The sequence below is a fragment of the Sus scrofa genome, chromosome 2, assembly GCF_000003025.6.
Source record: "Sus scrofa isolate TJ Tabasco breed Duroc chromosome 2, Sscrofa11.1, whole genome shotgun sequence".
Lineage (NCBI taxonomy): Eukaryota > Metazoa > Chordata > Mammalia > Artiodactyla > Suidae > Sus > Sus scrofa.
In genome coordinates this window covers 17727860-17869115 of record NC_010444.4, presented here as the reverse complement: position 1 = coordinate 17869115, position 141256 = coordinate 17727860, and the positions used below count along the sequence as shown (strand labels likewise).

General features: G+C 53.2%; 1 protein-coding gene and 1 long non-coding RNA gene across 3 annotated transcripts; one reads left to right on the top strand and one right to left on the bottom strand.

The window, feature by feature from the left end:
- Positions 59390-65432, bottom strand: LOC102166930. Its single transcript, XR_002341490.1, has 2 exons — positions 65038-65432; positions 59390-59834 (listed from the first exon to the last, which is right to left on the bottom strand). It is a non-coding gene; the product is annotated as an uncharacterized LOC102166930 (long non-coding RNA).
- CD82 (CD82 molecule) lies at positions 65944-117963 on the top strand. 2 transcript variants are annotated; one of them, NM_001145218.2, is made up of 9 exons: positions 65944-66102; positions 92608-92690; positions 97993-98065; positions 103324-103448; positions 103588-103662; positions 112656-112757; positions 115724-115924; positions 116228-116311; positions 116634-117963. In NM_001145218.2, the coding sequence occupies exons 2-9, from the start codon at positions 92628-92630 to the stop codon at positions 116709-116711; spliced, it is 801 nt and encodes a 266-aa protein (NP_001138690.1). In that variant the 5' UTR covers positions 65944-66102; positions 92608-92627; the 3' UTR covers positions 116712-117963. The 2 variants fall into 2 exon arrangements, with proteins under 2 accessions (NP_001138690.1, XP_020932844.1); XM_021077185.1 differs by lacking the exon at positions 65944-66102 and adding an exon at positions 77951-77969 and having other exon boundaries at positions 116634-117958.

Sequence of the window (141256 nt, the reverse complement as noted above, 5' to 3'; positions counted from 1 at the left end):
CTAGTGGGGAGGCGGTGAGAAACCACACTGAGAAATGGGACTGAAAACTAAGGGACATACTTAAGGGACATGCTAAGGAGATAAGGAGTTGATTCTACGAGGCCTAATACAAAGAACCAGAATGGAAGTCGGGAAGACTTCCTGGAGGAGGTGATGCTTGGCTTGTGTTCTGTCCTATCTGTAGGCGCTAACAGGGAAGAGGCAGAAGAGTGAGGATCCCAGGTTTGGATGCGCAGAGAGTTTTGGAGGAAGTGAACACAAGGCCCGGTCAGTGGGAGGGCAGAAACGAGGGGAAGACCATAGCGGGTGAGCTGGAAAACCCTGGAGGAGAGATGGGGGAGGCCGAGCAGGCAGGGTCTTGAAGGCTGTTAAGGATCAATGACAATCCATGTCTTCACCTCGGGCCGTATGCCTACTGGGCAACTTGCCCAATGACCAGAGTGTCTAGAGTCCATCCCTCACTGAGGATTTGGACATCCATAAAGACTCATTATTTATTTTATTTAAAAGAAATGTTCAGGAGTTCCCGTCGTGGCGCAGTGGTTAACGAATCCGACTAGGAACCATGAGGTTGTGGGTTCGGTCCCTGCCCTTGCTCAGTGGGTTAACGATCTGGCATTGCCGTGAGCTGTGGTGTAGGTTGCAGACACGGCTTGGATCCTGCGTTGCTGTGGCTCTGGCGTAGGCCGGTGGCTACAGCTCCGATTCGACCCCTAGCCTGGGAACCTCCATATGCCTCAAGAGCAGCCCAAAGAAATAGCAAAAAGCCAAAAAATAAAATAAAATAAAATAAAATAATAAAATAAAAGAAATGTTCAACAATTTATCCAAGTGATTAAAAGTTGTTGAAGAATTAGAGTTCCCGTTGTGGCTCAGCAGCAGCAAACCTGACTAGTAGCCATGAGGTTTCGGGTTCGATCCCTAGTGTTGCTCAGTGAGTTAAGGATCCAGCATTGCTGTAAGCTGTGGTGTAGGTTGCAGACATGGCTCAGATCTGGCATTGTGCGGCTATAGCGTAGGCCAGTGGCTACAGCTCAGATTCGACCCTTCACCTGGGAACTTCTGCAGGCAGCAAGTGTGGCTCTAGAAAAAGAAAAAGAAAAAAGTTGTTTAGAGAATAAAAGAAAGTATTTCCACAACAGTATAAAAAAATCCTGTTAGGATAAGCAATGAGATCCTGCTGTATAGCACAGGGAACTATATCTAGTCACTTGTGATGGAACATGATGGAGGATAATGTGAGAAAAAGAATATATATATATATATATATATATATATATATATGAGTGTGTATATATATATATGATTCACTTTGCTGTGCAGTACAGTAGAAATTGATAGAACACTGTCAATCAAGATAATGGAAAAAATAAAAATCATATATTAAAAAAATCCAATTAGAGTAGGGGATGAGGTCCAGGAGAACCCCTTTCACCAAAATCCATGGATGCTGAAGTCCTTTATGTAAAGTGGCCTAATGCAATGAACTGATGAATATAGTCCTTCCCTATCCTTGGATGCGAAGCCCACAACTATGTAGGACTAACTGTACCTTTATTGAAAAACGTCTCTGCAGAGGTGAGGACCCGCGCTATTCCTACTCATGTCGCTCAAGGGTCGACTGTGCTTATAAACGTGTCATTATAAAGTCACTGTTGAATCTAACAGTTAAGAATGGGCCGATTCAGGGATGAGTTCCACATCTGTCCTTTATGAGCTGAGGGTCGCTTTCCCTCTCCAAAACTCTTTGCTCATTTGGAAAATGGGAAAGTACTTCTTTCACAGTATTATCAATAAATGAAGGAATGGATATAACCCAAGAGCAGGCACCTCGTGTCCAAATAACTCGTGTTGTTCTTCCTGACCTTTTCGTTTCTTCCCACCAGACACCTGTTCCAGCCTCCGTGTTTCTCACTTTGAAAAACAGCCTCGCCATGTGTCTAGTATTGTTCGAGCTCCAAGTCTAAGTGTTGCCTTTGAGAATTCACTTCCTTTACTCTCAAAGGCTGGTCCACGTGCCCTTGGTGCCACTTTCTGAATCTGCCCCATACTGGGGCAGATTCTCTGCTGCCAGGTCTCCATCACAGCCCCAGGGGTTGCCCACTTGCTCTGCCTCCCCCAGTCCATCCTCCACACAGTGGCAGGAGTGACTCAGATCCTCACAGCTCTGGCTCCTTCTTAACAATTGGGTGTAAGTTAAATTTTAGCTCCTTAGGGAAGCCTCTCCTGACCTCCTGTCTTTAAAAAATCATGATAATAAGATTATTCTATTCTCTTTCTCATGTCACTGGATTTAAAAGCGGTATGTTCTTTGATTTTTGTTTTTCTTTTGGCTGTTCTGTGCAGCAGCTTGCTGTGGGGTCTGGGTTCCCAGGCCAGGGATTGAACCCAGGCCTCACCAGTGAAAGCGCGGAGTCCTAACCACTGACCACCAGGGAACTCCCCTGGGCACCTGTCTTAAGTCACTGCTCCCCACCCCTCACTTTCTATCCTTTTATCTTACCATCTTATCCATGATGCTTCCACCTATTTGAAATTATTTGTGCTCTTACTTGTGAGTGCCTAGACTGTAAGTTCCTTGAGGCTTTATCACTATATCCTCAGCACAGAATAAAAGCTTGGCCAATATCTGTTACATGAAAGGATGAATATCAATACCATTCACACAAAATCAATTTGGAAATGTCTCAAATGTCACCTCCCTGAAGCCATCTCTGATTTCCAGGGCATTTTGCGCCTATGTCTACTGGCCAGCTGACCTCAGGTTGAGCTGGTTTGAGGCAAGTTGGTCCAGGACTGCTGAGAGTTGCTGTAGGCTTTTCTTGAGAGAACATCTCAGCCCTGTTGCCTTAGAGGCCTGGAAACCCCACCCAGGAACAGTCTGGCCTGGGTGATGAGGCCAGGTAACAGGTAGCGAGCCTTCATCCCTGTCATGCACCTGATGGGCCAGAGAGGAAGAGGTCAAGGCCGAAAGCTAGAAACAATTTTCAAAAGAGGGAGAAAACGCCAACCATGGATCACAACGTAATGAAATGAGAAAGCCACTCAGATAAAATTGGCGTTTTAAAATTTTAAATTTGCATTTTAAAAACTGAGATCTTCCAAAGCCCCATCATACCAATTCAGCATCTGGTGGTTGCCCTCTAACTCGTCTCTTCACCCAACTCATGCTCTGCTGCTCTGATCCCATATCCTGGGGCTGCCTGGAAAGATGGGAGTCCCTGACCTCCGGGGTGGCTGAGCCAAAGAAGATGTGAAAAAGAGAAGCCAAGCTCTGTGGTTCATCTGGCTGTGGATTTCAGAGGTTATTCTAGAGTTTTGAATAAAGAGCAGATTTCTACTGGGTTAACTCATGTCGCTGTAATGACTACCCAGCCATAGACTCCCAAGTCTTCGGATTCAAATCTTGGCTCTACAATCTATAAGATAAATGACTGTGGGAAATGACTTCTGGTCCTTGGTTTCTGCACCTGTGAAATGGGTACCCACCTCAAAGGGATGCCTTGGAGATTAAAGGAGAGAATGTTTATAAAGTGCTTAGGAGAGCGTTAAGCACACAGCTAGTGTCGCTTTGGTGTTGGCTTTTGATCATTAACCTCTATCTACACAGACTGATTTTCTATCATGTAACGTTCAAGTAAATCATGACAAAATTACGATTCAGAAATTAAAGATTTGGAGTTCCTGCCATGGCACAGTGGGTGAATGACCCGGCTTGTCTCGGTGGAGGCTCTAGTTTGCTCCCTGACCCAACACAGTGGGTTAAAGATCTGGCATTGCTGCAGCTGTGGCATAGGTTGCATCTCCAGCTCAAATTTGATCCCTGGCCTGGGACCTCCATATGTCACGGTGGCAGCCTAAAGAAAAGAAAAGAAAAAGAAAAAGAAACTGAAGAGTTCCTGTTGTGGCGCAGTGGAAATAAATCCAACTAGGAACCATGAGGTTGCAGGTTCCATCCCTGGCCTTGCTCATTTGTTAACTATCTGGCGTTGCCGTGAGCTGTGGTGTAGGCTGCAGATGTGGCTTGGATCTGGCATTGCTGTGGCTGTGGTGTAGGCCGGCAGCTACAGCTCCAATTGGACCCCTAGCCTGGGAATCTCCATATGCCATGGGTGCAGCCCTAAAAAGACAAAAAGACAAAAAAAAAGAAAAAAGAAAAAGAAATTGAAGATTCATTTTACCTCATCACCAATTCAACAGGCAACACTTCTGGATTCTTGTCTACTGACCTTAAAGTTTTCAGTCCTAAAGAAAAGGCCAAGAAAGAAAATGTACTTGATATGATGGGGCATTTAGGGCTAAGACCCACCCTGAGCCTCTAATCTCTTCCACTTCTAGTTTTTCCTAGAGAATAATCTTTCTGAAGCGTAGATCTGGGAGGAGGCAAGAAGATTGTTTTCATCTCTCTGGAAAGGCCAAGATAAGTAGTGGAAAACTATGATAAACAATAAAAGAAAGCTTGGTATTATGTATAGTTACTAAATAAATATTAAAAAAATCAGTAGCTTTTTACACAGCAGCAATAACTGGTAGAGTGAAGATAAAGAATTCATTCACAAAAATGACGGTAATAACAAGAACAAATAAAATATTGGAAACAAATTTAGTAAGAAATGGGCAGGTTTATATGAAAAAAAATATGTATGTGTATATACAACCCTCAAAACTATGTAAAGGAGGACTTTAGCAAATAGACATATATCTCATTCTTGCCTACACAGCCTCAAAATTATACCAGTGTCAACTCTCCTAAAATGTATTGAAAAATACACTCCAGTCCCAACCCAAATTCCGGTGTGGTTATTTTTGGAGCTTGAGAGCATGGAAGAAAATAAATATCAGGAGCAAAAGAAAAGAGGGCAAAGTTGCACTCATGGATGTTTAAACATATATAAAAATAGAATAATATAGATGCTCTGATATAGGGTCAAAAATAAGGACAGCAATAGAATAGAGTAGAAAGTGCAACTTAATTTGAGAATTTAGTACACTGGAAAAGACACTTCTAATCAGGGGGAGAAATGTATTATTTAATAGATGATATGGGCAACTGGCTGACCATTTGGAAAAAAAAAATGGATTCATACTTCTCTCACCAGAATAAATTCCAGATGGAATAAAATTTAAATGTAAAAACCCAAACCATGAAAATATTAGAAAAAATGATGAAGAATATTTCATAAGGAAATGGCAAACGAGACCCAGAAACGGTAATGGAAAAGATAGGCAGTTTAAGGTTTTACAGATTTTTATAGTAAAATCCATTGCAAATAAAGTTGAAAGACAAGCTTCACTTGGGGAAGAAATTATGACAGAAATACATTTATTATCCATAAGATAGAAAGAGCATCTACAAATCAATAAGAAAACAAAAAAAGCAAAGACCTTGGATAACATTCAAAAAGATGATCACCCTCTCCAATAATAAAAGAAATGAAAGTTAGAACAAAGAAATGTATTCTCCCCCCATCACACAGACAGTTTTCAAAGATCAAATAGTCCAAGTTGGCAGAGGTTGGGAAATGGGCATTTTCATACATTGCTGGTAGAATTATAAAATGGTTCGAGCTTTTTATTAGAGAGAAGTTTGGCCATATCCATCAACACTGTAAATGTATAACATTCAGAGAATATATTTCTCTCCTTTTGGGCATTCTTACACATCTTTTCATGTGAGAAAAATTGTGGTGTAGTGGATACTGTGGTGTGTTGCCCAGATCCTCCTTTGGCTACAAAGGGGGTTGACAGCTCCCAGCTGAGTACCACTCCCACCCCAACCACCCCAGGGATGGCTCCTGGCTGAAAAGAAACATCTTGCTCAAGCTCATGCCCTGCCTCCTGGGCAGCCTACATCCAATGAATGGTTAATGGAAATTTATAAAGATAACCTTTTTGCCTCAATGTAGTGCAACTCTGGCTCCAGAACTCCCTGTAGGGTTAGCTGAGGCTATTGTGTCTACATTGCAGCCCAGCTTCTCCCTGTGCCCTCAAACGGTGACTTGACTCCCTTGCAGATGTGGATGCTGAGAACCCCTTTCAATAAACCTCCCACCAGCAAATCTCTGTCTCAAAGTCTGACTCCCAGGGAATGTGGCCTGTGATATTTGGTGCCATGAGTGATCCAAGAAGGCAGACTTTAACATGGGAATTTGGAGTTGGGTTATCTCTTGCCTGGCTGGCAATGAGGGCTTCATCACTTCTTGTGTGTGCAGCACTAATAATCCCTAGAACACTGTAGCAATAAAATTATTAGTCTTTGACTATTAGTAAATAAGCATGGCTTGGTAGAAGGGAATAGAAGGTTTGGACAATGTAACAGGAGAGTTATGGGGGAAGTGGTAGTTCTAAGGATGGTGGAATTGAGAGACTCTTGCAATAGATGCTTTGGAGATAGACAAGAAAAGGCTTGGGGAGTTTAGTCAGCAATTAAAAGCTAATTATGAAAGCCAAAGGGCCTCTTAGCAGCTTACAAAGGGACTCTAATGGCTTGAGGTCAGAAGACAAGAAAAGCTGAGGACCAGGCCCAGAACTTCTACTCTCTAGGGTAGAAGAGCTCCCGCAAAGGTATCGAAGGAGTAGGATCCTGAGATAAGATATGGGGATATCTGGATTGATCCACTTCAAAATCTTCTATCTCCAGAAGACTTTGAATTTTCTGGCCATTGCTTGAAGGCAATGCAGAGGCCTCTAACTCATAAGGCAATATAGGCTTCCTTTATAAGATGTGCTTCCCCTGGCCATCAGACCAATAATCAGAATTAATTCACAACATAACTCAGGTAGGGATATGCTAGACTTTCTAAGAGGGGAAAGGGACAATACTCTGAAGGAGTACAGCCAATGAGAGATGGTTAAGAGAAAATAGCACCCGTAGGGTTGGATGGGCAACCAACAAGGGTATTTTTTAATCTATGCAATGAAATTCAAGAATGAGTGATCAGGAGTCTGAGAGCAGCTTCCCCAGTTAAAAGCCATAATCTCTTGACCAGTTTCTGATCCTAAGCTGGTTTTCAGACCTACACCCTTTGGCTGAAGAAGCTGGATCTCAAGGAGGAAGGAACATGCAACACTGTGGCATGCATATATGATAAGGATTTTCCCAGCCCTTCCACTAGAGGGACCTACACAGCCATTAACTTGTAGAACTGAACCCTAGGGAAAGAGGTATCCCTAAACATTTTGAGGACAATTAAACACAGAGCATGAGCTGACTAATACTCAGGGACTCATAACATCATCATAGGCCTTCTGTCAGAGCGAGTGCATTCGGGAACCGGCCCCAGTTTACAGTGGATCCATTGGGTCTATGGTCTTACTCAGATCATTTGTCTGGTCCCCAAATTTATCATTAGAATGTCTATACTTAGAAGTTGGTAGCACCCATTGGTTCCTTGGCATGTGAAGTAAAATCCAAATGTAAACTTTTGAAATTGGCCCCCTCACCCAAACTAAGATAGTAAATAAAAAGCAATACTGTATCCCGGCTTTGCGGGGGTAAAAAGAAAGGCAGCGATGAGGGCTGTCCTTAAGTTCTAAAGGATGCACGGAGGGTAATCCCCATCATATTTCCATTTAATTCACCAGTCTGGGGAGTTCCTGCTATGGCTCAGCAAGAACCCAACTAGTATCCATCAGGTTGCTGGTTCAATCCCTGGCTTCTCTCAGTGGGTTGCTCAAGCTGCAGCAATGATTACAGATGCAGCTCAGATCTGGTGTTTCTGTGGCTGTGGTATAGGCCAGCAGCTACAGCTCCAATTCAACCCCTCACCTGAGACCTTCCATATGCCACAGGTGCAGCCCTAAAAAAGAAAGGAAAAAAATCCACCAGTCTGTCTCCTCTAAAAGCCAGACAGATCCTGAAGGACTGACAAGGGACCACTGAAACCTTGACAAAGTAGTAGCCTCTATGGCAGCTACTGTGCCAAGTGTGGTTTCTTTGCTCAGGAAATGACATGACCACCAATCCAGTGAATGTGTTATTTTCCATCTAACAGGCAGGAGGGTTAGGAATAGTTTGCATTTACTTAGAAGGATCAACAGTATACTTTTACTGTCTTGCTCCTGCTGTGTTAATTATGTTCATTAACATTATGTTAATTCTTCTCCCCTTGTCACAATATAATCTGAAGGAGCTGCACTTTCAAATACATACATTTGGAAACCTTGATATAACCTGTGCTCTAGGGAATGGGAGGTGGTCCTAGTAGATGCAGGAGCCAGAAGATGCAGTCTGGTCCTGATCTAGAGTGTACCAGGACATTCCCTCTGGAGCAAAGGCAAAGTATTGCATCTCACACCTCTCGCCACAAGGCAGAAGTACAATGCCTGGTAAACCCCTTCAGGTTCTAGAGGCAGGATATTTTTCATGTGCTCCAGCCCATGTATCAGAATACATGCAAAACAGCCAGCCTTCAGCGGAGACCAGAGCAGGGTCTGTCTACAACAGACCCAGGCTCTAGTGTAAGAAGTCCAGATGCTTAAGCCATTTGACCCAATGGGCTAGATGGCAGTGGAGCTCTCCAAGGTGGGAAAAAAATGTTACGTAGATCTTACAGCAAGTCCTGGTAGGAGACTCTCAGTGCAGACCTCTGAAGTTCTGGAGCAAGTTCATGCCATCTGCAGTGAGAAAATATACATCTTTCAAAAACAGCTCCTCGTTGGAGTTCTTTTGTGGCGCAAAGGGTTAAGTATCCTGCCTTGTTGCTGCAGTAGCACGGGTTACTGCTGAAGCATGAGTTCCATCCCCGACCCGGAAACTTCTACAAGCCATAGACCAAAAATAAATAAATAAATAACTTTTATTTTAGAAAAAAAGAAAAAAGAAAACAATAACTGCTCCTGGAACGATACTGGGCACTGATAGAGCACCCAGATGGACAGCATGTCTCCCGGCAGCTAGAGCTGTGTAGCGTTAGCTGAGTTCAGATGACGCTGCAAAGCCGTAAGTTTGACTCAACGGGACCTGAAGGTCCACATAAGCTGACAGGTAAATGACCCAGTTCCCCCATCATCTGCCACAGTTCCACTGGCACCCCTTGTTAGGCTCTCACCCCTTGTCCGTATGTAGGGTCTTTTATAAATAACTGATAGAGGAGGAGAAAAGTTTACAGACGGGTTAGCTTGATATGCGGGTGCTAGCTGCAAATGGACCCTATCTGCATACAGCCAGGTTCAGGTTGAGTCCCGGAAACAGTGGGGAAGGGGGGAGAGTCTAGCCCTGGGCAGAGTTAGGGGCAGTGACCTGGTTATCCACGTGGTGCAGAAAGAGAATTGGCCTGAGGTCAGGAAAAGGATAGGCTCCTAGACAGAAGTGAATGGCTTAATTGGCTGCTCAGGAACCTGGAAGGAGAAAATTTGGAGGAAATAGATAGATGGATTTAAGGAAACAGGCATAGAATATGAAGAGCTTTCCATGGCTTGATAATGGCTGCCAGGGAGCCTCCACCTTGGAAGAGGCACTAACCAACCCAACAGGCAGAATGACTCAGCCAGATGCTGTCAGCCCTCAGTGCCTGCATAAATGGCGAGTGGAGTAGCCATGGTGGCAGGGAAGGAGGCCATGCCTGGGAGGGGTCCCAAGCCTTGAGGCTGATCCAGCCATTGCCGCTGCGGAAGAGCCTACCTGCCAGGAATGGAACCAACACTGAGCCCCCTTTATGATGTTTTCCTTCAAGCAGACCACTTGGTAGCAGGCGACTGAGTTGGATTCCTTCCACTCAGGAAGGAACAAATTTATCTTGACCCAAAGTGAAACCTGCTCAAGGCATGGGTTTGTCTTTTCTGTCCAGAGAGCTTTAGCCAATAGCTACTAGGTATTGAGGGTATAGCCAGGTGTTCATCCACTTATCCAGGTTCATGCATAATATTGCCTGCGACCAAGAGACCCATTTAATTTAATGTATTTATTTATTCATTTGTTTGTTTATTTATTTATTTCAGAGCCACGCCTGCAGCATATGGAAGTTCTCAGGCTAGGGGTCGAATCAGAGCTGCAGCTGCCAGCCTATGCCACAGCCACAGCAATGCCCTATCTGAGACCTATGCTTCAGCTTGTGGCAATGCCAGATCCCCTAACCCACAGGGCGAGGCCAGGAATCGAACCCACATCCTCACAGACACTATGTCAGGTTCTTAACCCACTGAGCCACAATGGGAACTCCTACACAAGTGCTTCTTGAAATACAGTTGATCCTTGAACAACACAGGTTTGAACACCTGGGGTCCACTTATACATGAGTTTTCTTCAAGAGTAAATACTACAGCACTAGAGATCCGTGGTTGGTTGAATCTATGGCTATGCAACCACAGATATGGAAGTACCATGGGTACAGGTGAACTATGTCTATGAAGCACATAGGGTATACTTGGATTTTCACCTGTACAGAGGGTCGGTGCCCTTAAACTTCACGTTGTTCAAGGGTCAATCTTACAAGATTATACGTTATCTGTTAACAATCCATTGGGAGTTTCCGTTGTGGCTCAGCAGTTAATGAACCCGACTAGGATCCATGAGGACACGGGTTTGATCCCTGGCCTTCCTCAGTGGGTTAAGGATCTGGCATTGCTGTGGCTGTGGCATAAGCCAGCAGCTACAGTTCCGATTCAATCCCCAGCCTGGGAATCTCCTTATGCCTCAGGTGCGACCCTAAAAAGACAACAACAAAAAAAATCCATTAGTTAAAGCAAGTCACATGTCTGAGCCACAGTTAGAGGCATGACACCAAAAAGGTAAATTACAGAGAGCAATGACACGCAAAGGGGTGAAGAATTTGGCTGAGGGTGGGGTGGGGGGAACAGAGGCCTTAACACCATTGATCAACCGCAAAACTTATCATTTATTGTATATTTACCATGAGCCACATCCGGAGCCAGGTCATTTATATATATGATCTTTAATACTCACAAGCATTATCATTCTGTGCCTGGTTTAGAGCCTCAGAGAGGTGCAGTAACTTGCCCAGCATCACACAGCTAGTAAACACCAGAGCAGAGATTCAAATTCCAGGCCTGCTACTGCTACAGTAGGTGATCTTTCCATTCTAGCACTTGGCACTTAGCTTAGATATAAATTTTTGTTTTGTTTTGTTTTGTTTTGTTTTAGGGCCATACCAGCATCTTATGGAGGTTTCCAGGCTAAGGGTCGAATCGGAGCTACAGCTGCCAGCCTACACCACAGTCACAGCAACTCCAGATCAGAGATGCATCTTCAATCTACACCACAGCTCACGGCAACTCCAGACCCTCAACCCACTGAGCAAGGCCACAGATCGAACCCACAACTTCACGGTTCCTAGTCGGGTTTGTTAACTGCTGAGCCACAAAGGGAACTCCCCGGATATAAATATTTTTTTACTAATGTGAGGATCGATCATACCATAACCACTTAAATTTCTACCTTAAGCAGAACATCAGCGTAGAAGGTTTGAACCTTTGTTGGTTTGTTAGGGTGAACATTTGAAATATAAAATTTGGATATAAAATGATGAATCCTGAATAACAATAGTCATGGTATAAGGAACACACCAGGTGACAAGCACTTGGGTCTCCCAATCGCCTTCTGTTTTAGGTATTACGTCTCCATCCATTCACAGATGCTGGCGAGAGGCAGATCTGGGCTCCAAGACCAGGGGGATGATTCCAGAACATGATGGCTCCCGTCTTGTGTTATTAACTGGAATTTACCATATTGGAGGGCCACTCTGGGGACAGTTGGGTAGGTCCCCTGAGCCTCTCCCTCTCTGCCTTCACAAGCCCCCTCTTAGCTCATGTGATTAATCCAATCAGACAGGGGTGAACCAAACCTGGGTGGAGGTGGGAGGGTACTGGGTGGAGGGGTAGGTTCCAAAGCTGCAGCCAGGAAATTGTGCCAGGAAGGGGTGTGTGTGTGGTGGTGGGGGGGGGGGGGTTGTTGGGGCTCCCAGAGTGTACAGGCGCTGGCCACGGGGACCTGGCTTCTTGGCGGTGCAGCCTCCAAGATGGATGGCCGTGGCCTTCAGGGCTGGACAACCTCTTCTCAGGCTTTGATGCTGAAAGCAGAACGAATGTGAGCCGGCCGCCCGGCCGCAGCTGCCTCTCATTAGGGCCTCTTCCTCCAGCCCAGGACAAGGTGGACCTGCGAGGTAAGCCGGGGCAAACACCAGATGTGTCCGCCACAGCTGGCTGCAAAACCTTGCTCTTGACTTCTCGACCCCAGACCTGCTTCCCAGCCCCCCATCCTCCATCCCCTTGGTTCCTCGAGCCGGGATCTGAAGTCTGAATGGGTCTTCCCTCCCCACCGCCGTCACCTTCCCCCCACATAGTCAATCCATCAGCGGATCCCATCAACTCAGCTTTCAAAATATGTCTCCCGTCTGACCCCTCTCTCCAGCTCACCGACATCCCCCGATCCAGGCCACATGCTCTATCGCTCCTGGACTATGGCAGTAGCCTCCTGGTACGGGTTGAAAAATACAATAATGCTGAATCCCAGTGCTGAAGTCCTAGACCCTGACACCTCAGAATGGGACTTTATTGGGGAATAGGGTCATTACAGATGTCACACGTTATGAGGAGGTCATACTGGAGTAGGATGGGCCCCTAATCCCAAGTAACTGGTGTCCTGATTAAAAAAAGGAACTTCGGCCACAGACTCACACACGGAAAGATGCCGTGTGGAGATGGCGGCAGAGGCGAGGGGGCTGCTCCAATCAGCTAAGGGACACCAAAGATGGTCAGCAAACCGTCAGAGGCTGGGGGACGGGCACGAAACAGATCTTCCCTTCCAGCCCGCGGAAGGGGTCAACTCTACCAATACACTGATCGCAGACTCGCAGGCTCCAGGATCGCAAGATGATACATTTCTGCTGTTCGAGCTGCCCAGCCAGGGGTTCTCTGTGGTGGCCGCCCTGGCAAACCAATACACCTCCGAACTCTGCTTCTCTCTTGCCTAACTTTCCCAAGCACGTTGCACTTCCCCGTGCACATTATACTCCACGGAAAGTGCATATTTTAGAATCCTAAGTGGGGCCATGTAATTCTCCTGCACGTGCCAGAGCCTGTAGGGGTCTGGGAGACCTGGTCCTGCCGAGCCCTCTGATGTCCCCTCTTCCTCTTTGCCCCAGGCCCACGTCACAACACTCACACCAGCCTCCATGTCAGTCTTGAGCATGCCAAGGTCCTTCCAGCCCAGGGCCTTTGCACATGCTGCACCCTCACCCCTCTTCCACGTCTCTGCACAGTCACCTTGTCGAGAGAGCCAGGGAGACATGGGCATTAATGGCTTCACTAGGACAGGGAGGAGGGTGCCACTGAGGAAGGGAAGGGGCAGAGATGGGTGGTTCGGGAAGGCTGGGGGGCTGGCCCCAGCTCACAGCCTCTGAGAACGAAGTTTGTTGGCCGGAGATTTTCCTCTTTTGATGGAAAGACCCAGACTCTGATACGAATTCTTCTCCGGGGACTTAGGTAATTTTTGATGATTCTCTGGGATAGTGATGTGGGCCTCAGTCTACCCATCTATAAAATGGATCTGCATACAACCCCTTTCATTTCTCCTGACAACAGTGTCAAGTAGGTGCTATTAGTATTTTCATTTGTTAGAGGGGGAAACTGAGGCTGAGATCGACGATGGTGGCACTTGCCCAAATCACCCAGTCTGAGGAATGGCAGAGCAGGGGTTTAAACCTGAGTCCCCTGGCTCCTGAGTTCATATCCTTGGCCACCGTGCTGTAGTGCCTCTAAGAAGCTGGGCCCGCAACTGTCCGCATCTATAAAATGGGCAGGTGGCTGTGGAGGTGGGGTTATGGGGCCCTGCGGGCAGGCATCAGGCTTAATTCCATGGAGCCTTTCTAAAAGCTGGAGTCCGTCTGGCTAGAAAGTCTGATGAGAAGCTCCCTGCAAGCAAACACACAGTAGAATATGGACCCACGTTGTATGCCTTCTGCTCTGTGACTTAACCAAGAGAGAAACCTGAAAACACATAAGTCACCCTCTATGGATTCTCCTCAAATTGTTAGCCCTCCCTGCCCTTGGGGAGAGGAAGAAACAGCTGGGGGACCTCTGAGTCTTTGTCAAGGTGGACATGTTTCCCATGGACATGGGGCCCCATGTTTTCAACCTTCTACCAGCTCTGAGGTTAAAAACAAGCAATACAGGAGTTCCCGCTGTGGCTCAGCAGTAGCAAGCCTGACTAGTATCCATGAGGATGTGGGTTCAATCCCTGGCCTCACTCAGCAGGTTAAGGATCCGGCATTGCCGTGAGCTGTGTTATAGGTCGCAGACGAGGCTCGGATCCCAAGTTGCTGTGGCTCTGGCTTAGGCCGGCAGCTACAGCTCCGATGAGACCCCTAGCCTGGGAACCTTCATATGCTGCAGCTTTGGCCCTAGAAAAGGCAAAAAGATAAAGAAAAAAAAAACATTCCAGGAGTTCCCGTCATGGCGCAGAGGAAACAAATCCAACTAGGAACCATGAGGTTGCGGGTTCGATCCCTGGCCTCGCTCAGTGGGTTAAGGATCTGGCTTTGCCGTGAGCTGTGGTGTAGGTTGCAGACGCAGCAGTGATCTGGCGTTGCTGTGGCTCTGGCCTCGATTAGACCCCTAGCCTGGGGACCTCCATATGCCATGGGTGCGGCCCTAAAAAGCAAAATAAATAAATAAATAAATAAATAAATAAATAAATAAACATTCCAAAGGCGGATTGCATATATTTATTATTTTTGATACTAAATATTTTATTAACTTGAGACCCCAGGGGCAGCAATTGAAAACAGGTTCATAGGAAATCCTACAAAAGCATTACAGACAATAGCTTATCCTCACGCCATCTTTGGTGATGGGCAGTTTGCACGCTGTTAATGAGAAGCCCACCAATGCAGCTCCCCTGCCTCCTGAAAAGAGCAGCTACTGCCCGATGTCCTGCCTGTGGAGGGTACCAGGCCATGGGCTAAGACCCTCACACATGCTCAGACTACCCTCTGTCGTGAAGGGCAATGTTCCAGTAACCATTTTGTAAAAAGGGACACCAGGCTTTAGCGACGGTGGACCATGGCCCTGGGATCCCAGCAGGTTGATAAGCGACATCATAATTACAACGCTTTTCTATAACTTTATTTTTTTTTTAGCTGTACCCCGAGGTACGGGGAAGTTCCTGAGCCAGGGTTCGCCTCCTCGCCACGGGAGCAACCTGAGCTGCTAGAGTGATCCTTAACCCACTGCACCACAAGGTAACTCCTTCTATAACTTCTTAACACTTTGACACGCCCACCTCTCCCCTTCGCAAACTATGCCTTTTAACTTGAAGGAGCCTTTAACTATTATCCCCAGGGAGGTGTCACAGCAACCGAGAAAGATTCCAAACTTCTATAATCCACTGTGATTTAGGTGAAAAGCTAAATGATTTGGGAGGAGGGTTTGTTTCAGGAATAACAGAGTTTAGGGGAGGTAGCAGGAGGCCACCAGAATGGGGCAGAATCTGGATATGGTGGGAAAAATAGCCCCCTTTACCCTGGGGGATGGGCAGGCAGAAGGAGGTGGGCCCTTGAGGCCCAGGGAGAGCTGGGCCAGCCTGGGGCACAGCCCTTTGTCCCTCAAGGCGTGACAGTGATCACGGGCGGTGGGGGGTGGGGGGGGTGCTGTGCCAGCATCCCCTGAGCAAGCAGGGCTTGGAGCGCCAGCAGCCCCATGGTGTGGTGGAGAACCTCCTAGTGGGCGTCCAGAGACATCTCCCTGGAGCCTCTGTGGGACTCGAGGGGGCTAAACTGCAGAGAGGTGGAGGTCCAGAGTGGAAGGGAACCCTGATCTCTGAGGAGCTGCCAAGGAGGGACCTGAAGGAGGGGCTGACAGCTGAGAACTGCATCAGGATGCAGGGTGGAGGATGGGCCATTGGCCCAATCGCGTGATGCCTGCCTCCCACCATGGCCCAGCCAAAGCCTGAGAAGCTCACTGCTGTCAGCTGCATCCACGGGGATGTGACAAGATTTTGTTGCATTAGCACAATGAGGTTGGTCACAGAAAAACAAAGAGGTCCTGTTTATTTGCACGCTCAAGTTTATAGCCTGTAAAACTTATGTTTGCCTTATTGGTCTACCTCACACCGTCAGTTGGCCCCTGCTCGCAAGTCCAGTTCTCTGCACACACACACACACACACACACACACACACACACACTCAGGACGGTGTCTCTCTGAGTGCGATTGGCAGAAAGAGCTCCCTCCCCAAATAGGTTCATGTCCTGATTCCCAGCACCTACGATATGTGACATGATGGAAAAATGAAGGTATGTCTCAGTTCGGGTGCTGGCCACGGGCAGCTCCCGAATTCCAGGTCCCTTGGGTGGGGGCAGGACAGGAGCAAGATGTCAGTTTCCAGGGCCTCTTGCATATTTTCCAAGGGGGAGCGACACCCACCCCTGCTTCAACACCCTGGCCAAGGGTTGGGGTGCAGGCCGGGGGTTCCCGCCTGAAAAAGCTCTAATGTGGGCTGGGAGCAGGAAAGGGGGTGGGGGGGCCCCCCAAGGTACTGGAGCACATCACACCTCGTAAAGTAGAGCGAGCCGGCACGCAGAGAGGGCTGGCCCACCCGACTTTCATCTCCTGTCAATAAAGCGTTATCAGCACTGAGCGGGGCTTTCGGCTCTTCATTCCAGATGTGGCCCAAGGCCCGCCCCCGGCAGGCTTCTTTCCCCCTGCCCTCTTCCCACGGGGACCCCTCAGGAAGATGCTGGCCAGAGGGGGGAGAGGGACAAGGAGGAGGGAGAGGGACAAAAGGCCTTCCGAACTGTGTCCTAGGGTCCCAGGAGCCAGGCTGGTGGAACGTCCTGGATGCAGAGATCCCTGCCCCGGAGGCAGAGAGGGGAGGGCACTGCCCCACCAAGGCTCTGCCTATCCCTCTTTGAGATGAGGGAGGGGCACACCCTGAACTGGGTGCTGGGAGGCCTGGTCCTTGGATTGTCCTTGACTTGAGCAGTGACCTTGGGCGAGTTAATTTCCTTCTCTGGCCTCAATCGTTTTGGTTAAATGAGGCACTTGTTCTATCTAGTTTCTTTTGTTAATTAGTCAATAATTAGGCATTAAGTCTGTAGGGCGTGCTGGTTTCTGTTTCGTCTTGGCAGATAAGGATGAGCAAAGAGCAGGGCTCCCTGTGCTTGCAAAGCATCCAGTCTCGTGGGAAGAAGCAGGAAATCCCAAGTAAGTACATTTAGAAGCTAAAACTATGAAAAAGACTGTGTGAAAAACTATGTAACTGTGTAAAAAACTATGAAAAAGACTGTGTAAAAAAAGGGGAAAGGATGGAGTTCTCGTCATGGCTCAGTGGTTAGCGATTCCGACTAGGAACCATGAGGTTGCAGGTTCGGTCCCTGGCCTTGCTCAGTGGGTTAAGGATCCGGCGTTGCCGTGAGCTGTGGCGTAGGTTGCAGACACAGCTCGGATCCCGCCTTGCTGTGGCTCTGGCGTAGGCCGGTGGCTACAGCTCCGATGAGACCCCTAGCCTGGGAACCTCCATATGCTGCGGCAGCAGCCCAAGAAATAGCAAAAAAGACAAAAAAAAAAAAGGGAAAAGGATGCTACGATAGAGGAAATCTTATGATAGACGTGATTGGGGATGTCCTCTCTGAAGAAGGGATTTTTTTTATCTTTTAGGGCCAAATCCATGGCATATGGAAATCCCCAGGTCAGAAGTCAAATTGGAGCCATCATTGCTGGCCTACACCACAGCCATAGCAATGTAGGGTCCTTTAACCCATGGAGCAAGGCCAGGGCTCAAACCTGCATTCTCATGGATAGCGGTCAGGTTTTTAACCTGCTGAGCCACAACAGGAACTCCACAAAGAGGGGATGGTTGAGCGGAGCCAAATGGGAAGATGAAGAGGAAAACCATTCCAGGTAGAGGAAACAGTGAATGCAGAGTCTCCAGGTAGGAATAAGCTCGGAGCATTATAGGAACAGGAAACCACTGAAGCTGGCATGGAGTTTAGGGAGAGGGGTAAGAGGTGAGGGCGTCTGATAATCAGGGGTCAGAGTTCCTACTGTTAACCAAGACCAGGTCAGGTGTATGGCAAAGAAGTCCAGAGGTACGTAGTTTGGGGCTGGTGGGGCCCTACACAGTGTCACATCCCCAGCTCCTTCCATGTTGCTACTCCACATTCTCAGCATGTGATCTATTCCTCATGATCCAAAATGGCTGCTTAAGCTCCAGACATCAAGTCCCCTTTCCAGTTATCCAGAAGGAGGAAGACAAAACAATGGAAAGTTGGCCTTTCTTTTGTGTTGGGCACTGCTCAGTTGTTGAACATAGCATTTCTGGCTACATCTTGATAGTAGGAATGCTGGGAAGTGGCTCTTTATTCCAGGTGGTTACAAGCCTAGCTAAGAATCACTGATTAGATTCCTAAAGAGGAAAGGGAGAATAGGTATGGAGGTAGATACCTAACAACTCTTCTACTTCCAACAAAGTGGGGAGTTCTCAGCCAGAGCCCACTTCCTGGTTCCATCACTCAAAGTCAGATCCAGGGATAAACTAGTCTTTCTCATCTCAAGAATTGGCACTGCCATCCAGTCAGTTGCCCAAGATAGAAATTTGAACACCCTTCCCCCACTTCCTGCAAAGACCCTCATCCAACATATCACCAAGGCCTGCCCATTTGACCCCCCAAATATATCCTGAATCTATCCTCATCTCTCCTTATACCCTGTCACCATCTTAATCAAAAGCCCATCTCTTCTCTGGTCCATTGCTGTAGCCTCCAAATGGATCTTCCTTCTCCACCACCAGTTCACCACAGAGCAGCCACTGGCTCTGTCTGAAGTCTTCCGTGGCCTTCTAGATTTGAAAATAATAAATTCCCAGACTCACAACATAGTCCCATGATGTGGTACAGGTACTTTTCTTGTTTTAACTTCTCTCTCTTTCCTTTCCTCCTACTTTCTGTCTGTGTCTATCTGCCTCTCTCTATCTCTCCTCTTGCCACACTTGTCTTCTTTCAGGTCATCAAACATGGGCAGTTCCTTCCTGCCACAGGGCCTTTGCACATGCGGGTCCCTCTGCCATGTGTGCTTCCTCTGCCTCTTTTCTCACCTGATTAAATCCTATGGAAGGGGATTAAATCCTTCCTGCCACCCTGTCCTAGACAATGTTATTTGCTCCCCCATCCCCCTTATATCTGACACATGATATTTATCACAATTGCAATTAATTAATTGTTTTACATCTGCTCTGCTGCCAGAACATCCACTCCTGCTCCTAGGTGAGAGGAAATGTATTGTGTTTATAAGGAGGGTGCGTGGTAAACACTGGATTAATGCATATATTGAACATCTCCCTCAACCCCTGAACCCAGCCCTGCACCTAATGCCTCTGCATTCTGAATAGGGACGCACAGACATCTGGGAATTGAGAGACTGTTGGTGTTTAATGGTGGGATTTGACTCTTATGGGCTGCTCATTGCATAGTAAGCCTTATGGCTCCTCACAGAGGCCTTAATAGCTTCATGAAGCACTGGGTTCTCAGCCACATGCAAGTAGCTTGAACCTCACCCGAGACCTCCAGCAGGTGGAATTCCAGAAGGCAAGAAAGGGAGGGATGGTCAGGGGCCGGGGAAGGAGAGGTCTTATCAGGGTTTGAAGGAAGCCAGAGTGGTTTACAGTGAGCTGCCCAGAGGCAGGCAGTTGCAAGATAGCAGAAGCCTGACCCACAGACAAAATGTCTGTTTTTTTTTTTTTAAGGGCTGCACCCACAGCATATGGAGGTTCCCAGGCTGGGGGTCTAATTGGAGCTACAGCTGCCAGCCTAGGCCAGAGCCACAGCAACGCCAGATCCAAGCTGCGTCTGTGACCTACACCACAGCTCACGGCCATGCTGGATCGTTAACCCACTGAGCGAGGCCAGGGATCAAACCTGCAACCTCGAGGTTCCTAGTCAGATTCATTTCCGCTGCACCATGACAGGAACTCCAAAAATATCTTTTCACGCCTCTTGGAGAGCAAGTCTCTTGAACTTTTAGAGTATTTTTCATTGAAAATTGGATTTGATCAGAGGAGACCCCAGCTGAGGGCTCGCCCAGGCACAACCTCGTGCCTACCTGCACCTGCTGCTCCTCCGTTCTAGGCCTGCCTCAGTCTCCCCATCTGTAAAAAGGGGGTGGTTAAACTTGAAGATTCTGAGTCCTTCCAATGAACTCTCGTGATGATAAAACTGTGAGCTCTTGCCTGTCTCTGAAACACGTAGGAGACTTACTACGATGTGAATCTGACCGTCCGTCAGAGAAACTAGGCTGTCCTATGGTAGCTGCTAAACCCGCACAGCTCAGCAGCTTGGTGCAATCACCTTGTGTTTCTCACTCCCATAAATTCTGCTGTGCGTTAACAACAGCATCTGGAACAGGTGGCTGCCTAGGTCCCAAGGCAGAGGGCAGAAAGGCGAGGAGGGGACACTGGCTCAACCTGCCAGTGCCCGGCAGGGACACCCAGAGTTTCCATCCAGAGGCCACTGGCCAAGGGAGCCCCAGGCCTGCCCCTGCCTCAAGGGAGTCTGGGAGGTGGAAGGAACACTTGGAAAAGCTTGTGGATTCTGACTGTCTCTGCCACATTCCACGGGGAAAAACTCTACACTCTTGAGCCTGTGTTGCAACACATGAGCCCAGAGCACTTTCCTGGTGTGACTCCCAGAGCTGGGCTTCATCCCACGCCCTCTCCTTTGCTCACACTGTCATCTCAGCTGACACCCCAAGACCCCGTCTCTCCTTCACACCACCCGTCGGCTGAGCATCCAGCTCCTCAGAAACCTCTGGAATCCCTCTTTCCCAAGGGGAGACACAGAGCCGGCCACAGGAGGTGTCTTGCCAATGCTGGAGCATCTTCGGTATGACTGAGGGCACAGCTGTTCTCCCTTTGGAGTGTGGTCAAAGGGAAAGGAAAAAGGGAGTTCTTGTCGTGGCTCAGCGGTAATGAACCCAACTAGGAGCCATGAGGATGCGGGTTCAATCCCTGGCCCCACTCATTGGGTCAGGGATCTGGCGTGATGAAGGTTGCAGATGCAGCTTGGATCCCACGTCGCTGTGACTCTGATGTAAGCCGGCAGCTGTAGCTCCAATTTGACCCCTAGCCTAGCAACTTCCATATGCCACGGGTGCAGCCCTAAAAAAAAACAAAACAAAACAAATAAAATAAAAGTGAAGGCAAGAGGAGAGTTATCATTCAGCTGAAGAAAGCATTTAAATATTGAACTGGCTGTGTTTGCCATTCCTTCTCCTGACGCTCGCTCTGTCCACCTGCTCGCTGGATTATTCAAGAGTCATTTCCCACCGGACCCTGGATGCCACTTCAGAGAACAGAGCCCCTAAAATGTGCAGGGTGCCATTGAGGGCACAAGAGTGCAGTGTAGGGGTCTTGCATTGGGAAGAGACCTGGGCTCAGAGGCCACGCCGTGAGGAACAGTGTCCCCGGTTGTGCTGTGTCTTGCATTGGGAACCAGTCGGTCTTGCTGAGATGAATAATAAAAAATGTAACCATAATCATCAAGTCCATGGTGACAGCTGCCTTTTCCCGAGTGGTTGTGTAAGCAGGCCCAGTGGCACCTCACTGAGGGCCTTACAGATAGGGTTGCCCTTGTGCTGCAAAGCAATTCGTGGGAGGCAAGAACTCAGCCCCACTTGCTCAGTAACTCGGGGCCCCCCTGGGCCCGTTATGGTGTCTGGTGACAGTAGAGGTGGCTGAGATCCCCTCAGGGATGGAGGTGGCATCTCCATGGACCAGTTCTGCAGCACAACCGGGGACACTGTTCCTCACGGCGTGGCCTCTGAGCCCAGGTCTCCAGCCTTTGCATAAATTAGCCGCCATTGGTTTTGGTGGCTTGCCACCAGAAGCTCTGTGTTGCTGGCACCATCCAGCAGGAAAAGGCCCCAGAAAAAAGGGAGAGAAATCCATCAGTCCCTCAAAGTGCCTTCTTTTCCTTCCCCTGGCCTGGGGTCCAAGGCCACATCCTCACTCCTTGGATTCGTGGTCCTCTTAGGTTCTCCTCACATCACCCACACAGCCACCAGAGGGCGCTTTCGAAAGCGGAAGGGTTATCTTCACACCCCCATCTTCAAAGCTGGGAGGATCCTTCCTCTGCTGGGCAGCCAGGCCTTTGAGATCTTCCACTGTCTGCCCCTGGTCTCTGCTCCACTCCTGCTCCACTCCACCTCTGGGCTCCAAATGTGCTGCAGACCCTTTATTCACACTGCTCCATCCAGCGAATAGTTGTTGCGCATTGAGCCATCGCATTCCTGGTCTCTAGAGCTCAGTGCCTGGCGCATATGCGCTTCCCCCCTCCCCCCCGCCGAGATGGTTGTTGAATAAACTGAATCAAAGTTAGATGGGACTCTGAGTGGTCCTCTCACTGGGAGGTTTCAAACAGGTGGCCAGCATCGTTTCAAATTCTATTTATCTAGCTTTCCGCATTTTTCTTTTTTCTTTTTATGACTGCCTGAGCCACATACAGACGTTCCTGGGCTAGAGGTCAAATTGCAGCACAGCCACAGCAATGCTGGATCCGAGCCTCATCTGCATCCTACACTGCAGCTCACGGCAATGCCAGATCCTTAACCCACTGAGCAAGGCCAGGGATCGAACCTGCATCCACATGGATACTCTGTTGGGTTCTTAACCTGCTGCGCTACAGTGGGAACTCCAGCTTTTGGCATTTTGAAAGCGGAGATGCCGCAGAGGAACGAAGCCCCCTTTCTGACTTCTCTTCAATAAGTAGAAGAATTGGCACTGCCTCCCTCCTGGATCCAACTCTGACAGTGATCCCATTGGTTCGTGCTGAATGGTGGCCCCTTCTTACAAATGGGGGCAAATATTCTCCTTTTTCCTACAGCTGCTACCCAGCTCACTTCTCTCATTTATGAAAAATCTATCCTGGGCTCCTGTAAGCACTGATGTTTACAGTCCCTGATTTGTTTGAAGGCTTATTTATTTATGTCTTTTTTGGCTGCACCCACAGCATTGGAAGTTTCTGGGCCAGGGTTTGGATCTAAGCCGTAGCTGCGACCCACGCCGGAACCTTAACCTGCCATGCCACCCTGGAAGCCTTATTTTTACAAGTGGACATAGATGTGCTGCTAGGGGGTTGTCCAAGATCTCATTTAGTGACAAGGTCTGGGCCAAGGCTTGGGCTAAGGTCCCTGGGGCCTCTCTCCACTCCTCCACCCGCCTCAGGTCTTCCAGGCATCCTTCCCCCTGCAATGGAATCGGCCCCCGCGCCCCCCACACGTGCTGGGAATCTCTGTTTCAGATTTGCCTTAAGCTCCTTTTGCTACAAGGTGGGAATGTCTGAGGGCTTCCTAAGGCTACATCAGCTCCTCCCATTACCACCCCCCACGAGATCCTCCATGCCCCCGAGGGCTGTGCCCGGAGCCACATCCATCACGGACACTGGGCTGTCAGCACGGCCACGTGCCCCTCTCAAAGGCCCGAATCCAGAATGGATTTATCCCCGGGGAAGCCTTGTTATGCTTTTATGTCTTCAATTCATTAGATGTTCTGTCAGCGGCATAAATCAGGGCTGGACCCTCTTCTCACACACCCGGGAGTGGGGAAGACACGCAGGGAACAGATAGAAAATGCGCAGAAGCAGGCCTGGCAGATGGTGATAGGACCTCTCTCTATTTCTTGCTTCCTTCTTTCTTTCTTTCCCTCTCTCTCCCTTCCTCCTTCCCTCCTTCCTTCCTTGCTCCTTGCTACCCAACCAAAAATCCATCTTAGAGAAATCGCTGGGGACACAGGGTGAGGAAGAGGATGGGTTAGGGAGACTGAAGCTGAAATTGTTGCTTTTCCCATAATCTTATCGGGTTCTCCCGAATTTCCCCCCATTTCGTAGTTGAAAAATCTCCCCTTTTATTCTGCCGTAGCACGCCTAAGGCAGTTATCTTTCTAAAAAATAACCTGAATCATGTTAAAGTCTTCAGTGTCTCCCATTTCAATGAATGCAGCCTCGAAACTCCCCACGAGGGTCTCCCAGTCTCCGGTGGTCCGTCTCCTTCCTTCTCTCCCTTCGTTTGCTAAGCCGCCCAAATGCTTTTCACTCAGTCACTTTTTTTCGTTCGTTCATTCGACAAATGTTTCATATGCACCTGCAAGGGGCCAGATAGTTTTCTAAGCCCTCAGAATACAGTAGAAGAACAGACACCCATTCCTGTCCTCTTAGAGCTGACATTTTCTTGGGAGAGAGGAAATGCTGCTAGTAAACAAACTCATAGAATACACCAGGTTGTGATAAGTGTTATTAAAAAAGAAAGCAAAAAATGTGCATTCGAAAAAAAAAAAAAAAAAAAGAGAGAGAGAGAGAGAGGAGTTCCCGTGGTGGCTCAGAGGTAAGGAACCAGACTAGGATCCATGAGGACGTGGGTTCAGTCCCTGGCCTCGCTCAGTGGGTTAAGGATCCGGCGTTGCCGTGAGCTGTGGTGTAGGCCAGCAGCTGCAGCTCCAATTCGACCCCTAGCCTGGGAACCTCCATGTGCCATGGGCGCAGCCCTAAAAAGACAAAAAAATAAAAAGAGAAAGAGACCGAGCAGAATAAGGGATGGGGTGGCCCCGAAGACCTCTTTGAGGTGATATCATTTGGGCAAAGGCCAGAGTGAAGTGAGGGAGTGAGTCACCAGGAAAAAAGGAGAGAGAGTGGTCCTGAGAGAGAGAAGAGCCTGTGCAAAGGCCCTGGGGTGGGAGTGTGCAGAGGGTTCAGGCAAGGGCCAGAAGGCCCATGTGGCAGCCAAAGGGTGGGAGAGGAGTGAATTTGGAAGAGGTGGCTAGCGTCAGCTCCTGCAGCCCATGCCTGCGGGCCCTGGTGGGGATTGGCTGTATTCTCAGTGTGATAGAAAAGCTGAGAGGTTAAGCCTATCCCTGGCATTTTCATCTGCTTTAAAAAGACATCACTCTGTGCCCTCCTCTCCTGTGGGAAAGACCTCGGGAAGCTGGAGTGGGTGCCAGGAGCAATCCAAGTGGGGGCCTGAGCGAGGCAAGGAGAGCCGGGAGAGGGAGCGTGGGTGGGGGCGCCTTGGCATCAGGACTGGGGAGAAGGCAGCCTTACACCGCGGGTGTTTGTCTGGGGCCCACACGGCGACATTACACCTGCACCGCATCTTTTGGTCAAGGCCACCTCCATCGAGCCACCCCGCTGTCCAGAATCTTCCCTGGTCTTGGAATCTCAAAACATACTCCCCTACCGCCCACGAGGCTTGGCCCACCTGAAAAAGGATTAGGTTCATGCTGGCCCAAAGTGGGACTAAATGGAAGAAATTCTTTTCTAAGAAGGATGAACGGAAAGGTGGGGGATTTTGCTCCTCAGGTCCCCAAACTCATTCTCACGTCAGGGCCTTTGAAGCAGCCACCGCTTCTAGAATGCAGGTGCCTTTCCCTGGCACCTTCACCCTTCACCCAAGGCCTCACCCCTCCATCCTTCAGAGCAAGTATGTGTCCACCCCAGATTCAGAGGCGGACCTGTCAACATGATTGGACTTGCCGCTAAGGCTTTTAGGAGGTAATTAAGGTTAAGTGAGGTCATAGGATGGGCGTCTAAGCTGAGAGGCTGACAGGTGGCCTTATAATAAGAGGAAGAAAGGGGGAGTTCCCCTCGTAGCTCAGCAGTAACAAACCCGACTAGTATCCATGAAGACGCAGGTTTGATTCCTGGCCTTGCTCAGTGGGTTAAGGATCCGGTGTTGCCGTGACCTGTGGTGTAGGTTGCAGATGCAGTTTGGGTCCCTAGTTGCTGTGGATGTATGCAGGCCAGCGGCTACAGCTCTGATTTGACCCCTAGCCTGGGAACTTCCATATGCCTCGGGAAAAATGTGCAAAATATGCAAAATAATGCCATTTGCAGCAACATGGATGGAACTAGAGACTCTCATACTGGGTGAAGTAAGTCAGAAAGAGAAAGATGAATACCATATGATATCACTTTTATCTGGAATCTAATATAGGGCACAAATAAACCCTTCCACACAAAAGAAACTATGGACTTGGAGAACAGACTCGTGGTTGCCAAGGGGGAGGGGGAGGGAGTGGGATGGACTGGGAATCAGGGGTTAATAGATGCAAACTATTGCCTTTGGAATGGATAAGCAATGAGATCCTGCTGTGTGGCACTGGGAACTCTATCTAGTCACTTATGATGGAGCATGATGGAGGATAATGTGAGAAAAAGAATGTATACGTGTGTGTGTGACTGGGTCACTTTGCTGTACAGTAGAAAATTGGCAGAACACTGTAAACTCACAATAATAGAAAAATAAAAATCATTAAATTTTTTTTTTTTTTAAAAGGTGGAGAAAGAGTTCCCTGGTGGCCTAGCGATTAAGGATTCATTGTTGTCACTGCTATGGCTTGGACTCGAGCCCTGGTCTGGGAATATCTGCAAGCTGCAGGTGCAGCCAAAAAGAGGAAGAGGAAGAAAGAGGGGTTTCCCCTCCCCCACCTCCCAGCCCACATGCACGCAAGTCACGTGGGGACACAGGGAGCAGAGTCCTGGCCAGGGAACAATTCAGCCACCACCTTGATCTTGGACTTCCCAGCCTCTAGGACTCTGAGACATAAATTTCTGTTTAAGCCCCGCAGCGAACTGTACTTTGTGATGGCAGCCCGAGCAGACCTGGACCAGGAGCCCCTCCACTCTTTCGACCACGCGCCTCTCCGCAGCCATCGAAACACCAGCATCCACCTCCCCAACACTGCCCGCAGCGCAATTTAAGATTTATTTCATCCACATACTACATGTGCTACCATCAACCTGTATATAACCATCAGAGAAAATGCCAGTTTCTTGTTTTTAAGAATGAGAAAGAAGAATAAATAGAACGCCTACGCTTTTCATCCCGTAACCCACGGGGGACTTTCTACTTGGGCGACATTATTTTCGAAACTCAACCACCTTCCTTCAGGAGAGCCTCCTCTGATCTGCAGCTCACTCACACGCTCATTCATTCACTGGACAAATATTCCTAAAGGATCCATGGATGCATGAAGGAGACACCACTCTGCTCTTTTTTCTTGGGAGGGGGGTCTTTTTGTCTTTTCTCAGGGCCGAACCTACGGCATGTGGAGGTTCCCAGGCCAGGGGTCTAGTCAGAGCTGTAGCCGCCGGCCTACGCCAGAGCCACAGCAACACGGTACCCAAGCCGAGCCTGCGACCTACACCACAGTGCATGGCAACGCTGGATCCCTAACCCACTGAGCGAGGCCAGGACTGAGCGAGGCCAGGGATCGAACCCGCAACCTCATGGTTCTTAGTCGGATTCCTTAACCACTGCGTCACGACGGGAACTCCAGACACCATTCTGCTCTGGAAGGCGGACCATCCAGTCTCAGCAGGCGGTCCTGTAAGGCCGCTTCCTCTGTAAGGAGCTGTGATGAATGAAGCCTTGAATTACCTGTTCACAAGCCATCTAGCTTGTCAAGGAGGACAGGGGTTTGCTGTTGTCATTCATGGCTGTGTCCTCAGGGCCTGGCGTATAGTACGTGTTCAATAAAAGGTGCGTGAATGAGGAATGAGCCATGAGTGAAAGCGGGAACGAAGGAACAAAGAGCAGATGACAGAATTCACTCCCGCTTTCCTCCCTTTTCCTTGGGTCGGTCTGGCCGTGAAGGACTGTTGAGGCAGCGCAGGGGCAGGCGAGCTGGCTGCAGGGTGGGGGCGAGGGGGAGAGATTTGTGAGCAGGCCAGGTTAGTGGTGGTTTTATTACATGCCATTAAGCATCTGGTCATGATTAGAATAAGCGCATGAGTTATGGCAAGTGACATATGTTTCTTTAAAAAAAAAAAAAAAAAAAAAAAAAAGGAGAGAGGAGGAGGAAAAGAAACACAGCAAGCCCCAGAGGTGGCCCGGCTTGCGGGCTGGGAGCGGGTTTGGTCTGCCCTGTGTTTTTAACCCCCTCACATCCTGGGCGTGGCGTGTGTGGGGAGAGACAGGCTTCTGGGGGCTCATCAGGGTCCGGGGGCTCCGGGGGAGGGTCTTTCTTGCCTGCTTGTCTGAGAGCCCTCAGAGGACAGGGAGGTGGCTGGCTCAGCTTGGAGGCCCCAGGATGTGGGACAAGGTCTGGCCCCGAGTGGACATGTGGCGCATGTAGGAGGGACGGAGCGTGGAGAAAAGAGAGGAGGGAGAAGAGAAAGACCAGAATGAACGAGGGCAGGAGGGAAGGAGGAAGGGAGATAGGAGGTTGGCGCATCTCGCTGAACTTTCATTCATTCATTCATTCAAGAATCAGGCAGGGCCTCTCTACCACGCACTGTGAGGTGTAGCAGGTGAGGCCTGGGCTGGGGTGAGAACACCTGGGTTGCTCCCTCGGCTTCGCCATGCACATCCTGTGTGACCTTGGGTGAGTTCCTTTCCTTCTCTGTGTCTCATGTGCAAAAGGAGGTGGCCACTCAAGGCTCCCCCCAGTCTGACTTCAGGGGGGCTGCAAATCCCTGGGTGGGAAGGGATGCAGAGCAGCCCCCCTCCTGCCCCAGCCTTGGCAAGGTCCCTACCCTCGGTTGCAAGGGTCCGAAGAGATCAGCTCATCTCCCTCCTGCTCACCCATTTCCCGGGTGTGGAAGTGGAGGGCTGCGGGTCTGGGCTGCCTTTCGAGACGCACCCCAGTTCTCCTCCGCTCCTCCCTCCTCCTCTTCGTCCCGAGGTCGAAGAGGATTATAACCAGATGCAAAGACCCGCTGATCTTCTGTGACCAAGGAGCTCTCCACATCTGGGCTGCAGCAGAAGACAAGAGTTCCCCCTCTTCCGGGCAGCCCTCGGGGGCTGCTGATGGGGGGGTGTGGGAGCTGGGAGAGGCTCCATCTCTGAAAATGTGCCCACGAGCCAGATCACCTAGAGAATTAGTCTAATTCCCCCAAGTGGTTTCCCGGCCTCTTTCCAGATGAGGAGACCATGAGCCCTGCTCATCATCTCACAGCGTCGAGTGGCAGAGCCAGGCTGGGATCCAGGTCTGCCTGACGCTGAAGCCTGTGCTGTGGCTTCCTCCCCAGGGCCTCCATCTACCTCTGCTGCTGGTGTGACCTCGGGCATGTCGGGTCAGCGCCCCAACACTCGGCATCCTCACCTGTAGAAGGGGACCACCTTCAGAGGGCCAGTGGGGAGGGGCTCATCAAAGTGACATCAGGCCCAGAGCTGGGCTGAGAGTGGGGAGCTTGGGGCTGGACCAAATCTGAGCTTCCCAGCCTTTTGTCCAAGGAAGGCAGTTTTTTGTATCCTGTGTTTGAAAGACCTTATCTCTTGAACAAACTTTGCTTTAAAGTAATAATTCATTTATCCCCCCGCCCCAACTTCTTTTCCCTCCCACAGCCCTGAGGCCATCCTCTGAGATGACTGCTGCGCCCGCCACGCCGAGCTGTCGGAATTCCAGTCCTCTCTAAGACGGAATGTCCTCTGTCCAGCCAAGAGTCCCCAAGCCGGGGCTGCCAGGGCCTCAGCATAGTCAGATGGAGTGATACCCATTCTAACTCCTCGCTGAAGACCCCAGGCCACGCCCCTGGCAGGGAGAAGGTGATGAGGAAGGCAGCCCAGAGCCTCCTTTGTGCTCACTTCCTGTGTCCTGCGTGGGTCCAGGGATTTTGCACCTGTTACCTCGCAGGTTGGAGGACTTGCCCTCATTCTGCACAGGAGGAAATGAGACTTGGCGCCCTTACCAGCTGCCAAGGTCACAAGCTGGGATGTGGAGAGTCAGGGCTCCAGCCCTGTCTGATTCCAGAGCCATCCTTCTGAACCTCAACCCTAAGCCTGCTCTCTGCGCCTGAGTTGAGAATCCTGCCATCACCGTTGGGGGTGGGGGTGCAGGACAGCGTGGGCCTTGCCTAGAGGACTCCTCAGTCTAGAAGAGGCCACCAGACAGGCACAGAGTTGTCCAAACCTGCAGGGCAGCAACGCAAAGGCCCCACAGGGCCTGGTATGATTGGGCCGAAAATGGGCCACTGGTACCCAAAGCAGGGGCAAGCAGCCAGGAGATCCCGGAGCTGAGCGGCTCCCCACTCTGCGGCTCACTTTCCCTCGGTATGGACCACGGACACGGATGCTTCGAGGGGCTCTTGTCAGGCTGCCAAGAATGGCAGAGGCCCAAACGCCCAGCTCGCCCGGCCTGTGACTAAGACGAATGGCCCTTGGGCTGCAGGCCTTCTCTGTGCCTTGCCAGGTGGGGGCTGGAGAGGAAGGCGGAGGAGGATCGCATTCTGGGGGCTGGTCCTGAGAGCTGGGGCTGCCCCGCAGAGTGATGGCCACTGGGGGACGAACCTGAAGATAAATAAGAACAGTCCGCGTGAGCCCGGGCTCATCTTAACACTAAGCAGAGAGGCCTGGGGCCGGACTTGAAAGCGTCCGGCTGAGATGGATGGGCTGCTGCCGAGGTGGGGCGGCTGGGCGTGGGGGATGAGTGATGGGGTGTCGGGGCGCTCAGTCACCGCCAGCCAGAGATGCCGGCCTCTGTCCAGCCGCCGGGACATGTGCGGGGGCCTGCCCCCTCCCACCGGCCTGCCGGGGGATTTATGGCTTCGTTAAGGCCTGGAGAGGGGCCGAGGCCAGGCCTGCGGTGGGAGGGTTTGATGTCAGCCTGGCTGCCCCTGCTGGATTTCCGCCCTGCGCGATCCAGGGGAAAACAGGCCGGGCCTCACGGGGCAGCAGTGACTCAGGGTCACACACTGAGGGGCGCGGGTTCTGGCCCCCTTCCTCTTGTCAGCTGGCCCTGGGGACTTCTGGGTAGAGAGGCCTGGGAGCCTCCAGTTGCCCTGCGCTCAGCCAACTCTTGCCTCTGTGCTTTTCCAGCCTCCTGGCCTTCCCCTACGTGGGCCCCTCTGCCTGGGTGCCCTGGAGAGATCCCGCTGGTCCTTGTGGCCTTGGCATCTGTGCCACCTGCTGTTGGGAAGCTTGCTTTGGCACCTCTGCTCCACCCAGGCCCCCTCCTTAGTCATTACCAACCTCTTCCGCCATCCTCTGCTGTTTGTCCCCAAATGACCGTGAGCTTGAGGGCAGGGAGCCCATCTTTCTTCCTCTGGACACCCCTGGCATCTACTCCGCGACAGAAACTTCAGTTCCCTGAGCTCTTCCCACAGGCCAGAAGTTGTGCTAAGGGTTTTTCTATTTGACTTTTCACTGTGTCCATTTTTTTCACAGGCAGGGGATCATTAGCCGGGATTCAGACGAGTCTGTCTCAAAACACAAGGGCTGGACTGTTGAGCTAAGCTACCACTCGGGGCCGGTGGGGGTGGGAATCCGCCAACATGGAGCAAGTTGGGCTTTTTTTCCCTCTGAGTCCATCACCCAACATGACCCCTTTGCATTCGCATGGTAATATGGCTTCCCATATGGATTCTCGGTGCCACTCCGAGAGGTCAGTGTTATTCACATTATCCCATTTTACAGAGTGAAAAAACTGAGGTCCAGAGAGGGGCCACGTCTGCCAGGGTCTCAGCCCACATGTTCCACGTGGACGCCCCACCCTCTCGCCACAGCCCCTCCGCTTTTCCCACGCCTCCCCACTCTTAGTCGGACCTCAGCTTGGGAGGGCTGACCTGGGGGATACTGAGACTCTGCAGGGGGACCGTGACCTCGCACGGGGGAGCAGAAGAGCCCCCCCAAAGCCCAGCCCCCCGCTAACCCCCACCCTAGAAGGGATCTTCCCCTTTGGTGGAATAAAGCCTCTGGCTGCCAGCTGGCCTGGACGCTCCTGCGCCTGGGATGCTCCCAGATGGCCGTGACCTCCTGCTCCCCTACAGCGCCCCGTGGTGGGGGTGGAGGTGTCCGCCTCACCCCCTTTCTTGCTCCAGAGTCAGCACAGCTGTGAGGAAGCAGCCTTCTCCCACCACCTCGGCCTCCCTGGCGGGGGCTCCGCTTCTAACAGGAGTGTGGATGATGGCCCGTCTGGCTGTCCGGGAGGAGCAGGCGCACCCCCAGTGGGTCCCGTCTCCAGCTTCCCTCCTCCTCTACCATGTCCCCGTGGCCTCGCTGCCTGCTGGCTCTCTTCTTCATCTCTTGGGGGCCCAGATGTTTCACACTTTGGGATGCTCAACACCTGTCCCAAAGGGCCAGTCAGGCTCCCTGTTCATTTGCTTTGGGGGAGGGAAGGGAGGCTTTGAGGAGGAAAGTCACAAGTCTGCCACCTCTTTGGGGCAGGAGCGCGGTTAGAACTTATGCCTGCAAAGACGTTTCTGACTCTGCCATTCATTCATTCATTCATTCATTCGTCTACTCTGTGTCAGGCCCTGTTCTAAGCATGAGATGCCATCATGGACAAGACAGGCAAATGTTTTGTTTTCACGGGGCCGCAGTCGAGTGGGAAAGACAGAACTTAGACAGATCGTCAGAGAATAATTCCTTCATTCTGTGAAAAATCCCTTCCCTCTCCGCTCTGCTTAAATATCACCTCCTCAGAGAAATGTTCCCTGACCTCCGTCTCCAAAATACCGCCCGTCCGTTTCCATCCCCTTTCTTGGTTATTTAATAGCAGTATGAGCATTTGGTGTTCGGTTCTGAATTTCTTGGTTTATTCTCCATCTTCCCCATGAGAATGCAAACATCACGAGAGGGGAGACGGTGACGATTTTGTGCTCATTCTCCAGTACCTGCAATGAAGTAGATGCTCAGTAAAGACCCACTGTGGTGCGTTCCCATTGTGGCTCAGCGGAAACGAATCTGACGAGCATCCATGAGGACGCAAGTTCGATCCCTGGCCTGGCCCAGTGGGTTAAGGATCCGACGTTACTGCGAGCTGTGGTGTAGGCAGCAGATGCAGCTTGGATCCTGTGTTACTAGTGCTGTGGCTGTGGCATAGGCCAGCGGTGACGGCTCCAATTCAACCTGGGAACTTCCATATGGCATGCGTGTGGCCCTAAAAAGCCAAAATATATAAATAAATAAAATAAAGACCCGCTGGTTGGGAAACGAATGGCTGCATGAATGAAGGCAGAGGCAGGGCAGTGTGTGCGGAGCCCTGGGTGCTGGAGAACCAGTGGGGCCCCAGGTGACATTCCCATGGACAGTCAAGGGCCCCAGCTGCGGGCACCCACGATGAGCAGGGAGGGATTTTCCCACAGGCCATTGGTGGCACCCCAGGGGGCTCTGGATCCTTGGCTTAAATGCCAGCTCTCCCACCTCCATGTGCGTGATCTCAGGCAGGTATGGCCCTTGCTTCTCCTCAATCTCCTCGTCTGTAAAATGGGGCTGCATAGAGCATCTCCCTCACCCGGTTACTGCGAAGACACGTGGGAGGACAGCTGTGAGTTTCTTTAGCCGGCTTCTGACCCGCAGTGAAAGTATGACACGTGCGGGCTCTGTGGCCAGTGCTGCCTCCCAGATCCCACAGAAAATTAAGTAAAGGCAGTTGGGACTTTTAAAGAAGCGGCTCCTGGCTGGCACGGATCTGAGGGGATGGGGTTTTGGAAAGTCCGAAGTATGGAGACTTAGTGCACCTCCAGGCTCGCCCTTGAGCAAACCGGCCGCTTCTCAGCCTCAGTGGCCCCATCTGCTCACGGAGGCGGCAGGCAGCTTCGCTCTGCGGCCAGTTCCCTCCCCCAGCCCATTCCCAGCCAAGCTCCCTATTCCCTAAGGCCTGCACTTCCCGGCAGAGACCGCAGGGCCACGCACAGCCAGGCTTTCACCTCCTGCAGGAATATTTTGCACCTTCCCCCAGCCCAGATGTCCTGGAGCCTTGCCTCTCCGGCTCTCACGGCCTGCTCTCTGTCCCTGCCGGCTCCCAGCCAGAAAGCCCAGGGCCCCTCCCTGTGCCCCCAGTGCCTGGAGCAGCGGCTGCCCTGCCCTGAAAAGCCCTTAGCACCCCACATCCCCTAGCTCCCACCCATCTGGGCCCCTGCAGCACGAGGTCCCGCCCACACCTGCAGTAATTAGTTTTTTGGGGGGTTGACTCACAGCGAGCATTGATTGGAAAGGTCCCCCCCTTCCTACCCCAGGGGAGATGCACCCCAGGAAAGCACGCATGTGCGCGTGTGCCCACACACGCGCACACACACACAAACACGGCCTCAGGAGCACTGCAAAAAGCTTGCTTTCCTCTGTGACAGAGAACAAGTTTCAGAAACTCAGGACAGTGGGAAAGGGGTCGCCGAGGGGGCAGGCTCTGGCCCTGGGCCCAGAGCTGTGGTTTCTGATGCGGCCTGCGCCTCGAGGTTGGAGGGAAGCTGGGGGTGGGGGAAGAGGAGGAAGCCCTGATCTGCAGCTGGGCAGTGACGTGGAGAAGTTCACAGGGCAGAGGTGGCCCTGGGGTCTGTCCCGGAGCGAGGCGACCCAGCTTCTTTTGCTTTGGAGACCGTGGGGATGTCTCTGGCTCTCTCTAGGCCCATTTCCTCCTCTGGGAAATGTCAGTTCCAGGCCGGAGGCCGCCTGGAGCCAGGCAAAGATTAGGCGGGCCTGCAGCCCCATCACCGCCCAGGCCCCCAGGACCCTGTGGCTTGCGGTAAAAGGTTGCATCGTGCTGGACTTTCAGCTTTTCACCCACAAAATGGGGGCAGTCACCCCTACGTTGCAGTCTGGCCACAAGGTTGAGAAGTGGTATCTGGAAAGCATCTCATGATGCGCCTGGAAAACATATCCGTTTCCTGGGCAAGCCTGGCCCCACGGTGAGATCCAGGCTCCCCGGTAGGACATTTCCTCATAGACCCTGTCCTTGACGGCACTGATTGCTGCCTGTAATTATATCCGTATTTATGTGACCACGGGATGTATGTGCTTCTTCCCCATTAGATTAGAAGCTTCTGAAAAGCAGAGACGTGAACGTGGCACATCCTAGGGGCTTCTGTAAGATCCAGGCAAGAAACCAACACTCATGCAGGTATTTCAACAGAGGGATTTAAGGTAGGGCACGCATTAAGGGGTTAGAAGAGCTGCAAGGCTTTAGGGGAGGATGAGGCATCTCGGGGACAAGTAGCAGCAGGAAGCCGCAGCATCCCTGGGCTGAGAAGGACCAGGAGCAAGTGATGGCACCAGAGCCTGGGAGCCAGGATGGGTGAGGGGCTCTGGAACCACAGGCAGGCAGGGGCTGCCTGTGGGAGTTGGGACTTGGAGGGAGGGCGGGTCCCCAGAACCTGGACAGGGGTGTCCCAGACACAGCCCTGGTTGACAGCAGCCGATAGGAGTGGGGAGGGGCAGGAGACCCCAGCTTCTGACCACTAATTTCTAATTGACTCTTCCCATTGGCCAAGGATAACAGGAGGCCAGCTGGCAAGAGAGCCAGGATGACGACGTTTGGCAGCAGTCAACCCCAAGGCTCAGAGAAGGACAAAGAAAGAGCAGGGGACCCATCTGATTGGAAAAACGAATGGCAGGGCCAAGCCTCAACTTTTTTATTCATTCAGAAATGCATATAGGATTTCCTACTGTGGTTCAGTGGGTTAAGAAGCCCACTATTATCCATGAAGATGCAGGTTCGATCTCTGGCCTCGCTCAGTGGGTTAAGGATCTGGCGTTGGTGGAAGCTGCAGCATAGGTCACAGATGAGGCTCTGTAAAGGAACGTGAAGTGTTGCTATGGTTGTGATGTAGGCTGGCAGCTGCAGCTCCAACTTGACCCCCTTGGGAACTTCCATGTGTTGCTGGTATGGCTCTAAAAAGACCAAAAAACAATAGTATATAAAATATACTATCACATGTATATGCATATAAACATATACACATAATGCATGTACAGACATTGGAACCTATTCTAAGATTTTTATAAGTATGAACTTTTTTTTCTTTCTAGGGCCACACTCATGGCACATGGAGGTTCCCAGGCTAGGGGTCTAATCGGAGCTACAGCTGCTGGCCTACACCACAGCCACAGCAATGCAGGATCCAAGCCATGTCTGTGAACTACACACAGCTTACGGCAGCACCAGATCCTTAACCCACTGAGCAAGGCCAGGGATCAAACCTGCAACTTCATGGTTCCAAGTCGAATTCGTTTCCAGTGTGCCACGATGGGAACTCTGAAAGGTGAACTCATTTCATAAGCATTTGTATAAAAAATAAACAGTAGGCACTCGATAAATGCTGCCTGCCCTTGTTGATGGGGCTGCTGTTGGCAGACATGCTTGAAACGGCTCAGATCTGCTGCAATTCTAGGATTTTCCTGTCTTGACCAAGACCTCCACCCCCTCCCTGACCTTCTTGGACCCAAAGAGGAGCCGGGACCCAGGCCCCCAGGCTCCCCAGCAGAGAGCAGGGGAGGAAGGGCAGAGGGTGGGGGCCCTGGAGCCACAGCCCCCGCGGAGCCCCTCCATCTCTGCCCCGGGCTCCATGGGGAGCCGGCGCTCCCTTTCCTCGCCTGTCAGTCAAACCCCGCTGCTTGGAAGTTCAAGCGTGGCCAAAAGGAAGCAGATTTCAAAACACACCTCGGCTCGCCCCGCTTCCCTTCCCTGCCCCCTCATGGTTGTTGCTCCAGGCTCCCCGGGGGCTCCCTCGCCCCTGGCCTGTCCCGGGCAGAGCTGAGACCAGAGGGTCTGGGGCCCGGGCGGGGATGTGCTGCGGGAAGGGCATGGGGGCACCAGGCTCGGTCTCAAGCCCATTGCGGGGCTGATCCTGGCGGGCAGGGAAGAACTCAGAGGCAGATCGGGGGCCAAAGCTGTCCCTTCTTTAGTGAGGAGGGGCCCTGGGGGTGGCAGCGGAAAAGGACCTGACCTCGAAAATCGTCAAGGCTGGGGCCTTGTGGTTTTTATTACTCTCTTCCTGTGCTAGCACAAGCCTTGGCTTCTGGAAGATTCTCCACAAGTATCTGTTGAATAAATGAATGAATGAGTGAGTTTCCACTAAGGAGAAGTTGAAGGTAAAGTAGGTTATCAGGCTGGAGCCCCCCCACCCCCCCCATCCTGACCGCCCTCCAAGAACCAGTCTTCTTCTCAGCAAGGCCGTTTGGGTCAGTGCACTTGGATGCCACCCTGACTCTGTCACCCTGGAGCTGTGTAACACTGAACAAGCCTCGGCTTTCCTCACCTGTAAAATGGGGACGTCCTCTCTCTCCAGAGCACGAGGCGAATGAAGCCTGCGCTGAACGAGCCCCTGAAAACCAATCCTCTCGCAGGCCTCTATGTGCAAATTCAAGACTCGACCGACGCTCTGGTTTTTCTTCGGATCCTGTAAACCTTTGACCTTTTACTAATGATTTCCGTGGAGAGGAACAACTTGCGTCTTAAACCTGTTTTGGGAGTTCCCGTCGTGGCGAAGCGGTTAACGAATCCGACTAGGAACCATGAGGTTGCGGGTTCGATCCCTGGCCGTGCTCAGTGGGTTAAGGATCCGGCGTTGCTGTGAGCTGTGGTGTAGGTTGCAGACTCGGCTCGGATCCTGCGCTGCTGTGGCTGTGGTATAGACCGGCAGCTACACTCTGATTCGACCCCTAGCCTGGGAACCTCCACATGCCACGGGAGCTGCCCAAGAAAATGGCAAAAAAACAAACAAAAAAAAAGCCAAAAAAACAAAAAAACCTGTTTTGAGGACTTGCTTTAGCAGGGCTATACTTATGCCGTTAAATGAAAGACAATAACATTTTTTTTTTCTTTTTAGGGCCACACTTGTGGCATCTGGAGCTTCCCAGTTCCCAGGCTAGGTGTCCAATCAGAGCTGTAGCTGCCGGCCTACACCATAACCACAGCAACGCAGGATCTGAGCCGAGTCTGTGACCTACACCACAGTTCACAGCAACGCCGGATCCTTAACCCACTGAACGTGGCCGGGGATCGAACCCGAAACTAGTCGGATTCGGTTCCACTGCTCCACAACAGGAACTCCGAAAGACAATAGCTTTTGCAACTTTCATTTCCTGCTTTCTGCTGGAATGCTAACTAGTTGTTCTTTTTCAGCTTTTACCCTTTCTGGTGGCATGTGGAAGCTCTGGGTTACCTGCACTGTGGCACCAACCCAGATGCTGGATCATTAACCCGCTGCTCCACATGTGGCATTGTTAACCCTATAGAAGACCCCTCAAATAAATAAAAAGGAAAAAAAAACCAAAAAACAAAAAACTGGAGTTCCCATCATGGTTCAGTGGAAACTAATCTGACTAGCATCCATGAGGACACAGGTTCGATTCCTGGCCTTGCTCAGTGGGCTCAGGATCTGGCATTGCCATGAGCTGTGGTGTAGATCGCAAACTCGGCTTGGATCTGGCATTGCTATGGCTGTGGCGTAGCCCAGCGGCTACAGCTCCAGTTGGACCCCTAGCCTGGGAACATCCATATGCTGCAAGGGCGGCCCTAAAAAAAAAAAAAAAAAAAAAAAAAAAAAAAAACAGATATTGGTAAGCACTGGGAGCTAGAGAATGAGCCCGAACATCTTCCCGCAAGTCTGGCAATAGCATTAACAGCATGGCCAGGGGTCCTAACACGTAGCCTGTTGCTTCTTGTAATTTCTCTGCAAGAGCAGATAGAAGGGATATGAAACCATGCCCAGTCACGGACGCCGATTCTGGAATGCATGCCTTGACGTGCGGGTGGGAGTTTGCCTCTCCTGGTTGGTTTGTTAGGGTTTCTTTAACTCCTTTTCCCCCCTCGCCCTCCCTCCCTCCCTGCTCAAAGCCCAGCCGTACACGCAGTGACAGCCGGGACCACACTGTTCCCTTTGTTGCAGGGTTGTTTTCCATTTGGAATTTCTTTCTCTCGAGAATGTGCTTGAAATCGTGAAGAACGGAGTTAATATATCGATGATGTGTTTAGTGTCAGGACACTTCCTGAATTAGAAATTAAAGGCTCTGCTGAATTCAATAAAATGACATGGGGGAAAAATGTTCCTTTCCCAGGTTGAAAGCCCTCCTTTGGGTGGCTGGCGGGGGGATGGGGAGAGGCAAGCATTCTAAAGCTCGGAGCTTTGCTGGAAGATTCTTCTGATAACTCAGGAGCCATTGGGCGTTCAGTGCCAGCTTCCTACCAAGGCAAAGGAGAAACCCCTGCTCTCCCAGGGCAAAGGGCAGGACCAGTGGGTATCCAAGGCGTGGGCCCATCTCTGGCCCTTGGCTGGGCCTTCTGGCTCCCCAAGAACCCCAGTCTGACCCTCTCCCAGGCCCCCCCCAGTCCTGCAAGTCATCCAGTAGCACGGGGCAGGCTCTCTCCTCTGCAAAACCGTGAGGAGACAAATCCTGCCCTTGAACCCCCTTTTCTTTCCCAGACCCCCCACAACAGCCTGTGCCCCCATCCCCATGGCCTCACACTCCCCCCCACCTTATTGGTCCTTCAAGTCTGAAGTCTGTCTAGGATTCATTAGAACAGGCAGACAGAAAGGCGAAGCCCTGCACCCCCATAGAATCTGGACTTTCATCTTGGATGTTAGTTGCTGAGTGACCTCGAGCAAGTGACTTCACCTCTCTGTGCTTCAGTTTCCTCAGCAGTGATGGGAGCACCCAGCACAGGGCCTGGCAGCCTTGGCTGCTAATTATCCGCTTCCCTTTAGTCCTGCTACCCCTGAGGAAGGAGCGAGCTGGGGGAGAAGGATCCTATGGGATCCTGGCAATAGGAGGGCCCAGGCTGCAGGTTTCCCCTTGAGGGGAAACAAAGGAAAGGGGTGGCAGTTTTAATGTACACCTGCTTTGTGTCAGTCATACAGCCACTCTTATTCTACAGGCTCAGAGAGGTTAAGTTACTTGCACAAGGTCACACAGCGAACAAAAGAAATCCAGATTCTTACATAGGTCCATCAGACTCTCTGTTCATCCTCAGCTTACTCCACCCTTACGAACACCTCCCCCAGGAGTTCCTGTCGTGGTGCAGCAGAAACAAATCCGACTAGGAACCATGAGGTTGCAGGTTCGATCCCTGCCCTCACTCAGTGGGTTAAGGATCCGGCGTTGCCGTGAGCTGTGGTGTAGTTTCCAGACGAGGCCCGGATCTGGCATTGCTGTGGCCCAGGCGTAGGCCAGCAGCTGCAGCTCCAATTTGACCCCTAGCCTGGGAACCTCCATATGCTGCGGGTGCGGCCCTAAAAAGCAAAAAAAAAGAATACCTCCCCCAAAGCCACGCACACCTTCAATGAGTGGGTGGAGCACAAGGCGGCCCTGGGTGGTTGGAATCCTGCTGTGCACAGAGCGGGGAGAGTGGGGGGCCTTCCCTGTGGAAGCCCTGGCTTGTGGTGATGGGGGCACAAGCTTTTTCCTGTACCAGCCATGCACTGGGCAATGCCACTTTTCCCTGAGAGAAAACACCACCGTCCTGGGAACTTCTTGTTGGCTTAGAACCTGAGTCGGGTCTGTTTCCCATGCCCCGGTGCTTCCAACTCCCTTTCTCACTTCCTATTGATGGATTTCCGCTTCCATCCTGACACCTGCCACTTGGCATCTCTGACATGCTGCTTCCCTGCCGTCTCCTCTGCAATGGTGGGGTTGGAGATGGGGATGGCGGATCCCACAGCAGGTGTCTGTCAAGGGGGGTAAGGTTCCAGGCTGCCTCTGACTCTCCAGTCCAATCTGGCTCGCCAGGTTTGGCACTCCTGCTGGGAGGAGGCGAGGCTGGATGGGGTGGGAGTCCCGGGCACCCCCGATCTACACAATCCTCAGGACCAGCCGTGGGGCAGCCTGAGGGGCCTGGGCTGGGACCGGGCTCGGTGGCAGGAGCGCTTGAGCCCCTCAGCCAAGGACAAGGTCAGGTTGGGGTCTCAGCACTCAGCATTGCCTTCTTTCACCCTGGGCACCCAGGAAGGAGCGCACGTCATCAAGTCCATTTGCTATGAGTCCTCCCAAATGCTGTGTCCTTTGGGCGGGTGGCTGGCCCTCTCTGTGCCTTGGTTTCCCTATGGGAAAAAGTGGGATAATGACACCCTTCCCAGTACACCCTCTGGGACTGTAGACTCTTCTCTAGTTTCCTCGTCCTTATCTTTTACCTAAGATACAGCTACATCCGGCTCCTCTCCCCTCTAGCAACCCAGCTCTGTTTTCCAGGAAATTTCCAGCCAACCTAGGGAAGCCAGCCTGTGTTCACTGCGGAGGCCCCTTCCTTCTTGGCCTCCCTCCCCAGCCCTGGGGCAAGCCGGACTCTCCTTCCTGCAGCCCGCGCCCTCAGGCAAGGTGTCACCTGTTCCTCACTGTGTGACAGTGATGACCGCTCCTTGGTGCCCCGGAGTTGTTTGGAATCTCACCTGAGCCACCTCGGGTTGAGTCACCCCACTTCTGGCCTGGTCATGCCCTGTGCTGACAAGCATCAAGACACAGCCCTGGATTTCAGATCTGGTCACACTAAGTTGCCTCTGGGCCTTGACGTCCCCCTCTGAGCAAAGCGGCCCTCCTCTCCATCCCCCCCTCCCCGTTGTCCAGCCACTGAGGGCCAGCACCCAGAAGGTGGGATGAGGCTGAGGTGCTGCAGCCCTCCCCTCCCCCACCCCCTACACTCACCACCACAGCACATCTGCAGCCCCATCTGGAGCATCCGGGCCCCACCCGCACACATGGTCCGGCAGCCAGACCTCCAGCACGACCCTCCCCGCCCCCGCCCCACCGGGCTGCCTTTCCTGCCACCCCCGGATTTTTACCCATAATCTGCATATTTAGCAGTTCCCCACGTTGCAGGCCAAACCATAAATCCTTCTCAGGCGGGGGCCCTGGGAAAGAGTCCCCACGCTTCCGCAGAGCCCCGAGGCCTGGCTTCTGAGGCCCCGCTCCCCAAGTCATCAGGCCGGTGGGAGGCTCAGCTCTGTCCTCAGGTGTCCCACGGCCTCCAGGGGCTGAGCTGGGCAGCCAAGGAATCAGAATAATCAAAATAATTAGAGGAGGAATGAAAGGGAAAGAAGACAATTTCATGCGGGTTTCGGGTCTCTGAGTAACACAGGCTGGGCAGGACTTTTCTCCCCACTCTGCAGAGGGGTAAACTGAGGCTCAGGTCCTGAGTTACTCAGGAAAAACTTAGCAGCAGTGCCAGGATGGCCTGTTATTTCTCATAGGTCAATGCAAGTGAATTTCCAGTTCTCGAGTCTGGAAGCTACTATGAACTACGGGCAGAGCATAAGAGTATGGGACTTATGGGAATTCCCATCGCGGCTCAGTGGTTAATGAATCTGACTAGGAACCATGAGGTTGTGGGTTCGATCCCTGGCCTTGCTCAGTGGGTTAAAGATCCGGCGTTGCCATGAGCTGTGGTGTTGGTTGCAGATGTGGCTCGGATCCTGAGTTGCTGTGGCTCTGGTGTAGGCTGGTGGCTACAGTTCCGATTCGACCCCTAGCCTAGGAACCTCCATATGCCACCAGCACGGCCCCAGAAAAGACAAAAAGACCCAAAAAAAAAAAAAGAGAGAGAGAGAGAGTATGGGACTCATGAACTTGGCCTCCAATCCCCACTCAGTTGGGGAGTCCTGGCAATGGGCTTGAGACTCTGAGACTCTTTCCTTCAGCCCGTTATCCCTGAGCTCTCTCCAGCCTCCTGATTCAGCTTCTCACCTCTCCAGCCCCGACCCCTCAGGGCCAGGACCTTTTAGCATCACTGAATCTCCTTAAAGAAAGAGGAATGGACTGTCTTAAAAACGTGTTACCAAGAAATGTGCAGAGCAGATATCCTGGTGCTCATCACCCGTCATTGAACCTTTAGGTCCATCAAGCCTAAAGAACCAGACACGAGGACCTGAGCATCTTCTGAGCTGCGTCTGCAGACCCGATGCTACAGCGAGCTCTGGATAGGGACTTTCTCATTGAGTCCTGACGTCAGCACTTTGGGGAGGGAGGAAGAGGAGGAGGAGGATGAAGAAAATGTTGTGGGGGGCTCGGCAGGGGCCAGACTCCAAACCAGAGCTGTCAGAGGAGGGGCCTGAGCCTTCGCCCCCAGGCTAGAGCCCCGGCAGTGGGCCTCCTGCGGAAGAACAAACCCTCCCACTTTTGGCTCTTTGCGGTTCCCTGCAACCCAGTTGGCCCCACGCTGCCCACATCTCTCCCAGATCCCCAAGGATGCCTGCACCTCCCTATTTTCCGCATCACGGCCTCCGCTGCTCCTCTGTACCCAGGCACCTACCTGCAGAGATTTTTTTTTTTCTTTTTAGGGCTGCACCTGCGGCATTTGGAAGTTCCCAGGCTAGGGGTCCAATGGGAGCGACAGCTGCCGGCCTACCCCACAGCCACAGTAACGCCATATCTGAGCTGTGTCTGCCACCTACACCACAGCTCATGGCAACCTCGGATCCTCAACCCGCTTAGCGAAGCCAGGGATCAAACCTGCATCCTCACGGATCCTAGTCGGGTTCGTTAACTGCTGAGCCATGACAGGAACTCCCTACCTGCAGAGACTGATACCGACAGGTTATCTCCACAGCCCTACCTCTGCTGACTGGCCTGGTCCCTCTCCTCAGGAGCACTGGGTGCTCAGCAGGAAAGGATTTGGGGTTCGAGGTCTTTTGTTCTCTCTTCTATTCATGTATCTAACATGCCTCCTGCATCTGCTGGTGGTGGAGACGAAGACATTTCATTTATTTATTTATTTATTTATGTCTTTATGTTTTTATTTATTTATTTATTTATTTAGGGCTGCACCTGCAGCACATGGAAGTTTCCAGGCTAGGGGTCTAATCAGAGCTAGAGCTGCCGGCCTACACCACAGCCACAGCAGTGCCAGATCCCAGCCACATCTGTGATCTACACCACAGCTCACAGCAACGCCAGATCCTTGACCCACTGAGTGAGGCCAGGGATCGAACCCACAACCTCATGGTTCCCGGTCAGATTTGTTTCCTCTGTGCCACGACAGGAATTCCCGACAAAGACATTTTAAAAATGTCCTCTAGGAGTTCCCATCATGGCTCAATGGTTAACGAATCCAACTAGGAACCATGAGGTTGCGGGTTCGATTCCTGGCCTTGATCAGTGGGTCAGGGATCTGGCATTGCTATGATCTGTGGTGTAGGTCGCAGACGTGGCTCAGATCCCACATTGCTGTGGCTCTGAAGTAGGGCAGCGGCTACAGCTCCGATTCGACCCCTAGCCTGGGTACCTCCATATGCCTCAGGTGTGGCCCTAAAAAGAAAAAAAAAAAAAGACAAAAAAAAAAAATCCTCTGGAGTTCCCGTTGTAGTTCAGCAGATGAAAAACCAGACATAGTGTCCACGAGGATTCAGCTTCGATCACTGGCCTCTCTCAGTGGTTAAGGATCTGGCATTGCTATGAGCTGCAGCGTAGGTCACAGATGAGGCTCGGATCCTGCATTGCTGTGGCTGTGCTGTAGGCCAGCAGCTGCAGGTCCGATTCCACTCCTAGCCTGGGAACTTCCATGTGCTGTAGGTGAAGCTGTAAAAAGGAAAACAAATATATCGTCAATCCTATTATCCTCAGCACAAGACGCCCCGCGGCTCCGCCTTAAGTGTCTATGGCTGGATGGAACAGAGAATTCAGAAGGAAAATGGAAACGCCACATGTGGACTCAGAAGAGCAGGTGTGAGTGTTCACCTTGCTGCTGACTCACCCTGTGACCTTGAATGGGTACCTCCGGTTCTGGGCCTCAGCTTCCCCGTCCGTCAACGGGGAGATCCTGGACTCCAGCATTGGTGCAGCCTGAGTGGCTCCTGCCTCACCCTTCCAACTTTTGCCAGTCCGCCTACCACCTGTAATTCTATTAACTGAACATTATTTTTTGAATAAATGTACTTTTTCTAATTAAGGAAATTTATTTTTAAAAGAGAATTTTAAATCCCTTCTACAAGTGGAAAAACTCAGTAGCGTGTGCCATAAGAAATAAAAAGGAACCAGAAAAATAAATCCAATGAAGACAAAATAACGTTACTAACCTCACTGGAAACTATTTCCTGCCCAAGGCCACGGTCCCAGGGCCCTGCCCTCTCTCCGCCTCATTCAGCTGACAGCTGCTCCCAAGCTCCTCCTAAGCGCCAGGCACCTTCCTGGTGCTGCAATAGAGCAATTAACAGGAAACAGGGAGAGTTCTCGTTGTGGCTCAGTGGGTTAAGAACCTGACCAGTAGCCACGAGGATATGGGTTTGATCCCTGGTCCCGCTCAGTGGGTTAAGGATCCAGCATTGCTGATTTGACCCCCTAGCCTGAGAACCTCCATATGCGCCAGGTGCGGCCCTAAAAAGCAAAAAATAAATAAATAGGAAACAGAGCCTCTGATTGCAGGGCGCTCACGTCCTACTGGAGAGAGAAGGAGAAATAAGTAAAAGAACTATGTTAAAGGCACTTGCTGGGGAAGGAAAGAAATGCAGATGGAGGACGGGGTGCTGCCTTGCCGAGGGTCTCAGTGTGAATTTGAGCAAAGCTCCGAAGGGAGCGAGGGCAGAGCCCCCCAGATCTCTAAGAAAAGAGCATCCAAGTTGGACAGAACAGCAAGTGCAAAGGCCCTGGGGCAGGCATGTTCCCGCATTTCTGAGCCATTAAGGAGAGCCCAGTGCTGAGTCAGCTGGAGGAGGGGCCTGAGAGGTAGCAAGGAGGCTGCTGTTGACAGGGGAAGCTGGGACTGTCCCAGAGGAGTTAAGGATGGAGGAGCAGCCAACGGAGAAGGAGGGAGAGTAGCAAAGAGCGCGAACGGCTCTCTGGTTCTGTGTGACTCAATGCTTGGTCCGGGGAAGTCCCTGTAGCCTTTTAAAGTCATCCCATGGAACTCCGGGGATGGCCCCCTGTGTCCACACATCCCAGTGTCCAGGGAGCTCACCTCGGTTCATTCTTGCTCTCACGGTCCACAGTTCTTTGTGTTTGCAGGCTGGGCACCAAGCTCAGGAAGTGATCTGAAGCCGTCTACACATGCCTGACAGCGCCCCCACCCCTAACCTCGTATTCCTATGTCTGTACTCTGTATTCCTCCCTTCCTGGACAGCCCACTCCCAGACTTCCTCCTTCCAAGCAAGGCATCGGGACATCCTCTTTGTGCCAGAGACCTGTAGCCATGCACGTGGATGATGACGTGCACAGCCCTTGACCGGGGAGGCCCTGTCTGTGCCCTTCCTCGGCTACCCTGGAAACAACCCCAGAAGGGCATTCAATTACTTCCCCCGACTGCACAGGCTCCTGGGTGAGCAGAGAGGCTCAGGGTTGGAGGCGGGGTTTCTGAGGCCGGGCAGAACCCACAGGTGTGGCTGGGCATGGATTCTTGCTCAGCGGGGACGCCGGGGCTGGAGAAATCAAGGCCTTGAGCTCCCCAGGGGCAGCCACCCGAGTGGGGTAGATACCCCCAAAGCCCTCTTTCAGGAGGATCTGGGCTGGGGGAAGGGAGAGGGTCCAGGGCTGGGACCAGGGTGGGGCAGGCGAGGTGGAGGGTTAAAGGGGGTCCCAGCAGGGTGGGTGCTTGATCCCACCCACAGTCTCCTTACACCACCCCCCCGCCCCGTGCCTGGCTCACCTCACCCCTGGCCTGGGCCCCGTTCCTGGCTTTCCCCCAGGCAGAAGGCGCCAGCACCCCGCCCCCGATCCCATAGCTCAAAGCTCCAGAGCCTCGGGCTTGCTCAGCCGATGCCATTCCCCAGTCAGATTCCACCTCCCACTCTCTGTGTGACCTTCCATCAGCCCCTCCCCTCTCTGGGCCTCATGTCCCCATCTGGAAACCTGAAAAGTGGACCAGATTAAACCACTAGAGCCTCAGAATCCCAACTCGAGCAGGGGTGGGGGTGGGGAACCCATTCCAAACCTACTGACCCAGAATCTCAGGGTGGAGGGGCCCAGAAATCTGCATCTTAGGTCTGATGGAGCAGGGGTGATGGCCCAGTTAGCCAATGAGCTGCTCAGAGCTTTCCAGCTCTGACCATCCTGGGGGTTACGCACCCCAAAGAGGAGGAAGAAAATCCATCTGTGCACCCAGGCACCCATTCATTCATCCAATCAAGCAGCACGCCTTTCCTCAGTGGCTAGAGCTGCCCTAGGTTCAGAACCAGAGGAGGGAGGTAGACCCAGCCCTGCATCACGGGCGTAGAGCTGCTGTCTCTGTGAGAGACGGGGCACCACGATTCTAGACGGTGTAAGAGCTGTGAGGAAGACACGCCATGGTACAAGCCTGGGGGAGGGGCAGGGCCACCTTGGGGTCCTTAAAGACGCCTCTTTGAGAAGGGACATTTGAGCTGACACCTAGAGGATATGACTCCGGAGGAAGGTACTCTTGGCAGTGGGAACAGCCAGTGCAAGGGTCCTGGGGCAGGTCCATATCTCTCACTGAAGAGAAGGGCAGTGTAGCTGGAACGTGGTGAGCTGGGTAGGAGAGTAGCTGACAAGGGTGAGGAGAGGAGGGGCCAGCGCCTGCAGGGTGAGTCTGGGTAAGGAGTTCCTCGCGTCGTGGCAGGATGGAATCTTCATCTTCAACAGATGGCTCTGGCTGCTGGCTGAGAATGGACTAGAAGGTGCAGTAGAGGAAGCAGAGAGGCAACCACAGTTGTAGGGGTGAAATGGTTCCGTGTCTGGGCTGGAGGTAGACAGACAGGAGGGAGGGTCTGCTCAGGCATCCGTTTGGAGGGAAGGTGGATAGAAGATTTGAATGGACCTGCCTGTGCACCCGTGGATGGATGTCCTGGGGAGTCTGAGCAACTTGGGGCGGGGCTGGGTCTTACCTGGCTTTGTACCCCTCAGAGGCGAGGCCCGGTGGGTGTGAGGTTCAGCAGAGCCTGCAAGCCTGGGAGAGTGTGGGTAATTCCTAAAGTGTCCACAAGATGGCAGGATTCCAGGGAATTCAGGATAAGCCCAATGCCTCGTTAGGCCAGGGGGACTCCCAGGCTGGACCAATGGGTGGAACAGCTCCAGGGTCCCCACTCGTGCTGCATTTCACGTTAATGGTGCCTCCTGGGGTGGCCCAGTGTGCGGCCTGGCCTGGAGTCCGAGTTCTGGTGGGGCTGACCAATAGAAGGTGGAAAACTGGGTCTAATGTGAACCCTGCCTTCAGCCTCAGAGCCTCCTGGGAGCCCAGGCTGGAGCTGGGCCTGGCTCTGCTTTATGTCAACAGTGTGACCCCAGGACAAGTTGCTTCATTTCTCCTTCCTCAGCTTCCTCATCTGTAAAATGGGGTGAAGAGTAACCCACTTCCCAGAGCTGCTGGGCAGACTAAAGGAGCCAATACCCCAGAAGCGCCCGGGACAAGGGCCTGGATCACAACGTCCTCCCTCAAACACGAGTTTTACAATAAATGCTGTCGGGCTGTCACTCTTCCAGTCTTTGGCGGTTGGGCGGGGGAGGAGCTTGGCTCGGGCAGAAGGTGAGCTGAAGAAGGGCACGGATGCCCTCGGGGAGGGCAGGGACCAGGCGGGGCTCAGATGTCACCTGTGCGCCTGGCCCTGCCTCACAGTCCAATGACTGTTCGAACCCCGCCACGGGTGGGGGCAGCCAACAGGGAAATGCGAAGGTCCTGGAAAGACCTGAGAGGCCTCCTGGAGCAGATGGTGATGGCAGAGGAGGTTCCAGACAAGCAGACGAGCAGGGAGGCAGGGTCCTGGAGGGAGGAGAGGCCAAAGTGGGTGTTTGCTGGAAGAGTGAAGGGCCAGGGCCTGGATCAGGGAGTGGGCAGACGGTGAGGAAGGGGAGCTGGTCAGACAGAGGGCGGGACGTCGGGGGGGACTAGACTAAGGTGGCTGGAATGATGACAAGAGACATTTCGATTTCTCCCACTGGGAGCCCCAGGGAGAAAAAAAATTCGATGACCTAAGAATAACACACATCGGGCCACGTGCTGTACCTATTGCCTCATCTCACACTCAGAACAACCCTCGCGTTGTCAACAACCAAGGTTACCTCTGTTAAAGATGAAGAGACTGAGGGTCAGAGTGGGCCAGTGGTTTTCTCCTGGTCACACAGCTGGGAGAGGGAGAAGAAGCAGGAGTTGACCCTGACCCTTCCTAGGGGGTCCCTTCCCCACAAGGCAAGAACAGTGCACTGGGCTGAGAATCCGGGCAGGTCTGCACTCGTTGCTGAAACTTGGCCTCGGTCCATTGTTGCCCAAGAGAAATGCGGAGACAGAGTTTTGGGTGACGGAGAACACCGTAGCTTTATTGCTCTGCCAGGCAAAGGGGGCCACAGCAGGCTGATGTCTTAAAGACTGTGCCCCCTTTGGGAACGATTAGGAGGTGGTTTTATAGTTTGGGGAGTGGACAATAGGGCCTCAGATAAGGATCAGGGTAGAGGCAAGCTTGCATTGTTTCTCAAAGCTGATGTTTAGTGGCCCCAAGACTGGTTCTCATGGTCCTCCTTCTTGCTGGAGTGGAAAATGCTTCATCAAGCCTTTCTTCCGTTTGCTGGGTGTTTTAGTTCTGTAGAAAGGCTTCGAGATATTGTTACATATATTCCTTGAGGAGGAACCAGGACCCTGCCCCACGATGCCCGGTGGTCTCTTGCCTGCTCCTCCCTGGTCTCTGCCCCCCTCCCTTCCCTGATGAGCACCTGCCCTTTGGAACTCAGGGAAGGTCCTGGAGGCTGAGGCTTATTCCCTAAAAACAAGAACTGGGGGCCCCAGAAAGGCTCCAGGAGCCTCCTGGGGCCCTGCGTGGTTACACTCTGGCCTCTGCGTCTGCCTTGCTCTGTGACCTTGACTCGGAAAGATGGGCTCCTTCGGTGGAAGAAGCAAGGGGAGCTGAAGGAGCAGGTCCGAGAGGTGAGAGAGATGAGAGATGGGCCGGGAGGAGGAGCAAGGGCTGTGTGGGGAGTCGAGAGCTGGCCTGGGCGGGGTCCTGGCTGGAGCGTCCTGGGGGCTGGGGCGGGCCTGGTCTGGAGTTGATTACCACTGGAGGGAAGGGCTCAGGAGGCGACCTTCAGAGGTGGGCTGGCGTCCCACTGGCCCGGCACCAGGCCCACCACCCACGGACATCCAGCCCCCCTCAAGCGGGCCTGGAAAAAGCTCAGGGTGCCGGGCAGAGGGTGGGCGCGGATGGGTGGGGAGGAGCCAGTCCAGGCCTGGGAGTGTGGGGACCTGGCTTCCAGCCCCAGCTCTGCTCCAGGCGCTGGTGACCTTGGATGAGTCCCGGCTCGCCTCTTAACCACGTTCCTCATTTACGAAACGCGAGGGCTGAAGCTGGTGGCCCTTCCCCGGGCTCCCCTCCAAGCCTCACATTCCCTGGGCCTGAGACTGGGGCAAAGGCCGGGGCCTGGGATGTTCCCCGGGGGTGGGGGAGGCTGAACTGTGGGGGGGCAGCAGGTGACCAGGAGAGGGGGCCCTGCAGAGTCATCCAAATGTGCATGGGTCACCACATCGGAGCAGGGGAGGGGTGGTCAGAGGGTCCAGCTCCTGCCCCTCCCCTGTGTCCCCTCCCCAGACCCTGACGGTGTGGCCTTATCTGCTTCCACATCTGACTCACAGGGGATGTGGCCTGAAGTGGCTTCTACCGCTAAACAAACTCTGACCTAGGCCCGCCCCATGTCACAGACAGAACGGCCCAGAGAGGGAAAGGGACTTGCCTGTGTCACACAGCCACGGACGGAGAGGGGACAGAGGTGAGAGAGGAGCATCCACCCCAGTGCCCGCGTCCCCTTAATGTTAGCGCGGTTGCCTCTTGAGAAAGATCTTTAGTCAACCCCAGGGGGCTCATGCAGACACAGGAGAGTCAGCCGGAGGTGGGGTCCAGCCGGGCCATTGGCTCTCCTGACACCTTTGGGTGCCCCAGTCTTGTCTACTCTTCCTTCTTTGTCCTTTCTTCCTCTGAATTCCAGGCTGGTGCATTTTTCATTTCATTTCACTCAGAGAGCCATACTGATAAGGTGGAGAGACCTACAAATGCCCCCAGCCTCCCCCGGTAAATGCAGGGAGAGGGCAGTTCCCGCTGTGGCTCAGCAGAAACGAATCTGACTAGCATCCAAGAGGATGCAGGTTTGATCCTTGGCCTCGCTCAGCCAGTTAAGGATGCAGTGCTGCCGTGAGATGCAGGTTGCAGACGCGGCTCGGATCTGGCGTTGCTGTAGCTGTGGTGTAGGCCAGGGGCTACTACAGCTCTGATTCCGTGATTCAACCCCTAGCCCAGGAACCTCCATATGCTGCAGGTGAGCCCCCCCCCAAAAAAAAACATGTCAGGAAACAAGAAAGCAAATCAAATCCTTATCAACTATCCAGTAGGGCCTGTCAACATACTTCTGTCCAGTCATAGTATTATTGCCCCCACTTGGCAGATGGGGAAACTGAGGCTCGGAGGGGTGAAGGGATTTCCTGAAGTTCCCAGCTGGGACTGGAACCCAGGCCTGGGGACTCCACAGTGCACGAGGCTGGTTATGGCGAGGCTTTTCATGTCTCTCCTGGTGCCTCCCTCTCCGGCCCATCCACTAGGCCAACAAAGTCCTCCAGTGTCACCCACTTTGCAAGAGCCTGAACCAAGGCATACAAGGGCCAGAAGTCCTCCATTTAAGATGCAAGGGCGACACCTGGTGGCATGTCATGAGTATGACATGCTGCTAAATGCTTTGGGAGTGGCCGGGAAGGTAACGGGGCACTTTAATTCCCTGGCTTTCTCCCTCCCTCAGTGTGCAGCTATGGAAGCCCTGCTCTGAAGCAGGCACAGTCCAAGGTGTCAGGGACACAAAACTCAATGTGATCTTTTCCCTCAAGAAACCTCCGGCATTGCAGAAATTTCCCTTAATAAACTTTGAGCATACAATATGGTTATGTAACAATAATTGCAATGCCAAGTGTGAAAACCAAATTTTCACATTTTTTCCTCTTATTTATTTATCTTTTTGTCTTTTTGCCTTTTCTAGGGCCACTCCTGTGGCATATGAAGGTTTTCAGGCTAGGGGTCGAGTCAGAGCTGTAGCCACCAGCCTACACCACAGCAACAAGGAATCAGAGCTGAATCTGTGACCCACACCACAGCTCACGGCAGTGCCGGATCCTTAACCCACTGAGCAAGGCCAGGAATTGAACCTGCAACCTCATGGTTCCTAGTCAGATTCGTTAACCACTGAGCCATGGCGGGAACTCCCTCACGTTTTTTTCTTTTAATCAAGGCAAATGAAATCCTACCTGCAAGTGTAATTTACAATAATATCCAACTCTTTCGGAACATCTGCTACACACCAGGCACTGTCTTAAGTGCATTTCCTGAACAAACTCATTTAATCCTCCCAGCAACCCTAGGAGGCAGGCACTGCCACTAGCTCCACATGCAAATAGGAACTATCTCACTAGCTCCATGTCATACCATGTACATGATAAGAATATCATTAGTTCCATTTACAAACTAGTGATCAGAGAAGTGGAGTAACCTGGCCAGGGTCACACAGCTTGAGAGATGCAGAGATAAGATTTGAACTCGGGCAGACTGGCTCTCAAAGCTTTGCCTTTCCTCTCAGTGTCACACTGCCTCTGTGTATGGCTGATGTAAGTCAGGCTCCTCTGGCTGTAAGGAGGGGGGGTGGCATAGGAGCCATGCTTGTTCAGCCCATCTTCAGCTCCTCTGGACACCCAAGGGGTCATCAAGAGCTGTTGACCTCAGCGGGGAAATCAGTGCACACCTTACATGGAGACGTGGACAGATATGAAGCAGAGAAGAAGAGCAGTGAGATTTGTGTGTGGCGATGATTGCTCCCAGGTGGGCCGAGGACCAAAAATGCAGTGCCTGCCCTTCCAGCCAACAAGGAGCATGGCAGCCATCCAGCCCTCCGCCACTGTAGCCGCCCCCGGCGGTGGGCCCTGAGGGAAATGCAGGATGGAGAAAAATAGGATACTGGCCCTAGACTGTTAAGATACATATCTAAGGGACAAGTTCCATTTTATTTTTATTTTATTTTATTTTATTTTTTATGTTTTTGCCATTTCTTGGGCCACTCCCACAGCATATGGAGGTTCCCAGGCTAGGCGTCAAATCAGAGCTGTAGCTGCCAGCCTACATCAGAGCCACAGCAACGCGGGATCCCAGCCTCGTCTACAACCTACACCACAGCTCACGGCAACGCTGGATCCTTAACCCACTGAGCAAGGCCAGGGATCGAACCCGAAACCTCATGGTTCCTAGTCGGATTCGTTAACCACTGGGCCACGACGGGAACTCTGACAATTTCCTTTTTAAATTTTAATACTTTTTTTTTTTTTGCCACACATGTGGAAAGCCCCAGGCCAGAGATCGAACATGTGCCATAGCTCTAACCAGAGCCACAGCAGTGACAATGCTGGATCCCTAACATGCTGAGCCACGGTGGAACTCCTAAGGAATCATTTCAGTGAACTCAGATTCTTGCATCTTCCCATATATAGAAAATCACTGCAATCATGAACTTGAGATGTTGGGTTTTTTTATGATCAGCAGTCATCTTTTAATGTTTGACTACAATTTTTTTTTCCAGCAAAAACTCCTATATATCCTGATTCCTCCCTTTCCTCTTCAGAGCAGTTCCTCAGAGCTGTCTGAGGGGCTATTTTCTGGGCTATAGTCCTCAGTACGGTCCCGGAGGAAAACATACCTCTTTTAGGTTGTGCATTTTCATTTAGTTGGCAGGACCCAGGGGCTCCGGACTGGAGGCTGTGATCAGAGTTGAGGCGCTGCCCTGGGGCAGCAGCCGCGGGAATTGCGGGCAGGAGGGCACAGGTGCAGAGGTGCCTTTGCCACGGAAGTCGCATTGCCACAAGTTTAGCTTTTACTTAGAGGTCAGGGGTGGGGTATGTTCCTAGTGCATCTCAGGAGTCCATCAATAGGAGGTGGCAAGAGTTGCTGGATTCCCTCAACTAAAGTGGAAGTTTTGTGACAGCGGAACCGTGCATTCTGCTTTCCCACTATAGCCTCAGCGTCTAGAACAACCGCTGACACCTAGCAGGAATTCTATAAATACCTGGAGGTTGGACAGAAAAGAAAGTCATGCATGTGGAGAACAGACTTGTGGTTGCCAGGGGAGAGGGGGAGGGCTTGGGATGGCCTGGGAATTTGGGGTTAATAGATGCAAACTCTTGCCTTTGGAGTGGATGAGCAATGAGATCCTTGTGCTGTGTGGCACTGGGAACTCCCGTCACTTATGATGGAGCATGATAATGTGAGAAAAAAGAACGTATACATGTATGTGTGCCTGGGTCACCTCGCTGTACAGTAGAAAATTGACAGAACACTGTAAACCAGCTATAATGGGAAAAAATAAAAATCATTAAAAAAAAATACTCGGAGGTGGGGGGTGGACCATATTTCTAGTTTGCCTCGGGAGTCAATCAGTTCCTTCAAAAGTATTTGGAGAACTCCTGCCATGTGTCAGCTGTTGCTCTAGATGCCGAAGAGAGAGGGAAACCAGAATGCACAGTTTCACAGTCACAGAGCTTCCACTCTAGCAAGGGGAATCTGACAATAATCTAATAGTTAAGTAAGATAAAGGAGACGCTGGTACATGTTTGGGGGGGGGGGGAAATAAAGCTGCCCAGTTGCTCAGAGAGGTAAGGTTTGTAGCAGTTGAGAGGAGGGACTTCAGAGCCAGACCAACTGAATTTGAATTCTTACGTTTCCACTGACTGGGCAGATCTGGGGGTAGTATTTCTGGCAGAGGGAACAGCAAGTGCAAAGGCCCTGAGGTGAGCAGGTACTTGAGATATGAGAGAAACAAAAAGTGTGACTGCAGCATGGGAGTCGGGGGGTCTGAGGAAGAGCAAGTGTCAGATCCCATCTCATGGTAACAAGCTTGAATTTTTGTCCAGGGCAACGGTTGGGAAAGTTTGCATAAGAGCGTGACCGGGCCTGGTGTGGGTCTGTGCTCTGCTTATCCACCCCTTCCTCTCCACCTCCCCACCCCCTCCTTCCCCCGGCCTCTGACATCCACCCATCTTTTTGTCTCTATGGCATACACTTGGAGACTGGCATACACTTGGAGTCACAGACCATGCAGACTTTTCAGATTAGCTTTTTTTTTTTTTTTCACTTGATGATATGTATTTAAGTTTCTTCCATGACTTTTCATGGCTTGACTAGCTATTTCTTTTTGGAGCCAAATACTAGCCCATTGTCCAGATGTACCACAGTTATTTATCCATTCGTCTAATGGAGGACGTCTTGGTTGCTTCCAAATGTTGCCAATTAGGAATAAAGCTGCTGGAGTTCCTGTCGTGGCACAGTTGGTTAACGCATCAGACTAGGAACCATGAGGTTGCGGGTTCAATCCCTGCCCTTGCTCAGTGGGTTAAGGACCTGGCGTTGCCATGAGCTGCGGTGTAGGTCGCAGACGTGGCTCAGCTCACACATTGCTGTGGCTGTGGCGTAGGCCAGTGGCTACAGCTCTGATTCGACCCCTAGCCTGGGAACCTCAATGTGCCACGAGAGTGGCCCTAGAAAAGGCCAAAAAAAAAAAAAAAAAAAAGGAATAAAGCTGCTATAAGCCTCTGTGTGCGGGTTATCAGATGGACGAACGTTTTAGCTCCTTTGCGTAAATACTAAGGAACACAACGGCAGATCTTATGATAAGAGGACGTTTTGTTTTGCAAGAAACTGCCAGACTGTTTTCCAAAGTGGCTGTACCAGTTTGCATTCTTACCAGCAACTTCCTGTTGCTCACAACCTCCACAACCTTTGGTGGTGTCGTTGTTCCAGATTGTGGCCACTCTAAGAGCTGTGTAGTGGTGCCTCAAGGCTGTTTTGTAGTTTCCTTTTTTTTTTTTTTTTTTTTTTTGGTCTTTTTAGGGCTGCACCTGCGGCATATGGAGGTTCCCAGGCTAGGGGTCGAATCGGAGCTGTAGCCGCCGGCCTCCACCAGAGCCACAGCAGCGCCAGATCCGAACCACATCTGCAACCTACACCACAGCTCACGGCAACACCGGATCCTTAACCCACTGGGCGAGGCCAGGGATCGAACCCATGTCCTCATGGAGGCTAGTCGGGTTCATTAACTGCTGAGCCATGACAGGAACTCCCTTCATTTGTATTTTCTTGATGACATACAATAGGGAATATCTTTCTGTATACTTATTTGCCATCTGTGTATCTTCTTTCTGAGGTGTTTAAGGGTTTTGGTCCATATTTAATCAGGTTATTTGCTTCTTATTTTTGAGTTTTAAGAATTCTTTGTGTGGAAGTTTCCGTCATGGCGCAGTGGTTAACAAATCCGACTGGGAACCATGAGGTTGCGGGTTCAATCTCTGGCCTCGCTCAGTGGGTTAAGGATCCGTTGTTGACGTGAGCTGTGGTATAGGTTGCAGACGCGGCTTGGATCCCGTGTTTCTGTGGCTCTGGTGTAGGCTGGCAGCTACAGCTCTGATTCGACCCCTGGCCTGGGAACCTCCATATGCCACAGGAGCAGCCTTAGAAAAGACAAAAAGACAAAATAAATAAATAAGTAAATAAGCAAGTAAATAAATAAATAAACAAGCTTCTGAATGCTCACTGGGCCTCCTTGGTCCAGGCCAACACCTCCTGTCTGAACTACTACAGTAGACCCCTCACCAGTCTTTCCTCTTCCAGCCTTGCCTCCCTAAGGTCTGCTTTCAACCCAGCAGCCTGAAAGATCCTATTAAAGCAGAGTCCAATCCTGCCAATTCCCTGCTCAGATCCTTCCCTCTGAGTAAGCCCAAGCCCGGAAGGCCCTCCATCATCTGGCCCCGTCACCTCTCTGGCCTCATTTCCTATTACTCACCCTTCACACACACTCTTTCAATCTAGCTTCAACCTCAGGGCCTTTGCACGTGCCACCCCTCTGCCTGGAATGCCCTTCCTCCAGGTAGTCTCACTTCCTCACTTCATTCAGGTCTCTGCTTACATGTTACCTCCTCAGACGGGTCCCCTTGACTTATTGTGTGAAACAGATTCCCTCTTCCAGAAACTCCCTACCCTTTACTCTGCTTCAATAGTCTCCAATCCACTTACCACCACTTGCCATATTGTATATGTAATTGTCTGTCCTTTACTGGAAGGTAACAAGCTCCAAGAGGGCAGGGACCTTCACTGTTCTGTTTGCTGCTATCTTCTCAGTGCTAGAATATGGCCCAGTTCACAGCAGGCAGTCAACACACGTTTCTGGGATGAAGGAAGAAATGATAAGTGTGAGTCGGTGTGAGGCATGATTTATGGCATTGGGTTGCTTTGTAACTGGTTCATATGGTAACTCTGTGACCTAGAACCCAGCTATCAGTGGTACTTTTGTTCTTCGTGGTAGAGTGTAGTTTTGTTCCCAATTATCCATTCCCCACCCCTGTAAGAAAATTAAACAGCCCGCCTACTCTCACCTCCCTGAGGGAGGGCACGTCTCTGCTCACTGATGCAAAGTTTTAACCAGTGGATTGTGGGCAGAAGAGACAGATACCACATCTAGGCAGAAGCTATGAGAACCATCCAAAGTGGCTTGGACTTTGCTCTTTTTCCTTCTCCCATGAGAGCAGAATATTCCAAAGAGGACCAATTCTTATCCTGAATGTAGGGATAACAAAGTCAAGAGGAACAGAGCCAGGGCAGTCTTCCACCATCACAACACAAATGAGAACACAACTTGGTTGTTATAAGTCAATGAGCGTTTGGGGGTTCTTTGTTACTGCAGCACAACCTCACCAAAGCTGACTGATACAGGGCTGAGGGGTAGCCCTGGAGAGGTAGTTTGGTTAAACAATCTCTAAATTCCCTTCCAGGCCCTCAGTCTCGACTCCTTGGCTCATTCTCAGTAAAAGGGATGAGTCCTAAAAAAGGAGGCACTTTAGAGAAGCAAGATTGCATATTTATTAGGCTTTGGAGTCTGGCAGTCCTGACTCGCTCCCAGCTTGGCCATGCACCAGCTGCGAGACCTTATTCAAATTATTTAAACTCATTGAGCCTTAGTTTCCCTCTCCATAAAATGGGGATGGTGATTGTTCCAAGGGTCAGTGTAAGGATTAGATGAGGGAATGCCCAGTGCCTGGTGTGTGGTCCACCGTCACTCAGCAGGAGTTGTGGACATTTGTGATGTGCACAGTAGTCTTTCTATATTTGAGAAATCCCCACATTCCAAGTTCTACCTCCTGGAACTGGCATAGGATCCCTGATTGCCAGCCCCCCATGGCAGCCAGCCTGCAGGCAAGTGGCCTCAGTGCCTCAGGTCCAACACTTCCCTGCAAAGCTTGGATGCAGAGGGAACAGGCTCTGTGAGAAACTTCCATGCAGATGTGAGGCAGAGATAACCTCCTGGTGGTGGGCTCCCCAAGGGGTTGCAAAGTTGACTTCCTGGGGCAGAGGGACATCAGATGGAGGCTGTGACAGTGACAGTTGTCTTACTAGGCTGGTGCTGCAATGTAGTTTGAGGTCTTATTCCTGGACACTGAACTCGAACCCAACTCTCCAACCAACCCTACCCCCACTTGATAATTCAGGGGGGGTTGCAAGTGCTTTTTGGTAAATTTTTCTGCATGAACAGCTAGACTCTACATCCCATGCTCACAATGCCCACTAGAGGTAATATTATTTTACCACCATTATTAAATAAAGGTCATCTGGGAGCTCCCACTGTGGCTCAGGGGAAATGAATCTGACTAGTATCCATGAGGATGTGGATTCAATCCCTGGCTTGGTCAGTGGGTTGAGGATCTGGCATTTCTGTGAGCTGTGGTGTAGGTTGCAGCTGTGGCTTGGATCTTGAGTTGCTGTGGCTGTGATGTAGGTTGGCAGCTGTAGCTCCGGTGAGCCCCCTAGCCTGGGAATGTCCATATTCTCAGGTGTGGCCCTAAAAAGCAAAACAAAATAAAATAAAATAAGAATCATCCGGTCTTCGAGGCCTCCAGACACCCAGGCGCACTGTGGGCCAGCAAGCACTGGCTCCCAAATCCCACACCAAGTTTCCTTGACCCGGGTGGGTGAGGAATCTGAGGTTGGAATCTGCTAAGGAAATATAATTTCACATCTGCCCTCACCTGGCCCTCTTCCCGGGCCTTCCCTCTGCTCCTGAGCGGCTGAACTGACCTGAGGCCCAGGGAGGGTGGGAGGGAGCTTGTGGGGTGGGGGCCCTCCCTTCTCCCTTGGCCTTTTCAGTCTCTTCAGGAGTCTCTTGATTGCTGCACTGAGCGCTATGGACACCAGAGGGCGCTAAATGCTCAGAGGGAAGCCTATGGAAGGGTGGTGGGGTTTTTGGTTTTGCTTGGGTTTTTTCGGAGGGGGGGGTTGCTTTGGGGGGATTTATGTTCTAATTGCTACACTTCTGTTAGTGAAAGAAATGACTTGGAGATGATTCCCCGGTCGGTCTTATAGCTCTAATGTAGCAAATGTTGCATGTGCTTTGCCTGTAGCTTACAGGTGAGGGAACAGACCCAGACAGGGGCTGATGCATGCTTAAGGTCACCTGGCTAGAAAGTGATCAGGCACTTGAGCCTAAGCCATCTCTCCCGGAAAAAGGCTGAGTGAACATTGCAGCCATCTTAGGGAGGGTGGTGAAGAGAAGGGGAAAAGAGACAATGGTGTCTTCCTGTCTGTGTGGGAAGTGCTTGTTTCAAGGACCAGTTCAACCAGCATCTCCTGAGCCCAGGGTTTGCAAGCCAAGTTGACCACAGGGTCCAGGCCAGTCACAGAAATTAGGAAAGCAGGTCCAGTGGGCAATAGAGAGTGATGGGGACTGCGGCCAGCTGGAGGCTGGAAGGAGGCGCCCATGAAGGAGGTGCCACACTCAGGTCCCCCAGCTCTTGGCCTGTCAGAAGGCACATCAGGTGTTTGGATTTTTCTTTTCTTTTTTTTTTCTTCCAACCGAAGCTGTACATCTAAATGTTAATGTGAAATCTCCCACTTTTGAAAGCCTCGTGACAAATTCAAAACTTTTTCAGCTCAACTCTATGAGTCTTGGCATTCTCAGCCTTAGGACGAGAAGGCTGTCTACACCATCAGCTTCTTGGACCACAGGGGTGTTCTTTTTAGCCTTGGGCCTCCTTCAGGGAAGGTGCTCATGCTGGGTTTGTGCGGCTCCATCCAATGGCAGGTGTGAGAGCTCCCATTTCTACCCCCCTCTTTTGGCAGCAGCTCCCCATCCATCTCGGGGCCTTTGGAGAATCTGGAGACACTGAAGCAGGCTTGTCTAGAGGTGCTGTCTCTGTTTTCTGCTCCTCTGCTCCAGCAGCTCTTCCCTGTGGGCAGAGACACCATGCTAGGTGGTCTCCAACTGGATCTACTGGGGTTCAAGGAGAAAATAGGAATATTTGCTAATTTTTATTTTCTTATATCTTGAATACTTTAATTTTTGCTATCTGGTCTTTTTTAATTTTGTATTTGCATATAGTTCAGAATATGCAAAATAGTAACAATTTAGTGCTTACCCCTCAATTATAAATAAATAAACAAACGGGAGTTCCTGTCATGGGGCAGCGGAAACAAATCCGACTAGGAACGATGAGGTTGCAGGTTCAATCCCTGGCCGCGCTCAGTGGATTAAGGATCCGGCGTTGCCATGAGCTGTGGTGTAGGTCGCAGGCACGGCTCAGACCCCACATTGCTGTGGCTGTGGTGTAGGCTGGTGGCTGTAGCTCCGATTCGACCCCTAGCCTGGGAATTTCCACATGCCCTGGGTGTAGCCAAAAACTGGGCTGGCTCTAAACCCTCATTTCTCCTTCCTCCGTCACTTACAGTGGATGACCTTGGGCTGGTTACTTCTCAGCACCTCCATTCCCACAGCTTGGAAATGGGCATCTAACAGTAGGTACCTCACGGGGGTACTGTTCTGAAGATCCAGTGGGTACGATGGAAGTTTGTAACTTTAAGGAAATAGTGCGGGGACGTGAAGGGGAGAGGATTCTGATTCATTGTGTGAGAAATGGTGTGGACCTTTTTTCTTTCAATCAGCTTAATTCAGACTCTCGGTTCCCACCAAAGGAACTTCTATGACAGTCATTCTTCTTCTTTTTTTTTAGGGCCGCACCCGTGGCATATGGACGTTCCCAGCCTAGGGGTTGAATCAGAGCTGCAGCTGCCGGCCTAGGCCACAGCTATGGCAACGCCAGATCCAAGCCAAGTCTGTGACCTCACAGCAATGCCAGATCCTTAAACCACTGAGTGGGGCCAGGGATCAGACCTGAATCCTCATGGATACTCGTTGGGTTCGTTAACCACTGAGCCAAAATGGGAACTCCCTTCTGAGTTCCTGCTTAGGACAGATCACATTTTCCCAGGTCAAGCCTCCGGCCAACAAGAATATCTGCCACAAGATCTTCTGTCAGGCAAGTGCTTCTAGAACTTTGCCCCCACCCCCATCAAGGGAGACGGAGCCCCTCCCCCTTGAAGCAGGCGGCCCTTGTGATTGCCTCTATCAGCGGACCAAAAAGGAAGCGAGGCTACATGATTTCGGAAGCTGGGTGGTAAAATGCCATATGGTTCTATTTTGTTCTCTGCTAGCTCCTGAAACCCAGCCCACTTGCTGCGGGGAGGCCCCAGCAGCCTGCCGAGAGGCCTCATGGAGGGGAACCAAGGCCTAGGTCCCCAGCTCAAGCTGAGCTCCCAGCCAATGGCCAGCACCAACTTGCTAGCCTTGGAGCGCACCATCTTGAAAGTAGATCCTTCACTTCTGATCAAACCAGTGGATATTGCCCAGAGCAGAGAGAAGCCTTCCGCACTGAATCTACCCCAAATGGCAGATTTGCGGGCTAAATAAATGACTGGGTGGTTTGTTACATTAACAATGGGAAACTAGGGGTTCCCATCGTGGCGCAGTGGTTAACGAATCTGACTAGGAACCATGAGGTTGCGGGTTCGATCCCCGGCCTTGCTCAGTGGATTAAGGATCTGGCGTTGCCGTGAGCTGTGGTGTAGGTTGCAGACGCGGCTCGTATCCCCCGTTGCTGTGGCTCTGGTGTAGGCTGGCAGCTCCAGCTCTGATTAGACCCCTTGCCTGGGAGCCTCCATATGCCGAAGGAGCGGCCCAAGAAAAGGCAAATTGACAAACAACAACAACAACAACAACAAAAACAATGGAAAACTAGTGCTCCGGGGGGAAAGAGGCCTTACCTAAACCCAGGTACCAATGCAACGCTGACACCCATGTTCTTGCCTTCTAGGACCTGCAGATGTTCTGCTCTGCAGCTCCCAAGCCATCTTTGGGGTGGAGGACCTTTTGAGAGGCTGGGGACCCCATGCCTATACCCTTTTGAGGTCTTGCCATATCACCATCTCCCCCACCTCCACGTCGGCCATCTGTTATCTTTTCTCAAGTCTTTCTAGAGTGGTTGGTCCTTCTTGCCCCTTTTCCTGCTCTAGAACTCCTGGCTTCACCTCTGGAACGGACTGGAGAAGTTCACAAAAGACAGAAGTAATCTCTCACTAGAGGTGACTCTGCTCCCTCCCTGGAACAATCTCCAAGGTAAGTCATGATGAAGCCTGACTCACGCTGGGAGAAAGGAAACTCGGAAAGAGCCGACCCATTTTGCCATTTCAGTAAATAACCGAGACCCACACCTACTCAGTGACTGTCCTTTAAGATTCCACTGTGTGCCCAGCGTTATGCTTAGTGCTGGGACGACAAGGCTAGGTAGCAGTGCCACCCAGAGACCCAGACAGGAGACACCCGCGTTCACCCAGAACCTGCGCCCCACCACCCTCTTCGATCATGGCCCAGCTATCTGAATGCCTGGAAATCCCTGCCTAAATAGCCCAAGCCAAGATTTTGGGGTATTTTTTGTTGTCGTTGTTGTTTGTCTTTTTGCCATTTCTTGGGCCGCTCCCACGGCATATGGAGGTTCCCAGGCTAGGGGTCCAATCAGAGCGTAGCCGCTGGCCTACACCAGAGCCACAGCAACTTGGGATCCGAGACACGTCTGCGACCTACACCACAGCTCACGGCAACGCTGGATCCTTAACCCACTGAGCAAGGCAAGGGATCAAACCCGCGACCTCACGGTTCCTAGTCAGAGTCGTTAACCACTGAGCCACAATGGGAACACCCCAAGCCAAGTTTTAAGGCTTTTATACACACGACTTCCCCTGGGACATCCTTCTGAGGGTACAAATGTATGCGTGGGGCATGACTGGAATGGTAGCTATAGGCAAGGCATATGGACGGAGTCTGGGCATGTGAGCCAGGATGTGTGAGTCCTAGGGCGCTCATGACACAAGACAGAGACGGTGCTAGAAAGAGAATTGGGGTGGGTGCACTGAGGGCTGGGGTCACGGCTGACCCACCCCATACCCCCTCCATGTTCCTGCATAGCCTTCCAAGGAGGAAAAGAATTTGAAATTTATTTATTTATTTATTTATTTTCTCTTTTTAGGGCCGCACCCAGGGCATATGGACATTCCCAGGCTAGGGGTTGAATCAGAGCTGTAGCCTCCGGCCTATGCCACAGCCATGGCAACACCAGATCTGAGCTGCATTTGTGACCTACACCACAGCTCACAGCAATGCCAGATCCTTAACCCACTGAGCAAGGCCAGGGCTCGAACCCAAATCCTTATGGATACTCGTCAGGTTCTTTACCCCTGAGCCACAATGGGAACTCTCAGAATTCCAGATTTCAACGTGGGCTTCAGGTACCTCGTGAGCACAGTAGATTGGACATCAGTCTCATAAACGTGGCCTGCTTGATCATTATAAAGGCGATTTTTCAAGTCAGGAAAATAGACATTTTATTTTACTGCCTTTTATATGATTAGCTATAAGGTATGTGGGCCTCACTTTTCACTATTAACATGTTAGGGTAGGTTTGTAAAATAGGATCAGTGCCCTAGGCTATAACTCCTATAAGAAACCCTTTTCCCTGGGCTGCAGAGGATGATGGGGGAATATGGTCGAGATTCCAGAAGCTGCCTGCAGACTGCCCTCTCTGTGGCCACAGCTGCCTCCATCTCTAATCTGGAATGACAGGGACAGGAAGGGGTAGCCGTTGGGACTAATGGGATCTAATTTCTGCCTGGGGGCGGGGGCTGATGGAATCCAGCTGCTTTGCCACCTGCCAATCACCATCACACACACCTCCAGCCATTCAGGAAGGGATCTGGAGAAGGTAGGAGAGGAAGGTATTTGACACCCATTTTGCATGGGTTGTGGGCTTGGGTGGGGAGCTGGAATCCAGCGCAAGATAGAACAGGACTGTAGCTCCCAAAGTGTGGTCCCTGGACCAGCGGCATCAGCATCATCTCAGACCTTGTTAGGCTCTCGTCCCCTTGCAGGAAAGCTGGTGTCCCTCTGGGAAGGACGACTGTAGAGGACATCACTGGCCTTAGAGGACTCTCCAGCCCCTCTCCCCTGACTTTTTCTTTTTTTCTTTTTATGGAGCATGCCGTGTCCAAGAGTGGACAAACACTTCGTGAACATTATCACATTGACTCCTCAACAGCCACCCTCAGGACGGGTGTCATTATTATTCCTCTTTTAAGGGCTCACCCTACAGAGGTTAAGTACCTTCCTGGCCTTGCCTTGGGTCACAAGGCTCCCAGGAGGCCACTTGGTCTCTGTCATTCTCCGACCACTTGTACTCCTTCACCATTCTGCTGAACAGTGGCCCCTAAACTTGAATGTGATTCAGCATCACCTTGAAGTCTTTTTTTTTTTTTTCCCCTTGTTTTTCAGGGCCGCACCCGCAGCATGTGGAAGTTCCCAGGCTAGGGGTCGAATCAGAGCTGTAGCTGCCGGCCTACACCACAGCCACAGCAACGCAGGATCCTTAACCCAATGAACGAGGCCAGGGATCGAACCGGCATCCTCATGGATACCAGTCGGGTTTGTTACCTGCTAAGCCACAAAGAGAACTCCAGACTCACCTTGAAGTCTTGTTAAAACAAATAGCTGGGCTCACCCCCTACAGTCTCTTACTCTGTAGATCTGGGATGGGCCCCCAAACACACATTCCTAACAAGTTCCCAGGTGTTGCTGCTGCTGCTGGTCCAAGGACCATGCTTTGGGAACCACCTCGCTGGGCTGGTGTCCAGCTTCCTGCCCTACCCCACCCAGGCAAAATCAGCATAATCATACCTTCCCCACAATGGCGTCCTTATGAGACGCCGGTGAGATAATGGGAGCGAAAGAGCTTTGTCAGCTGCACAGGTGAATGGCTCTGGAATAACGCAGAAACCAGAGGCTGATCCCTGGGGTCTGGGAGTGTGGAGGGCCAGGAGGCAGGTGGGGGCACCGCAGCCAAAGACCTTTTGCAGCCCATCCTAATTCTAAGCCCCTTCTTCTCAAGAAGAAAACCAGCTTCTGAGAAGTGGGCCAGGTGCCCCTCCTGCCACCCCTGTCTCAAGCTATGCCTCCTCCCTTACCTCAGGCAGTCTGCTAGCACTGCCCCAACAAGTAGCTGGTCCTGGCCACTGCTCTAGGGGCCAGTCCAGGCAAGCTGGTGCAGCGTCAAGCCTTGCCTACGATTCAAGGCCAGGGGGTGGATCCTGCTTACCTGATCCATGCGAGACTCAGAAGCCATGGCTTCCCTTATCTAAGCATCAGGTTGCTCAGTAAAATAGGTGCAACATTTGGGGATAGAGTTGTGCGAATTCAGTGGCCAGTTCTTTTATTTTTCTAAGCCAGGGCTTGGCATAGAGCAGGCCCCTGGTGAGAGTTCAATCGGTGGTAGCTGTTAGTATTTGGAAAAAGTGCCTAGGTCCAAGCCACCTCCTGATAGAGGCCGGGACTTGGAACGCAAACCGCTCCCGAGCCGTTCCCCGGTTGCACCCGGATACGCCCGCCCTGGAATGCCAGCGTGAAGGCCCGGAGGCCTGCACGCCCAGAGCAAGGTTGCCAGGGCAGGGCAGGATTAGGGAGGCGCTGAAGCGGGGAAGGGGCGTTGCTGGGGCGTGGCCTCAACCTAGGGGGCGGGGGTACACCCAGAGAAGAGGGATTCGGCGGTGGGGGTGGTGGAGGGAGGGTCTAGGGAGGGACGGGAAGGATGAGGCAGGCCTAGGAGGGGCGGGACCGTTAGGTCCCGCTGCGAGCGGGGCTTCTCACCTAGCAGGGGTGGAGCGCCGAGCCGGCCAGACAGGCCTTTATCGAGGCAGAGCCGGAGGAACACAGAGGACCCGGCCCAGGAGGCAGGCCCAGGGGTCGGCCCCCTCCCCAGAGTGACCTGGGGCGGGGCAGACCGGGATCGATTTGGGGGCCGTAGTGGGGCGGGGCAAGGAGTGTAGCTCCGCCCCCGCCCCCTCCGGCGGGACACGGGGCGGGGCTGGCGGGTTAGAGCGGAGAGACCATAGCGGGCGGGGCCTGATCCGGCCGGGTGCCAGGCCACATTCCTGCAGGGTGTGGGGGCGGGGCTGGCGGTCCCCACGTCCAGAGGCCGAGGGGGCGTGTCGAAGGGGCGTGGTCACTTCAGGGGCGGGGCTGGCCGAGGCCGTTGAGTTCCCAGACGACCGCCGGGAGGGGGACGACCAAGAGACCGAACCCAGGGCTGCGCGGTCAGACGCTAACCAGGGCGCGAGCGGGAGACGCCGGGCTTGCAGCGCCGAGCAAAAAGCAGAGCCAGCAGGTGAGAAACTGAGGGGGGGGAGGCCTGTCGGCAACAGCGAGCAAAGTTAGTTTTCGCCCCAACTTCCAGAGGCCGCTCGGGCAGCTTTCTCGGAGCAAGTGACAGGTTGGGCCCCGAAGGCAGCTGGTGGGTGAGAAGGAGCTTAAGTTCCCGGGTCCTGACCCCCAGTTTTCTGGCTCCGCCGTGCACCAGCTGTGTGACCCCGGGCGCGTCCCCCCACCTAGCTCTGGACCTCTCGGGTTCCAGTAAAAGGAGGGGATTGAACCAGGTGAACCTTTCTCACTGAAACTCCGGAAGGTGAGGCTGGCAGATGAGAGCGGACACAACAGGTCTTCAGATCGCGCCGCCCAGACTAGAGTTTGTCTCCTTGCAGAGTGACACGGAGCAAAGCAAACTCACTGCAAGAGTGAAGCGAATTGCTTTAAAGGTCACACTAGTTCCTCGGATGGGACTTGAAACCCACGGGTCTGGGGAAGTGGGGGCAGAGGGGGGCGGCTGAATTCAAAGAGATATCAGCCTCCCCTCCCCCCCCAACTCTGAGAGCCCACTAAGACTTGAGGTGGGAAACTCAGCGGGTGTTTGGCCCTTCCCAGGGCTTTTCCAGGTGAGCTGGCTTGGGAGGCCCCCGGCAGAAACTAGGGGACAAATTCTTATCTGGGTGAGTGGGGAAGACAAGGGAAAACCCCACCTAACTTTGGGCCCAGAGTCAAGCCCAGAAGCCATGTCTCTTGCTACTTGCCCTGGGTCCCTTCCTTGGGCTGGTGGTTTCTGTCCCTGGTGGTGGCAGGTGCTCTGTGCCAGGGTCCTAGGAGCTGGGCAGCCTAGTTCAGTGGTCAAGGACGGGCCCTTTGGATTCCACTCCCCTTTTAAGCTTCGGTTTTCTCATCTGTAATGTGGGGGTAGTGATGATACTCAATGGTAGTAGTGAGGACTTAATAGAATAATACATGTAGGAGCTCCCATCGTGGCACAGTGGTTAACGAATGTGACTAGGAACCATAAGGTTGCAGGTTCGATCCCTGGCCTTGCTCAGTGGGTTAAGGATCCGGCTTTGCCATGAGCTGTGGTGTAGGTCGCAGACGTGGCTCAGATCCCGTGTTGCTGTGGCTCTGGTGTAGGCCAGCTGCTGCAGCTCCAGTTGGACCCCTAGCCTGGGAGCCTCCATATGCCATGGGAGCGGCCCTAGAAAAGGCAAAAAAAAAAAAAAAAAAAAATAGAATACATGTAAAGCGCTTAACAAGGCTCCGAGGCACCCACCGAGGCCTCGCTGTATGACAGCTGCTCTGATGTGGATGAGCAGGTGATAGGCTGGCTTCTTGCCTGGGAATGAGGCTGTGTTTGGAGGCCAGACGCTGGTGACAGCACCTCCTGACCTTATGAGAGCCAGACCTTGCCATTTGCCACCAGCATCACTTTGTCCATTTGCAGATTGGGGAGTGTGTACAAGTAGCTGAGTTTTCAGTAATATTTCTTACAGTTGTTAGGTGTCCAGTTAAATAAACCCCCAAAAATGTTTACTTTGCACTTACTAGACACTAAGTGGAGCTAGGGGATACAGAGGTGAACTAGCCAGTCCCAGGTTCTGCCTGCATTTTGAGTTGCTGACAGTGAGGCCCTCATCCCCACTGTGTTCTGCTGGAGAGAATAACTCACACCCAGAGCTCAAGGCCAGATGAGATTTCATGGATTCGGACTGCTCCGGTGGCCCGAATCCAGCTTTTCCATTGCGTGCTTGGCTCGGCGTGGAGATGAGGGGCAGTGTAGGTACCTGCTATCTGTTCCATCAGGGTTGGGCGTCAATGGCGGCTCGTTCCTTGCATCTCCTGGGGAGGTGAGTGCTACACTTTGGAACCTGGTGGAAAGCTCTATGGGACAGAGTCTGATCCAGAGGCTGTACTGTATGGCAGAGACAGCGCGTGTGTATATATGGGAGGGGTGGTGCTCAGGTGAAGAAAGACACTGGAGAACCCAGGGTCTGGGGTAAAGGGGCTTCCTGGAGTTGGTGAGACTTGAGCAGGACTTACTGCCCCAGCTGGGAAGTCCCAGTTGGGCTTGGATTAACGGGCCACAGACTCCCCTCTCCAAGCATTTGGGTGGCTTAAGATTAATTAGAGTTCAGTCTGGTGGGGAGGGAGGGGGGTCAGAAGGTGTTGCCTGTGTGGGGAGATGTTCATTTCAAACAGTGCTTGGTAAACATCTTCTGGAAAGTCCTCCCCCCCATCCCCCCGCCCACATGATGAATGATGGACCAGACGCTCTGACCCCATCCCAGTGGTCGGCCGTCGGGTAAGGGGCTTAGACAAGGAGACCAGTGCCTCTGATAGGAGATAAATGAAGAAAGGGCCAGAGGGATCCTCACGAAAGCTCCATGGAGGTGGTGGAGTTTGGGATGGACCTTGAGGATTGCGAAGGTTCCAGCAGCCACGGCAAAGACCATGTCTGGGGCAGAGGAAGATGCCTAGGGGAAGGCGAGGAGCTCAGCATATTCGGGGGAGTTTTAAGAAACTTCTCAGTCTGGCTGGAGAGATGGGACTGGGTGGAGATGTCAAGGGGGGATGGTAGGTTGGCTCCACTCATGGAGGACCTTGAATGCCAAGGTGAGATATTTGGATGCGTTTTCTAGAAAGTGAAGGCCACTGAAGGTTTGTGAGCGGGGGAGTGACATAATCAAAGTGGCACTTTAGGAAAGACAGTCTACCACATGTGATGGGGGCCAGGACGCAGTGGTCAGGGGATAGAGAACCGACGGCCGTGGCAATGGGGATGCAGGAGGGGCCTGGGGGGCTTTGGGGGTGTCTGCAGCTGGGGGATAGGAGAGACTGTCGGAGGGAAGGGGGAAACAAGTGTCCCGGCTTGTGCCCTGTTTTCTTTCTGCCCCCCACCACCGGGCCTAGACCCTAGTACATAGCTGGCGCTCAGGAAGGTGGCTGGATTGGGTGGGTGAGGGCTGTGGAGGGCGAGGAGTGCTACCAAGTGATAGAGAGGGAGCGGCCCAGGAAGGCTCTGTGTTTGCCCATGAAGGAGGAGGCCTCTGGCCCAAGAGGAGGGAACTCGAGCCTGTCAGCCGGGGTGGTGGGATGGGGAGCAGGGTGGCTGGGAAGAAGTGCCTGCAGCTCTCCCCGCCTGCTCCCAGCCCGGGGAGGACCGGGTGAGAGGTTAGCCAGTGGGGGCACACATTTCCCACATGCGGGGGGTTGGATTTTTGGTTCCTCCAGGGCTTCTCGGAAGTTTCCACAATGTGAGGCAGTCCCCTCTCTCGTGCCTCAGACTTTTGAATGGTGGCTCCAAAGCTCCTCTCCCGCCCCGCCATTCCCACCCCCTCAACCCTGAGGACCCAGCCCTCGTTCCCCCTAAGGACCACACAGCCCCCTCCCGGCCCAGGGCTGAGCGGCCCCAAGGCCCCAGCATTCCTTGCGATTGGGAGCATCTGGGACCAGCTGGCACCCCCTGGTTTTCGCTCGCACTTGACGTCTGGTTCCAAACCTTTTAAACCCACTTCCGCCACCTCAGGGAAACTCAGGGGGTGGTCATGATGTCACGGAGAGCATCAAACACTCAGGAGCTGGCTCTGTGAGAGCTGGGTGGGAGGGGAGAGTCCGGACCCCTCTGTGGGACAGGCCAGGACCGGGGCTGGGGGTGGGGCAGGTTTAATCTCAGCAGGAACTGCCCTGCCTACCAGCTTCCCTCCTCTAAGCCTGGGTCTGCGGAGCCAGGAGAGGACCCAGAGATAAACATGGGCCGCGTATCATGCTACGCCCGCTTCCCCCTTCCCCTCACCCTCTGACGCTGCTGGAGGAGGCCAACCACAGCCCAGAGGCTCCGCGATGGGCCCAGTTGGTGTCTGGGGGCTGACCAGTTCCTGACTCACCCCTGGGGTTCCCCCTACACGGTGGTTTTCCTGTCAGCAGCTGACTCTCTGCTGACCTGGAGCAGCAGCTGAGGGGAGGGAAGAGGCCTGTATTCTGATTCTGTTTATTTATTTATTTATTTATTTACATATTTATTTTGGCTTTTTAGGGCCGCACTCGTGGCATATGGAGGTTCCCAGACTAGGGGTCTCATCAGAGCTATAGTCGCCCGCCTACACCACAGCCACAGCAATGCCAGACCCGAGCCACATCTGCAACCTACACCACAGCTCATGGCAACGCCGGATCCTTAACCCACTGAGCAAGGGCAGGGATCGAACCCGCAACTTTATGGTTTGTAGTCGGATTTGTTTGTGCTACGCCCCGACGGGAACTCCTGTATTCTGATTCTTAGAGTTAGTTCCAGCTCCTCAGTTTGACCTGCCCTAAGAATTTCTTCCCCTCTCTGGGCTCTTTCTTCCCTGCTCTGCTAATGGCCTATTCTTCCTCAGCTCTCAGGGGTTTCTGTAGCCTGGGTTCTGTCGTTTGTAAAGTAGGGCACATGCGAAGGCACACCCGCGAGGGGTCTCAATACAGGCTTGAACGGGGTGACTCAAACATACCGTAATTGGTCCCACCTCCTAACCTTGACACCGGAAGCACCCTTGCCAACCCGCTGCCTGTCTGCAGCACGGTGGTGAAGCCAAATCCTGGCCCCGCCCATTCCTTACTATGTAACCCTTTCGGAGCCTCAGTTTCTGAATCTGCACATTGGGGATAACAATGGTAACTACAAGGGGTGAAGATAAGAACAAAAAAGGACGTAGGAAGCCCTTAGCAATTGTATACCTACACGGGGTGAATCCCCCATGAATGAGAGCTGCTGCCTTCTTGTTTTCTGCACCCGACCAGTCTTTCAAAGCTTGTACCAGGCCACTTCTCAGGCCCCCAGGAACACCCCCCGAGCACCAGCCTTCCGTATGGGCCCTCTGTGCCAACGTGAGTGTGTGTGTGCCTGGAGATGAGAGTCACTTTCGTCTCCCTGGGGGTGGCTAGCCCTCCCCAACGTGACTCTAAGCTTCCTGAGGGGAAGTAGGTCTGAACGTCAGGGGCAGACTTTCTCGGAACCTCCTCGTCTTCTTTCCCTTCTCTGCTTTCCTCCGGGCTTGTCTACACCGAGTTCTTGCCTCTTGGCTGCTGTTTGGTGGCATATGGAGTGTCTCCGTGAACCCTCCCAGCCAGGGACTGCCCTGTCTTATCTCTGTGTCCTAACTCCTGGCACGAGGCCTGGCCCACAGCCGGCGGTTGGGAAATGATGGTTGAATGAATAAGTGATTCTCCTCGGGGTGGTCCAGGAAGACCCAGCTCAGAGCCAGATCCTTGGTGGCTCCTTGGCACAGGCAGAGTCAGGCAGCAGGGTCTGGATGTGCCTGCTTTGCCCTTCAGGCCTGCCCGGAGGCCTGAACGGGGGTCCAGAGAGGTGGGAATGGTCCAGCTGGCTTGGAATTGCTTCATCCCGGGCTTCTGCTTCCCCTGTGAGGCCTGGCCTTTCCTCTCCTGAGAGGGGAAGAGCCTGACTTCCTGCAGCCCCAGCCTGGTGAGGGGCCACACTGGCCTTCGGTGAACCCTGACTTAGCCAGAAAAGGCAGCTTCAAGTCAGCATTTATTTGAGGAAGGTGCCCCTGCCCCGTGCGGCGTGGCGCGGGCTCAGGGCGGGGTGGGGGGAGGGGAGACGGTCTCTGGGACGTCCACCCCCTGAGTTATCCTTGCCCGCTAGCTCCGGGAGGCACTTCCACTTTGCCCTGACTTCTTTCCTGGAAGCGGGGGCTTCGGCCCTTCTCTGGGCTGCACCCCAACTTTCCCTGCCATGTGCAGGGCTGATCTGGGGTGGGAGTTGCTGGGGATTCTGGACCTGGGCTCCTAGGACCCATGCAGAAAATTGAACAAAGTGCTGGAAATGGGGCATTAGGAAGACTGGGTTCAGCTCCTGGCTCTGCTGTGCAGCTGCAGTGACCCGGTCCACGGGGTGACCCCCTAGGCCAGTTTTCTTACTCTTCAGGCAGCAAATGCTCCAGAAGCCTGCCGGGGTCCAGCTGCCTTGGCCCAGGAGAGTGGAAGACAAGCCACAGGCAATGCCGTGGATTCTGGAATCAAACTGCCCGAGGATGATCATTTCTGCCTCTCCCATTTTCCTGCTGGGTGTGACCTTGGGCAGGTCTCATAACCCCTCTGCATATGAGTTTCAGCATCTAAAATGGAGGTGATAATAGTACTTACCTCATAAGGTTGTGCAAGAATGATATAAATGTATGTGGAGCATTTGTGATACATATAACACGAAGTGAGTGCTTTATGCTTTATGTGTACCAGCTGTTTTGGATGGTGTTGCTATCAGGATTTTGTGGGGGCGATAAAGCTGGGTGAACAGCTTGAGTCTGGGAATCTGGAGACCTGGGTTCTGATCCCAGCTTATCCTTTACCTGCCATGAGACCTTGGGTAAGTTACAGCCGCTGCAAAACTCTATTATCCTGCATTTGCTGCACTTAACTTTTGCAAGAGAGGCACATGTGATATCATGGTGGGGAGGTGCAGTATTTTATTCAAGGAAAAGACTTCTGGGTACCCAGCCTCTTCTGCTGCCACAGGTCCCCACATTGCCACCAAGATACTACAGACACAGAATGACCAAGCAGTGCCCCCCCCACCAGGACTACACTCAAAAAGCTAAAAAGTAGACAATACATTTAAGTATACGCATAATAATGGGGTTATCTAGCTCAGATTACAGACCTTATTTTTTTTTTCACTTTTTCCTATTTTCTTAATCTTTTGCGGTAAGCCCAGATTTTTATACTCAAGAAAGAAAGCATAAACAAACAATAAAGCTATCAAAAACCATACTATACATATTTAAACAAAAATGCATTGTATGAATTTGGGATCATATTGAGGATTTTGTTGTTAATGATATTTATTCCAAAAGGGGGCGGGGTTGAAAGTATCGGTTTGTCAAACCTCAAAAGACTGAAGGAGTGTCTATGGAGGGAGTCAGGAGTCAGATATGAAGGGGAGTACAATTCAGCCTCCATTCCGGTGGACACACCCCGAATGCTGTCTGGTGTTTAGAAAGCTTTTCAGCAATCCTTGACGCCAAAGGGCCCACTTTCCTCACTTGTAAAATCGGGATGATAATAATACATAATTCAGAGGGGTGTCTTGAGAGTTAAAGGACCTTCACACTTGTTGAGGTTTTAGAGGGAAACCCTCTTCTGAATTTGGAACAAGGGAAAGGAAAGTTGACAAAGATGGAGCTCCAAAGGAAGCCGGGAGCGCGTGGCTTTAGATCCGGCGTCCAGAGAACTTGCTAACCCTCTGCCCTAGACTTGGCAGAGTTACTCTTCCGGTCACAGGCAGAGCTCAACAGGGGCCAGCCTCCCTGCAGAAGCTGGTAGTAAGCAGGTGAGCAGCCCAGATGGAGCGCTGCTTGCAGGTAGCCTGGCTCAGCGCGAGGAGGAACCCTGCTGAGCATGCCCAGTATGTCTCCCAAATGAACCAATCAGACAGGCCACGGCTGGAGGTTCTGGCAAGAGGTGCGGAAGGGGGCGGAGCGAGACCGGAGGTGTTCTTTTCGTAGAGGTCCCTCATCAGGGAAACAAGCGGAGAGAGGAATATGTGTTCCATCTCATCGCTTCAAACGATGCCTGCTATGCAAACAGTAAATATTCATTTGACCTGCTGACAATAATGCCATCAATGAGTAATTCCACTACTGAAGTTGGAAAATCACTCTCCCACTCACTGTCTTAGACGGAATAGTAGAATGTTGCTGCAGTGGGACATGATGCAATGCCTTCATGTAAGAGAGGAAGTAGAAACTCAGTGAGGGTGGGAGAGGATGGATTTGTCAGAGGTCTCTCTCCGACTGAGTGGGAAGCCCTGGGTCACTGTCGGTCATGGAGACAAGCCGCCTCCCTGACCCCTGGCCTCCCTGAACACAGAGCAGGGGAGTAACCGCAGCAGGAGGCTGTGCCATTTAGAGGCTCTCAAATGCCCCTCTGATCACCTTTCTCTCCAATCCACACCCTCTCCTGGCAGGGTCCGGCTGCAGGCTCCTCTTTTATTGTAGAACGTGGTGCCATGCTTCTCATGTGCGTATCAGTGATTCCCAGGGCCAGGCTGCAAGTAGGGGACCGCTGGAGTCCTGCTGAGCTTGGGCTTCTTCCAACCCTCAGGCGTTGATGTCGTGAAGACCTAGATAGGGGCCAGGTCTTCCTCCTGCTATCTGCTCATCTTTGGACAAGTTTCTCAGCCTCTCAGAGCCTTGGTTTATTTATCCATGAAATGGGGAATGGTCTCAGTACCTCTCTCATTGCTTTTGGTGACGATTAAATGAGATAATGATTGTGAGTAAAACACTTAGTGGTGGGCCCGGCACAGAATGTCCCCTCCATACAAACCGGGGGATGGTAGAGGTGATAGTGATGAATGAAGGCTTCTCCTGCCACCCCTTGGGGAAATGACAGTCCTCCTCCCCAAAGACCAGAGGTCCCGAATCTGGAATGAAAGCGCTTTCCAGGGCTGTTTGGAGATCGGGGGTCAAGAGGGCCTGAGGTCTCTCTGGGCTTAGTCCTCCATCAGACCATCAGAGCCCAGCCTCAACCCGTGCTTTTGGCTTAGAGTTGAGGACAAAGTTGAGGGCTTGTGACTAAATTCACAACATCATGGTCTTGTGAGCAGTTCTGTAGTTCACTGAGTCAACCTACCTCCCCAGTCTGATCCCATGGATGACATTCAGCTTTTGTTTACCAACCTCAAGGCTTGAAGAGCTCACTTCCTTTCTTCTCTGCACAAATCTGACTCTTAAAAAATATAGTATAGAATTTGAGCAAACCCACCCTCCCTTCCACTTCTTGGTCCTGATCGTGCTAATGGGAACCACCTGGGGACCAAGTAGAGTGTGAACACTCCCTGGGGTGGGGGCGAACCAAGCCTCCCTTGTCACACCCTCCCCCAGCATCCTCCCCAACCACGATAGTGATGCTGATGTCAGAAAGACATTTCTGATCTCTTTTAAAAACTTCATCTCTACCTGATATGAACTGATGGGCCCTTTAAGGGAAAAAAAATATTTTTTAATTATTGGAGACACAGTTTTGTGGAAAATGTTGAAGGGTGAAGAACAGATGCAAAGGAGGAAATAACTGCTCAGAGATAAGTGTCATGAACAGTCTGGTGCGTGCATGTGCACATAGACTCACGCAAGATTGGGATCGCGCCCACGAACCACTTCCTGCGCTGCCGTTTTCAGGTTAACATTGCAGACAGAGGATTTTTCCATGTTATTCCATCTTCTTCCACGGCGTGTTTCCCTGCTCCATCGTATGCCACCACGTAGGTCTGCGTGACCCAGTTAGCTGTCCTCCTGCTGTTGTGCATTTAGGCCATTTTGAATTCTTCATCGGTACCCACATGGCGAGAGTGACCATCTTGTCCATACGTCTCCTGAGTACTCAACTTGAGTAATCTCCACAGGCGGGATTCTTAGTAGTGGCTTTCTTGTCTTTTTAGACTCAAGGTCTGAGGACCAGATTCTCAGGGAAAAGCCATTTCCCCGATAGCCACCAGTGTACCCCCACACTTAGCTCCAGCTCTTGGTGGGGCGGGTGGGGTGGGGCAGTGGAGAGGCACTGTCTGTCCCTGGGTGCTAGTTAGCAAGCTCCCAGAAGGGAGGGGGGCGGCTCCTGGCGCTTCTGTGTGTGTGTGTGTGTAGAAGAGTCTGAAAGAGAAAGACAGGTAGATACAGAGGACATTTTCCTCCTCTCTATGCTCTGACCTTTGACCCTCCTCCTCTCCCCAGGAGCCCGTGGTGTCATTAACTAATTATAGGATCTTTACTATTTAATGACATCTCTCCATGGTGACTCCTTCCTCCCCAGCAGCCTTCTGGGAGCCGGAGAATGGGAAGATCAGTCTGGGGGAGGACTTTCCTCTGGAGGAGGGCCTGGGGGGCTGGGGTGGGGGTGTGGTTCTCATCCCTGGCATGTGTCAGAGTCTCCTGGAGGGGTCGTTAAAGCACAGATCGTACCCCTGGAGTTTCTGCCCCTTTGGTCTGGGGTGCAGCCCAGGAACGTGCATTGCTAACGTGTTCCCAGGAGGTGCCGCTGCTCTTGGTCTGAGACAGCACTTGGAGAACCAGCCGAGTAGTGGGTTGGGGTGGGGGAGCTGGCGGTGTAGTGAATTTCAGCTCCCGGGGCTGCTGCCAGTAAGGAACCTTGCCTGGTTTAGTGGAGGCTCCCGTGAGGTCTGAACTCACTTTCTCCTCGCCCCCACCCTCATCCTCTCTTCTCCAGGAGGCGCTACTACATAGTTCTGTGTGGATAAGATGATTACCGCCATGCCCATTTTACAGAAAGGAAAACTGAGGCTCTGTCAGGCACTCTCATATGTCCAAGGATGGGCTGGAAGCTAATAGGGATGCAAATACCAGACCCCTGGCCTTGTGACCTCTCCCTGCTCCTCCTGAATCTCCCCCGACCCCAGTCTCTCCAGGCTTCCGCATGTAGGTGTGGCGCGGAGTAGAGATGCCTTCCCTGAGTCCTATGCCTGCCTGGGGGTCTCCAAGCGAGGGGCCTGGGAAGGCAGGTTCCCCATATCATCTCCAAGCCAGGGTCTTGCTCTGCTTTTACCCCCACTAACCACTCAGTAACGTGACCTTCCGAAAGCTAGTGTTCGCCAGCCAGTTTACTTTCCCAGTTATTGTTCTGGGTCAGTTTTCCAGAAGGCTAGAAACTTTCTTCGGTTGAGCCCTGGGCGCTGTCTGGCAGGCACAGCAGAGGGAGAGGAGAACCCTCACCTGCTAAGTATCTGATGTGTGCCCAGCCTGGTTGGGCAGTTTTCAGCCATGATATCGCGCATCCTCCTACCAGCGCCCTCCCTTCCCCTCCAGGGGAGATTATATCATCAGCCCCCATTTACAGATGAGGAAACTGAGCCTCCTGGAGCTAAACTGACTTGCCCAAGGCCACAGCAGCACTAGGCTTTCAATTCCAAATCCCAAGGCTGGGACCCTGGTCTGAAGTGGCAGTGGGTCCTGGACCGAAGGAACTGGGATATGGCGGTGACGGTCTGTATGCCACCCACCACCCATGCAAAGAGGGTCAGCCTGATGGGCAGGGCTCCCCTAGGATTCAGGGTCTTGCAGTGGGAAGATCCCGGCCCAGCCACCAGGACACCCAGTTCATTTCGTGCTGGCTGCCACCTGGCGCTGTGACTGTGGCAGGTCACCCTCTGCCTCGGGGCACCCAAGTCCCGTTTCTCCTAATGATACCTTATGCTTTATAGCTTTTAGCAGGGGGCATTTTCTCACATACTTGCTCCTGCAAGCTCCCAGCACCTTGTAAAGTAGGCAGGGAAGGTATTATTACTAAGCTTATTTTATGGATGATGACAGAGGCTGTGAGTGAGATGCCCTGAGTCCTACAGCTAAGGAGGGGCTAGAGCCAGGACTTGAAACCATCTTTGCTCCCCATCCTGAGTCTGGTTCCCTGGGCTTCAGTGTCTTGCAGTGGGAGGACCCCAGCCCAGCCACCAGGACACCCAGCTGTGTGTCTGGAAAGGCTGGCCAGAGATCCTTGTTCTGGGCTGGGAACTGGAGGGAGGGAAGGTGGGGTGGGTCCAGCCTGTCCCTGTTACTGGCTCCTGCCCAGGCCTGGCATCTGGGGTCCCTGGTGGAGAGGGGAGACAGGGTCCAGCCCAGGTGCTCTGGTTCCCCTGGGGACTGTGCCTGTCGTCTAAATGCATGGTACAGACTATTCCACCCTCTCAGGGCTCTGGGCCTTTGTCCTGTGGTTCTGCCTGAATGCCCTTACCTCCTGCCTTATCTCCTGATCTGAGTCTTCCTCATCCCTCCAGACCCAGCTCCAGCCATCTTCCTTGGCCACCTCCACGAGGCCACCTCCATGAGGCTGCGCCAGCTCACCTGTCTTGGGTTCTGTCCAACAGGGAAACTGACTAAGAAGGTTGGTTAACTCACCGAGGTGGCTGTGAGAGCAGGGGCTGTGGCCGCTGTGGGCCCAAGCCCCCGGGGGGCTGCCAGGCTGGCAGGGCTCAGGGTTCTGGGTCTGAGTGGCCTGGGGACAGCGGACCCCTTCAGGGTCAGCCTCAGACCATGACTCATACTTTGCCACCCTGACCAAGTCACTTCTCTCTTAACACTGACTTCTTTCTAAAAATAAAAAAGCTGCCTCCTCACTGACCACTGGGAGATGGACGTGAGCTGAAGCGTGTCAGCACCTGCCCCTGATATCTGGGGCTTCGAGGTGCTCGGGAAATGTCCATCCCTCCCTTCCCTGCAATCGGCTTGGGTTTCATTCCTCCTTCACCCACCCAACCCCCTGGCATAGGTGTCTGGTTGGACCTTGGTCTCAAGCTCGAACGCTATCTGCTCTCCCCAGGGGGTGTCCTGGGCAGATAACAGGGGAGTCATTGGGCAGAGGGACAGAAACGAACAGGCCTCCCTGAGCCTCGGTTTCCGGGTCTGTGGGAGGGGCATACGCCTGGGTTCCGTATTCTCAGGATCATGCAAGGCTTGTGGGGTATGCGGGGTGGGCTGGGAATCCAGGTGACCCGAAGCACTGCGGGCTCCCTCCTGGAGCCTAGAGTCCAGCCAGTCACAGTTCATTTGCATATCTGCTTTCCTACTGCGACACGAATGGTCCCCTTTCCCTCTGGACCCCCGGAGGCTCACCAGGCTGCTGTGCTCTTGGCTCTGGGCCTGCTGTGCCAGGTTGCTGTTCCCTGGCCTGTTTTTTCCCTGTGCAGCCCCAGGGAGCCAGCCCAGGCCTGAAGCTCTGCCTGATCAAGACCGAGGTAGTGTCCCCAAAGGTCCCCGTGCTGGGAACATTTAGAAGCCCACCCCTGCCCCCGGAGCTCACTGGAGGCACCAACCCTTCTGGTGGCACCAAGCACCTTTCCTTTCCATGTCTGTCTGTTTGTCTGTCACCCCCTCCTCCCAGCAACATGTGGCCAGAAACCTTCCCACGGTGATAATAATCACCAAACTTCCCTTTATTGTGCTAGAATATTTGGATTCCTCAAACCTCCCTGTAAGGTAGGGATGAGCCGTTGTTATCCCAGAGAAGGAAAGGGACTTTTTGGAGCCCACAGTGGAGCCTCCCAGCCTCCCTACCCAGTGCTTGGCCAGATTTGGCCTCGGGCCTGTCCCCAGAGTTGGGAGTGGGAAGTGGGTCGAGAAGAAGTGAGGGTGGCGCAGTCCTAGGTCTCCAGGGTCCAGGTGGCAGGATCCCTGCCTGAGGGGCTGGCACAGGGACTGTCCCCATTGCTGAGAGAGGGAAGCTGAGGTTTGCAGAAGAGGAATGAGACGGTGCCGAGCTGGCTGGGCTTTCCTCATTCCTCCCTAGGGCCCTGTAGGCTTGGAGGGGAGAATTCCATGGGGCTGTTTGGGAGCTGGGTGCTCATTTTGGCTTAAGGGCAACTGGCTGAAGTCAAGTCCCTCCCCCCCCCCCCCCCCCCCCCCCCGCCTCAGCTTCCTCTGGGCTGGGAGTGGCTCCAGCATGCTTTTTGGTGATAAAGACCCAGCCTGCTCAGGACTATCCCAAGAAGTGTGTGTGTGTGTGTGTGTGTGGGTGGGTGGGTGGGGGTGGCGTCTGTCCAGGTCCTGCCTGGTGCTCCAGAATCTGGGCGAGGCCAAAGCTAAGAAGAACGGGCTGGGGAGGGGATGGGCCATGGTTGAAGGCTGGTGTGGGGAGGGCAGCATACCCAGAGGGCAGCTGGCCCATCAAGGCAGTCACGGGTGGAGGCAGAAGAGAGTGAGGGGTGAGCACAGGGGGTGGTCTGGGAGGTGGCGCTGGGCCGGCTCCCACGGTGGGGTCCTGCCTTGCCCAGCAAGGCCAGCACTCCTGGGTGAGTTTTTACTCAGGCTCCTCCTGGAGACCAGAGGGGACCTGAGGTCTGTGGGTTATAAAGACGGTGAGAGGTGAGCCTGTAAAATAGAAAATGCTGCCTGATAGTGCTCTGTGAATGTCTATGCAGGAGAATGTGCTGGAAGGCTGCTCAGAGGAGGTGGCATCTCAGCGGCCCCATCTCTTCCTTGCCAGGCCCGGTGCCAAGGGAGGATGTGCCCGGACGGCTGCCGTGTGAGGTCCCTGATTAGAAACCACCCCCCTTCTCCCTAATCGCCCCACCAAGAGCCCACACCCAGCACCAGCCTCTTCTCTGCAGCCTTGGCCCAGAGATTCATCTTTTTTTTTTGGCCACCTGCCCCTGGCTGGCAAGGCCCTGGATGAGGTGTGAGCTGTTCCCTGGTCCCTGGTGCCTCCCAGAGCATCTTCAATTGGTTGGGTCTGGAGGCTGGGCTGTGAAACCCAATTAACGTAGCTCGTGCCTTGGTGAGGTTATTTTTGTCACCTGTCAGGCAGCGCAGCATGACAGTTTTACACTTGGGGGCTCTGGGTCAGGCTCTTGGGGGTCAACCCCCAGCCATATGGCCTGTGTCATCTGGGGTAAGTCCCTTCACCACCCTGGGTCTCAGTTCTTTAACTGTAAAATGGGGCTAATAACCTCATAGGGTCGTGGCAAGTATACGCTGAGCCCTGTGAAGCATGTAAACACCATCACTGGCGGGTAGTAACTGCGAAGACATGGGCTTTGGTTACCATGAACGCTGGGGGCTGCGTTCTAAAGAGGCCATTCTAGAGTTCCCGTCGTGGCTCAGTGGTTAACAACCCCGGCTAATATCCATGAGGATGCAGGTTCAATCCCTGGCCTCGCTTCTGGTGTTGCTGTGAGCTGTGGTGTAGGTCGCAGAGGGGTCTCGGATCCAGTGTGGCTGTGGCTGTGGCGTAGGCCAGTGGCTACAGCTCTGATTCGATCCCTAGCCTGGGAACTTCCATATGCTGCAGGTGCGGCCCTAAAAAGCAAAAAATAAAAAATAAAAATAAATAAATAAAGAGGCCATTCTGACCCACCAAGGGAGCGCTGGAGGCTGGGTGGGGTCGCTGTGTTGCTTAAGGACGTTGCTGCTGTCAAATTGCTCACTTTCTGGTCGGTGCCCCTCCAGACCAAGGGCTCCCTGAGGGCAGAGAAGGGTTATACCCATCCATTTCCTGGCGCCACCCAGAGTGGGGGGTTCAAGGGATGGCATGGGCTCAGGATGGAAACTCAGCAGAGGTAGCCACTGGGAGCTGCCTGGGAGGCAGCCCCTCAGGGCTTCCAACTCACGAGCCATTCAAGGGAGGCGTGCTGCCCACTTTGAGGTGGCCTCTAAGGGTTAGGCTTGGGTTCACTCATGCCCTGGTGGTCCTGCCAGGGCATCTGCATCCCGCGCTGTCACAGCTGGTGGGGTAGGCTGAGCGTTCCACCGCACCTGTGCATCTGTCAACCTGCGGACCCCTGGCCCCATTCCTGGGCCCTCTGATTCCACAGGCCTTGATGCCAGGCTTTTGTGACCACACGTGAGACTGCTCAGTGGTGGGGAGCAGAATCACCAAGCGGGTAGGACCCTGGACTCCAGAGGCAGAGGGTCTGGAGCACAATGTTCAGCTGGGCCACTGTCCTCCGTGTGACCAGAGCAAGTGCCACCACATTGCTGGGCCCCAGATACCCTGCTTAGAAAACAGAGGTGGAGAAGCCCTGCTCTCCACCTAGCAGAGGGGAGGGGGCTTAAATGAGGTATGATGGTGAAGCCCTGCTCACAAGGGGATGCTTTCATAACCATTCATTTCATCAGGCCCCACCCCCTGCCTGATATCTGTTTCAAGTTCTTGGGTGACAAGAACCTTCCTGGGGCAGTTTGTAGGATCTGCATGTGTCTCACATCTCAAGGGACAATCTTTCTTTTATTTTTTTTGGCCATGCCTGCAGCAGGCAAAAATTCCTGGGTTAGGGATCAAACCTGAGCCACAGCAGTGACCACCAGGTCCTTAACTGCTAGGCCAGCAGGGAATTCCTCAAGGGACAAACGCTATGCATATCCTCCTCCTTCCATGTAAGGAAGGGACTCTGGACCTAACACATCCTCTTTCCAGAGACTCCTGCCTCTGTTGTGCCCACTTCCTAGGGTTCAGCAAGCTAATTCCACCATCTTCATGGACGAGCCTTGATATCCCCATTGTACAGATAAGGGCGCTGAGGTCCAGGGTGGGTAGGCAACGTGCCAAGAGTCACACAGCTCTGTGAAATGGGATTGGGATTTAGGTCTCTCTCTCAAATCAAAATCCATACTATGACCTGGTTCATTATTCTTCCCACCATGAGGCTTGGGAGGGGTCTTCAGAAGGGAACTGACGCCTGAGAGCCCACCTGGGAATTTGGGTCTTCTTGTTAGGGTCCCTAGCCCCTGGGGCCCCCAAACAGCCTCTCACATAGTCCTAAATATCCTTCTAACTTAGGGCTTCTGAACTGATGTGCCTGAATGGCTTACAGATGTGTAGGGATGGCTGGTTATCTCCTCAGCCCCTGGGAACAGAGCTCTGGGCAGATTAACTCAAACCAGATGCCGTTTTGTCTGTCCACCTTAGGGTGCTGAATAAATATGTGTACTTCTCTACATTTCTCATGATGTGAAACAAGTTGGGACATACTGATGGCTCTAACCAATCTTCTCCCTTCTCTGTACACGCTGCACACACACATTCCCTAGAAGGGTGGAGATTTATGGTCCTCTCTGGACCTCAGACTCTTCATCTGAAGACAAAGTAGGTGATGTCAAAGGCCTTGCTAGCACTGTGAATCTGAGTGTGGGCCTTAGAACCCAGTGTTGGAGGGAGCAGGGCTTTCATGGCACCCAAGCATCCTGCAGAAAACAGTCAGGAAGGGGAGCCAGGAGAGGGAGAGTTTAGAGGCTACGGCTCAGCCTCAACTTGAGTCATTGGCTGCATTAGGCAAGATGGAGTGGCTGGAAGGTTCGAAGTGTTTGCTCTCCCCTATGTTGCACCCTCCATCAGAGTGGCTCCTTCTTCATGCTGATCTCATTGGTTGGGTTTCAGAGCAAAGCAAGGAGGGGCCACATCTGTTGGCCTCATCAGCCATGCAGAAGGAACACCCTGGTCAGGATTGGTGGGGCTGATCTTTTCCTTCCTGCCAGGAAGCCAAGAGGCAGGCCTTGGAGCTGGGGAAGGATGGGGGGCAGGGTCAGGCAAGCAGATAGGGTTGCAAGAGGGTGACGGGGGTGGCCCTGCATCTACTTCATGCACTGAGGCAGCAGGTGCAGGGAAAGGAGCTCTGAAGTTCAATTAGGGCTTAGCCACTACTTGTGTGGCCTTAGGCAAGTCACTGAACCTGAGACTCCGTTTCTGCCTCTGTTAAATAGATGCAGGGGGTGATAATATCTCAGGGGCTTGTTACAGAGATTAAAGGAGAGATAGTGGGAATGGCATGGTGCAAGCAGAAAAGCGCTGTCACTCTACAACCACAGTCTTGCCGGAGGTGGCTGCTGGCCTGCATTTCTCTGGTCCCCTTGGTCATCTTCCCTCCAATTCCAGGGGTCAGTCCCAGCTTCAGACTGTTAAGGTTCTCAGGAGAACAGGAGCCTGTCACACCAGCTCGCAGAATCATGTGACAGGAGCTGTCCTTTATTGCTCCTTGGCTTCCGCATCTGTCAGACAACCAGGAGGCCTTGGAGTCTAAAAATCCTGGGATTCCTGGGAAAGTCTGATCTGGGCGTGCTTCTCCCACCCCATGATGGGTGGTGGTGGGGTTTGTCACTTGTGTTGTGGGCAGCTGGCATTGCCCCCAGAGCTCCTTACACACCTTCTCTCAGACCTCTGCCAGCCCTTTGAGGCAGGCGATCCCGCTAGTGCCTCTCATGTTAGAGATGCCATCGAGCTCAGAGAGGCTCAGTAACCCCCTGCTCAAGGTCACACAGTAGGGAGCAGCTCTGGGATTCAAACCAAAGTCTTGAAGGAAATGTGAGATCCTAATCACGCTTTATGGCCTCCTGATTTGCCTGTTGCCCAGGGTAACAGCTTTTTATTCTTATTTTTCTGTTTTAATAACAAGGGGAAAAGGTAAGACCCGAGATTGAGAAACAAGATAGGCAGGAGGTCAACAAGCCAGCCACCCCCTCCCCAACACCGGACTCAGCACAGGTTCCAGGAAACATATCACCTGTCACACATGAAAACAAACACAGCCTCTTTTCACGGGCAGTCAGGACAAAGTCCAGCAAACTGCAGAGCTGGGTGGCCAAGAACCAGCTTTGCAGGTGGACGGCCTGCTGACAGGCGGGCTTCCAGAGCAGAAGAGCCAGGCCAGGCTTTCTCACTCCACTTTCTGTCCAAGCAGCCTGACTGAGCTCCCACGGGATCAGTTGTCTGACTCACCAAACTGGCTGGACATCCAGCTCTCGGGCAGGCCCCTGTGGCACAGCCCAGAGGCTCAGAGACAGAGGCCTCGCCCGCCTGCCCTGTGGAGGGCAGAGGCCTCCTTTCTCAGGTGGCCCCGCCCCGCCCTACTTGGCCCCGCCCCCTTACCTGAGAGCAGCAGTTGTCACTCTCCTGCACCAAGGCCTCTATGCCAGGCACATATCTGGGAGCTGAACCAAACCGCCCCAGAGGGTTTTGGACTGTTGGTCAGGAAATTAACAACTTCCAGATAGTAATCATCACCATGGTAACTGGTGGCTTTTATTTGACACTTACAAGGTGCCAGGCCCTTTTCAGATACGAACTCATGGAAGCCTCCCCATAACTGCTTATTAAGTCCATTTTACAGGTGGGAAAGCTGAGGCCCAATCACTTCACAGTGATTGCCCAAGGCTGCCCAGCTGGTGAGAAGTGGCAGATTTGCATCTTCTGGCAGGGAGAGTGGGAGGAGTGGGCCAGGATGCCAGCATGGATGGAAGCCTACTAGGCTTGGTTACAGTTTACCTTCCCACTGGCGTGGGGCGGGTGGGTTTAGTCTCCACATTCACTGATAAGGAGGCAGCTCCGCAGCATTTCTCCAGTCATGTGGCTGATGCGCGGCAGATCCAGGGGTGGGAACCAAAGACTCCTGTGTGACTCTGAGTCCAGTTCTCCTTAAATCTCTCTGCGGAAGTCCTGGGAGCTGGGGCAGGGCAGCAGATGGAAGAAGCGCTCTGGACCGGGAATATCCAGTCCTTCTCAGGACTCAGCCCCCATCTCGCCGTGTGACCCCTGGGCTGCTCAGTCTGGCCCCTCTGAGAGATGCAGCGATCTCCAAAGGCCCCTCCTGCACAGAGGATGCGGCTCTGGGGTAAAGGACCCCAGAATGTGCCTCTGGGAATAGAGGATGAAGCAGAGGTACAGGGAGCTTCGTGTGAGATTCTGGACCTGCTGCACCAGGGACCCCACCTGCCTGCATCCCACTGAAAGCAGAGGGACTGAGTCAGAGAATCCCCCTGGAAAGCTTAAAAAATAAATAATAGGAGTTCCCTTCATGGCTCAGCAGAAATGAATATGACTAGCATTCATGAGGACGCAGGTTCAATCCCTGGCCTTGCTCAGTGGGCTAAGGATCTGGCATTGCTGTGAGCTGTGGTGTAGGTCACAGGCATGGCTCGGATCTGGTGTGGCTGTGGCTCTGGCGTAGACCAGCAGCAACTACAGCTCCAATTTGACTCCTAGCCTGGGAACCTCCATATGCTGCAGGGGTGGCCCTAAAAAGCAAGCAAGCAAGCAAACAAACAAACAAAAACCCCTGATACCCAGGCTGCATTCTAGAGCAATGAAACCAGGATCTCAGGGGCTTGGCAGTGGGGGAAATGGGGGGCTGATGAAGCAAGCACTAGCAAGTTTTCGAGTTCTTAGAGTAATTCTAATTACCACCAAGATTGGGTGCCACTGCTCTAAAGCAACTGGGAGATGAGCAAAGTGAGGTCCTGATTTTCCAGGGTTGGTGATGCCCTGAAACCGGATGAAAGCTTGTGTCTGCTCCTGTGGGTGCATCTTTCTAGGAAGAGAGTTTACAGCTTCTATCAGGCTTTTCTGACCCCAAAGAGTTAAAGTCCAATCTTGGAGAGAAGCAACCCCCTCCCCAATAAGCCAATGATGTCTTTTTTTTTAATTTAAATTTTTTTCTTTTATTTTTTTCCTCCCTGCCCCAGTGATGTCATTCTTAAGGACCAGAAACCTCTAGTTGCAGGATTAAAGTCGGTTTGTCTTATCTCCCCTAAGAAACCTCTCCTGACCTCCCCAGACCCGCCCCCCTTTCCTTCTTCCTGCAAATACACATGGAGTGCTTACTGTGTGCTAGGCACTGTCCTGGGCTCTGGGGAACAGGGCAAATGAGACAGATGCAGCCCCTTCCCTGATGGGAACCAATTCTGGCGGGGGCTCCGGACACACTGTTGAAACGATAAGATGACCACAGTGAGCAGGGTTGTGTGCCAGGCACAAGTATCGAAGCTCTTGCTCCCTAGAATCACCAGAGGAACCCCCCTCCCATGAGTCCGATGACTTGGTTGGGGCGAGAAGGGGGGCGTGCTGCGCATTGGCATATTTTAATTCCATTTGCAGCTGGAATTGAGGCCTGCCGGGTAGATCAGGTGTTCAGGGAGGGTCTCTGGGAGGAATCAGTCAGCCTGCCTAGGAGAGGGGGAGAAGACAGCAGCGGAGGGGCTTTGGCGGGGTGGGGGTAGGGGCCGGTGATTCTCTTGGCAGAGGAACCACACGGGCAAAGGCGGTGCTCAGGTGTGGTGCAGGAAAGAGTGGCCTTACGAGTGAATATGTGATGGGGAGGATGGAGAAGCCGAGGACCCAGAAGGGGCAGGGCAAACAAGGCAGGGCCCCACCAGCCACATAAGAGTCTAGATTTTCATGGCGAACACCTGAACACATTGGCTATGTCACCATTGGAGAGTTATGGGGAGCAGAGGGAAAGTGACAAGATCTAGTTTGCATTGTTCAAAGAGCCTCCAGAGCGAGGCCCTTAGGTGTTGGGTCTGAGCCAGCTGGTGGGTGGAAGGGCCATCTCCTCACCTCCTTCAACTGCTGCAGCTCTTAGAGTTCAGAAGCCCCGGGCCCCAAGGGACCCTCAAGAACCTTTGGCTTGGCGTTTCCTAGCATGTCTTCCAGGAGGTGTTGGGCTGTTGAGTGAAAGATGGTTTGAGTCAGCAGTGTTTGCTCTGGGGGTCTTGGAGACACCAACAGCTAGTGACTATCTGCAGTGACTCCCAGGGAGAAATGACACTTCACAGACTTGGTGACAGCAAGCCTCTTGTTCTTAACAGTGAGTCTTCTAGGACTTGTGTTCTGAAGAACTACTCTGGAAAATGCTGCCCTGGTGCCAGCCTGTCCTTTGACAGTTGAGGAGGCGGGCCTGGGGACAGGGGACAGCCATCTGTGCTAGGTCTCACACAGCATGAAGAGCAGGCGCTGACCCTGAACCTCTGGACTCTGAGCCTAGAGGGGCTGCACCATCACACCACCCGGTTTTTCCAAGGCTCTTCGGGGCCATCCAGGTTCCGGGGTCAGCCTAGAAGGCTCCTCCCCCAGCCTCAGGCAAGAGGTAAACCAAGCCTCCTACTCTAAGGTGGGAGTCCCTGGGGGCCCATCACAGAGAAGGGGTTCTCTTGAGGACCCCAGCTCCACCCCAGTCCTACCTCCTGTGCTGGGGGCTCCCAGGGAGGCACAGGAGCCTTGACTGTGGGTCCTGGCGTGCAGAGCTGGCTCAGCGAGCTCACCCTACACATCCCCCACCCCAGCCTTTGGATGAGGACAGAAGAGGCCTGAAGATAGAGTCTCAGCTGACTTAGAGACCGTGGATCTCAGACTCCCTTTCGAGTGGCTGAGCACTTGACAGCCCTGGGGTTCTGTGTGGAAGTTCCTTCTCCTTCCATTCACCTCTCCATCCACCCATCTGGCCACCCACTCATCCCTCCCTCCCTCCATCCTTCCTTCTCTCCATCTGTCCCTCCATCTATCCATCCATCCGTCTAGCCCTCCATTCACCTCTCCGTTCCTTCATCTGTTTATCTATCTACCCATCTATCCCTTCGTCTACTCATCCCGCCCTCCTTCCATTCATCTATCCCTCTATCCATCCACCCATCCATATCTCCATCCACCCCTCCCTCCATCACTCATCTACCCCTTCTTCTACTCATTCCTCCCTCCCTACCTCCATCCATCGATCTAGCATTTTATTTAGCAAATTTGCCCGGAGCCTATTTGATCTCATAAGATGTCACAGTCCACAGGGGAGGTGGACAAGTAATTAGAAAATTACTGTACAGCCTCATGAGTTATAATGTAACCTCTATTATTTATTGAAAGCCTACCTTATGCCAGGCATTTTACCAACATTATCTAATTTAGTCTCTGGGGAAATCTGCCAAATAGGTGTTTTTTTTGTTTGTTTGTTTGTTTTGTTTTTAAGTGAGAATTGCAACGATTTTTAATTTTTATTTTTTTATTGATTTCTATTTATTTATTTACATTGCTTTTGAGGGCTGCACCCATGGCATACGGAGGTTCCCAGGCTAGGGGGTCTAATCAGAGCTACAGCTGCCAGCCTACACCACAACCACAGCAACGCAGGATCCAAGCCGCGTCTTCGACCTACACACAGCTCATGGCAATGCCAGATCCTTAACCCACTGATCAAGTCCAGGGATTGAACCCACAACCTCATGGTTCCTGGTCAGATTCATTTCTGCTGCGCCACGATGGAAACTCCTGCCAAACAGGTTTTATTTTCCGCTTTTCACAGCTGAGTAAGGTGAAGTTCAGAGAGGTGAAGTCACTTGCCCAAGGGCACACAGCTAAGAGGTGACAGGACAGCATCCAAGCCCAGGCAGCCTGATGCCAGAGCTTGTCGTGGGACTACTCCAGTATGCAGTGCTCTTGGAAAGAAGCAGAGAAGGAGGGCTCCTAACCAGCCTGTGTGTTGGTGGGGAAGGGGTGACAGTGGTGGTGGTGACAAGGCTGGCTGGAGTAGGTTTCCTGGAGGAGGTGGGTGTCTGAGATGAGTAATGAAGAATGAACAGGAGTTAATAAAATATTAGTCGTATAATAGTTTCAGTGTATAAACTACTTTGGCATAAAATTATATATTTGGTCCATTTAAACTGGAGTTGCTTAGAAACGATCAGTTTACCTGCGATAAAACATAAAGTGTGCACCTCCTTCCTACTGCTCACAGAGCTGTCAGTGACCGTTCTAGAATTTTCCAAATGAGATGTGCTGCCCTAGTTTTGTAGTAGCTGTCGATCGAGCAGGAAAGCATGGGCAGACCTTCCCGGGTTTACACAAAGTGTATACAAGAAAGCACAACCCCGGGAGACACCCTCTTTGTTTAATTTCCTCTGCAAACGAAACGCTCACCCCTCACTTCTGCAAGTGCTGATAAAGATGCATAGCCGGCTCCAGCTCACCGAGGCCAGGCCGTGCCGGGCACTGACCTCACTCTCCTTATAACAGGGGGTTCAGCTGGGAGGAGGCCCCGTGAGTCCCTTGCCTGTGGCCATGCGCTGGCAGAGCTAGGATTCGAATGCTTGTCTGGGGATCCTCCATCTCCTCCTTCCTGACTCTTCCTGCCACCCAGCTCTCTCTCCTCCAAGGTTCCAGGTCTGGCAAACTTCTTCCAAAAAAGACCAGGCGGTAAATGTTTTAGCCTTTGTGGGCCACTGATCTCTGTCACAACCGCCGTCCTCTGCCAGTGATGGCAGCTGTGGACAATACGTAAACCAGTGAGCAAGCCCATGTGCCAGGACAACTTATTTGAATGGCCTGTGTGACAAAATACTCTTTTTATTTTCCCCAACTATTTCAAAATGTAAAGTCTCTTCTTAGCTTGCAAGCCATACACAATAGAGGCAGTGGGTTGGGTATGATCCCTAAGTGGCCAGTCCCTGCCCTACACTAACCCTTGGTCCTCTCTGTGGGTGAGGAGACCTAGGTTAAGCCCCCCTCGCCCCCCCCCCCCCGGGTAGGCGGCAGAGCTGGAGTGTAACCCCAGGCCTCTGAGTCCAACTCGGGTCTGCTCGGGGCTGGGTGGTGAGTGTGGGCTCCTTGAGGTGGATGCCATCCCCAAGTGGGGCGACCCGGACGCGTCCCCAGCCTGAGATGACTCCCCGCCCTTCATGGGACGGCCCATCCTCTGCCCCCGTGTGGAGAGCGTGCTGATCTCCGGCTCCCCGTTTCTCTGAGAGGGAAATGAGAGCACGTGCAGGCCACAAGCACTTCATGTCCTGGATCTCGGCCAGTAGGCCCAGGAGTCTCCCATCCCGGGCGGTGATTCTCAGCCCCGGCTCCTCCCTCAGGGGCTTCCCTGATTGGCCAACCCGCCTGCCAGTCAGGGGGCTGCCTGGCTCCTGCACCCACCCGACTGCCTCTAGGAGAGGAAGGAAGAGGTGGCTTAAGGGGCCAGGCGGCCTGGGTTCTGTCCTTGCTGATCCATGAACCGATGACCTTGGTCGAGGTCCTTCACCCCTCTGGGCTTTAGGTTGCTCAGAGGATGCCGAAGGGCATTCTTTGCCCAACGCCTAGTACAGTGACAAGTGAGTGGCCAGAGACCACCGCGGTCTGGAGTCTGGGGAAATACTAGCCCAGCAGCCTCTGCCTACTCTTTGCCCGCAAACCAGAGCTCCTTCAAGCAGTGACCTGAGTAGGCACCACCTACTTGGACAAGGGAATCCCAGCCATCTCCAGAGACCCCTCCGTAGAAGGCAGCCCTTCCAGGGGAAAGAGCTGGAGCGCTGGAACTGCCACTGCCTAAAGAGCTGTGTGACTCGGGCAAATCTCCTGACCTCTCTGAGCCTGCCCTGCCCTGCTTAGGGCACTGGAAGCCCTCCTCACCGTCTGCGCAGGTCCTGAGGCTTAAAGGGATGACAGATGCCAGTGGCTGCCCCGAGTAGGTGCCGATCACCAGGAGGCCAGGTGTTGACTCCTGTCTAAGAACTGTTCCCTTTCCAGGAGTTCTCTTCGTGGCGCAGTGGTTAACGAATCCGACTAGGAACCATGAGGTTGCGGGTTCGGTCCCTGCCCTTGCTCAGTGGGTTAACGATCCGGCGTTGCCATGAAGTGTGTGGTGTAGGTTGCAGACTCGGCTCGGATCCCACGTTGCTGTGGCTCTGGCGTAGGCCGGCAGCTACAGCTCCGATTTGACCCCTAGCCTGGGAATCTCCATATGCCGCGGGAGCGGCCCAAGAAATAGCAAAAGACAAAAAAAAAAAAAAAAAAAAAAAAAAAGAACTCTTCCCTTTCTGAACACCCTCCATCCTGCAAGGCTGCCCTGGAGACAGCTGGAGCAGAGGATGTGGGTGCCGGAAGGTGTAGAAACTGCCTTCCCGGACTCTCCAGAGCTGTGCAACAGCGCAGGCCAGCATCACTCGCCAAAGGATGATTTCCACACTTCTCCAGTTTCACAAGAAGTGCGGCGGTACCAGTCGCGCTGCCGGCTGCACAGAGCCAGCCAGTGGTGGGGTTCTTCTGGGGGAAATGATAACTTATCTGTGGGCTGCCGGGGCCGCCCCTCTGACACTTACTGGGAGAAAACTCAACAGGTCCATGGTAGGGACGAAACACATGCCTCCTCTCTTGCTGTTTTGTTCTGCGCAGTTTACGAAGCGCCTGTGGTTGTCAGGCGCTGCGTGGGAGGGGAGAAGAAACAATAGCTTTCCTTCATGTGGACCGTCCCCAGCAGGCCTTACTAGGGCCAGGCCTCGGGCTCAGATCTCTCAGTCTCCTGACACGGGAAGAGCCCTTGTTCGCTCCTGCTCTGGCGCTGGGGGAGGCCCCAGGTGGAGTGGCCGAGGCTGGACTTCCCTGGCTCTGAGTCTCTGCTGTCCCCGCATTTCTCAAACCCTGATCTTGGACCCTGATAGCCTGGAAGAGTGTTCAGTGTCATCTCCCCACGGACCACTTGGATTCCCCATAAATCTTTATTCAGACTTTGCTTCCATGCCTCATGTGATGGGGTGCTCACTACCACGCAGGCAGTCTTTTCCTTCTTTGGATGCTTTTGCTTCAGGCTGTGCCCAAATTGCCCCCTTATCTCCCCTACCCCGGTCACTGGAGGTGTAGAAAGTGGAAGCTGAGGTCCCACTTGGCAAAGGTGATAGGACAAGGGTGGGGGGACCTTCGTCTGGATGGGGAGAATCCCAAGGCTTAGGATGGCCTTTCGTCCTTGTAGGAGGAAAAAGGGGTGAGGCTCACATCCAGGGTCTTCTATTCTTCTGCTCTGTGGTCTGCTTCCCCCCACCCCGCCCCTGCAGCATCACCCCCCCTCCATAGGACAGTGGGAACTGGGCCTGGTACCCACTCCCCCACCCCCACCTCACCAAGCCCAGCTCTGCCCGTGCAGCTGTCTCAGGCCAGCTGTCTTGGCCCCAGCTGCCTGCACTGTCTCACTCAGGGCATGAGGGCTGGCTGCTGTCATTCCTGGCTTGTCTGGCCTCAGGGAACCTGGGGGTCTCCTGCATAATTTCCCCCCAGGTGGAGTGCCTGATCCAGACCCTAACTGCTAACCCACTCGCACCCCACTGTGTGGCTTTGGGTCAGTCATCTAATCTCTGCAGACCTCAGCGTCCCCTCAAACAGGCCCTGACATTAGCACCTGCTTCGTGAGGTGGTTGGGAGGGTGAGCTGGGCTGCCTGGGCTCCAGCTGTTCCCTCTCCGCCCCCAGCCCGGCCAGGCCCTGCCCTGCACTGATGCACCTGTCTTCTCTTCTCTCTCCAGGGAGCTCCAGGACCAGCAGGATGGGGGCCGCCTGTATCAAAGTCACCAAATACTTCCTCTTCCTCTTCAACTTGCTCTTCTTTGTAAGTATGACCCGGGTCACCCACTGCCTCCTGGGGATGGCTGTGTGTGGCTGGCAGGGGGTGGTACAGAGGCCAAACTGTTTGACACACAGGCGGATGGGGAGCTTCCCAGCATTCCTAGCTGTCTTGGTGCCCTGGATCCCTCGACCAGCCTTCCCCTCTCCTGGAGCACCCCCCAGGGTTCCGCTCCCTCATCAGTGGGGAGTGGCTGGGGGAACTTCTGGAACCTGTCTCCTCCTGTCCCGAAGCTCCATCCTGCCCCATCTCCTCTGAGGGACTTGCCTGTTAAGCGCTGGGTCTCAGCTGCCCCACACGGTCGTGGGGATCCTGCGCTCCCAGAGGGTGGGCATGTGGGCTCTGGGCCAGAGTGAAGACACAGTTACTGTCCCCTAGGCCCACCCTGGCAGCCTCATCAGGTCACGAGCCACGGGGCCGCCCCGAAGGAAGCTCTGTTCACATCTGGAGCTGCTTTTCCTGGGGCCTCAAGTTTCCTCTCTGGTCTGGCACAGACAGCCTCCTCTTGCCTTGGAGTTGCCAGGATGGTGGAGAGGGAGAGTGTGTGTGTGAGAGAGAGAGACGGGGAGGAGAGTGGCCTGGAGAGACCTTCAAAGTGGTGCTGGGGACAGTGGCCTCTCATGGTGCTGGTTCACCCTATCCTATTCAAAAAGATCAGATTTTGTAGTAGGATATTTATTACGATTCAATTTTATTTTAAAAAATATACCCATACATGGGTCTTTTTGAGAGACGATGTACCTCCGAATGTTACTGTTGGGATTCTTAGGTATTTGGGTTTCGTTCTTTTTGCTCCTCTGCAGTTTCCCAATTTTTCTCCAACGGACATGCATTCCTTGTGGAAAAAAAATCTTATAAGTTATGTAGGATTAAAAGAAAGTTTGGAAAATAAAGAATCATTCTCAGTTTCCCCTCATCACCTTAACCTAACACATAGATACTTACAAGTGTGTTCCTGGCATACATACCCAAGGACACACACACACACAACAAAGACACACACGCATGCTTGTGGACAGCCCTGGTGCTGCCTGCCCTGCTGCTGGTCCACCCTGGCTCCAGCCCCAGCTCCCTCCCTCCTCGAGGACAGTGCTGAGGCCCCACTGCAGCTCTGGTCCCCCACTGACAACCATGGGTCTGGGTACCTGGGCTTCCCAGCTGAGTGGTCAGATCCTTCCTGGCTGGGCCAGGCTTCTGGAAAGCAACTGCCTACGCAGGAGAGCCAAGCCTTCTCTGGCAGGCACTTGGCTCCCAGGCTGAGGCCCAGCTTTAAGGGCCAGTCGGCCAGGACAGGCTGAGGGGTGTGGGAGCCTTGTGGTTCTAGCCCTGGGTCTGCGCTGCAGCCTGGGAGGTGGTGGGGCTTGGGGTTGGGGGTACAGACGGCCCCTCTCCCCCCATGCAGTGACTTTGTGGAGGAAGGGAGAGGGCTGGATGGTTCGGGCCAAGCTTGTCCCTTCGGCTCCCAGGCCTCCCTGTGGAGCCAGAGCCTGGCCGGGCTGGTTTCGCTTGGCCTCATCTCTGCTGCTCCAGGGCGCTGGCAGGAGGCAGAGGTTCACTTTTTCTGTGCTGGGGACCAGGCTGGGGTGTAGCGGGGGAGGGGGAGCTTTTATTACAGGAGGGTGAGAGGAAAAGGAGAGAATGAGAGACGGGGTGTGTGTGTGTGTGTGTGTGTGTTTTCATTCACTCATCGCTCATCACTCATTCACCAGATGTGTATCTGACAGCCGTACGTATTCAGACCCCATCGTGGGCACCTGCTAGACATTCGCCACTTCTGCACCCTTTGGGCTTATGTTCTAGGGTGTGTGGGGGGTGATGGGCTTCGATCAAATCCTTATTCAGCTGGACAATGAAGCTGCCATTGTGAGAGGTGCTGGGAAGGAGAGCAGATGATAAGGCTCTCGGCCTTGTCAGGCGGTCAGCAAGGGCTCCGTGGAGTTCCGCGTGCGGCTGGGGAGAGCGGGGTCTGGGCGGCAGGAGCGGAAGTCCAGCGCAGGGGAGTGGGCCAGGGGGAGCCACTCCAGGGCTCCCCGCATAGGCCTTCCAGGAAGGATTTGGGTCTTTGTTTCATGCACAGCGGGAAGCAGTTACGTGACTGAATTTGTGGTTTGGCACCATCCGCTCTGGCTGCCGTGTGTGTGTGTGTGTGTGTGTGTGTGTGTGTGTGTGTGTGTGTGTGTGTGTGTGTGTGTGTTCAAGCATGCACGTGGTACACGTGTGCAGCACTCCCTCCTGACCCCAAACTCTGCTCTGGCTGCCGTGTGTGTGTGCGTGTGTGTGTGCGTGTGTGTGTGTGTGTGTGTGTGTTCAAGCATGCACGTGGTACACGTGTGCAGCACTCCCTCCTGACCCCAAACTCCCTAGAAGGTTGCCCCATCAGCTCTTCTCAGAGATGGAGAAATCCTGAGGCTGCGGTGCCGTGGCTGCTCTGGGGCAGGATGCCGGCTACGGGGCCCCTGGCTCCTGGCTGAGCCCCACCCAACCTTCCGGTGGGTCTGGAGAGGGGTGTTGGGTATGGGGGTGCGCCCTGTGGCCCTCCATTCCTGGTCCACAGGGAAAGGGGGTATCATGGTGCCCCCCCATTCTGGCTGGCCCCCTGACCTGGGCTTGTCCCTGGCTGTCCCGTGACCTGGCAGCCGATCCAGCCACACCTGGCAGTCAGGCTACCGTCACCAGACCTGCAGAGAAGTGAACCCACAGGCCCAGGGACTTCCCTCCCAGGCTTCCTGGAGGCCGGCTGAGGAGTTGAGCCAGCAGTCTGGGATTTTACTCTGTTTGGGATTAATCTGCCCAGAGGGAATTTTCTGCCCTGCCTCCCATTCTCTATTCGGGAGGGCGGTTCTCCCCGCTGCCCTGCTCCATGAGTGCGGGGAGCAGACAGGCGCTCTGCCACAGGGCTCTGAGGTAGCAGGGCAGACTGTGTGCCAGCTGTGCTGTGAGGTGGGAGGCAGGGGTGGGCAGGGGCCCAGGAGTCTAGGAACCAAACTGCCAGGTCCTGTAAAGCCCGCCTTTCTCCCGATAAGCTGTGCCGCCTGAGGTGCCCCCACTCGCGGGTGGACCCTTCCTCCTCCTCCCCGGGGTCTCAGTGGCTTTCCTGTCCCTAGGAACTGGCATTCTAGATGAAGGCCCAGGATGGACCCCAAGTACCCCTGCAGTTGATGCGCCAACATCTGTCCTGATGAATAGTCACACCTGACTTTGACCTGATGGGTGAATTGGGTGACCTTGGGCAAGGTCAGGGACCTCAGTTTCCCATCTGTGAAATGAGGACAGTAACAAGGCCCATCTGATAAGGAGAGAGGGAGGGACACGTGAGCTGCTGGGGAGACAGGTGGGGCGGTCATTGTGCCTTCACCTTCCTGGCCATCAGCTGCTATTGTCTTCAAGGGGCCTGGGCCAGGGTACAGCGAGTTCAGGATCAGAAACAGCCCTGAGGCGTTCCCGTTGTGGCTCAGTGGAAACGACTCTGACTAGTATCCATGAGGACACAGGTTCAATCCCTGGCCTCGATCAGTGGGTTAAGGATCTGGCGTTGCTGTGGCTGTGGTGTAGGCAGCTGTAGCTCCGATGTGACCCCTAGCCTGGGAACTTCCATATGACTCAGGTGTGGCCCTAAAATAATGAAAAGAAAAGAACAGAAAAGAAAAGAAAATAGCCCCAAACTGTATCACACTGGGCCCTGCTCCTTTCCCAAAAGAAAAATTAGTCATACTAGCTTGTCTTTTTTTTTTTCTTTCTGATATTGTGTTCATTATGGATTTTTTCCCATTAATTTTAATTTCTAAAAAAAGATCACGATAAACTCTTATTTATCTTAGTTACTGAGTTTTTCGGTGTCCTCTTAGTTTATACACCTGAGGCAAGCCCCGCATTCACCTTACCCGGTGTCTCAGCTCTGATCTCGAATAACTGTGGAGCAAGGTTGATGAAGGCCCTGTTCCCGCTGTGGCTCAGTGGGTTAAGAACCCAATGTAGGAGTTGCCGTCGTGGCTCAGCAGAAGTGAATCTGACTAGTATTCATGAGGTTGCAAGTTCGATCCTTGGCCTCACTTAGTGGGTTACAGATCTGGTGTTGCCGTGAACTGTGGTGTAGGTCGCAGACGCAGCTTGGATCTAGTGTTGCTGTGGCTATGGTGTAGGCAGGCAGCCGCAGCTCCAATTTGACCCCTAGCCTGGGAACTTCTATATGGCATGGGTGCAGAAGTGAAAAAGAAAAAAGAAAAAGACCCTGGGGGTGGGGGCTGGGGCTCACCCCAGGCTGAGGGCTTTATTGGTACTTCTGGCCTTGCGCCTGAGGGTACGGATGATGGCTGAGGCAAGAGGGACCCCAGGGCAGGTAGTAAACGTGGGTGGGGACGTGCTGGGACCCTGAAGGTAGCTTGTCCCCCAGGTGGGCCCAGGCCAGGCCCCAGGGAAAGGCCAATCTTGTGCGTTGACACAGGCCTTCCCAGGCCCTTCCCCAGCTCAGCTGGCTGGATGGATGCTGGGTCTTGGCTTGGTTTCCACCTGGGGAGGTGGGCTCAGGTTTCAGGCCTGCTCTACTGGAGGGGAGGGAAGCAGGAACTCCCTGGGCCTGGGCGTACACCAGCCATCCCCCATCTGTCGACTCTTCTAACTGCATTGACACAGTTTGGTTCACGAACTCACTCATGAGTGAGTCCTCAGCCCCCGGTACCATCAGTGCCCAGGTACACAGGGCTGCATGCAACCCAGCCCTGCCCTCAGGAAGCTCACGGTCTAGCCAGAGAGACATGTGGGAAAGTTAAATCTAGTGGGCAAGGCTGTCGAAGGGTCCCCCAGCAACTGTCACATAGCAGGGTCCCCTCATGCTGCCTGGGGGTCAGGAAGTCTCTTGTGGAAGGTGGCCTTGGAGCCAAGATCTGAAGGACAGATTGGCGGCTGATGATCAAGTCCACGGAGGGTTTCTCCACCCCGAACCTGGCTTGGGAAGCTCCCAGCCCCCAAGTTGGGGAAGGGCCAGGAGTTAGATAGGAGGGGACCCTGGCAGGAGGCTGAACCCCTAAAGCCGCTAGGCTCAGTTTGAGCGCACATGGACATAAGGTAGGGGAGACGACAGGCAGGAGGGACTCGCACTTGTGACCCTGCTGTCTGCGGGCTGCGGTTGGCTGGACTTGGGGCCTGAGGTCATCCAGACATCCCTGGTCTGGGCAGAGATGGAAGTGGCTCCCCCTAGGTCCCCCAGCCCTGGGTTCAGGGGCAGCTGGGCAGGGCCCTCTCACCCCATCTGCTCTCTGGCCCCCCAGTAACAGCCCCCTTCTCTTTCCAGGTCCTGGGCGCGGTGATTCTGGGCTTCGGGGTGTGGATCCTGGCCGACAGGAGCAGCTTCATCTCTGTCCTGCGTAAGGACCCCTCTGTCCCCTGCCCCAGCCGCCTCTGAAGAGGGGGTCAGGGCAGCAAGCAGGGCTGCCCCACAAGTACTTGAACCTCAACAGCTGGTCCCTTTTCCCGCTGACCTCAGGGCCTTACCCAGGTCCTGCTGTTGACCATTCCCCCGTGGGCCTCTCTGCAGGGGTTTCCAGAAGGAATTTTTCCCTCCCCCCCCAAACAAAGCTGCTGTTGTGTGGAGAAGCCTGGGGGTTGAGGGAGGCGAGTTCTCCATCCCGGCCCCCTCCCTCCGCCCTGACCTTAAGAAAGCCTCTAAGATCTCCGTTCCCATTTGCCTGCTCAGCAAAATGTGGACAATGGTCCTTCCCCTTCGCAGTTCAGAGAGACGGAGGAAAGGACCAGGACAGTAGATTGGCTGGTGTCTGAGAAGCACCTACTGTGTGCCTGCCCCCGGGCAGGTGGGTCAGGCAAGTGCACCAGACCGAGCATCTAGTGTTTGTGGTCACGATGCACTGGGCACACTGGGCCCGAGGCCAGGCCCTTGGCACAGATAAATGTCTCTTAATCTCACAGCAGCAGGAGCTTCCCGCTTTAACAAATGAAGAAGTGAGGCTCAGAGACACCCCTCACTCAAGTTCACACAGCCTCTGAGTGTGGACTCGAACCCCCAGAACTTTGCTCCTAAATGCCTCACACAGCTGCGGGAGGCGCCACATGGAAGCCTCGTGTCTCCTTCTTGAAGCTGGAGGGAAGAAGCCCAAGGCTCTCCTGCCAGGATGCTAAGAGGCCCCTCTAGTCTACTCACTGTCTCCTCCAGGAAGCCTGCCAGGCTTGCTGTGCCAGCCTCTGGTGGCATCCTGAGGTGGGAGGGAGGCGGAGCAGAGCACAGCGATGCCACGCCCCTCGGCGAGGTTGTCCTTGGCTCACTTCCTCTCCCAGCAGCTGCCCCAGGCCAGCAGGTTTGGACTCAGGCCCAGGACAGCTGCTCGATTTGAATGAAACGGAACCAGGCTAAGATGGGTGATGGAAGGGCCACACCTGTTACCATGCCCCGGGGGCTAGGCCTCCCCTCAGACACAAAGGGAAGCAAGGATGATCCACCCTGCAGCCACATCCGAGGCGGTCTAGGGCTAAAAGTCCTGACTCCTGCTGGGGGTGGGGTGGGATGCTGAGTGTGCCCCATGCTGGGCCTAAGGTTTGAGTTTCCTGCCTCCGCTGGGTGCCCACTCCCCCCACGCCCCACGCCCTTTCCACATAGGACACATCCTCCTTGTCTGGGCTTGCTCCAGGCTCCCCATTTCCTGGGCTGTGGCCCACACCCAGCGGGCACTGCGCCGGGGCAAAGTCTCAGGGCCCAGCCCGCCTGCTGCATTTCTGCCCTCTGCACCCAGCCCAGGGCTCCAGGGCCTTCCTGCTGCCCCTCCCACCTCCTCCCAGTTCAGAGCTGAGAATCCCGAGCTGGCCAGACTTTAGCAGCCCCCTGGATGCACCTGAATGTTTTTACAAACACTGGGTCTCCCCTCCTTCCTCTGCAGAGGGATCTGACTGCATTGGTGTGGGAGGAGGCCTGGAGCACTGCGATTTTTTTTTTTTTTTTCCATGTCTTTTTGCCTTTTCTAGGGCTGCATCCATGGCATGTGGAGGTTCCCAGGCTAGGGGTCTAATCGGAGCTGTAGCTGCCAGCCTACGCCAGAGCCACAGCAACGTGGGATCCGAGCCACATCTGCAGCCTACACCACAGCTCACGGCAACGCCGGATCCTTAACCCACTGAGCAAGGCCAGAGATCGAACCTGCAACCTCATGGTTCCTGGTCAGATTCATCAATGACTGAGCCACGATGGGAACTCCCCTGGAGCACTGTGATTTTTAAAAAGCTTCCCAGGGGCTTCCCCTGGGAAGTCTGGGTCCAGAAACACCAATCTGCTGGTCCAGTCACTATACCCTTGGGTAAACGGGCTCAGAGAGTGCAGGGAGAAAAGACTTCCTGAGAGTCACACAGCAAGCGAGGGTCAGAACTGGGAACCCGACCGGCCCTTCCCTCATTCACTGGACAGGCTACCCCAGCCTACATGCTCACCCCTTTCTGAGTCAGGTTGCTCAGATCAAGGTCAGACGGAGACCCTGGCGGAGGACAGGGACTGGTATCAATGAAACGGTCTGAGGAAGGAGACCCCTGAACAGGGTTTTCAGGCCCGGCCTTGCTCCTTGGACCTCATCTGTGGCCTCTGAGCTGCTCTGGGCTGTCCTGCCTTGATGGACACGTCAAGGTGTAAATCTCTCTCTCTCTCTCTTTTTTTTTTTTTTTTTTTTTGTCTTTTTAGGGCCACTCCCACAGCATATGGAGGTTCCCAGGCTAGGGGTTGAATCGGAGCGGTAGCCACTGGCCTACACCACAGCCACAGCAACGCGGGATCCGAGCTGCATCTGTGACCTACACCACAGCTCACGGCAATGCTGGATCCTTAACCCACTGAGCGAGACCAGGGGTCGAACCTGCATCCTCATGGATCCTAGTCAGATTCGTTTCTGCTGAGCCACGACGGGAACTCCTAGGATATAAATCCACCCTCCTCAGGCTGTGGTGGAAAACTTAGCAGGACGGTCTGGGTAAAGGGCCCTTTTCAGGGCTGGCACGCAGTGGAATTCCAGGTAGTGCCAGTTGTTTTTGGGGGGTGGGGGGACTCGCTAGGAGGGCTTGTTGGAACCCAAACCTGGGAAGTTTAGGCAAAGTAAACCTGGACAGCTTTCCCCTGCTCTTGTTGATGCCTGAGAGCAAGGGCCATGACGGCCTGGAGTCAAAAGGAAGCCCCCTCACTCACCTCCAGCTCTCGGGCCTCTGCCCAGCTTTCTGGCGGCTCCTGTGAGGAGCTGGGCAGCGGCTACACTGCCCTGGCGCCTGAGAGTGGGGTGGGCTGGCCAAGGCTTTTCCTGAGCTCCAGAACATTCTGTCTGTGCCCAGAGGTGGAGCTGGATCACACCTTTCTACCCACTCACACGCCAGCTTCCTAGTTATTCCTTAAGGGCGCTCACGCCCGCTCTGTGGCCAAGGTGGGGATCTCAGCCTCTGAGATGTCCCCAGGGAGTCCTGGGCTGTCAGCCTGTTGACGGTCAGCTGTAGCAGCCCTGGCTGTGCCTGAGTCAGGAGGGAAACACATTAAAAATTCAGGTTCCAGAGTTCCCGTTGTGGCTCAATGGTTAACAAATCCAACTAGGAACCATGAGGGTGCGGGTTTGATCCCTGGCCTCGCTCAGTGGGTTAAGGATCCAGCGTTGCCGTGAGCTGTGGTGTAGGGCACAGATGCGTCTTGGATCTGATGTTGCTGTGGCTGTGGTGTAGGCCAGCAGCTGTAGCTCTGATTAGACCCCTAGCCTGGGAACCTCCATATGCTGTGGATGTGGCCCTAGAAAAGACCCCCCAAAAAAATAAATAAATAAATAAAAAATAAATGAAGGTTCCAGTTCTTCTGGAAAGTCTGCCTGGCTGAGAGCCCCAGGAATCTGCATCCCCAAGTGGTTCTTCTGGTCTGCCGAGGAGGTTCTGCAGCCTTGTGAAAACACCCTGCCCCGCCGCCTCCCTGAGAGTGCCATGCCAGCCACTGCCTCAGGGCACAGGGGGCTGTCGGGAGGGAGCCCCACAGCCCCCTACCTGCGGGGAGGCACGTCCACCCTGGCCCTCACAGTGGTCCCAGCCTCAGGGTAGAGCATCCCCAACGCGGCCCCCCCATCAGTGAGCTGGAGCAGATGGGAGCTTTTCCCTGTGTGATCTCATGGGATTCTTGGGAAATGCTGGTCCAGGGCCCTAAGGAAACCGACTCCCACCTGCCCCCTGGGTGGGCTTTGTCCTCCAGAAGCCCCGAAGAGGGTCTCTTGCCATTAAGCCCCTCTCTCTGCTTCAAGCATGTCACCTGTCAGACTCCCCTCTCACTCACCCTGGGCCATTCCTTCTCCCTTTCCTTCCATTCTTCAAATACACCCAGCTTACTCCTGCCTCAGGCCTTTGCACCTGCTGTTCCCACTGCCTGGAATGCTTTTCCTCGGATCTTCACTTGACTGACTTCTCCCTTCTCATCGAACTGAAAGTGTCACCTGCGCATCAGCTTTCCTCCACTGCCCGAGCCCTCCCTGCCGGGGCACTTGACGTGAGCTGGCATCCGGATCCCTCACACAGCCAGAAGGCCTCCCCCACACCCCCTCCCCGAGTGTCAGCTTCTTGGTGTGGGGACCTCAGCAGGCTGAGTTTGGTATCCTCAGCAATTGGCATAGTGCCTGGCATACACTGGGCACCTGGTAAATCCTTGTGGACTGAATGAAGGCGTGAGCGTCATCCTGCATCAGTACATGTGCCCCGGGCATCAGCAGCAAGAGCGTGGCCTTGGGGGTCTGCCCGTTTCCCAGCTCTGGCCCTTGTGGGTGTGCCTCTCTGAGCCTCAGTTTCCTCATCTGTGAGATGGCTGTGCTGGTGCGGAGATGGCATGTGTGAAGCCACTGAGGCATAGTGAGTGGGCAAGAGAGACCAGCATTTAGTGTTTACAGACGAGGAGGAAAGCAGGCCCTCGGCGTCTGTGGCCCCAGCGGAACCTGCCAGTCCGTGGTTCGTTAATTCGGCAGCTATTCCTACAGCCCTTTGCTGTGCCAGACGCTGTTCTGGGGGCAGGGGGTTCAGCAGGGGCCAGAGTTCCTGCCTCTGGGCAGCTCACATCCTCTTGGGGAAGCAGACAGTGAGCCAAGTCAGTCGGTCAAACTAGGGTTTTCTCAATCCTGGTAAAAGCTAAGGAGGAAAATCAGGCGGGGCTGGGAGTGAGGACAGGTGGGGACAGGTAGCTTCCAAAGCAGGTGAGGGGCAGATTCCTTGCTGGGTGGCTGACCGCCGTGTCGCAACCCCAGGGCAGGGGTTTGGCAGAGGTCCTGGGCCTCAGGGCCCTGCACCTGACTTTGTGCCTAATAAGAGCAAGATAGGAGTTCCCACCCTGGCTCAGTGGAAATGAATCTGACTAGTATCCATGAGGACAGACACAGGTTCGATCCCTGGCCTTGCTCAGTGGGTTAAGGATCTGGCGTTGCTGTGAGCTGCAGTGCAGACCATAGATGCAGCTCGAATCTGGCACTGCTGTGGCTGTGGCGTACGCCAGAGGCTACAGCTCTGATTTAACCCCTAGCCTGGGAACCTCCATATGCCGTAGGGGCGGCCCTAAAAAATAAAATAAAATAAAATAAAATAAAATAAGGGCAAGATAGGCAGGCTGACTTGAATACTCTTCTCCACCCCACAGAGACCTCCTCCACCTCGCTCAAGGTGGGAGCCTACATCTTCATCAGCATAGGGGCCTTCACCATGCTCATGGGCTTCCTGGGCTGCATTGGTGCCGTCAATGAGGTCCGCTGCCTGCTGGGGCTGGTGAGTATGGCCCTCCCCGCTGCCCACCCAGCCAGGAGGGGCTCGCGTCCTGCTCCGGGCTGCCTGGGTAGGGGCATCTGAGGTCAGTGGGACTTGGTGGGGGACCCCAGCTGACTCCGTGCCTGCTCTGTGTCCCCAGTACTTTGCCTTCCTGGTCCTGATCCTCATCGCCCAGGTGGCTGCTGGGGTCCTCTTCTACTTCAACATGGGCAAGGTAAGCAGCCCCCATCCCCACCCCCGACCAGCCACACAGGGTGGGGGACAGACAAGAGCCCTCTTCATTGTCACAGAGAAACCCAGAGGTGCCAGGGCAGCCTCCCAGGCCTCTAGTTCCCTGTGGTCACATGGCAGAGTGTTAGAGGAGGGGCCAATGTGGGTGCGCAGAGTTGCTGCTGGGCCCAGATCTTGACGCCATCCAGCTCTAGCTGTGTGGCCATGGGCAAGCTTCTTGCCTCTTTGTGCCTGTTTCACCTTCCCTGCACTGAAGGCACCAATAAATTTAACTCTCAGGGTGGCTGTGATGATGCAGAGATTGTCTTAGCACAGTTCTCAGCACCTCATCCACAGATGAGGCCGAGGGAGGAGAAGGTCAGTGAAAACATTCCTCCTGTGTCAGAGGGAAGACACTCAGCATCGAGGAACAGAAAATTAGACATATTGGGACTTCAACTCTAAGGACACATGTTGCTGACTTAGCCGACAGTCAGGCTTGGGAGCTCAGAGGCCCTGTCTGTTCAGCACCCTCATCATGACCACTCGCCTCCATCACGCCACTTGCCTCATGGCCACAAGATGGCTGCCACAGCACCAGAAACAACATCCGTACCACTGTGGCCAGAACAAAGGGAGTGGGGCAATGCCAGCCAGGGCCATCTCTTTTATCAAAAAATGTCTTCCCCAGAGTGGGCTGTAAAGGCACTCCTGGCTTCAAGGGAGGCTGAGAAAGTGACGATCCAGCTTTCAGACTCTAAAGACAGAGACAGAAGAGATAAGGAAGCTGGCACTGGCTAGTGGGTGTGCCAGTAGATTGTGACTGTCGTAGTTCTCATTACGGAGCACCTCCTATGTGCACACGGTATCTTCTAGAAGCTTTATGCGCATGATCTCGTCCTCCCAACAGCTCTGCCTCGTAAGTGTTATGGTGATGGGCAGGGAAGCCGATGCTCAGAGAGACAAATAACAACTATGGCATCAGTAATAGTAACTGTAAACCCCCCCCCCCCCCCATCCACACACGCTTGCATTGCTTCGCCAAACACACAGTATCCTGGGCGCGGTGTCAGCCACTTTATGTTCCTTCTTTCCCTGAGCCTCACCTCCTCATGCTGCAGGAGGGCAGTGGCCAGGCCAAGTGAGAGCCCAGGCTCCCCGAGGCCACAGTGCACCTGTGGCCCAGCTGAGGCTGGGCCCTGCCTTCCTCCAGGCCTACCGTTCTTGTCCACCCATAGGGTTGGCAGAGCCAGGGGCCAAGTGGATGCTTACATTTTACCATTTGAAGGTCAAGCTGCCACAGATCCCTCCTGGAAGGAAGCTGAGAAACCATGACACCAATATCAATAACTGACACTTAATAGAATTTAGAAGAAGCCTGGCAGTAAACACTTTGCACATACTGCATTTAATTATTCATTCTTCACTTCAAGACCCGGAGATTGTAGGTATGAACCCCCTCATTTTCAGAGAGGGGGAGTAACTGGGCCAGAGGTCACACAGCTAATAAGTGGCAGAGGCAGGATTTTAAACCCAAGCAACTTGGCTTCTGAGCTCATGCTGGTGAAATTTTTATTATAGTGGCTCCTACCTGAATCTCCTTTACTTATATATAATCCACGCCCAGCCTGTTTCCCAGGAGAATTGGAGCTGGCTTCCAACATACGCATAGAGCAGCTAAACATCAAAATGAGAAAGATCAGAATGCCCACTGAGACAGGGAGGAAGACTGCTGTTCCTGAAGTTAGGGGACAAGATACTCACAGCAGCTGAGAGCTAACTTGAACACTGAGCTTCCTGGCAGCCAAGGCAAAAGGGGAAGTAGCAGTTTTAGTAGATGAAAGGAAATTCGCTTGGCTCCCAGAGAGAAAGCCAGTATTAAGGGAAAGGGAAACTACTTTTCCAGTGAAAGGGTAGTGAGATGGCACCTGAGGCTTCTCTGGGACCCAATCATTGGTACCTGACAAAGAGAGTGGATGAGAACTGGGCCCAGAGACCCAGTTCCTATGACTCAGCTTGGCAGGGATGTCAGGCGTTTCACCCTTTCACTCCTGTGTTTCCCCATCTCAGGGCCGCCTCTGTCACACCAACCACATCCCAGGAGCTGAGCGAGAGTCACTTGACACAAGTTTCAGTTTTATGAGCGTTTTCAAGCTTAAGAAATTGAGGCCCAGAAAAGCAGTGACCTTCAGCCATGGTCACGTGCAGCTCGGATGTGTCAGGGCGGCGATTTCCACCCCGATCGCTCTGACCCAAGGCCCATGCCTCCCTCTGCACCTTGCCACCTCCCCCAAGGAGCTGGTATAATCTGCTTGGCTGCTGACCAGGAGCCATGCCTCAGAGGTGGCCCCCGGCCCCAGAGCAGGACTTCTTTGGAGAATCAGCTCCCCTGACTTGAGTCTGGACTGTGTCTATCATGATACCACCACCCCCCGCCCCCATCCCCGTCCCCTCCTCTGCCTGCCCCCACCCCAGGCTCCATACCTCACGCCCCCACCCCAAGTCCCAGCCCACCTCACCTTGGCCCACCTCCTTTGCTGGAAAGCAGTGGGAAATTTCCTGGCTTTGCTGGGGAAGTTCTGGCGCCACCCGATCGCCGGAGTTAGAAGGAACGATTTATTTTTTCTTTCCCAGCACATTGTAAATCCCGGTGGAAGACTAAACATGCCCTTAGTGCTGTTTATTCCTGCAGATGAGGCCCAGCTGGGGAGGTGGGACTTGTGTAAGCCCGAAGGAAAAGCTTTTTGGAAGCCGATGGGCCCCATCTCCCCCCTCTCTCCAGGCTGCCTGGGCAGGTGGGAGGGACTGAGCTGCTGGGCTCCCCTGAAAGTGGGCTCCAGGGCTGCCCTCCACCCTTCCTGTGCCAGACATCTGTCCGCAAGGCAGCAACAGGCGAGGCTGGGGTGGGCTGAGCCGTGGCTTCCACGTCTGTCAATGGAGGAGAAGAGACCTGGCTGGTCCCCACCTCCACCAGGGCTGAGGGGAGCCCAGTCCTCAAGGCTTGCCGAAAGCACGGAGAGGCAGCCGGGGCCTGGACCCCAGAGCCTAAGGGACCACGCAAGGGCCCTTCTCTGAGACTCTCGGGAAGTTCACCTCTCTGTGCCTTAGTTTCCTCCTTTGTCAAATGCCAGGCATCCCACAGGGCTCCTCTCCTTTATCTGCAGTTCCAAAGCCCCCCAAAGACTGTCAAAACCAAAAATACCACGTGTAACTCATATGGTGGCAAAATCAAACCTGAATGGAAATGAGGTTGTTTATGGCCTTGGTTTACCCCCCTCAGTGTCCCTTGGGGAAGAGGAATGGGAGCGACCGTGGACGGTGACACGCAGCCCCCGGCCCCGTCTGAAATCTGACCGTTTCTCAGGCCCAGAGCCCATCGGCCTCAAAGGCCACCTTAGAGCGCTGCTGGGAGGATGGAGAGAGATGGCAGATGGAAAAGGCAGGGACCGCCCGGCCCAGAGCAGAAGTTTGCTGGCATAACCGCAGCAGTTTACTATTACTCTCGCCATTACTAGCTTCACTCATGCCTAGTTAGCGCTCAGTAAATGGCCCTGGTCCCGTTGTCATCAGTATTAATGTTAGTAAGGGCTGCGGGAACCAGGACCGCGCTGGGAAGTTAAGATTCTTCTGGCTGGAGTTCCCGTCGTGGCACAGCAGGAAACAAATCCGACTAGGAACCATGAAGTTGCGGGTTCGATCCCTGGCCTCGATCGGTGGGTTAAGGATCCGGTGTTGCCGAGAGCTGTGGTGTAGGTCACAGATGCAGCTTGGATCCCGCATTGCTGTGCCTCTGGCGTAGGCGGGTGGCTACAGCTCCAATCCAACCCCTAGCCTGGGAACCTCCATATGCCTCGGATGCGGCCCTAAAAAAGACCGAAAAAAAAAAAAAGAGAGAGAGAGAGAGATTCCTCTGGCTGTTTCCTCAACTTATCATTATCTAGCCCTTTGTTTAGTGGGAAAAGCCCAGGTCTGGGATTCAGGGACCCCATGTTCTAGGGTGGGCTTTGCTGCTGCTTGCTGTGTGGCCCTGGACAAGTTACCCAGCCTCTCTGAGCCTCACATGACCTCTTGGGCCATTCCCAGCTCTGACTCTCTGGGATTCTGACTTGTTCTCTACAGGCAGTGGAGGGTGGGCAGGGGTCAGTGAGGAAGGACATGAACTGTTGCCCAGGATGTGCTGGGCGCTGGGCGCTCGTGCAGGCTATGCCACAGACCTGCACACCGAGGCCACTGGGGCTCCAAGAGCTTGAGCGGAAGGCCTGAGCCTGGAGGAGAGAGGCTCCTGCGGTCCAGGTGGGAGAGGGTGTGGGGGTGGTGACGGTGGCTGGGCCTGAGTGCTGTGTGCTCCCCAGAGGGGGTGGCCGGCCAGAGCTGTGACACCCTTCCTTCTCCTCCCCTCCCACCTAAGAAACCCCAGATAGCCAAGTAGCCAGTGCCCACAGGACCACATGCACAGGTGGTGAAACAGGTTCCTTGAGGACAATGCCAGTCTGTGAGATGTCTGCACCCTGTGATGGAAACTTCCTTATCCATCCACCAGCTTGGGTTTCTTCTGCCCTTGGGATGCAACTGGAGCCAGGACGGGTGGGAGGTGTCGGGGGGGGGGGAGGGGCCATGGAGGGGGGTGGGAGGGCGGTCCTGGGGGAATAGTGATGGCAGCCTTTCTCTTCCCTTTTGGGAAGCAGGAAGAAGGCCAGCAAGCTGCCCTGGAAAGTATCTTGGAGACCAGTGGGCGGAGACTCAAGACCTGGCTTCCCACACTTGACTCCACCCCGCCCTCAGGGAACCTATGGTGGGGGCGGGGTGGGGGACCTGATGTGGTCCCCTGCCTAATTCTGGGGTAGCTGGTTATGTAGGTTGTGGCAGCACTTTCAGGAAAGGCTTGAGTGGTCTCTAAGAGTAAACATGCCACCCCCTCCACACGTGCCAGGGCAGAGGATCTCAGGATGAAGCCTCAGAGCCTTTGGCAACACCTTCTGTGGGATCCCAGGGAGGGGACAGGAAGGCGTGGGCCCCTTACATCGCATGGAGGCCCCTCGTTGTAGGAGGAATTTGATAACATTAGAGCATAGAGAGAGGGCAGAACACCATCCCAAAGAGCTGTCAAAGGAGCCTGGAAACTTACTCTGGGGAGGAGCAGGTAAAGGGAGATGTGGTTTGGTCGCAAATATCCAACTGCTGTTTGTCCGGGGAGAGAGCAATATGATTTGCTCTGTGTGGTCCCAGCTGGGACTTAGAGGGAGAGGAAGGATGAAAACTAATGGACAGATGTCATTTGGGTTCGATTTAAAATGCATTGCTTGTATCAAGAACCTCCCCAACCCTGCAGTGTGCTATTTTGTATGGTACTGAGTTCCCCATCCTAGGGAGCATTTAAGCAGAGCCTGGAAAGTATCTTGGAGACCAATGGGCAGAGGACTCTTACATTTGGATGATATGCTGAACTCAAAGGTGTCTTCTGAGTCTACCTCTAAAAGCACAGCATGGGCAGTGAGCGGAGAGTCATGGCAGAGGGGACGCGGGGTCAGGTGGAGATGGGGGTGGCTTGCTATGGTTAAGATCTCAGGGTTCCGGAGTTGCACATAGCAGCTTATGGTCACATCTCCGCTGCTCGCTAGCTCTCTGATCTTGGGAAGTTGTTCTCAGGCTCCAAACCTTGGTTTCCTCCTCTGGGAAGTGGGGAGGACGGTATTGGGCAGGACCAGGGCTGGCTTCCTAGCTGTGTAACCTGAGTAGCACTCCACACTTAGAAGGGTCCCGTACTTTGTCTTGAAATTCTTAATCATTTTAAAATAAGGAGGCCTGCACTTTCATTTTGCACCAGGCTGGAAAGTATGCATTCACTCCTGGGCAAGATTCTTTATTACATGTGACAGTAATCCGACTGAAACCGGCCAGATCTGGCTGCAGGCTCAGCTGGATCCAGGTTTCTAAAGGTTGCCACCGAGACTGTCCCTCTCCATCCTTGACCCTGCTCTTCTCTGTCGGCTCCCTCCTCAGGATGGCTGTCCCCAGTGGAGCTTGAAGTGGCCACCAGCAGCTCAGGCCCTCGTCCCATCAGATTAGTGGAAAGAGAGGGCCCTTGCGTGTGACCAGGGACACACACCCATCCCTGAGCCATTCGCTGTGCCCAGGAAGGCACTAAGCAGCCTGGGTCTTTGCCTGCCCATGGCAGCGAGGGGGCAGGGCTGGCCAGCCACAGAGTGATTGGGGGGTGCTTACCCCTCAGGAAGGGAAGTGCTGTTTCAAGAAGAAGGGCGAGTAGGTGCAGGGCAGGCGGAAACCACAGAGGGACCCCTGCAGGGATGCAGTGAGGTGCTGGGCATCTTCTCACTCTCCCTCCCTGCTCCTTCTTGTCTCAGGAACCACCTGGTTGCCAGGGTAACTTTCCTGGGCTCCTGACACTGCCCCCTGGGCATTGGAGTCCCAAGGCATCAGCCCCAAGCTGAACCAGCCCCAGCAGCCCTGGTCCCCGTGGTCCAGCTGTGTCCCTTAGCCCCATTCTGGGTTAGAGGATGGATGTGGTGTTTCCATGGAAACCACCCAGCCTCAGTGGAAACCACCAAGCCTCCATCACCTTCTCATTTCTGGGGCCTGAAACAGGGAAGTCTGGGCTGCTGTGGCAACCATGCCCAGGTATAAATAGAGTCTAGGTCCGTGAGGGAGGGGGAGGATGTGGCGGAGATAGTTCTCTATGCAAATGCCTCTGGGGACCCCCTCCTTCCCACGCCTTGGGGATCATCTGCTCACCAGGGAGCAGAGGGGGAGCAGAGGTGGTCGGCACAGAAAGACTCAGATTCCGCAGGCAGACAGCCCCCACTGTGTGACATGGGCCAACCGCTTAGCTTCTCTGGGCCCTTCTTAAAAGGGCTCTGACCTACTGCAAGGTACAAGCCCTGTGGTTTCAGTGCTGATAGAGCTTAATAAATAGAAACTTGGCATCTGGAATCCAAACCCCAGCTCTTCACAAGGTGGCTGGGGGACATTGGGCAGGTTAATTAACCTCTCTGGGCCTTATTTTCTGCATCTCTCTCTGATGAGGGAAGAAGGTCATTACCTAGGCTCTAGGTCGGCTTGAGGGATTAAAGTGAAGTAACGCATTAAAAGTGTTCGCACGGTGCTGGTAGGCATTTGATAAAAGTTAGCCCCCGCTATTGTTGTGACTAGTTACTGACAGGCAAACTTTGCCAACTGTAAAGCTCTGAGTGAGTAAAACCAAAAAAGTATTACGCTCAGAGTTTTGTCAAAAGGGAGGGGGCAGAGAGCTGCCCCGAGGGGGGTGCTGCCCCAGAGGCTGGTTCCCAGGGTTGGTGAAGGGAGCAGGGCGAGGAGCCCGGCACGCACGTCCCTCTGGAGGATGTGGCTTCTCTGAGCGAGGCATTCATGGGGAACGGACGGAAGCCCCGTTCATGGGGTTCTGAGCCGGGTTCTGAAAGCCCCTGCCTGGAGATGCCCGGCCCGTCTTCCCAGTTCCTCTTTCTCAGGAACTGAGAGGCAGGGGTTCTGCAGGGACAGCGGGTGACCACGACCAGCCTGTCCATGCTGGTGTTCCCTGGGGAGGCCCCTGAGCAAGGTCCACAGGTGGGGCCAGGCAGGGCCAGGCCGGGGCTGGGGGAAGCTTGTCCTCAGCTCTCAGGCTGGCTGGCGGTTTGCCTCCCTTTGCACAGCCGACTTGTTCCCGAAAAGCTGCCAGCGTGAGATCCTCTGATCAGAGCCCCAGTAAGAGGCCATGGGGACTGAAGCCTTTGGATCCCCACACCCCTCATCTGTCTTCTTTTATTTTTATTGTTTTGTGTGTGTGTGTGTGTCTCTCTCTCTCTCTCTCTTTTTTTTTGGGGGGGGGCCACACACAGAGCATATGGAAGTTCCCAGGCTAGGGGTTGAATCAGAGCTGCAGCTGCCAGCCTACACCACAGCCACAGCCATGCCAGATCCCGGCCGCATCTGTGACCCCGCAGCTTGTGACAGTGCAGAATCCTTAACCCACTGAGCGAGGGCAGGGATCACACCTGCATCCTCATGGATACTTGTCAGGTTCTTAACCCGCTGAGCCACAGTGGGAACTCCTGACTTCTTTTAAATGAGTGTTTTCTCTGTGGGGTTAGCCAAGAGCAGGTGCTTCTCTCTTCCTCCATGAGGGGCCCTGAATCCTGAGGCTGGTGGGGACCAGCCCACGTGAGATGTAAACTTCGCCCGGCAGAGAGGGGCTTGTGCACACATTGCTTATTCATGCCACCCGCCTCCTCTGGCCAAGCTGGGCCAGACACCGTCCCTGCCCCGAAGGAGCTAACATTCCAGGGGAGGAAAGATTCAATAAGTCCTGGAAACAAATGGGCATGGGATGAGGAGGCTATGAAGAAAAACGCAGCATGCTTACCCTTGCAGGGTAAGGAGGGCCTGGGAGGGCGTAGAACAGGGCTGGGCTTTTGTAGGGTGGTCCAGAAAGGCCTTTCTGAGGAGGCGCCATCTGAGTAGAGCTCTGAAGGAAGTGGAGGAGTGAGCCATGCTTATCTTTGGTGGAAGAGGATTCCGGGCAGAGGGCACTGCAAGTGCAAAGGCCCTGAGGCAGGAGTATGTCTTGCATAAAAATCGCAAGACCTTTGTAAGTGAAATAGAGGGAGTGAAAGCGGAGGAAAGGAGGCCTGGAAAGAGCAGGACCAAATGGTGTAGGGTCTCGGAGGCTATTGAGAAGACAGCGGAGTTGTTCCCAAGTGTGCTGGGAGGCCGCTGGATGGAGATGAGGGGACAGGCCCGTTTAAGGGGTCATGTGCTACTGGTTGCTGAAGAGACCGTCAGGCAGGAGTGGTTGGCCCTTGGCTGCACTGGGCTTAGCATGGTGACCAGGGTGGGCCGCAAAGGGTGACAAAATGCTTTCGAGCTATGAGCGTGTCCCTAGTGTTTCGGGGGGTGGGAGAGAGGCAGCTTCAGGAGATGTGACCAGAATGGGGACACGGGTTTGAGGGAATCTGACCTTGGTCCTCGCTGTCCCCACTACAGCTGAAGCAGGAGATGGGCAGCATCGTGACGGAGCTCATTCAGAAGTACGAGGAGGGTCGCCAGGACAGCTTACAGGAGGCCTGGGACTACGTGCAGGCTCAGGTGAGGGGGCCATGGCCTCTGTGTGTCTGTGTGTCCAGGGCTGGTCGTCTGTGTGCCTGGATGTGCCTGACAGACAGAATGAGTTAACGAGTTGGTGTGTGAGTGTGTATCTGTGGGGGCAGGGCGCTCCTGAGCAGCCCCCCTCCTGGCACCCCAGCCACCACTGCCGTTCCTCCCTCAGGGGGTCCCAGGGGGCGCTCGGGGGCTCAGAGGGCTCCACCCGAGGCCGGAGAAAGGGGGTGGCCCTTGACCCTCTCCTCTCAAGCCAGCCTGGGGGGTGCTGGGAGCTCCACCCTGGACGTTAAGAAACTGGGTGCCAGCCGATGTGCTGACACGGGTCCAAGAAGAGGCAACTTCTGGGGAGGTGCCATGGGAACCTTCGGGCTGAAAGGACTGTTCTATTCAAATCTTGATCCAGGTCTTGGTGATGCAGTGTGTATGGAAAAGTGCCTCAACCTGAATTTGTACACTGTAGTGTATGTGTAGTCCACCTCAGTTAAAGTGGAAGAATGACAGACAGACAGACTGACTGTCAGAATGACTAACAGGCAGACTGACTGACTGACAGAGTGACTGACGGACTAACAGGCAGAGTGACTGGCTGACAGAGTGACTGACTGACTAACAGGTAGATTGACTGATTGGCTGACAGAACTACTGACTAATTGGTTAAATGAATGAATGACAGACTGACTGACTCTGGATTCCCAGCCTGCCTCAATGTGAACCAGTCCCCACAGTCACAAATCCCTCCCCTTTGGTGACCCCAGATGCTATGAGCCCTTGGCCAGGACCCACCTCCTCTGGGCTGCAGCCTCCTCCTCTGTCACAGGAGGGCCCCCAACACAACTGGCTGTTGGCTGCCCTCATGGGAGGCTGTGGGCTGGGAGGCGCAGGGGCAGCGCGGCTGGAGGAAGCCGGACACCAGGAGAGTGTGGAGACTAGAGACGGGTCTCTGTGCAGGCAACACGGGCTCGTCCGTTCTCTGAGCTGTGGAAAGGGGAGGGTGATATTTCCTGGCCTATGTGCTCAGCGTTTTGGTGACACGGGGACCTGTGTAAACTCTGGGCACATTTTCATCCCACCTTTGGTTTGACGCATATTTTACTTTGCTAAGATTAGAGGGAGCGGCATGTCCCGGGATGAGCAAGTGTCACCCTTCAAGGACCCTGGGTGAGTCCCTGGGGAGGCAGTGAGTTCCCTGCCACCAAGGCAGTGGACCACCAGGGGTTTCCTGCAGCAGGCAGGGCCTCTAGATGATTTGATGTCTGGTAGATGCTGCTTGGGATGGTGGTTAGAAAAGAGATGGTGAGTCAAGTTTTTAAGGCCCGAAATACAAACTTGGCTATTTCAGGTTTGGCCTTCTCCGAGCCTCAGTTTCCTCATCTGTAAAGTAGGGCTATTAATCCAGGCTCCCGTGAGATGAGTTTATGAAGCTTGATGCATTTATCACGTGGCACATCAGCGATGATGTTCAATCATCACGCATAACCACTGAGACACAAGGGGGCGTCGGAAGGAAGGGCCAAGGAAAGCCGTCTCATTTTGCTTGGGTGTGGGAGGGACTCTGGGTGCCCCTTAGAGGTGCCAGACTTTCTGCTTGAGAGGAGGCAGCCAGGCACCCGCAACGTAAAAAAGAAATCTTGGACTAGAAACTGCCTGGAGCAGAAGGGCTGCGCGTGCCTGGCGCGCCCCCTGCTGGCCACTGGGCCGCAGGTCAGGGACTTGCCACTTGAGACGGGAAGGAAGCAGGTGGGCAAGTGACTGTGCAGGGCAGGTGGCATGCACCTCTCCCATGCTGGCCCCTTCAGTCCTCCCAGAGTGGCTGTTATCACCCCATTCTCCAGATGAGCAAGCTGGGGACTGGTGAAGGCAGCGGCTTGCCCGTGCACGGGGCAGGGCTAGAATTTGAAAGAGCCCTCCCCCAATTCTACTCCACTTTCCTGGGCATTTCTGACACAGGCTTAGCACCTGTAACCCCAGGTCTGTCGGGAATTCAAGCCCAGCTGTGATCTGAGGCCTTTCGGGGTCCCCTTTATGAGCCCCACGGAGCCCAGATAGGCTTTCTTTGCCTCTGGAACTAGAGCATTTTCTCCTCTAAAAAAGGGCAAATTTACCTTCTTTCCCTTTTCACTTTGGCAGCCAGGAAGCTCAGAGCCAAACCTCAGCTCCAGCACATACTCAGAGCCTAAGAGTGGAACTGGTCTTTCCTGCGTGATTACTGTGTTCTCTAGGCCCAGGCTGGACACCTGACTTTTCTCATTCCATTTAGTCCTTCGAGTCAGGAAACTTTGTTCCCCTTGTTTTTCTGCTGAGGAAGCCGAGGTCAGTGCTTTAACCAAAGCTGCGTAGCTGGTAGGTGGCAGAACTGGGACTTGAGCCCAGCAGCCTGAATCCAGCCCCCAAACTCTTAGCCCAATGCCGTCTGCCCTCCTGTGCCCCCTATACCTATGTTCTTTCAACTGGACGCCCCTCTAGCTCGGCTTTATTTTTATTTTCATTTTTTTTTTAGGGCCACACCTGCGTCATATGGAGGTTCCCAGGCTAGGGGGTCTCAAAATCAGAGTTGCAGCTGCCTGTCTACACCACAGCCACAGCAATGCCAGATCCGAGCTGTGTCTGTGACCTACACCACAGCTCACGGCAACGCCGGACCTTTAATCCCCTGAGCAGAGCCAGGGATCGAACCCACATCCTCATGGATACCAGCTGGGTTCGTCACTGATGCGTCAAAGCGGGAACGCCCTCTGCTTTCTATGTTTGCCGCTCCCGATTTTGTTTCCTACTTTATTCATCGTTTCTGGTTGGCGGCATTCCCTGAGAGCCTCTTTACTTGCCTCGTGGCTCACAGAAGCCAAGGTGAAACCTAAACTCCAATCCTGGTGGGGGTCCTGGGAGGGACAGATCTGAGCTTCTGTCCCCGAGCAGGCGGTGGGCTCGAGCGGCCTGTCCCCCTCTGCTTCCAGGTGCAGTGCTGCGGCTGGGTCAGCTTCTACAACTGGACAGAAAACCCCAGGCTCATGAATCACACCAACACCACCTACCCCTGCTCCTGCAAGACAAGGAGCCAGAATGACAGCAGCCTCCCACTGGAGAAGGGTTTCTGCCACGACCTCAACGGAATCCAGGGTGGCAACAACCCCGATGCCTGGCCCGTGTACCACGAGGTGTGTGGACGGCTATGGGCGGGGCGGGGCTGGAGCATGGTGGGCTCGGACCCTCCGTCTCTGGGACTCGCCTGGGCTGTTGCTCCACTGACCTTCACCGAGCTAGCTGTTCCCGCCTCGGGCACAGGCGCTGGCTTGTCATTGGCACCTTCATCTGGGTATTGGGGGGTGTATCCATCCAGCAAACACCCAGCCCCCTCTCTGCAGGCCCTCCAGGCTGGAGGTGGCCCCTCCTGGTGATTCTGCCTCTGGCGGGTGATGTGGCACATCGCAGGGTGACGTGGCTATGTCCTCCCTTTGCAGGGCTGCATGGAGAAGGTGCAGGCCTGGCTGCAGGAGAACCTGGGCATCATCCTTGGCGTGTGTGTGGGCGTCGCTGTCATCGAGGTCAGGGTCCCATTCCCCCCCTCCCCAGCCCTCCCCCTGCTTCCCTCCCAGATGGCCCCAGCTCTGCAGATGTCCTGGTCGGGGGGCGGGGTGGGGGGATGCTGAGGCCCATCAGCCTCTGGGGCCTCAGGGCAAGCCTGGCCTGACCTCTGTCCCTCCCCCACCCCCCTGCCACCTGAGTCCCAGGCTGATCCCCAGGCTCTAGCTGGGGATCCACTGAATCCAGGTCAAGCCCTGGGTGTTGCCCCGGGCAGTGACGTGCTGCTCGGAGGATCCGGGCAGCCCTGCCTCCTCCCTCCGACTGTCGCCCATCCCTCCACAGCTCCTGGGGATGCTCCTGTCCATGTTCTTGTGCCGCAGCATCCACTCTGAAGACTACAGCAAGGTCCCCAAGTACTGAGGCGGCTGCTGTCCCCACCTCCCTGCCCGTCCCCCAACCTCAGGGCCCGCAGGGCTCTCCCTGGCATCCTCCTCCAGGCCTGCCTCCCACCTCACTGCCAAGAGTGGTGGCAAGAAGCGGGGGCGCTTTCTGGGGCCCGGACCCCTCTCCTTTGCTCTTCTGCCGCCAGCCTTAAGCCCCCTCTATTCTGCGGCTCCTTCACTCCTTGTCTGCCAGCGTCGTCTTAGCAACTCAGAGAAAATGCTCCCTGCACAGGTGGGCTGGGTTTCTACCTGCCTGGGGGGCTGTATATATTGTGTGGGAGAAAGTGTATTAAAACCTTGGGGGGGTGGGGGGGGACAAGGTACCCCGGGCTGTCAGGGGACTGCCCACTGCGTGGGTCGACTTTGTTTCCACTATGATGCTTCTGTCCTTGTTTTCACCTTTTCCTGGAGGTGGTGGGAGGGGGTGGGCTTGACCTGACATGAAGGACAGCACCCCTTCCCCAGCCTGAGCCAGCCCCACCCAGGCAGCTCAGACCAGTTGGGCCACACTGTGCAGGCAGGGCCTAGGTGAGCTGGGTTGAGGGGGGCTGCCTGGGCTGCGGGTCTAGACTGTTCCCTGGATGGCTTAGGGACTCAGAGGGGTGCGCCCTCTGGGGGTGGCACCGAGCTGGCCTTGCATTTGCCAGGCTCCTGAGCTATCCAGGGCCTGGGTGGGTGAGGCTGTGCCTTGTAGGGGGTGGGAAGGGGCCCTGTGCACAGTTCTGTAAAACAGGAATGACTGATTATTAAAGAGGATTTGTAACAACCCAGCTTGCCATGGTGGGGACCTGCTTCCCAGGGTTTTGGGGGGACCAGAGGGGAGACAGAGTGTGAGCCGAGGGGCTGGGTCCACAGGAAAGAGCAGTGGGTGCCTCACTGTTCTTCTCAGAGGGTACTCCCTCTGCCGTCTCCTCTCTAGGGCCCTGGAGGCAGACAAAGGGGTAGGTGGGGCACTTGCCTCCCTGAAGTGGGGCAGGAAGGGGTGGCTGTGGAGGTGTTTCAGTGGAGCCCACCAGGTGGCACTGCTGCCCCAGCCTGGGAGCCTGAGGGAGCCCACACTTGTCCCTGGGTTACTCCAGGAGCCTCAGCAGCTCCACACCTGTGGGTCTCTCACTTCAGTGGGTGGGTGAATGTGCAGCCTCCAAGGCTCAGGAATCCTGGGCTGAAAAGAAAGAACCTGCGTCTTTTTTTTGTTTTGTTTTCATTAAAATAGAGTTGATTTACAATGTAGAACCTGCATCTCTAGCAGCCCTCCAAGGTGATGCCTGAACCGAGTTGCTTTAGATTCTCAGGCCCTGATAAGAGGTAGTTACAGATGCTCCCTAAAGAGAGGTGGGCTGGAGGGTGGGCTTTGTCCTCCAGGAAGGAGGGAGGGGGCCAAGCCTCGGGGACAACCTAACTCCCTGACCTAAACGATTTCTTGGAAGAAGCTTTCTGCAGCTAAAATCCAGGGCAAATGCACTTTCAGGCCTGTGGGAGGCACCAGGCACAGCCCTTAAACGCCAAGGGGCTATTCACAGTAATCAGGACGTCTCCCCGGGGTTCTTTTCAAGCTCAGAGGGCTGAGGGCCTGGAGTGAAGCCATTCCAGCTTATTTTATTTATAACTTGCCTCCTTGTTCCACAAAGGAAGTGCATATAATCAAATATAAAACTTGACTGAGAAAATATACATTTATGAGGAAGTGTAGACGTGAGTGAAATAAACACAGGTTTATTTGCGTGGCCCAGCCTGCTGATGGCAAGTGCATGGTATGCACATAGTGTGTCCCCCATGGCTGTGCTCACAGCAGACATCACTAATCGATCACTGTTCTCATTAGCCCAGATGTACCCTAGCCATGCTTTCAGGTGATCTCACTCATCACAGCCTCTGACTCTTTCTCAACTCAGCACAATTGACCAGTCTAGTTGGAAGGCAAAATGAAAGCACTTGCTCTCATTGAGCTCTAGTTGTTTAGCTGAACCATATGTAATTGAACTTCTGAGGCTAAATCCCCCAGCCCAGCACACCCAACTTGTGAGGTGCATCCAGAGCCAGGGCTGGGATGGCACGGAACTGACTCCTGCTTTCACATCCTCCTTCCAGCCCAGATGTCCCAGGACGACCCCAGGGTAGTGCTGTGAAACCTGGTCCCTGGAGCACTGAGCCTACTGGCCACTCACTCCTACCTCTCGGAAGGACCCGCTTCTGCCCCAGACCCATGATGTTCCACAGGGAGGGACAGGGGGCTGGCTTCTCTAACTCCCCAGCTGGCCCGAGAGCCAGTCATGTGTCCACAGCCCATCTGGGGCTTCCAGCCTCTTGGCTCCCTTCCTGGGCCAGCTGAGCTGCCACCAGGCCTTCTGGGGGGCCAGACCACCCCCACCCCCCAGCTGTGCTGCCACCTCTCCCACCAAGGGCCAGGCCAGGGGGCATGCTGTTCACAGGACGGGCCAAGGGGCCCCATGGCATCTGGCTGCGGAGCCCCTGGGCAGTGCCCACCCGCAGGTCCCTGGGACCAGGCAGGAGGCCTAGGTGGGTGCCAGCTTGCTCTCTGGGTTTGGGGGGTGCCAATGGGGGTGCCCAGGAAGTATCCAGGAGGCCGGACTTTGGGGCAGCTGTGTGGCATGGATGCCGACCAATGGGAATGGAAGCCAGACTTGAGCTAGAATAGTGTCCTTCTGTGTAGCTTGGAGGGAGGTACAGGGCCACTTAGGGCTGGCCTGGGGGGACTGTCATCCACCAGTAGAGGGTATTTCAGTGTTTTAGTAACTGGCATGGCTGTATGAGTGAGTCCCCTGCATGTCAGCCCTGTGTAGCACACACACTCACACACACACACACACACACACACACACACAAACACAGGCTCTGAAACCCCCTGAGCTCGTTCCATTCCCAGCTGGGAGGACCCCCAGCTCTTCTCACAGACTAAGCTGCAGGTGGCCAGTGGTGGGCAAGAAAGGCCAAATGTCTGCCAGCCTGGAACATTCCAGACCAGCCCTGGCAGAGCATCCCATCACCGACCCCAAATCCTGACTGTTTCTGAGCAGAGCCCCCTTCAGCGCCTGCCCTGGGGTCTCCCAGGTGAGCAAGGAGCAGCAGGTAAAGGGGGGTCACTGTGACACTGGAGTGGCCAGCCCCCAGCACATCTCAGGGGCTGGGGACTGTCACCACCTCCCTTCCCTGCAGAGGGACAGTGACCTAAGTTGCTACACTGCCTTGAGGCAAATATCCCGAAGCTCCCTGGAGGCTTTGGAACCTGTGGGCTAAGGTTCACTCATTACTCATTCATTCCATGAATACATAATGGGCACCTGCTACATGCCAGGCACTGTTCTAGGCTCCTGAGAACACTGCTGTGAAGACCACCTACATGGCACCCGTATTCTGGTGAATGTAGGGGGTCTTACCACACTCACCTGTGTATACAACCACAAGCTACTGTCAGCACGGTCCACCCTGCATGTTGCTCAGGACCCCTGGGGCCCATCCAAGGCCTCTGGCATCCTGTGGAAGGAAGCAGAATAATGAGCAGCGAGTGGAACAAACAGGAAAGGGGGTGGAAGGCTCATCACTCAGCCCCCTTCCCCTCCAGCCACACTCCGCAGGAATCAGCCATTCCCCTGGCAACCCCGTTCCCGTTCCCGGCTGAAACCAAAAAAACCCCCAAACACCTCCTGCTCCTGGGGGTCAATGGGCCGAGTGACTTCACCTCTCTTAGTCTGATCCTTGAAATGGGGCTATAATTCCTAACTCCCAGGGTTATTGTGGGAATCCAATGACATAGCACTCCTAACGAGCTGCTTCCGGCTCAGCCTATTCCCATGATTGTCCTTGGCCACAGTGGACTCCCCATCTCCTGGGGGAGGGGCACTGTGGACCGGAACAGGCAGGTTGGTGAACTTTGGTGCCTCCAGGCCAGGAACCACTGGTTGGTCCAAGAGGCTGGTGCTGGGCAAGAAGGAATCTGTCCAGAGAGGAGCCTCCTGGCTTCTGGGGAAGGGGCGGCAGGGTGGGAGGGGCTGCTAGAGGACAGGGGCTGAGTGTGCCCCACCCCCAGCCCCAGCTGTCTCCTCTGAAGTCACTTCCCCAGGACCTGCCTTCTGGGCTGGGGGGATGTCAGGCCCGGAGCCAAGCTCCCCCTGGATCCCTAACGTGTGTACCTCTGATGCCTCAAGCACCGCCCTCTGAGAACAGGAATGGGCTTCCGACAGGATGCTGGGGGTTGGAGGCCCCCGAAGGAGCCGCTGACAGGACAGGGGGCTGGGGGGAGGGGAAGATGGAAGATGGGACAGGAGAGGTCCCAGCACCCTCAGGGCTGGGGGTAGTGGGGGCGGGAGGTTGCTGGTGGCAGCTGACAAGAGTGAAGGGGTCTGGCCTCTGCTCTTGCATCACATGCCTGAGTGAGTGAGCCTGGTTCGGGGCTGCCAGGGTGACAGCGACCCTCTTGGTGCTGGTTCATGGAAGACTCAGGGGGCAGGGAGGTGTCCTTGTCCTGGGGTCTGGTAGGATGGGAGGAGAGGGGCAGGCTCACCTGGGGGCCGCAAGCAGAAGGGAGCGTGGGCGACAGCGAGAAGGATGCTGTGATCTAGACCCCTGCTGAGGAGGAGCTGGAATAAGAGCTGGGCCAGCTCTGCAGGGCGAGGCATGGCTCAGGCAGAGGTGCAGGCAGGGCAGCAAGAGGAGAGAGGGTGATCAGCCAGCAGGTGTGCCCACCAAGCACATCTCCCTGGCGCCCTGCCTCCTTCCAGGTCATTGTCACCATCACAGCAGCTGTGTATTTATGTTAACCTTTGACCTTCACACTCCAGCAGAGTAGACACCCATTGTGGTGGTAGAAATTGAGACCTGGAAAAGCTAAGTCCCTTGCTTGTAGGCCCGCCCCACTGCCCGGACCCGGGAGTCATTCACATTTTAGTCTAAATAAATGGCTCCCCTTGGATGTGGCAGCGAACAACCAGTGTGACTGTGCGTGACCACCTTGTGTTCACGATCATGCAGCAAGTGGAGAAGCTGGGATTGGCCCTCAGGTCCTGTGGCTCTGTGTCCAGGGCCCTTTCCACTCGGCCAATAGGAATAAAGACTCTTAGTTCAAAAAAAGAGCAGGGAGGGCCATTGCAAAGAGGCTCGACTCAATTAAATCCAACTTTTGTGTGTGTGTCTTTTTAGGGCTGCACCTGCAGCATACAGAAGTCCCCAGGCTAGGGGTCAAAGCAGAGCTGCAGCTGCCAGCCTTCACCACAGCCATAGCAACTCAGGAGCTGAGCCGTGTCTGCGACCTACACCACAGCTCATGGCAACTCCGGATCTTTAACCCACTGAGTGAGGTCAGGGATCGAACCCTCGTCCTCGTGGACCCTCAAGTTTGTTACCATTGAGCCACTACAGGAACTTCTAAATCCAGCTTTTTATCCATCCATCTGTGCAATAACTATTGGGCCCACTATGTGCCAGGCTCTGCGGAAGGAATGGAGACTCTCCGAGATGAACAAGGTCCCTGACACCATGGAGCTTACAGTCTAGGGCGGAGCGCAGGCCATAAACACAAATGTAAACTGGAAAGTGTGCCCCATGTTGGGGACAGATGACCGAGACCCTGTCTCTACCTGCCAGTAAATGCATATAAAGTGGAAGAAGCCTGTCCCCAGACTGGCTCTTGGCACCTGATCTCACTGCCTGAGACACTGCAGGGGCTGCCACTCCACCAGGAGGCTGGCCAGCCCAGAGTTCCAGAGGAGGCCCAGGAACCAATCAGAGTGTGAATGCAAATGAGAACCAGGCACCGCCCCCACGCGGCCCCCAAGGGGAACTGGTTCCACCTCCGGTCTGCTCAGCGTGGGCAGAGAGGCTCTCTGTAGCTTGTGACAGTCCAGAACATCTCATCACCAGGAGTTCCTGGTAGCCTAGCTGTTAGAGATCTGATGTTGCCACTGCTGTGGCCTGGGTTCCACTCCTGGCCCTGAAACTTGCGCACGTCGAGGGTGCAGCCAAAACCAAAGACAGAAACAATAGGGAACACCTCCCCAGGGATTGTTTAGTGAGTTTACTTAGCAGACTAGTGGGGCTGCCCTGTGGGGAGGGGCAAAGGACACACCTGTATCCAGGTATGTTGTGTGTGTATCCCCACCCCCGAGGACTGAGGGGATGGGGACTCCATAAGGTTTCCATGGGGGATGCAGGTTTTCGGGTCCCCATGATTCCACAAATGGGATGCATGCAGCTGGCCTTGTGCAGAGTCTGGTCTCCAGCTCTTAGGGGTAAAAGGATTTGAAAGTGGCAAACAGGCTCCAACTGGGGCTCATGTGGAGATGAGAAGCCATCCGAGAAGGCAGAAGGCTTTGCTGCTGGTGTCACAGAGCAGAGAGGCAGCTAAGATGGGTTCCTCCTCTGGGAATCGAGAGACCTGGTTCCTGTATCAGGTGTCCCCCCATTGGCTGCACTATGGTCAGTTGTTTGCAGGAAGAGTCACACTGTCCCCCTTCCTGTGTCAATGTCCTCTGCACCATGACGACAGCTGTCTCCTTCCCAAAATTTGACTGGCCTTTCAAACTGCCATGGGGAATGGAATCTGGGGGAGGGGACAGTGGGCCCCTTCTGAGCAAAAGCCTCAAGAAGTTTCAGGCGCCACCACTCTCTCTCTCTCAAAACCTTGCCACTGCTCCGTGAAGAAGCCCAGGTCAGCCTGCTGGAGGTTGAGAGGCCTCCTCCAGTCACCTCATCATCCCTGCTGGCAGCCAGCCCACCCCAGAAGCAGAGCTGCCCAGCTCACCTGCAGCCAACCACAACAGGAGAGCCAAATCGCCATCCAGCTGAGCCCAACCTACAGTGTCACCTTGCAGAATTGTGAGCTAAGTAAGTGCTGGTTGTTTTAAGCCCCTACATCTGGGGGTAGTTGTTACACAGTGATAGCTAACTAATACAGTGATGAGCTTTGATAATAATAAGGACAGCTACTATTTGCTGAGAGCCTACTGTACGCCAGACCCAGTCCTGGGCTCTCAGAATAGATCATCTCACTTTAACCGTCCCAGCAGCCCTGAGTGTTGTGGTCAGATCCTCACCTTACAGACAAGAAAACTGAGGCTCAGGGAAGACCTGCTCAGGCCTTGTCCCAGCCTGACTGGATGGCCGGAGGCAGAAGCAAGATTGGAACCACAAATCGGTCATCGTGGACCCTCTTCTGAATCTCCTTCCCAGACAAGCCTCAATGTCAGAGCAAGCCAGCAGCTCTGGAGAGCATAATGTATTCTGCACACAGGAGCTGACGTCATTAAAATGTTCTCAGCCGTCTGCTCCCCAAGAATTATGCCGTGTCTTACCCTGCTCCTCTCTCACCCCAGCCAATGCCTCTAATTCCGTTGTGCTTTTAGAAAGACAAAGGCACAGATGTGGGGATCATTTTTTTCTTTTTTATTACACCTCCTATTTAATCAGAAAATAGTTATCGAGGGCCTGTCGTATGCCTCTTCCCTAGCATTGTTTCATGACATTTCCGGGAACCCTATTGTGTGCCCGGCCCACGCTCAGCAACACTGGGGTAGTTAAGATCATCCCCACTTTACAGATGGGAAAACTGAGGCTCTAGAGAAGTAAAGTGGCTGCCCTGAGGCCACCTAAATAATGAGTGGCTTTTTTTTTTTCTTTTTAGGGCCATACCCGCAGCATATAGAGGCTCCCAGGCTAGGGGTCAAATCAGAGCTGTAGCCGCCGGCCTACACCACAGCCACAGCAATGTGGGATCTGAGCCGCGTCTGTGACCTACACCACAGCTCACGGCAACGCTGGATCCTTAACCCACTGAGCGAGGCCAGGGATTGAACCTTCGTCTTCATGGATGCTAGGCAGACTCGTTTCCCCTGAACCACAGCAGGCACTCCTCCACTGTGGCTTTTTTAAAAAATATATTTTTTTGCAATTTCCCCTGGGGCCTGAGTATGGCAGTTTAGGGGATTGGGAGACTGAGAGGAGAAAAGCAGTATCACGAGGGTTTTGGAAAATGTTTCTGACTCCGAGAGCTGGCCGGCTCCCTGCCACGATGCTCAGGCCCCAGTAACGCCGTGAGTGGCAGCAGGCCAGGGAGGCAGGAGCGTGTGCTGGAGGAGCGGAGAGAGAACCACAGGCTCCATCTACTCCCCTGTGCCCGAGCTGACAAGTCCCAGCCATCCTTCATTCCCTCCCGCCTGCCCCGCCCCTCTGCTTAGCTGCTGGAGAGCAGCCGGCTTCCAGCACCAGGCAGTGGGCACAGTGCCCTGCCCCTCCTGGCTAAACTGTTTACAAATGGGGCATTCAGGGGCGGTCTAGGCTGTCTCCTACTCCCAGGGCGATTACACACCCAGGCTGGTGGCTCAGTCACGGGCCTTTGAACGTTCTCGGAGCCCCACTCCTGCCAAGGCTGCCTCCTCCAGGCTGGCAGCAGGCTTCACCCGGATGCCCTGATCAGTCAGAGTCTAACGACAAAAAGCCTTCATGTGGACCAGGCGTGCCAGTAGGCGTGTCTGCAGGTGGAAACAGGAAAGATTCAGAGATATGAGGCTTGGAGGCTGAAGGGTTTTCTCGGTGATCGGGCGGGGGGGGGATTTCAAATCCCACAACTGCACACGGCTCTCTTCCCCTGGGGCACCTTGGGTGCTGGTAAGACCCCTGCACTGGGGACCCTTGCTGGCAGAAAAACCTTTGTCAAGTCACTCCATTTCTCTGGACCTCCATATCTTCATCTTTAAACCGGATGGATGGGCTGGCCAAGGGGGGGCATTCAGAACCATATACATTCAGACGCTAAAAACTAACGTCTAGTAAGTATTCAGCATTCTACATATATTAACTTAGTTATTCCCCCCAACAACCCTCAGATCTAAGAATTCTTAGCATCACCCCCATTTACAGATGAGAAAACTGAGGAGGCTTGGCAAGGTGAAATAGCTTGCCCAGAGTCACACAGCTGGAAAGTGAGTGGCCACAGGGCATTGGAACTGAGCCGCTTCCTCTCCCAGCCCAGGGACCCAGCCTCCTGGACGCTGGCCTCCCTTCTGGGGGAGGTACCACTGCAAATGGGTGGACACCCTGCCAGATTCATCAGCTGCCTGCCAGGGGCCCTTCCACACCTGCTAGCCTGAGGTTCTGGACTGAGTCGCCGGCCCTGCACCCCTCCGTGCCGCGGACCCCTCTGCTGTGCTAACGAGCTCAGAAATGAGTCCTCTCCTCCGGCCGGAACAACCTCCCTCTGGTCTCCTGCCTAACCCTGCTCCTCCATCAGATCGGAGCTCCCCTGACCACACCCCTGGTGATGCTGGCAGCCTTGCTGTGCCCTCCTATGGCCTTTTTCCTCTTTCGTCCCAAGGTAAGACAGTACTGCCTCCCAACTGCCCACATATGGGCCACGAGTTCAAATCCAGACTCTGCCCTTCCAAGCTGTGGGAACATCCACGAGGAGGTTAACCTTTGAGTTCCTACTCTCAAAAACAGGCATAATCATGGTCGCACCACACAGGGCTGCCGGAAGGGCTGAGTGCGTTTGCACATGTGCAGGCTTAGAAGTGCTGCCTGCGGTGGAGCAGGCTCGCAGGGCCTGGCCCCCAGCACTCTTTTCCCTGCTTGGAGCGCTGGCAACAGTCAGCAGTAATTGCTGGTCAAGGTTTGTATCTTTGGTTGCATCCTAAGTTCCTTAAGGGCAGGGAGGGCTTCTGGCTGATTCTTTGCCATGCCCCTAGTTTGGAACCCAAGGCCTGGCACATATGGGCATTTGGTATGTATTTGTTGAAGAAATAAATGTAATGAACCCCATTTCCATGAATGACATGAAAGGTGATGAATGAAAAAATGAGGGAAAAAAAGCTCAGGCAGGTTTCCTTTGAGTAATGCCCATACTTGCCTGATTTAACAATTATCTGAGCCACTTAACAAGGGAAATTCCTGGAGTTCCTGTTGGGGTCCAGCAGGTTAAGAACCCGATTCGTATCCATGAAGATGCAGGTTTGATCCCTGGTCTTGCTCAGTGGATTAAAGATCCAGCATTGCCACAAGCTGTGGTGTAGGTCACAGAGGAGGCTGAGATCCTGTGTTTCTGCAGCTGTGGCGCAGGCTGGCCAGCAGAAAATTAATTAATTAATTAATTAATTAATTAAAAAAAAGGAAATTCCCAGGTCTCACTCCTAGAGGTTTAGGGTGCTCCTCCAGGCAGGCGCTGGGGCAGCAGGTACAGAGCTAGGGAGAAGGGAGGGAGGGGAAGAGAGGTGGGTGAGGACGAGTGATTGAAGATGGGGGGGGTCAGAAGAGAGGGATACACTCGTATTTGCACCTTGAAGAATAACACTGGTCGCTGTGTGGAGAGGTGGTTGGAGGGGCTTGAGTTGGGGCGGGGAGACCAGTTGTCTGAATAAGAGGCGCTAACAGCCTGGACCAGCTGGAGCAGGAGAGATGGAGGAGGGTGACCTGCCAGCCTCCTCTATGTGGGACTGAGGGACTCTCTGGGATGTGGGATTGTCATGCTGAAGCCTGGAAAGTCCTGGGCAAATGGGATGCTTTCATCACTCCAGGATGAGTGAGTCCACAAAGCAGGGAGGCTGATGGTGTTTAGAGAGCATGTGTCAGAGAAGGTTCCCGGGTTCCAGCTTGGGCAACTCAATATGATGAAGGGCCATTTACAGGCCTGGGAACCTGCGGGAGGGGCATGGCTGGGAAAAGACAAGGGGTCTTAATGGAATGGGAGCCATCGTGGAAGCTTGGGAAGGAGACTCGGGACATGCCATGTGATGGGTATAAACAGCCCAGGTGGCCGGGGAGGAGATTTTGTTCAAAGAATTTCCTGCTGTGGCCTTGGGAGCGCCGAGACTTGGGTTGGATCCCTGGCCTGGCACAGTAGGTTAAGCATCCGGTGCTGCCGCAGCTGCAGCTTAGGTGGGGACTGTGGGAGCTCCATATGCCTCGGAGAGGCCAAAAAAAAAAAAAAAAAAAAAAAGGATACAGTACCTGCGTGCCATCTTTAGAGACTAATTTTAAAAAAAATAATCATTACTTCTTTGAAGGGAGACTTGGGGGTGCTTGGATTTCCAGCCCCTTTGGAGGGGGGTACCTCCGCCAAGCCCGGCTTGGTGAGAGGCTTCCTGGGGGCCCACAAGAGATGGTCACATGTGTCTCCAGGGCGTCAGGCACACAGTGGTCCAAATGCAGTTGGCTCCCGCCAGGGAAATCAAAAAGGACCAGAAAAGGGCTGCTACCTGTGAGGGAGGAGCAGAAGGAGACGTACCTGAGGTGGGAGGGGCTGGGAGCCCAGCGTTGGTCAGCGTACAGGACACGTGGGTTTTCTGTGGTCTAAACATGGGCCCGGTCTACTAAGGAGTTCTTGTATTCCTGTCATCATCATCCCGCCTGTTCTGTGGTCTAGGAAATTTGGGAAACAATAAATAGGGAGTCTGTGTGGCCCTGGAGAGCCTGAGGTTGATTGCGGAGCAGCCACCTGGAGAAGGCACGGGGCCCGCAGCATGGGGGGCGGGTAAGGGGACCTGAGGACTCCCATGGTCCCTCCTACCCTCCGCAGAGCCCTGAGAGCAGAAGCCAGCTCCAAAAGGGACCAGTGAACTAAAACCTCCCTTCCCTGGACTTCTGCCCTCCCTCTCTAGGCTCTGGCAGCCTGTGAGACTCAAATACAAGAAGAGGGAAGAGGGCGGGGAGCAGGTGCACTCACGAGGCGGGGGAGGGGGGAGGTCAAAGCCCCTTCTCCAGGATGCAGCCTGTGGGGGAACAGCAAAGGCAGGCACGTTAACTCTGCACCAGGTTCAAAGGTATGACTCTTACCGGAGACCAGATGTTCTGAGTTGTTTAGCTTGACTCTGTGTCTGCAACTTAAAGTGACCTAAGAATTTGTCCTCCAACGGAGGATGGAAAACTAGTGGAAGTGCCTGAGTTTTCATCCAGGGATGGGAGAACTGTCTCCCATGAACAGATCCCCGGAGCTTAGGAGATACGAATAAAGCTGATTTCCACTTCAAACCCATGGGTCCAGCTTGTCCAAAGTGCTGGTTTCTGTCCCCGTGGGTAGGATGTGTTCTTAGAATTCGAGCACCTTGGGGGCAGACCCTTGCCAGATTCAACTCCATCCCTCCGGCACTGGCCTCTCTTGGATGTTAATTTCCTCCCTTCCTTCTGCCTGACGCTGGGTGCTCAGAAAGAGTGCCATCTGGTCCTGAGAGGCTAGCCCAAGGCTTCCTAGAAGTGGACAGAGCCTCAGCCCATCCCTGCTGCCATCTCAACTGTCAGTCACCTAAACCAGGGAGGGGAGTGAATGGTCAGGCCGGCAGAGAGCAGAGCACTGATCAGAGGATAGCCGGCTGCCAGCCTTGCCCGACCGACAGACGATCACGCCACACGCAGTCTGAGGTAGACCTCACCTTTCAGAGTCCCCTCCCAGGACTCTGCGAATGCTTCTATTTTCCCGGAGACCCCCCCTGCCCAGGGGGTCTGGTCCCGGGTGCTCCTGGCAGGGTGCCCGTTCTCATCCCCGACTTGGCAGCCTCCTAGCTGCAGGCTCCAGCGCTGCCCCTCCCCCCTCCTCTCCCTCCCAAGGTGGGAGCTTCAGGCTCTGCCAAAGCATTACTAAGAGGGTGGTGACGTCACCCTCCTCGGTCCCACCCCGCCCACGGCCAGCTTACCCTTCACCCTTGGCTGCCCCTGAGAATATGACACATCCTGGGTAGGGGAGGGAACGGTCCCCTGGGTCCTCAGCCCCAAGCCTGCCTCCCCCTCCCCGCCACAGCTGGTGGAGCAGTCATGGTCCTGGAGGCAGAGCCATCAGATGCAGACACACCCTCAGGCTCCTCCAGTCACCAGCTGGGTGGTTAAATGTCTGGTCCTTTGCCGTCATGGCCACCTGGGGGCCAAGGACCTCCCACCCATGCTCTACACACACATCCTGGCACCAGGCAGCCACCCCCAGTGACTTTATCTCCTTGAGCCCCATTGCTGAAACGAGGCTAGTAATGCGGCTTGCCTCGCAGGGCGCATGTGAGGCTGGAACGAGATCATGCCCATCAGGTCCCGGCCCTGGGGAAGGGGAATGTCGGTCCATCTTGGTTGCCAGTGGGATGTTCGTTCCTAACTCCCCAAGGTCTATCTCAAAGTTAAATGTCTGGTCCTTTGCCGTCATGGCCACCTGGGGGCCAAGGACCTCCCACCCACGCTCTACACACATATCCTGGCACCAGGCAGCCACCCCCAGTCTGAGGCATCTGTGCAAATTCCTACTCTGATTGCAGGAACTCCTGCTCCCCGGTGGGGGTCAAGGCTACAATGCCAGCTCCTGGCACCAGCTCCTCCTCCTTCCTGTCAAGAGAAAGCAAAGACCTGGATGAAAGTTTTATTCAGAAACAACTTTGATACACAATAAGGCTGCTAATCCCCAGCCCCCGCCACCTGGACCCTGGGACTCAGAATTCGAATGCACAGGGCAGCTGGCTTGGTGTTGGGAAGGGGAGAGCCTCCCTTGTTGCTCCAACAGGGAGCCACTGAAAAGTGTGGATTGAGGGTTAAACTGTAGACATTATCAAAGATACAGTCGCTTGATGGCAGCCAGTATGGACGACTCTCCTTATAACCCAAGTAAGTTCCACTCAACTTTTCCATCTGAATTGTACCCCTGGTTTCATCCTCCCGTGCAGCTGGGATGCAGTGGCTGAGAGCAGGGCTGTGGAGCCAGCGTCCTTTGGCTAAAATCCCCCCTTCAGCAGTACTAGCTGTGTAGCTATGGATGCATGACTTAACCTCCCTACAGCTCAGTTTTCTAGAAAGGGGATAATAGTAGTGCCTGTATACATGATTGTTAAGAATAGTAAGTGATTATACATGGAAAATACTTGGGGTCTTCAAGTCCCACGATGAGTGAGCTACTTGGACACGCTCTCCCAAATATGTCCCCTAAAAAATCCCACATAAAATATCACAAAACAGGGGTTCCCGCTGTCATGCCGTGGGTTAAGGATTAGGTGTTTCCTCTGTGGCAGCCCGGGGTCCCATCCCTGGCCTGGTGCTGTGGGTTGTCGCAGCGCTGATGTAAGTAGCAGCTGTGGCTGGTATTTGATCCCTGGCGCAGGAACTTCCATATGTTGCAGGTATGGCCATTTTAAAAAATTACAAATCAAAGACTAGCAGGAGTGAAAAATGATTTTTCAGGGAGTTCCCTGGTGATCTAATGGTGAAGGGCTCAGCACTGTCCCTGCTGGGGCTTGGGTTACTGCTATGGCTTGGGTTCAATCCCTAGCCCGGGAACTTCTGCATGCCATGGGCACAGCCAAAAAATTAGGATTTTCGATTCAGGAAATTGGGGATATAAGTTGATATCAATGACAGCTTTCATCTGCCGAATCCCATGAACTAGATCAGAAAGACCTAAGTAAATGGGAAGAGACCTTCTGCTCAGAGATTGGGAGATTTGATATTGTGAAGATGGCAATACCCTGCACATTGATTTATCAATTTGATGCAACCTCTTTCAAAGTCCCAGCTGGCTGTTTAAGAAGAAAAAGATCAAGAATAGCTAAACCTGGAGTTCCCATCATGGCTTAGTGGTAACAAACTGGGCCAGTATCCATGAGGATGCAGGTTCGCTTTCTCGCCTCATTCAGTGGGTTAAGGATCTGGCTTTTCCGTGAGCTGTGGTGTAGGTCACAGATGCAGAGATGCAGCTCAGATCCCACGTTGCTGTGGCGTAGGCCAGCAGCTACAGCTCTGATTCCACCTCTAGCCTGGGAACTTCCATATGCAACAGATGCGGCCCCTAAAAAAAAAAAAAGCTAAACTTGAAAAAGAACAAAGTTGGAAGACTCACACTTCCTGATTTTAAAACTTATTACAGGCGTCTCCACCATGGCTCAGTGGTTAACAAACCCAACTAAGATCCATGAGGATGCGGGTTCAGTGGGTTAACTCACTCAGTGGGTTAAGGATCCAGGGTTGCTGTGAGCTATGGTGTAGGTTGCTGCAGTGGCTAGGATCCTGCATTGCTGTGGCTGTGGCATAGGCTGGCAGCTGCAGCTCTGATTTAACCCCTAGCCTGGGAACGTCCAAATGCCATGGGTACAGCTCTAAAAAGACAAAACACAAAAACAACAACAACAACAACAAAATGAACGTATTACAGAACTGTAGTAAACAAGACAGTGTGGTATTACCATAAGGAGAGACGTAGAGATCAGTGAGACAGAAATGAGAATCCAGGATAAACTAGTACATTTTTGGAAAAGGGCGCCATGACAATGCAGTAGGGAAGGAATAGTCTTTTCAACAAATGGTACTAGGACATCTGGATATCTACATGCCAAAAAAAAAAGAAGTTATACCCTTCCTTATATCACACATGAAAATGAACTTACCGTGGAGCCCCATCCTAAATGTAAGAGCTAAAAATACAGAACTCTTACAAGAAAACATGGGTGGAAATATTATTGACCTGGCTGTAAATCTCAGTTCCTTCTTGGATACAACACCTAAAGCACACCACCAAAAGAAAAAAAAAAAAGGATAAATTAGACTTCATCAAAATTTAAAACTTTTGTGCTTCAAAGGACATCATCAAGAAAATGGAAAGACAGGAGTTCCCATCGTGGCTCTGTGGTTAACAAATCTGACTAGGAACCATGAGGTGGCGGGTTCGATCCCCGGCCTCACTCAGTGGGTTAAGGATCTGGCATTGCCATGAGCTGTGGCGTAGGCTGCAGACGTGGCTCAGATCTGGAGTTGCTGTGGCTGTGGTGTAGGCCAGTGGTGACAGCTCGGATTAGACCCCTAGCCTGGGAACCTCCAAATGCCATGGGTGCAGCCCTAGAGAAGACAAACAAAAGTAAATGAAAAGACAAACACAGAATGGGAGAATATATTTGCAAATCATATGTCTAACTTAGAACTATCCTGGATATATTAAAAACTCTTATAACTCAATAGTTAAAAGACACAGCACAGTTGAAAAATAGATGAAAGACTTGCATAGACATTTCTCCAAAGAACATATACGAACGGCCAATAAGTGCATGAAAACAGAAGTACATGCTTAACATAATTAGTCATCAAAGAAATGCAAGTGAAAACGATAATAAAATAACATTTTACACTGAGATGGAAAGAAAACACAGTATTGGCGAGGACATGGGGAAACGAGAACCCCCACGCAGTGCTGACGGGGGTGGAAAATGGTGCGGTTCCTTTGGAAACCAGTTTGGTAGTTCGTCACAACATTAAACATATGACTCAGCGATTCTCCTCCTAGACATGTGCCCAAGAGAAATGAACACGCACATCCATACGAAACAATGATACACAAATGTTCATAGCAGCAGTATTGGAAGCGACTCCATACAAAGTGGAAACAGCACAAATGTCTCCTTTGGACGATGAGGGGATACATAAAATGTGGTACATTCATACAACCGAACATTATTTGGCCATCAAAAGGAATGAAGGACTAATACCTGCTGCCATGTGATAAATCTTGAAAGCATTACACTAAGTGAAAAATGTCAGTTACCAAAAAAACACATACTGTATGATTCCATTTATGTGAAATGTCCAGAATTGGCAAATCTTCGGAGACAGAAGATAGATTAGTGGATGCCTAGGGCCAGGGGATTTTGGGAGGAAATGTGGGATGACTACTGATGGTTCCGGAATTTCTTACTGGGATGATGAAAATGGTCACAAGTTGCTTGTGGTGCTGATTGCACAACTCTGTGAATATATGGAAAACCATTGACTGTACAATTTAAAGGGATGAATTTTATGGTGCATGAGTTGTCAGCTCAATAAAGCAGTTTTTTAAAAATATACTCTAGGCAGAAAAGAAGCTCAGAGCTCCCTGATGGCTCAGCAGGTTAAGGATCTGGTGTTGTCACTGCTTGCTGCTGTGACGTGGGAGGTTCAACCCCTGGCCAGGGAACTTCTGCCATGCTGCAGGCACCGCCAAGAAAAGAAAAGAAAATATCTCAGAGTTGGAAAGAATGAGATGCAAGAAAGAATGCTGAGCAAAGATAATGGTAAACATTGGTTAAATGCTAAACCCAATGACAGTATCAAACAAAGCAATAATGACTATTGGGGGAGTCTCATATAACACGGTAGAACTTACGAGTTAGGTAAGATTGTGAAAACATTAGGGATGAATCTGAGAAAAGATGTGAAAAACCTGTGTACTGAAAACTACAAAACATTGCTGAGAGAGGTTAAAGAAGGCTAAAAAAGAAACGGAGAGATAGACTGTGTTCATGGATGGGAAGGTTCGATGTTGTTAAGATATCAGGTCTCCACACGTCAATTTACAGATTGAACTCAACCCCAACCCAAATCCTGGCAAGTCTTCTTTTTTGCAATCTTTTTAGGGCCACACCCGCAGCATATGGAAGTTCCCAGGCTGGGTCTAATCATAGCTGTAGCCGCCGGCCTACACTATAGTTCATGGCAAAGCCAGATCCTTTTTTTTTTTTTTTTTTTTTTGGCTTTTTAGGACCGCACCTACAGCCTATGGAGCTTCCCAGGCTAGGGGTCCAACTGGAGCTGCAGCTGCCAGCCTACACCAGAGCCACAGCAATGCCAGATCCGAGCCACGTCTGCAACCTACACCACAGCTCACGGCAACGCCGATCCTTAACCCACTGAGCCAAGTCAGGGATCAAACCTACGTCCTCATGGATACTAATCAAGGTCATTACCACTCAGCTACAATGGGAACTCCTTGGCAAGCCATTTTTGTAGACATTGACAAGCCTCTTCTAAAATTCATTTGCCCATGTGAAGGACCTAGAAGCAGCTAAAACAATTTTGGAAAAAAAAAAAGCAGAGTTGGAAGACGTACACTGACTCACGTCAAGCCTTAGTATAAAGTTAGAGTGATCAAATACGTGTGGTACTAACATCAAAAATAGACAAATAGATAATAGCACGAACAAAGAGTCTATAACCATACCCATGTGTATATGGGCAATTGATTTTGGACAAAGGTATAAAGGCATTTTAGTGGAAAAGGACAGTTGTTGAGAGTTTAGCTATTCCATGGTATTGTAGCCACAGCATCTGTTTTGTTTTGCCACGTGGCCTGTGGGGGCCGTAACCTGATACCAGCCTCCTCCTGCAAATGCAAGCCCCAGATAGCAGCCTTGCAGAGTCACCAGCAAGTGCAAGTTTTGATGTGACTTTCCAGCTGCCCTTGTGATCAAGTCTCCTTTGCCTCCTGGGGCCTTCCTCTCCTGCACCCCTTAGATGAGACCCCACGGAGCTTATCAAAAGCCTGCTCTTTTGGTTTGAACTAACCAGTTGTGTTTTAGGATTGGTATTCGCTTGGGAACCCCAAAGCACTCCATCCATGAATGCTAATAAAGGCACGTGTGCAGAGTTCTTTGGTGGTCCAGGGTAGTTAAGGATCCAGCGTTGTCAGTGCTGTGGCACAGGTTCAATCCCTGGCCTGGGAACTTCTCCCAGGCCATGGGCAAGGCCAAAAAAGAAAAAAAAAAAAAAAAAAAAGAGTTCTGTATCCCAGGTCCCATCACCCTCGCTGTCCACACTCTGCTTTGACCTCTTCATGTCAAGGTCGGTGCATGCTTTCTCTGGACCTGTGAGTAATAAACTTCGCTCTTTCGGTGTCTCTTGCGGTCTCGTATTGAACTGAGACTTGTCACCCACCACACACCCTGTGTTCCACTAGACAAATGTTAATTTACCAACGTCATAACAACAGTCTTAGCAACACATGGTGCTGAACTATTAGACATCCATGTTTAAAAAGTTGATTTTAATCCATACTTCACATCATATACAAACATAAACGCAAAGACTTAAACGTAAAATCTAAAATTAAAAAACATTTTTTTAAACTTTGTTTTCCTGCTTTTTAAGGCTGTACCCACGGCATATGGGAGTTCCCAGGCTAGGGGGTGAATCAGAGCTGCAGCTGGCCGCCCACGCCACAGCCACAGCAGCGCGGGATCCAAGCCAAGTTTGCAACCTATACCGCAGCTCATGGCAACGCCAGAGGCTTAGCCCACTGAGTGAGGCCAGGGATCGAATCCGCATCCTCATAGATCCTGGTCAGGTTCATTAACCACTGAGCCACAAAGGGAACTCCTAAAATTATAAAACATTTGAAAGAAGACATAAGATTTTTGTGATCTTGGGCCATTAAAGAAAAAAAAAAGGAAAAACTGGAGTTCCCCCAACATAAGAAATTTTGCTCTTCAAATGACATTATTAAGAGAATGAAAAGACAAATCACAAACAGAAAATGTTGGCAAATCACCTGTAAAATACAGATGACAAATAAGCACATAAAAAGGTGTTCCACATCTTAGCCAAACAGGGAGACGCAAATTAAAACCACAATGAGGAGTTCCCACTGTGGCTCAACGGGTTAAGAACCTGGCTAGTATCCATGAGGAGGTGAGTTCAAAGCCTGGCCTTGCTCAGTGGGTTAAGGATCTGGCGTTGCGGTGAACTGTGGTGTAGGTTGTAGACTCGGCTTGGATCCTGCGTTGCTGTGGCTCTGGCGTAGGCTGGCAGCTACAGCTCTGATTAGACCCCTAGCCTGGGGGAACCTCCATGTGCCGTGAGTGCAGCCCTAAAAAGCAAAATAATAATAATAACAATAATACTGAGAGAAACAAGTCAGACAAAATAGAGCACGTGTTGTATGATTCCATTTCATAAAATTCTAGGACATGAAAACAAATGTATCATGACATAAAGCCAATCAGGAGTTACCTGGATGGAAGGTGGGGGAAGGGTGAGAAGGAATTCCCTCGGGGCATGAGGAAATTTGGGGGGAATAAGAGATATATTCACTATCTTAAAAGTGGTGATGGTTTCACGAGCGTATACCTCTGTCAACACTCATCATATTGCGTACTTGTGTTGCCATGAGTTGTGGTGTAGGTCACAGACACAGCTCAGATCCTGCCATTGCTGTGACTGTGGCATAGGCCGGCAGCTGTATCTCCAATCCAACCCCTAGCCTGGGGACTTCCATATGCTGTGGGTGGGGCCCTAAAAAGCAAAATAGAAAAAGGTTAAAAAAAAAAAAAAAGAAAGAAAGAAAAAGAAAAACAACATAAAAGGGTGTGCTCTAACCTTGTGTTCTTGGAACTGCCCCTCCTGAATAGTTCTAGAAGCACAGAAGAAACAGAATCAGAAGGTTCAGACTTTTCGCAATTGAAAATCTCAGGCTCAGACAGCTTTGTAGGCAAGTTCTATCAAACAGCCACGTTTCAGATAATTCAAATCCCACCCAAAATATCCCAGAGGTCAGAAATGTGAAGGTACTTTCCAGATCATTTTTATAAGTCAAGTTAAACCTTGTTACTCAGCCAGACACAACATGATGGAAAGGAAACTACCTCTCTCGTGACCACAGACATAAAACTCCAGGCCAAATGTTAGCGAACTGAATCTTCTAATGAATAAAAATGACAACACATCATGCCATGTTCATTTCATCTTAGGAATACAAAGCTGGGTTGACTTTGGGAAATAGGTTAATATTATTTACCCTTCAGACAAGTCAAAGGACAAATGCTATATAATAATCTCAGCAGATGCAGAAACAGTGCAAAAAATTTCAACATCTATTCAAGACAAAAAACTCTTAGAAATCTAGAAAGAGAAAAACTATTTCTTTTTTAAAATTTTACTATTATTATTATTATTATTATTATTATTTTGTCTTTTTGCCTTTTCTAGGGCCGCTTCCACGGCATATGGACATTCCCAGGCTAGGGGTCGAATCAAAGCCGTAGCCACTGGCCTACGCCAGAGCCACAGCAACGTGGGATCCAAGCTGCGTCTGCCACCTACACCACAGCTCACGGCAACGCCGGATCCTTAACCCACTGAGCAAGGCCAGGGATCGAACCTGCAACCTCATGGTTCCTAGTTGGATTCGTTAACCACTGAGCCACGACGGGAACTCTGAGAAGAACTATTTCTTTAGCCTACCTAGCCTACCTAGTAAGGCTAGGCCTAGCCTACCTAGCCTACCTAGTAAGGCTAAAATTTTAATCATGAGGAGTGATTAAAAACATTTCCTTTAGGAGTTCCCACTTTGTTGCAGTGGTTTAGCAATTTGACCGCAGTGGCTCAGATCTCTGCAGAAGTGCAGGTTCGAACCCTAGCCCGGCATAGTGGGTTGAAGGATCCAGGGTTGCCTGCAGCTGCAGTATAGATGGCACACCAGCTAGGATTCAGTCCTGGCCCAGAATTTCCATATGCCGCAGGTGTGGCCATAAAAAAAAATGTTGTTTTTCTTTAAAATCAGGCATAAAACAAAGATGTCTTCTAGTCAGTATTGTACTGGATGTCCCAGGCAGCATGGCAAGAAAAATAGGGTTTTTGTTTGTTTGTTTGTTTTTTAAGATTAAAGGCTACTAATATTGGAAGCAAAGAAAAAATAAGTACTTGCAACTGATAGGATTGTTTCATGGACAGCCCCAAAGACTTCATGGATATACTCTTAGGCTGAACCAGAGAATTTAGCAAGGCTGCCAGACACAAAATCCACACACCAAAAAGAATCCATCAGTTTGTATGTCCCAGGACTACTGGAACAGGTAAATATTAAAAATAGCATTGTTTCTAATAGTTGCCTCATCTGTAAAATGTGGATGGTGGGTCTGCCTCCTCCGTGTTTGGTGGGAATTCATGAGATGAGTAAGGAGTACCAGCCGGTGCAACAGTACTAAGTCAGTAACACTCAGTTCCTCTTGCTCGTCTCCAAGGCACAGGATTAGGCACCCTTGGGGGACCACGTGGCAGGACTCCGCTCACATTTGGCCTCGAGAGCTGCAGGAAGGCAGACAGAATCATCACCCAAATAGCTATCGTATCTGGCAGAATATGACCAGTGGCACAGAGGGAAAGCGGCCCGGGGCCAGAGGAGAGAGACGCTTCCTACCTGGAAGCCCTTTACTGGAGGCCTTGAAAGTGGACAGACTTTAGATGCTCAGAGAAGAGACAGAAGGAGAGGACAGTGTGGACCGTGGCTTGAGGTGGGGACGCGCGGAGAGAGACACAGGGGTTGGTGTTGGCTGCAGCAGAGAGTGGCTGGAGAGGAATGCGTAAGTCACTGATGATGGACCCTTGGTGTCACGTGGAAGTCACATGGGCAAAGGGGCCCAAGGCAAGGAGACCTGAGAGCAGCAATCCCCACGGTGGCTCACCTCCTCCTGGGCTCTTTCCTGTGTTCCCCGCTGAGCCCAGCAGGGTCCTCTGTCCCATCCAGACCGCCCAGCCCCAGCAGCTCTCCGAGGCGCGCGTCTGTGGGAGGAAACCTCTGCAAGGTGTTTACTGCCGGGACCCAGGGTGGCTGTGAGCCAGGCCTGAGTGCTGACCGGGGACTCTGGAAGGAAGAGGAAGGGGGGCCTGGATGTTTGAACAGCTGGGGTGGATCAGGGGCTGCCATCCCCTGCCCCCCTTCTCCCCCCCCGGCTTCCGGGCTCAGGCCCCATCCTACCTGGGGTCTGGCTGTTGAACAGTCCGCTAACGGAGCCCTGTGGCTGGAGGATGCTCCCTGTCCTCAGGCAGTTAGTGGACAGTGTTCTGTGTTTTCCTCTAACGGGGGTGGGTGGGTAAGGGCCTCGCAAACACGCAGCGAGAATTAGTCATAAGGTTCCACAGAGGACTGGGCTGGAGACCTGAAAGCAAACACATGGGTATGTAAAATCATCAGGAGAGGAGCTCCCGCCTTGGTTCAGAGGGTTAAGAACACAACTAGGAGCCATGAGGATGCAGGTTCGATCCCTGGCCTCCATCAGTGGGTTAAGGAACTGGCATTGCCATGAGCTGTGGTATAGGTCATAGATGGGGCTCAGATTCCGTGTGGCTGTGGCTGCAGCAGCTGCAGCTCTGACTCAACACCTAGCCTGGGAACTTCCATATGCTGCAGGTGCGGCCCTAGAAAAAAGAAAAAAAAAAATTGTCAGGAGTTACAACTCACGCAGATGAATCCGAACAATACCCTCTCAGCAAAGGATACAGGAGATTTCAGACCTCCTACCTCCCCAGTTCCTCACAGAGACAGGCCCTGAAAGGGTTGCGTTGGTACCTGGAGCTCGTGGGGAGCCCCCAGGAAGAGCTTCCCGAGCCCCAGACTCCAATCCCATCTCTGCCAGCACAAGTCCCTTGCAGGGCTGCAAAGACAGCCTTTGACCAGCCAGGTTTCGCGAATCTGGCATCCACTTCCGGGCACTTTTCATCTTGCACGTCCTTCAGGGGGCGCATCACCCAGGCTGCGCCTCCCCATGGATGGTCACTCTGCCGCCACCCGGCAGTGAACTTGGGCCTTGAGTTCTCCCCTGTGGGACAGAGCCTGAGAGGGGTGGACCCTGTGAAGGTCTCTTCAGCCCATGGGCGTTGCCCACACAAAAGAGAGAATCCTTTGGGAGAATCCTCTGGGGTGACTCACTTTGGGCGAGACGCGCGACGTGAGCTGCTTGGGACTCTCCAGAGGTGGTCCAGCAGATTCGCTAGGGACTCCTGGGCAAATTGCTTTCCTGCTGGTTGGCTTAGAACAAGCGGCAGGGTCACTTAGAAAACAGGGACAGGGACCCACTTGTCCCACTCCCGCTGGGTGAGCAGGCTCGGGTGAAGTACAAGTTTCAGCTCAGATCCCCACCACAGCTCTCTCCCGCTGCAATCTCTTGGAGCCTCGGTGTTTCCATCTGTAAAAGGGGGAGAGGGACTGCCGCCCTCGGGGTTTCTGTGAAGATGGCCGGAGACACCAAGGGTTCCCCCGACTAGTTCGTTCACATCTGCGCCCCCCCCTCCACCTCCCACCAGGGCGGAGGAGGAAGAGCAGTTTGAGAGGTTCCCTCCACTCCCCCACCCGCCCAGCTGGGGAGCTGGATCTTACTGCCTCCAGGAGAATGATATCCTGGTCACTATTTTTTCCTTGCTTTCCAGCTCCATAGCTGTGTGCAGCCCTGGGGTGGGGAAGGCGGGGGGCTGGGGGCCCCCGCCGGTGAATGGGGTGGATTGTGCTGACTTTACCTTTTCCCTCAGCCTGGATCAAAGTGGGAGGAGGCTCCAGAGGAAGGAAAACGGCCTCGTTTCCAACCAGCCTGGCTTCCTCTCTCTTCACCTGCCAGAGGCTACAAGATCCCAGCGACAGAAAATGGCCTGGAGGCTGTGACACGGGAGAGGCAGGGGCTTGGGCGGGCACCCACCTGGGTGGGCACCCACCCCCCGCTCAGATCAGGGCTCTGGGTCGATAAGAAGAAACTTAAAAGCTGGGCTTTCTTAATTCCTTTTCTCTGTGGCTGCTTCCCACCCCTCCCCCGTCCCCTCCCTCCTCTCTCCCTGTTCACCCCGCAGACGGGCACGGCTGGCAGTACTCACTCGTGCCCACTCTGCGCAGGCTCCGGGCACAGCAAGTTGGTTAAACTGGGGGTTCCTGATGCCCTCCTGCCCTCCTAGGGAAGGTGGCCACAGAAGCAGGTCACTCTGATCAGGTAACTTGGGACCCAAGGCCTGGGAGAGACACAGACACCTGCTTGGGGCCCTGGATAAGGGTTCTGGTGAAGC

Excerpts from the sequence above, each read along its gene's own strand:
- CD82 (NM_001145218.2), top strand. The coding sequence starts at position 92,628 with ATGGGGGCCGCCTGTATCAAAGTCACCAAATACTTCCTCTTCCTCTTC. Across the intron at positions 103,449-103,587 it reads TCCGCTGCCTGCTGGGGCTG|TACTTTGCCTTCCTGGTCCT; the intron begins GTGAGTATGGCC and ends CTGTGTCCCCAG. Across the intron at positions 115,925-116,227 it reads CCTGGCCCGTGTACCACGAG|GGCTGCATGGAGAAGGTGCA; the intron begins GTGTGTGGACGG and ends CTCCCTTTGCAG.